The sequence below is a fragment of the Phascolarctos cinereus genome, unplaced genomic scaffold, assembly GCF_003287225.1.
Source record: "Phascolarctos cinereus isolate Bilbo 61053 unplaced genomic scaffold, phaCin_HiC Scaffold_1;HRSCAF=81, whole genome shotgun sequence".
Classification (NCBI taxonomy): Eukaryota; Metazoa; Chordata; class Mammalia; order Diprotodontia; family Phascolarctidae; genus Phascolarctos; species Phascolarctos cinereus.
The window spans coordinates 294517154-294635454 of NW_027555514.1; the positions used below are offsets into that span (position 1 = coordinate 294517154).

General features: G+C 51.1%; 3 protein-coding genes across 6 annotated transcripts; 1 reads left to right on the forward strand and 2 right to left on the reverse strand.

Moving 5' to 3' along the window:
- Positions 1 to 35350: 35350 nt before the first annotated feature.
- Positions 35351 to 42640, reverse strand: RIBC2 (RIB43A domain with coiled-coils 2). The gene is made up of 7 exons (XM_020977454.2): positions 42120 to 42640; positions 40872 to 40953; positions 39499 to 39843; positions 38803 to 38921; positions 38009 to 38236; positions 36606 to 36772; positions 35351 to 35527 (listed from the first exon to the last, which is right to left on the reverse strand). The coding sequence occupies exons 1-7, from the start codon at positions 42582 to 42584 to the stop codon at positions 35446 to 35448; spliced, it is 1488 nt and encodes a 495-aa protein (XP_020833113.1). The 5' UTR covers positions 42585 to 42640; the 3' UTR covers positions 35351 to 35445.
- SMC1B (structural maintenance of chromosomes 1B) lies at positions 42549 to 94976 on the forward strand. Its single transcript, XM_020977452.2, is given in 26 exon segments — positions 42549 to 42740; positions 42929 to 43117; positions 44743 to 44855; positions 45525 to 45728; positions 50399 to 50637; positions 50834 to 51092; positions 52394 to 52534; positions 53832 to 53914; positions 55747 to 55954; positions 57153 to 57338; positions 60481 to 60660; positions 71265 to 71411; positions 74059 to 74196; positions 75828 to 75944; positions 76992 to 77098; positions 80627 to 80768; positions 81232 to 81377; positions 85365 to 85518; positions 86769 to 86867; positions 86960 to 87052; positions 87055 to 87118; positions 87314 to 87468; positions 91738 to 91889; positions 93394 to 93463; positions 94053 to 94163; positions 94657 to 94976. Coding segments are annotated over 26 exon segments (3720 nt in total). The 5' UTR covers positions 42549 to 42631; the 3' UTR covers positions 94771 to 94976.
- Positions 94977 to 100503: 5527 nt separating this feature from the next.
- On the reverse strand, positions 100504 to 110538 carry FAM118A (family with sequence similarity 118 member A). Of its 4 annotated transcripts, none has more exons than XM_020977451.2 (9): positions 110398 to 110534; positions 108419 to 108474; positions 107543 to 107795; positions 106678 to 106899; positions 105061 to 105189; positions 102585 to 102765; positions 101686 to 101718; positions 101405 to 101488; positions 100504 to 101315 (listed from the first exon to the last, which is right to left on the reverse strand). In XM_020977451.2, exons 2-9 carry the CDS (start codon positions 108463 to 108465, stop codon positions 101296 to 101298), a joined length of 969 nt encoding a protein of 322 aa, XP_020833110.1. In that variant the 5' UTR covers positions 108466 to 108474; positions 110398 to 110534; the 3' UTR covers positions 100504 to 101295. The 4 variants fall into 4 exon arrangements, with proteins under 4 accessions (XP_020833110.1, XP_020833108.1, XP_020833107.1 ...); XM_020977449.2 differs by having other exon boundaries at positions 102585 to 102870; positions 106678 to 106866; positions 110398 to 110533; XM_020977448.2 differs by having other exon boundaries at positions 102585 to 102870; positions 110398 to 110531.
- Positions 110539 to 118301: the final 7763 nt, after the last annotated feature.

Here is a 118301-nt window from a genome sequence, read left to right on the forward strand (position 1 = left end):
AGGTCACTGCCCTAAACACCCCCTCCCCCCACCTCAGAAAGGCCTTCCCTCACTAGTGGCCAGGAGCACTTTGCCCCCTCGGTAAGCCACTTATCATGGGCATTGTTCTGCATTCTACTTATCTGTCTTTGTGTCTTATCAGCTGCTGGACTGTGGGCATCGGGAAGGCAGCAAGCCCCTCTTGTCCAAGTTTCTCTCTGTCTGTCTGTCTCTCTCTCTCTCCTTCTCTGTCTCCCATCACAAAATATTTGCTGGATATGAGGATTTACTGAGCCGCAGAATATTAGAACTGACTGAAAACCCCAGTGATGGCCTGGTCTAAGTGTGTTGTTTCTGTCTGTCTGTCTTTCTGTCTCTGTCTCTCTCTGTCTCTCTCTTTGTCTCTCTCTGTCCTCCCTGAAGGTGGGACAGCTGATTATTGACTCTCAACCCTCAACCTCTGACCTCTGAGCCCAGAGGTCTCTCTTTCATGTTTTGGTTAACAATCATGTTAACCCTAGTAATTGCAGCACCAAGAGGGCAGGGAATGAGCAAATAGGCAAAGAGGAAACCTAATTAGCACTTTGGGTGGGGGTGGGGGAAAGATGGGAAAATTTTCTAAAGAATCCTATAAAGCCAACTACAAATGTCATTGAAACACTTCATTGCAGGGCTCTCCTGGTAGCTGAGCTCCAGTCTTGCATCTCCAGCTGCCTTCCAGACATCCTGAACTAGATCTCCAGTAGATATCTGAAACTCAAAACGTCTAACAGTAAACTAGTTCTCTCTCCTCCTAAACCTCCCCCACTCCTACCTTCCCTATTATTGCAGAGGGCACCATCATCCTCCCAGTCCCTCAGGCTCCCAATCTAGAAGTCACGTGGTACTCCTCACTCTTTCTCACACCACACCCCATACCCAATGTGGTGCCAAGGCGTCTCTCCAGTATACCCCTTCTCTCCTCTGACATGGCCCCCACCCTGGTACAGATTCCTCCTCATTCCTGGACTATTGCACTAGCTGCTGGGGGGGTGGGGAGGTCCTGCCTGTCTCTAGCCTCTCCTGGTTCCAATCTGTCCTCCAGCCAGCCAGCAAAGCAATTTTTCTAAAGGAAAGGTCTGATCATGTCATATACCACCCCTACTTCAATAATTCCAAAGGCTTCCTATCATCTCCAGAATTAAATGCAAAATGCTCTGCTTGGCATTCAAAGCCCTTCCTAACCTTACTCCTTGACAGGGACTCTCTCTTCCAGTGCCACTGGCCTCCTGGCTGTTTCACAAACAGAACATTCCATCTCTCAGCTCTGGGCATTCTCTTTTGCCTCCCTCGTGCCTGGAATGCTCTGCATCTTGCACTCTGATTACTGACCTCCCTAGCTTCCATGCAGTCCCAAAGGCCTCCTGCTATAGGAAGCCTTCCCCAGCCCCTTTTAATTGCAATGCCTTCCCTCTGTTATTTCCCATCCTGCACAGAGCTTACTTTGTCTATATTTGTTTGCATGTTGCCTCCCATAGACTATAAGATCCTGGAGGACAGGCACTGTCTTCTGCCTCTTTTTGTATCCCCAGTGCTTAGCATGAGGCCTGGCACATAGTAGGCCCTTTTTGTTGTTGTGCAGTCATGTTTCTGTCAGATTGGATTCTTTGTGACCCAATTCGGGGGTTTTCTTGGCAGAGATACTGGAAGGGTCCAGCTCCTTTGACAGATGAAGAAACTGAGGCAAACAGGGTGAAGTGACTTGCCCAGGGTCACATGGCTAGGGAGTGTCTGAGACCAGATCTGAACTTAAGAAGATGAGTCTTCCCGACTCCAGACCCAGTACTCTACCCACTGAGCTGGCTAGCTGGCCCGTAAGTTCTTAATAACAATTGATCACTTGACTGATCTGGGTCTGGGCTCAGCACCTGGCCAGCTGTTCTTTGGCCTTCAGGAAGACCACAGTGGGGTTGGAGCAGGAAGTGCTGTCAAGGTCATCACCACACCCTGATGCCATCACAGATCTGGTGAGGCTCTGGAGGAGATCCAGAGATAAGAAAAAGACTGTCCCTGCCCTCAGGAATCTTCCACTCGAAGCAGTGGCCAGCACTCCCTCCTTCTCTCCCCCTTGACACCTCCTCCACGAAGTCTTCCTGATTGTCCCAGGTTGTGATGCCCTCTCCCAGCCCTAGTGGTGTCGTCCTTGGTGCTCAGGGCTGGCCCCCTCCCCAGGAGAGTGTTAGATTCTGGCAGGCAGGGAAGCTTTCGTCTTTGTTGTTCCGGCCTCTAGCCAGCGCAGAGCCTGGCACACAGTAGGCATGTAATTAGTATTTGTTTCTCTGCCCTCACTCCATCGGAATCTGCATGCTGGAGTGAGATGGATGAGGGCCAGCCCTAGTGTGGAGGCTCAGAGTAAGCTTCCAGCCTCTGAAGACCTGAGGCAGGCCCAGCCTTTGTGGGAAGTGACTCAGGGCACCCCAAAGCCAGGGAATGAGCACCTTCGCTGTCAGAACCAAGAGATGCTCCAGAACCAGCTCATGCTCCAGAAGCCGTCTGGCCCACGCATGTAGCCACTGCGGTCGCTGATGAGTTACGTGCCCCTGAAAGCAGCTGCTGGACACCATCCTTGCTCCCCAGCAGCACAAAGATGGAAATTGGATGCCCTGAGCATTCACTAAGTCCCTCCTGTGTGCCAGGCCCGGACCTTCTGAGCTCCCAGGTAGCTACCATTTTAACCAGGTGAACAGATGCAAAGCCTATACAAAGTTGCTGTGCCCAGAGGCCCTGAATGTCAGAAAATGCTCATAGCTTGCGTGCTTGAGCAGAGCCTTTATTAAAGGATGCTAACCATGCTCAATCAAAGCAGCTTCAATGTATCGCTTTAAGGTTTGCAAAGAGCTTTCTATCTAAGAGGCAGAGGAGAGAAGGGGGGCCAGCCAGCCCATGCAAAGGCACGTGCCCAGGGTGTCAGGCTTAACAAACTGGCAATCACGGATCATGGGGGTGCTCCCCAGATTCCAAGCCTCCAGAGAAGGCCAGTTTTGGGCATAGCTGGAGGAAGGAAGAGGAGACTGATTCCCCCCCCCCCCGTTCCCAGAGGCCTGGCTCCTGAGGCTGGGCACCTGTTGGCAGTGGTCACCCTCCCTGCCTCTGCCTTCTCTGCCTCTCCCTCTTGAGGAGAAGTGACCAGGTGGCAGTCCTGTCCCCCAAAAGGCTGTTGATTCCCAGGCTGGAGGTAAGTGTGACCGGCCTCTTGGAGCCCACTGAGTCCCTCCCCCTGAAAAGGACCAATAAGATGGCCTGGTTTGGGGGGGGGGGCTGAACTCTTTGTGGAATGGAATTGGAGAAAGTGTGGGCAGAAAAAATGAAAAGAAGCCATGTAAGTGTCACTAAAAGCCATCTTGGGGTTCTTGTCATGTGATGATACCAATGGCCTTCCACTGAAGGGTGGATGAGTCCCAGGCCCAGAGAAGTATCGGAGGTGGATCTGACCCCGGCTCTCCCTGACTCCCAACCCAAACTCAGCGACGTTGACTTGCCCATAACAGAGCTCCTAGCTCTTGAGTGAGAAGGCACCTCAGAGGGCAGCCAACCCAACTCCCTCATTTTACAGGTGGGGAAACTGAGGCCCGGAAAGGCTGTGATTTGCCCCAGGTCACAGAGGGCGTAAGTGACAAAGGCAACGTTTGCAGCCTGACACCAGAATCAATCCTCTTCCCTGCTGACCCCAGCCTCTCACTATAGCAGCACCATCCTTATGACTCTCATCTGACCACAGCTTTAAGGCTTAGAAAAAGCCCTTTACTCATGACAAGCCTGAGTGGAAGGTGTTCAAGCATTGTGCCCCCTCTTTTACAGATGGGGGTGTGGGAACCCCACCATGTGACCTTGGGGGAAGGGAGGGAGGAAGCAAGCATAATTAAGCACCTACCAGCCACTAGGCTAAATATTTTTACACATATGACCTCAATTTGCACAATATTTTAGGTAAGTGTTATTATCGTCCCCATTTTACAGTTAAGGAAACTGAGGCAGACAGAAATTAAGTGACCTGACCAGGGTCATAGAGCTAGTGTCTAAAGCTGGATTTGAGCTCAGATCTTCCTGATTCCAGGCTCCCCACACTGTACACGTTATACCACTTGGCTGCCTCCAGGGCAAAGCACTTTTGTGTTCTGAGGCTCAGTTTCCTCACGTGTAAAATGAGAGTGTGGCCCAAATGGCCTCTAATGGTAGGGACCAGGCCTTTACTAAGCACCTACTATGTGCCAGGCACTGTGCCAAGTGATTCTGGGTTATCCACCTCTGGAGTTTGCCAGCTGTAAGAGATTGGGTCCCTGTCACGTTGTGTGCTCTGTTTGCACAGACTGAGTCCTCCTGTGGGTAGAGCTGGGTCTGCTTCCAGTCTAAAGGGAGGGGCTGAACCTAGTACAAAGAGAACCCATGTTCTTCACCCAGGAAGAGTTACCAAGAGCTGGGCAGAAACGCAATTAAAACCAGGTGTAGACCCACCGAAGGCTCTGGTGGGAGGCAGAGCCTGAAGTTCCAGAGTTTAAAAGTTGGATGAACTGAATGGTGGAGACATTGGTCCTTGGGATGCGATGGGGACAGAGATGGAGGGGGAGGGGAAGAGAAGGGGCAGAAGGGCTCAGTGTTGGCAAGGGGGAGGGGAAAGGTCTGTGAGGGGCCCTGGGCCAGTGAGGCATTGGGCTGCAACGAGAGGGATGGGCCAAAAAGAACAGAAAGGGGGAACCCTAGCTGTTACTGCCTCCCCTTCTAGCCCCCTACCCAAGCTCTGGGGAATGTTGTCTCTGTTTCAAGGCCTCTGGGAAGGAGGGCTTGGGGATCTCACTGAACAAGCTGGTTGCTGTCTTTAATGCTCCTCCAACAGCGCCAGAAAATTGTGCACAGCACAACCTAATGCAAGTCCCGGCTCCAGACCCCAGTCCCTTGCCTTCCTACTGGCCTGGGTAATGGGGAACAGCTGGCCGTCATGTTTGCATAGCAATTGTTTGTAGGCTGGTCACAGTGTATACCACACACACACACACACACACACACACACCACATACACACACACCACACACACACATACACATACACGCACACCCCATACATACACCACACACACACACCCCATATATCCACCACACACACACATACACACACACCCCATACATACACCACACACACATACACACACACCCCATACATACACCACACACACACACCCCATATATCCACCACACACACACATACACACCCCCATACATACACCACACATACACACACACACACCACATGCACACACACCACACACACACACACCCCATACATCCACCACACACACATACACACCCCCCCATACATACACCACACACATACACACACACCCCATACATACACCACACACACACATACACACACACCATATGCACACACACCACACACACCACACACACACACACATACACACACACCCCATACATACACCACACACACCCCATACATACACCCCACACACACACCACACACACACACCACACACATACACACACACACACACCCCATACATACACCACACACACACATACACACACCATATGCACACACACCACACACACATACACACACCACACACACACACACACCCCATACATACACCACACACATACACACACACCCCATACATGCACCACACAAACACAAACACACACACACATATACACATACATATACACACACCACACACCCCCCCACACCTCACATCCACATACACACACACACACCCCACACATGCACAAACACACATACATATACACACACACCCCACACCACACACAAACACACACACCACACACACACAACACACACATACACACACCCCATACATATACCACACACACATACACCACATGCACACACACACCACACACACACACACACACCCCATACACACACCACACACATACACACACACCCCATACATGCACCACACACACATACACACACACCCCATACATACACCACACACACACACACACACATACACACACACCCCACATGCACACACACCACACACATACACACACACCCCATACATACACCACACACACACACACATACACACACACCCCCATACATACACCACACACACACATACACACACACCCCCCATACATACACCACACACACACATACACACACACCACATGCACACACACCACACACACATACACACACCCCATACTTACACCACACACCACATGCACACACACCACACACACACATACACACACCCCATACATACACCACACATACACCACATATACACCACACACATATACACACACCCCATACATACACCACACACACACCACATACACACACCACACACATACACACACACCCCATACATATACCACACACACATACACACACACATACACACACACCACATGCACACACACCACACACACACATACACACACACCCCATACATACACCACACACACACCACACACACACACCCCATACACACACCACACACATACACACACCCCATACATGCACCACACAAACACACACACATATACACATACATATACACACACCACACACCCCCACACACCTCACATCCACATACACACACACACACACCCCACACATACACAAACACACACACACATACACACATACATATACACACCCCACACCCCCCACACCACACACAAACACACACACCACATACACACACCACACATCCCCACACACCTCACATCCACATACACACACACACCCCACACATACACAAACACACACACATACACACATACATATACACACCCCACACCCCCCACACCACACACAAACACACACACCACATACACACAACACACACATACACACACACCCCATACATACACCACACACACACAAACACACACATACACACATACATATACACACACCACACACCACACACACACCCCCCACATCCACATATACCCACGCACAAACACACACACATACACACATACATATACACCCCACACCCCACACACACACCCCACATACACATACACACCCCCCCACACACACACCACACACACATACACACACCCCCCATACATACACCACACACACCACACACAAACACACACACCACACACAAACACACACACCCCATACATACACCACACACATACACACACATACACACACATACACACACACCACATGCACACACACCACACACACACATATACACACACCCCATACATACACCACACACACACACCACATACACACACCACACACAAACACACACACCACACACAAACACACACACCACATACATACACACACACCACACACAAACACACACACATATACACATACATATACACACACCCCCACACACCTCACATCCACATACACACACACCACACATACACAAACACACACACATACACACATACATATACACACCCCACACACCCCACACACCACACACAAACACACACACCACATACACACAACACACACATACACACACACACACCATACATACACCACACACACAAACACACATATACACACATACATATACACACACCACATACCACACATCCCCCCACATCCACATATACCCACACACAAACACACACACATACACACATACATATACACCCCACACCCCACACACACACCCCACATACACATACACACACACCCCACACACACACCACACACACATACACACACACCCCATACATACACCACACACACATACATACACACAAACACACACATACACACATACATATACACACACCACACACCACATACACACCCCCCATCCACATATACCCCCCACACACAAACACACACACATACATATACACACCCCACACCCCCACACACACCACACATACACATGCACACACACACATACACATGCACACACACACATACACAACACCACACATACACTACACATACACACATATACACACACAATACACACAGCACACCACACATACACACCCCAACACACACACATGCACACACCACACACACACACACACACACACACGAGATATCTGAAGTTGGCCTTGGGCCCTCTCTGCTTCCCTTCCTTGGGGATCCTTTCTGTGGGTGTGTGAGACTCCCCGTCAGCGGTGGGAATACCCACTTAGGGAAGATGCTCCCACCCACCCCTCCCCCATCCTGGGTCCCCTTCCTGCAAGGATTTTCCTGGAGCTGAGCTCTCCACAAATCCCTCTAACAAAAGACTAGGGGGCAGGGTCCAAGGCAGCCTCGAGGCCACATGTGGCCTTCTAGGTCCTTGGGTGCAGCCTTTTGACTGAGGCCAAGTTTTACAGAACAAATCTTCATATTAAGGGGATTTGTTCTGTGAAGTTTGAATTCAGTGAAAGAGCCGAACTCGAGGACCTAGAGGGTCATATATGGCCTCAAAGCTGCAGGTTCCCCACCCCTGGTCCACACTCTCCCCCCTTGGCCTGCCCTTCCTCAGCACCCTTTCCCTTCTCAGATTCTCAGCTTTGGGAATGCTTTGGGAAATCAGCAATGACTAACGTGCTGAATCCGATGGCCTGTGCCCAACCCTTCTCCTTCTCCATCTGTCTATAGTGTGGGACACATCTGGCTGTCCCTGTTTCAATGGAAGTTCTTCCCCATTCTCCTTCCATGAGGACACTCAGCCCAGACCTCCAGTCCTTCTGCATCTTGCATCTTTCAGCTTAGAAAATGTCCCTCAGAGCTCACCGTGTCTGATGCCCTTCACCTCATTTGGGGGAACAGGACCAGACCCCGAGATTTCATTGGCCTCAGGAGATCCCTATTGGTGAAACTGTCCACAATTGCAACTCAGCCCTTGTCTTCCACTTGTCTCAGAGGCTGCCTGGGTGTTGGGGACTGGTGACTTGGCCAGGACGTGTCAGAGGCAGGGCCCGGATGGCCCACAGGGTCAGCAATCTAAGCACTTGGTCATTCCTGTCCATCTCCTCTTCTTTCTTCCATCCCCTAAACATGGCCCTTCCTTAATTCTCTCTCCTTCTCATTATGTGTCACCTCTGGTGGATCTAATGAGCCACTTGCTATAGCTTCCACGTCTGTATCTCTAGCCTTGCAGCTTCAGCTCCCTCTCTCTGCATCCCCCCAACTCTATAATCATTATACCCCAAAACATGCCCTTCTGTCTCTCTTTCCCACTTGGCTCCTGTCACCTCCAGCCTCCTAGGCATCTTTGCTCATTCCTTGCCTCCCACATCCAATCACTTGTAAAGTTCTGCAAATGCATCCTTCGTGACAGGTCTCGAAGCCTTCCCGACTCCCTCACCTCCTCCTTCAGCACCTTCCCTCTGCCCAGCTGGGCATCATTAAAGAGATGGCTCCCAAACATTTGGAGAAGGAAGCTGCTCTCATGGGGCTGAAGGAGATTCCATCAGGCAGGGCAGGGCAGGGTGAACTCACCAGCCACATTTCCCCCATGGGTTTACTGGAAATGCTGGAGATGCCACTTACTCGGATTTCAAGAGAGCATTCCACAATGTCTCTCCCAAGCCAGAGATCTAATCAGCCGCATGGATTTGAAACTAGACCCAAAGATGAATGCAGCATCCACTTGGAAGGAGGTTTCCAGTGGAGTGCCCCAGAGATGTCTGTGGCCCTCTGCCATGAGTCAGTGTTAATAAAGGAATGTTTATTGACTGGCTGACTGACTACTTTGAAATAGTTTCATCAAAGATTTGGACAAAGGCATAGATAGTGTCTCCATCAAATGGGCAAGTGACAGGCAGGAGGCTGGGAGGGAAAGCTGCCCCATGGGAGCCCACTCAGGCTCTTAGAAGACTGGAATAGGCCAGAACACTGAGTCAGAGCAAATAAGATGATATTCAGGAGGGATGATCTCAAGTCCTACACAGAAATCAGAGGCAAATAACCAGGATGAGGTGGGCCTGCAGGCTCGGTCCCTCATTGTGCCAAGAGTCATCAGTGACAGGAACAGCGTGGGGAGAGGAGAGATGCCGTGAAGAGGGCTGTTTGAGTTCAGGGAATGTGAGCCTGGCAGTAGCTGAAAGCATCCCCCATGAGTGGGTCTCATGAAAAACACAGCAGTACCAAGCCCTGGTTTTGATCTTGTCCAGCTTCTAATAAGCCTCACAACCAGAAGTTATCTGTTAACTCCTCTCTTCACCATAGTAAGCCATTTTCTGTTCTCTGGGCACACAGAACAGCTGGTCACTCTCTTCTAATGAAGGCCACTCCCATCAGCAATTGTGAATCTTTTCTCTCGTCAAATTTAAAAATAACCCTATTTGTTTAGCCATTGTAAAAGCTATGGGGACTTTTTTGCTAGAGAAGGATCCTCTGGCCTCCTTCCTTCCACAGACTGTTCCAGAGCCAAACCCACCAATGCCAGTTGGGTTTCAATTAATGCGCCCCCAGCATTGTATCCTGTGCTTTAACAAAGAAGAGGAATGTATTCCCTACCCCATGGCCAGCAGCTGGCTCCTAGCAGGAAAACCAAATGTAGAACAGACATGCAAGACTGAGTGGGAGGGGGTGTTGGGGCTGAAGGGGGCAAGGGGCAAACAAGGGGTATTGAGTAAATGCTGCTCACCCCAAGAACACCAGAGTGAAAGAGCAGGAAGGCTCTCTAGAGGGCACTGAAAACTGGTTCTTAAAGCAGGGTGGGGTGGGGAAAAGGTCTTGCTGCATACACATACGCTACCTGACCCTTCAACACAAACATACATTGATACTGAAAAGTGAGGGTTTCACAATTGTTGTAAAACCACTGGTATGTTGTCGTTTGTTTTTTAAATAAAGCCTAGCTGTCCTATTTCTCCAACCACTGGGTCTTTAGTGTGTGTGTGTGTGTGTGTGTGTGTGTGTGTGTGTGAGAGAGAGAGAGAGAGAGAGAGAGAGAGAGAGAGAGAGAGAGAGAGAGAAAGAGAGAGAGAGAGAGAGAGAGAGAGAGAGAGAAAGAGAAGAGAGAGAGAGAGAGAGAGAAAAGAGAGAGAAAGAAGGAAAAAGGAAGGGAGAGAAATAAAGAAAAAAGAAGGAAGAAAAGAAGGAAGGAAGGAAGAATTTTTATTAAATGTTTACTATATACCTCTGACTATGGAGGGAAGACAGATACAAAATGTGGGATGGTTCTTCTGTGGGAGCTTCCATTCCAGTAGGAAGCCACTGCTAGGAAGGAGAGGTTCTTGACTTTTGATCTTCACAGCCCATGGCCCTTCTTAACTGTGGCTCTTGTCTAAGGCTGGGTTTCTGAGTACTCACTGGCCAGCTGAGTGGGACTTACTCCTAAGTCTTTGAATAGCATTGAATCCTCTTTCCATTTCATTCTAACCCCTGCTGTGAATGAACACACTGGGTGACAGATTCTTTGCAGCCTTTATGCACTCCTCTGATCCCAAATCACTCCTCTACTCTAGAACTTTCCTTGGCTCCCCATTGCCCACAGAATAATGCATAATTATTGCTACTGCTAATAGTGAAAGTCTTCTGGAGCCTGGCTCCAATGTACTTGCTTAGCTCTGGCAATAAGAGAGCATTGGTAGTTTTAGAGGGAATTTTCAGTTTAATTATGGGACAAGAAGCCAGATTGCAGGGGGTTTAGAATTCTGTGAGAGGAAGCACCCAGTGTAGATGGCTTTTTCAAGGAATGTAGCTGAGAAGGGGAGGAGAAATACAGGATGACAGCAGGGACTGGGTGAGGAGGGGTCAAGAGAGGGTTTTATAAGGATGGGGAGCCATAGGCATGTTTGCAGGCAGCAAGAAAAGAGCCAGTAGATGGGAAGAGAACAAAGATGAGTGAAAGTGGGAATGGTAGGAGAGGCAGTCTGCTGAAAAAGATGGAGGGGATGGCATTGAGGGTAACCATAGAGAGATTGGCCACATCTCCATGTGAGACAGAAGTAAGGGAGGAGATAGTGTGGGTAGCCTGACATACGGAAGGGATAAGGAGGAGTTCTCAATGGATGGCTTCTATGTTTTAGGTAGGGTGCAAGGTGAGATCCTCAGCTAAGAGGAATGGGAGGCATTGTGGAGAATGGGAGAGTGAGCCACTTCAGGAGGTGAGGACCCAGCCAGCATGGCTCTATGATCGGACAGGGAGCGAGGAACTCAAGGGCGGAAGACAGTATAGTGACTAAAATTCTACACTTTGACCCAGAGATTCTGTACTAGGCTTATAGCTCAAATAGGCCATCAATCAAGAGCAAGTCCCCACATACCCCCAAATATTGATAGCAGCACTTCTGATAGATTGGGGAATGGCTAAACAAATGGTGGTCCATGAATGCAATGGAACAATCCCAGGCTGTAAGAAATGGCCAGTGGGCTAGAGACAGAGAAGCCTGGGAAGAGTTCCATGACTGGATGCAGAGTGAATCAAGTAGAGCCAAGAAAACAATGTACAAGAGAATACAACTATGTAAATGGAAAGAACAACAGTGCCCCAAAATGGCAAATGTGAATGTAACAAGATTACACACAACAAACTTGGCCCCAAAGAAGAGAAAGGACAAGAGGTGCCTCTGTCCTTCTGCAGTTAGGGAGCATGATATAGAAGCTCTGACTTTTCTGATCTATCCATCAGTTTTGCTGATTTTTTTTCTCTTTTTTTCCCTTAAAAATATTTGCTGTGTGGAATGGGTCTTGGGGGGATGCTAGGAGAAATTTTGGTGATGTAAATTTATAAAATTTATGAATTTTCATAAAAGGATAGCTTTGGAGGAGTAAGAAGGGAACAGAGAGAGGTGGAATTATAGGAAATGATCAGATCAATGAGTTTCAGAATTCATGAATATGGAAGTGGAACAGCTTTGTGTGATGGCCACATCAAGGGCGGGGCCTCTTTGGGTGCAGTTGAGGGAAGGGGTGGAGAAGGAGGTCACAGAAATGAAGGAGACTGAGGAACCAGCAAATGAGGATGTCTGAGAGAACACCCTGGTGTATGTTGAGATTCCATAACATAAGCGCATGAAAGCAGATTTTTAGTCCCTCCAGGCCTTGGTTAGAGGACCTGGCTCCAAATCCAGGCTGGAGAGGTCACTTCTCACACCAGTCTCAGCTTCCACTTTTCTAAAAAGACAGACTCAACCAGAGGACCTCTGAGATCCCTTCTGTCTCAAAGTCAATGATTCTACAATCTTAGTAAACAGTTTCATTAGTTATTTTGGCCAGGACAGAGAGAATGAGGGGGGAGGGAGGGATGGAGGGAGGGAGGGAGAGAGAGAAAGAGAGAGAGAGAGAGAGAGAGAGAGAGAGAGAGAGAGAGAGAGAGAGAGAGAGAGAGAGGGAGAGAGAGAGAGAGAGAGGGAGAGAGAGAGAGAGAGAGAAGAGAAGAGAAGAGAAGAGAAGAGAAGAGAAGAGAAGAGAAGAGAAGAGAAGAGAAGAGAAGAGAAAGGAAAGAAAGAAAGAAGGAGAGGAGAGAGAAAGAGGGGAGAGGAGGAGGAGGAGAAGAAGAAGAAGAAGAAGAAGAAGAAGAAGAAGAAGAAGAAGAAGAAGAAGAAGAAGAAGAAGAAGAAGAAGAAGAAGAAGAAGAAGAAAGGAGAGGGAAGAGGAGAGAGAGAAGGAGAGGGAGGGAGGGGGGAGAGACAGAGACAAAGACAGAAAGAGAAGAATTTCTTGAAAAGAAATGCTAGCCAATTCCCACAGAGGCCTGTTGGGTTTCAATGGTTTGTTACTGGCTGCTTCAGCCTATGCACAGGGGACCAAAACCAAGATTTAAACAGCATAAAAAGGTCCTTCGTTGGCTCCCGATTGGCAGATTCGTGACAAATGGCAGGGCTCCAAGTGCCAGATTTTGGCGAGAAAGCGTTGCCATGGAGACTCAGCTCCGCAAACCCCTTCTTTGACAGGAGCCTTTCTGGGCAGAAACTCTGGATTCTGCCCAGAGAAAGTGCGAGCGCCTGGCTGGGTGCACACTTCATCGAGGCGGAGACAAAATTCCTCTAATGGAGCCATTTCCCCCAGTCCCCAGCCTGCCAGACACAGACCATCTGCTGAGTGTTTCCATCCCGGTGGTGTGTTCCTATGGCCTCAGCCTGATGCCAGAGAAAGTCCAAACCATACTTTTAAAATCTTGATGGAAAATGAAACAGGTCATAAAGATAGGAGGCCCGCTTGAAAGTGTCACATCCTAAGGGCTGGCGCCCTGGTCCCACATGCCTTTGTTAAATGAGTCAAAGAAGGATTTTTGGAACTGCTCGTGACTTCAGAAGAACTGTGACTTCATTCGGGATGGGCTGGCTCCCTGTCTGCTGGCTGGTGCAGATCACAGCCCCTCCAATCTCCCTCAGTTGTCATGGCCAAAAAAATCCAGCCCCTGGTGGCCCACTCAGGGGCCAATGAGAAATATGCAGTGACTGTCCCAAGGTCACCCAGGCAGTGAGAGGCAGAGCCAAGACTTGAACCTGGCGCCTTCCACTCTGCCCTTCCCCAGGCCGTTTTCATGGAGATTGCATAGGGAGAAATGAAATTTTTACATCGATGCAGTTACACAAGAAACTTGAAACAGGAAACTCCCTTGTCTCTTTCCTCTGCTCTGGCTTCTGAACAAAGCAGCAGAGTCCCCGAGGCCAGAGCCTGCATCTTCTCCTTCTCTGGAGACCCCCGTGGAGCCTGGTGCAGAATGGGGTGCCAGGAGGCCGGTGGAGGCTCTTCCCATGAGTTGTGCAGACTGGCCCTCGTCCAGGCTTCATGGTTACAGCTGGAGACTGGAGCCATGAAAGGAGGCTGCCACAGGCAACCAATGCACATGTGTCTAGGCTGGGGTGTCGTTTCATTGGATCCCTAGCATGTGGGTCCTGGCCAGCCCCTCCCTAGTTTACAGAGGATGACACTGAGGCCAGAAAGCCGATGTGATTAGCCCCAAATCACAGGGTGAGGAATTCATTCCAATAGTCATTTATTTTTTTTTCTTAATATAAATTTATTTATTTTTAGTTTTCAACATTCACTTCCACAAGTTTTTGAGTTCCATATTTTCACTCCATATCCCCCTCCCCCACCCAAGATGTCATGCATTCTGACTATCCCTTCCCCTATCTGTCCTCTCTTCTATCTCTCTCCCCTTCTCTTATCCCCTTCCCTTATCCCCTTCCCCTTCTATTTTCCTGTAGGGCAGGATAGACTTCTGCACCCCATTTCCTATATTATTTCCCAATAGCATGTGAAAACATTTTTTTAAACATATGTTTTTAAAACTTTAGGTTTCAAATTTTCTCTCTTCCTCCCTCCCCACCCACCCTCATTGAAAAGGCAGACAACTCAATATAAGTTGTACATGTGCAGTTATGCAAAACACTCCATAGTAGACATGTTGTGAAAAACTAACTCTATTTCCCTTAATCCTATCCTGCCCTCCCATTTATTCTATTCTTTCTTTTGACCCTGTCCCTCCTCAGAAGTATTTACTTCTGATTACCCCTTTCCCAATCTGCCCTCCTCTCTATCATCCCCTGCTCTCTTGTCCCCTTTCCCCCTATTTTCCTGTAGGGTAAGACAGATTTCCATACCCAATTGAATGTGTATGTTATTCCCTCCTTAAGCCAAATCCTATGAGAATAAGATTCACTCATTCCCTCTCACCTTCCCCGTTTCCCCTCCACTGTAAGAGACTTTTCTTTTCTGTTTTTTTTTGTGAGATAATTTACCCCATTCTACCTCTCCCTTTCTTCTTCTCCGAGTATAATCCTCTCTCATCCCTTAATTTTATTCTCCAGATATGACCCCTTAATCTTCAACTCACCCTGTGCCCTCTATCTATCTATCTATCTACATATACATATACATATAATTTTTTTCCTCCAACTACCCTAATACTGACAAAGGTCTCATGAGTTATAAATATCATCTTTCCATGCAGGAATGTAAACAGTTCAATCTTAATAAGTCTCTTATGATTTCTCTTTCTTGTTTACCTCTTCATGTTCCACTTGAGTCCTGTATTTGAAAGCCAAATTTTCTATTCAGCTCTGGTCTTTTCATCAAGAATGCTTGAAAGTCCTCTATTTCACTGAATGACCATTTTTTCCCCTGAAGGATTATACTCAGTTTTGCTGGGTAGGTGATTCTTGGCTGTAATCCTATCTCCTTTGCCCTCCAGAATATTATATTCCATGCCCTGCAGTCCTTTAATGTAGAAGCTGCTAAATCTTGTGTTATCCTGATTGTATTCCCACAGTACTTGAACTGTTTCCTTCTGGCAGCTTATAATATTTTCTCCTTGACCTGGGAACTCTGGAATTTGGCTACAATATTCCTAGGAGTTTTCCTTTGAGGATCTCTTTCAGGAGGAGATCCCAACAGTCATTTATTAAGCATCTACTTTGTCCAAGACTGGAATCAACGTGACTCGAATAAGCCTGACGTAGAGTAGGAAGATGGGTTTAAAACCGACCTTTGATACATTGTCTGTGTGAGCCTCAGCATATCATGTCACCCTTCAGTGCCCCAGTCCATTGTTCATTAGTGGGAGGAATTTCCTCATGCGTGATTACTAATACCAGTGAAATTACAGTTCTGGATAAAAACATGGTGGCTGATATTGTCACAGTAGCTAGAACGTGGGGCCTGGAGTCAGGAGTGCCTGAGTTCAAATCCAACCTCCCTCAGAGCTTCACTGCTATGTGATCCTGAGCAAATCACTTTACTTCTATCTGCCTCAGTTTCCTCTACTGTCAAATGGGGGTAATAACAGCACCTCCTTCCCTCCCTGGCTTGTTTCAAAGCTTAAATAAGAGGCCACATTTAAAGTGTTTTGTAAACCTTAAAGCTCTATGTAAACGAGAGCTGCTGCTTTATTTTAACAAAAAAAATAGGGTTTGCCTTCCTGGAGCTTATGTCATATTTGTAAAACACAATGTGCAAATGGAGGAACCAATGGGAATCCAGTGAGCTAACACTTGTCCAGTGCTTTCTAGTCCTGAAAACTCTCGCTAAAGGCAGCTGTTATTTTCATCATGATTTTTATTAGAAAATATTTGAGGAGCTTGGAGGGCATGGTACCCCCTGAGGGGATCAGGAGAGGCTTCCCAGAGGCCTTTCACAGACTGACTGACTCATAATTTGTAGCATTTCATTTGACCCTTACAACAAGTGATCGTCATCAATGAACAGTTCTTAAGGGCCTGCTATGCACCAGGCACTATACAAAAAGAAGCAAAAGATGCCCCTGCCCATCTAAAGACGTGATGGGAGGCCTTCCAAGTGTGATTACCCTCATTTTGCAGATGAATAAACTGAGGTTTAGAGAAAGGGGGAAGGGGCTTGCCCAGGGTTGCACAACCAATAAGTTCCAGGGGCAGCATTTAGACCCAGGCCTTCCTGACTGATCCAGCCCCCTTATTTCACAAATGAGGAACTTGAGGCTAAAGACCCACCAGGGACCGATTGGAAGTCAGTTCCCATCCCCCAGGCTGCCTCTCCTCTGGGGCAGTGATGCAAAGATCCACACCCTTAGCCTGAATCTTCTGATTACCAGGAAGGGCCCATGTCTCTTATGAAAGTGGAGGCGGAAGCCCAAATCTGTCTCCAGGTGCAGGGAGAATCTGAAGGTGAATAGCCAAGAAACCGTGCCTTTGGGAAGTCAGTGAGAGGCCCTCACTCCCCTCCAGCCTTCCCTTACTGGGGGGGGGGGGCACTTAGCGTCTCAGATGTTAGAGGTAGAAAGGCTTACGTTTCCACAGGTGGAATAATGCAGAGATTTAAAGAACAGCTCCAGGAAGTAGTACACTGCAGGTGGGCTCTGGCTTAGCCAATAAAAAGTAAGTGGATGGTTCCATAAAGACCCCCAAATCAAGATAAGGGTCGAGCCAGCTCAGACTAGTTAGGGTCAACCTGAGGACACCTGAAAAATGGTAGTGCGCCTGCTTAATGAGCTTCATTACTATTATCTGACACACCCCACATAAAATTAGAGCCTCATTAACGAGTCATGGGACATATGATCAAGGGAGGGGGAACGTACTTGAGAATATCAAGGGGAAACATGTAAGGAGAGGTGTAACCTGGGAAGGAATGGACCAATTCCGGCCTGGGAGGTTTCTCGCTGACTTCAACTGCATAAAAGCACATTTGCCCTTGCACTCAGGGCCCACCCCTCCTAAAGAGGGGTGGAGCCCGCTTCTGGCCAGAAACGGCTAAATCCTCTGGACTTTCTCTGTAATAAATTTTCTTGATACTAAATTTTTGGTGTCAAGCCTATTTCTAACAAAGTTAGTAAGTGGTAAGCTACCAGATGACTGTCTCCTTTCCCTCTCCACTGCAGTCCAACATCCCGAGGAGGAAGAGGGAGGCCAGGGCAAGAGCAGGGAAATGACCACGATGCCCGGAGACCATGGGCCATGATGACAACCATGTCCTCCACTTCAGGGAAATCTTCAGAGCGTATAAGACCCATCCCCTCCCTCGAGCTTCTCCGAGGCCCTGGGAGGGCAGGGCTGAGGCTCCTGGGGGGGGGGGGGCGGCGGCAGTACAGCTGTGATTTCATCAATGTGGGCAGGTAGTGTCATCTGCTCAGCAGTGAGGAGTCATCGGGGCTGCATTAGGCACTGAGGACTCGGGAGGTGCTGCCCACGGCCCCTGGGCAGAATGGATCTACATCAGTCTTGACCCCAGGTCCTCCTGGCTCGAGGGTCAGATTCTTCCTCAGTCACCCTAAACTGTACACTTAGCCACACTCTTCTCAAGCAAACCAGGCCAGGAGTTCCCCTAGGTACTGGGAACTGCCGGGTAAGCACCTACTATGTGCCGAGCACTATGCTAAGCACTAGGGATACAAAAAATAAAAATAAAAAGGTAAAAGCCAAACAGTCCCTGCCCTCAGGGAGCTTACAGTCTAACTGGCACTGCAAACATGTTCCACACAGGATAAACTGCAGAGAATCCCCAGAGGGCAGGCCCCAGGTGAAGGGGGACTGGCAGAGGCTTCCTGGGGACTTGAAGGAGGCCAAGGGGAGCCTGGAGGTGGAGATGAGGGAAAGCATCCCAGGCCTTGGGGCACAGCTGGAGAGAATGCCCCAGGCTGAGGGATGGGGGGCCTCATCGGAGGAACAGCCAGGAGGCAATGTCCTGGCTCCAAGATCATGAGAGGGGGAGGTGGCAGGAAGGAGGAAGGTGGAAGAAAACTGTAAAAGGTGGAGGCAACGAGGGGCCAACAGGCAACTGGGGGAGACAGGATCAGACCTCCCACTTAGGAGAACCACTTTGACAGCTGATTGGAGGACAGGCGAGTGAGGAGGCTTGTCTCAGGGGGACAGCAATAGGCCAGGTGTGAGGTAAGGACAGAGATGGGGTGGGTGGGAGAAAAGTTACAAACGTCTTGGGCAAGAGGCTTTGCTAACAGATTGGATTTGGGGTCCCGGGCTGAGAGTGCAAGTGACATCTCAGCAGTGAGCCTGAGGAGGAACTGGAGGGAGGGCTCTGCCTGGTACAGAGCAGGGAAGAGAGGTAAGGAAAAATAATGAGGTCTGTGCTGGACCTTCTGAGTTTGGGCAATCTTTGGAATTTGGCAATCCAGAGAGAGTTTTTGAGAATGATGAGGTCAGAAGCCAGACTGCAGAGTGTTAAGGAGGAAGGAAGAGGACAGAAAGTGGAGGCCCCTGGTGTAGACAGCCTTCCAAGGAGTTTAGCCATAGGAGTTAGTGGGGATGGATGGATCAGGGATGGGGGAAACATGGGCATGCTTGTGGGCAGTAGGGAAGCAGCCAGTGGAAAGGGAGAGATTGAATAGTAGTGAAGGAATGGGTGACAGAGGGGGCATTCTGATCTTTTGGAGGAGATGGGATGGAAGGGAATCACTCACCTGAACAGGTATTAGCCTTGACCAGGAGAAAGGCCACTTCCTTGTGTGAGATGGGGTGAAGGAGAGAGAAGCAGAAGGCCCTGGAGTGATGGGAAAAGAGGGAGCTCAGGGAGTGGCCTCATTTTTTTTCCTGTAAGATACTAGGCAAGGTGCTCTGATGAGGGCGGTGGGAGGGAGGAGAAGGTTCAGAAGATCTGAGCAGAAGGGGGGATATAAAAAGATTGCCTTGGGGAAGCTAGGTAGCACAGTGGGTAAAGCACCAGTCCTGGGGTTGAGGACCCGAGTTCAAATTTGGCCTCAGACACTTGATACTCACTAGTGACTCTGGGCAAGTCATTTAACCCTGATTGCCTTGCAGCAGTGAGGGCCCAGCTGAGATTACGTAACAGGTAATTATGAGATCATGTAGTAGGACCTCCCAGCACAGCTTCATGATTTTCTCCACCTTCAGCACGGTAGAAGCCATGACAGCAGGTAGTGGGAGTGGTCCAAGGCTGAGGCTTGGGAGGGCAAGATGGCAATGCGATAAGGGGCTTAGAAATGGAATACTGGATGGCAGATACTTCCAGGAGCAGTGACCAGTGACGCCGAGGCTGTAATCACCAGTTTTCTAACTGATTCGGCCCTCTCAGAACACAGCCTTCAGAGAAGCTCCTTTCTCAAAAACCTCTGAAAGAGGAAGAGAGCAAAACCGCACTCGTTGAGGATGTGACTGGTATTACTTTTGTAGCCCTCAGCTTGATGCCATTCCTCATTGGTGGAGAATGATCCAATGCTCCATCCCCGAGTGAGGGTCAGAGGTGGAGGGAGCTTGAGAGAAGAGAGATCCTGGTCTTCTGGCTGCAAGAGAGAGGACAGTAGGGTCTAGACTCTCTCTAGGTTCCTGGACTGAGAGAAAGAGCCTGGGAAGAAGCTGACGTGGAGGGGAGCCGGCAGGCCCCCTCGTGGCCCTTCCCCAGCTTGCTGCACTGGAGACTTTGGGGAATTTCCCCTCCCTGAGATCGGGGACCGTCTCCTCTGAGCTAAGATGTCTTATCCCCATGGGAGAAGGTATTGACTCTGTGTATTGCCTGGCACACATTCTCCTCTGCATACCTCGGATTTCTGTTTGCTACCAGCTTGGGTAGATGGCCCTCATGGGCTGTTTGTCACGTGTTCTTTGTGCAGCTAGCATTTGGTGGGAAGGCAGTCCAGCCTTGCACGGGCGGTTTGGAGCACTCCTTCCCCGTTAAGGGACAGTAACAGCAGTGTAGCTTGAACCTAAAACGTCTTGCCCCCAGACTAACTGTATTTAGGGGTTGTGGGGTAGGTAGAATTCTAGACCAGTAGCCCCCCTCTCTGAGGAGAGGAGAGGGTGAGTGTCCCACCCCCTGGGCTCCCCTCAGAGCAGGAATCCAATTCTGTTCTGGAGGAGGGGGAGGGGAGACAGGAGAGAGATCTCGTCATGCTCCTATGAGGCAGCCCCATGTAGCCTTGCTTTACTGAACCCACACATCCCCAGAGACTTCATTACCTTACTACTATTCCTGTCTCAGTTAAATGGCTCACTGTTTCTCTTGCTGTTCTTGGCCTGGCTCTTCCTATGGTGCACAAGGAAATTGGGGGCCTGCTCCCACTCCACATTGTTTGAACAGGAGCCTGTGAGAGTTCAGAGTGGGTGAGAGCTAAGGATGGATGAGAGCTAGGAGAAAGCTTGGCAAATAGAGGTGAAAGGTCAAAGCGAAAGGGGACCTCAGGACACAGAACAAGAAGCTCAGAGCTGGGGAGGGGCCTCAGAACCTGGGATGACAGAGCTGGGAGGGGCTCCAGAACCCAAAATGTCAGAGTTGGGAGGGCCTTACTGGGATGGCAGAGCTGGGAGGGGCCTTAGAACCTGGGATATCAGAGCTGGGAGGGCCTTAGAACCTGGGATGGCAGAGCTGGGAGGCACATTGGAACACAGAACTTAAGCCTGATGGAGCTTTACAAGAAAGATCTTTAGAGTTGGGGGAGATTCAGCTGGTCAGTCTACCTCATTTTACAGAGGCCAAAGCTGAGGCCTGAGGACAGGGAGTGATTAGCTCAAGGTTCCACAGTCAATTAATGCCAGGATAAAGTGGGGCTTTTACTTCCTCTAGAAGCCCACCTTGGCCTCCCTGGAGGGATGAGACCTCATCTAGGAGAGGGTCTTCCAAATGGGCCTGGGTAATAAAGGCCTGGCCCCAGTGTCTGGGAGGCAGAATACAGCAAAACAGACCCACAAAAGGCAATGGCATTTAAATGACTTAAAAACCCAGCCCAGACTTTCCAAAGTAGCACAGGAAGTCTGGGTGTGTTTTGGGGTTAGTGTGGTTACAAGGGTGGGGTTATCTTCTTTTCCAAGGTCTGGCTCCAGTATTTCAAAGGGCCATGATTTCACTCAGTCTCTCTCTCTCTGGATGTAGTGTCCAGCCCCCTGCCCTAACACCCATATGCCTCAGTTGGCTGTTTCCCGAGCTGCTGTGCCCTGTTGGCCAATTCCACAGGTCTCTCTCCATTGCCAACACCTCTGAGGAAGGCCCCGGGCCCTCCCCCTGTCCCAAAGGGTCAGCAAAGGAGGAAGGCTAAGCAGAGCTGCTCTCAAGTGGGGGGAGGGGGGAGCCAGCAGGGACCACAGAAGTGGGCATGGCAAAGAAAGTGAGAGCCAAGAGGCTGTGGCTGCTGCTGCTTGGCACAGAGAGGGCACCAGCCTCTCTTCTCCAAAGCTGCCTTCAGATACTGGGTCAGAGCACGGAGAGCCAGGACCTCAGGCTGGGTTGCTTTCACCGACCCTCCCATTGGAACTGGAGAGTTGGGTGTGTTTACGAGAGCCAGGCGAGAGCCTGGGTGCTAAAGCGTTAGGGCCCTTGGGTTCCTCTGTCACTGCCCCTTGTATTGGGGGATTGCCTGAGAAGGGCTGGTCTGGTCACACCCACAATGGTGGCAAGAATGTAAACAATTAACAAGGAAATGCAGCAAAGTTCGTGGCCAGTGTAGCAATCACAGTTAGGGCCCCACGGTCTACATTTTGCTTAGTTTCAGGTGGAATGTATTTTGCATGATTCGCGGGGAGAATTTGTTGGGAAATGATCATGTTGTCCGAATGCTGTTTTTAAACACTCCTCCAAGAGCTGGCCTGTGCTGCATGGTGCCCAGAGAACCCCAAATCACTGATCATGTGTGAAGATCAGCAGCAGCTTGACTCCCCCTTTCTATAGTTGCACCTGAGTCAGAGGGAGGGACCCCAACATGGGCTCCATTGGGCTGTTCTTGAGTTTAGCACCATAGAAGCAGAGATCACACAACCCAAAAGTCCATTTGCCACAACAGCCAGTCCAAGGGGCAGCCCAGAGAATTGAGAACAACACTGGGGGGAAGTCTGGGGTCCATGTGTTCATCTCCTTATGACCTTGGGGAAGTCCTATGAACCATTCTGGGCTATAGTTAGCTCATCTGGAAAATGGGTATAGTCATTTGATGTCCTTCTTCTCAATCCTCACAGATTCTGTTGGCCTTGTTTATTATCTCTAGCCTTGATAACCAAGAACTTTCCCAGTGGAGCCCAAGCTTTGGCAGATGCTCCCAAGCTGGGAAGTCTCTGAGTCCAGGACCCAGCCCCATTAAGTGCCAGTAGGTGTGGCAATGTGGCAAGGCCCCTGCTAGCAGTGTGAAGGGCAAACAATGACTCTGAGATTCTCTAGGCACCATGTCCTTATGGAACCTCCAGACTCGGGAAGGAAAGAGAGCTCTTAGTTTGGAAGAGAAGCTGAATTCTCTCTTGACTTGAGCAGTAAGTTAAGATCCTACATGTAGAACAGGAAGGGACTTGACAGGCCATCTGGCCCAGCCCCTTCCATTCCCCTCTGGCCTCAGTGTTCTTATCTGTAGAATGTGTGTGGGGGGGAGTTTGGAACAAATGTTCGCTTAAGTCCTTTCCCATTTTAAATGTCAGGATTATTATACCTTTTATGTTGACAGCAAAAAGCTCATACACTCAATCTGTGCTTTACAGTTAGTTACAGAGCAATTTTATAAATTCCTAGACTGAGAACCAGTCCGGACCTACTGTTGGCTCATCTATTCCAATCCCCTCACTTGACAGATGCCTCTGCGATTCTCTGTCTCCTGGCCTCAGATCGGGTGTCTTTCCACAGTATGGTCACACCAAGTAGGGCCAAAGAAAGCAGGCTTCATCATGTCAGTGCTTCCAAAGACCTAGAACACTCCAGGAGTGGCCGTGGCCTTGCTGGGGCCAGTGTGCTGAGGAGCCTGACTGAGCTCAGCCTGCAAACCCAGAACTTGTCCCTAGTCTCCCCTCCCCATCCCCCAGCCTTCTCAGTGAGACCGCCAGAGCCAGCCAAACCTTTCGGACCCGGAAGCTTCAAGAGCTGGGGTCGCTGGCCGCCTGCCCGCCACCCACCCCAGGGCGCCTCTGAGGAGGTAAGGAAAATTGCAGAAGAGCCCAAGGAAAAGGAGGAGGCGCGATCATGGAGCCAGCATACGAATCTAGCTCCAAGAATAGACACACGTCTGTTCCATTCGCACATAAAATCCTTTCAAAGGTCATTATTTGGCACGGAACTTGTTTTATTTAGAGCGAAATGGGCGCAGGAATCTCAGGGTTTTGATGGTTTCCCCAGCTAGTCATAGAACAGGGCAGACACAAATGGACAAGTCACCTGGGGAAAAAGGCAAAGAGAAACCCAGCCCGGGCTCTGGCCAGCAAAGGTTATTTTCGTCTGAGCAGTCTCTCCATGAATTTCCATCCGAACTCTGGCGTCAGCGGAGTGTGCCAGGCCAGCCCCGAAAAGGCGAGTGTGTGAGGAGAGGTGGCAGCCCCTGGAGGAGGTGGGGAAGGAGGGAGGAGGTGGGGAAGGAGGGAGGAGGTGGAGGCCCTGGGCTCCACAGAAGCAGGGCCCCTGCGAAGCTAGGATGTGCCACCCCAAAGCACTCCCAGGGGCGGCTCCGCCCACCCTGGGCTCGCCCTCCCGGCTCTGTCCTTTCCACTTTGTTACCCATCCAAAGCGTCCCGAGGCTATGCTCGCTCAGCCGCTCCAGAAAGGAGAAATGCTCGTTCTCCTCCCCTCACCCGGCGCTAATTGGGAACAGGTGAGTGGAGATGGGCCGAGGTGGCGCCGGGATGCCGGACGTTCCCATCAGTCTAGTGGGATCAGAGGCAGCCGCGGCCATCAGATTCTTCTGTGCCGATTTCAACACTGCGCCTTCTAACCAGGACCAGGCCGAGCCCATCCTGTCCTGCTTCCTGGAGGAGAAAATGCTGGAAAAGTCCGAGAAGGAGAATGGGAAATGCTGCTGGGCACAAGCCCTGCTCCCAGCTTGGTCGGGACTCCCAACGATGACAGTGCCTCCACTGAAGCAGATCGGCACCCCTTAGCTCTAGCGAGCTGCCCAGGGCACCCAGCCAGGACTTGAACCCACATCTTACTGATTTGGAGGCAGTCGCCTGTCTCTTAGGCTTTGGATGCCTGCACATTAAGCGCCTCTCATAGCCCAAGTCGAATTCAGTTCAACGAGTGTAAATGGAGGCCACGCTACTTGTGGGGGGGAGCACGTTAAGGGGGGGCTCAGTCTTTTGGGGGTTCAGGGCTCCTCAGGCAGTCTGCCTGGCAAGGCCCATGGACCACACCTCCCAGAATCATGTTTTCAATGCATAAAATACAGGGGATAACAATGTAGGCCAAATTTAGTGAAGCATGCATGGACAGCAAAACCAAACCAAAGCCGTATTCCCGGAGTCCTGGTTGGTGCTCTGGACAGGCAGAGAGAGAGCCAGGGCCTGAGCCTGCTTGCTGGGGCGCTAAGGTCTGCACACATGAAGACGATGCCGGTGCCAGGAGGGACTCACTTCCACTCTTCCCCACTGGCTAGCTGCCTTCAGAGTCCCAGGCCTCAGGCAAAGCTTTCCGCTGATGTGGGAGACATGGGCACATTTGGAGGCAGCAGGGAAGCAGCCTCAGTCATTACTTAGTGAGCTTTGTAATTATGATTGGGATGCTAATATTGTTCATGATCAAATCTGATGAAGGAATGAATGAATGAATGAATGAATGAATGAATGAATGAATGAATGAATGCTTCCAGATGTGTCCCTCCCCCCACCAGGGTTTCCAGTTCATTGTCTGCCTGTGGCCCCCACCTCAGGGGCAGTTATGGGATGATCATAGTACCAGAGTCCCACTGTGCTCAGGGGCCGTGACCTGAATGCCAATGCTGCTCCTGACACTCCCTGTGCAGCTGGGCAGTCCCACAACCTCCCTGTGCCTCAGCTGGGTCATCTGTAAAATGAAGCAATGAATTGAAGGCCTCTGAGGTCCCTTGGGCTCCAAGTGCGGGATCTCACATTGAAGTTTATTGGAACCAGCACCAAGATTTCTTTGTAGCCAGTGAGCACATATGGTCACAATTGTTTTTCTTGGAAGTTTTGACCCACTGCCTGAAACGTCCTTGACCTTTAAACACATGCACACACATGAATACACGTACACCAAAACACACAAGCAGGCAATACACACATGTACCCAGCACAATGTGCATGCATATATGCATGCAGACACATGTACGTGCACATGTGTCTACAACACAGGCCCACAGCATGCTGCACACACATGCACAAGTGTAACACACACACACATGCACGTGCACACACACCCTTCTGCACACTCATGGGCTCCCCTTCACTGGAGGTCTGTAAATGCAGGCTGCCCACTTGACTTTCTGTTGGGGACACTAAGGTAGGAGATTCTGATTCAGCTCTGGGTTGGCCTCAGGGGTCTGGGGGGGCCTGCCAATCAGAGGTTCTGGAGCTGCCAGGCTCTGGGATTATGGCCTGGAAACCAAGCTCCAGGGCATGTCTTCTGATGGGTTTCCCAATCTTGGATGCATTTTCCTTATGGCCTTCTGGCTTGGTTCATTCCATTCCCATGAATCTCAGAGTGCCTGAAGGAGGCCAAAGCTTTAGAGGCAGCTGGTGGGCCTTCTGCAGACCCTTGGGACCGTCCTGCTTACCTGCGCAGAAAAATCAAGGCCTGGGATTGCTCCCCATTGGGGGGTTTACGTGGGCACAGAGGTGTTGGCAGGAGGAAGCCCGAATTCTGAGGCAGCACGCATTTAGGGTTAGGAGGTCTCAGGCAAGATACTGTAGACCCTTGGACCCTAGATGGTATATCACTGGTTCCCCTCAGCTCTAACATTCTGTGTTTTTGCTTCCCTCCCAGTCCTGACCTCCCCTGTTCTAAGGGCCCTCCCAGCTGCAACCTCCCCTGTTCTAAGGCCCTCCCAGCTCTGACCTCCCCTGTTCTAAGGCCCTCCCAGCTCTCACATTCTCTGTTCTTGGTTCCCTCCCAGCTCTGACACTCTACAAGTCCATAACTCTGAGGATATGGGAGTCACCATTGGGGTGTATGGATATTTTTCACCATGTGCCCCTCGTGGCCGAGGGCTCCACTTCCTCCAGGTTTTACAGCCTCTGTCCTCCCTCCAGCTCTATCCCGTGCTTGCTGGGCTAGAGACGCCAAGCAAAGCCCGGGGTTGCGACACACCCCAGTGATTGATGGTGAAAGCGTCTCCTAGGGTTGTTTCTCCACTTTGCCTCCTTCCAAGAGAGAACCTCAGACCCAACCTACTGCTCAGCCACAATGTCATTTCCAGTCATTCCACAGATAACATTTGGTTCCCATTACTCAGAGATACTCCCCCAGACGTGCCGTCAAAGTGGGATCTGCAGCAGGACCAAAACAAGGTTATCTCCAGCACTCAGCAGCTCTCAATTCCAAGAAAGGCTGTTTTGGGGTGGGGTGGGGGGAGGCTGAGTCCTCCAGGCCTGGTTATCTGCACCTCCCGCCGGATAGCGTCTCAGGCCTCCTGGCCTGAGAGTCAAGAGACCTCACAGCCAACTGGAGTTCTGTCCCTGCCTTGCTGCTGACCCAGAGAAACACCCACTGCTGCTGTCCAAGCCTCATTCTCCTGCTGCAAAGGGGATGAGAACGCCAAGATGGCTGAGATTTCTACAGTTCTCAAGTGCTAGGTTCTAGGCTCAGAAGTTCTAGATAGGACAGTTTATATTTTCTGCTCTATGGCCCCTCCCAGGTCTGACATTCCCTGTTCTCTGGCCTCTTCCAGCAAGGAAGGAAGGAAGGAAGGAAAAAAGGAGGAAAGAAGGAAAAAAGGAGGAAGGAAGGAGGAAGGGAGGGAAGGAGGGAGCTGGGCTAGGTTGAGAGGGGCTCATCCCTCCATGGCTAGCCACCACATAACCCCCAGAGGCAGTCTGCTCAGGCATGGAGGGAGGGGGCTTTATAGAATGTGGGTGTTGGTCTAGCTAGGTCAAAGTCAGTATTTTGGCCTGTTGCCAGGCCTTTGCCTCTTTCAGGGACTGTGGCCATGACTGCCAGGCCACCCCTGTAGAACTGTCACAGTCTATAGTGGGTTCTTCAAAGACCCTTGAGCTAAAACACATGGGGAGACATGGAATGGCCCCTCCCCCACAGCTGCCTGAGCCTTCCTCTCCCCCGCTGCCCCTGAAAGCAGCCGTGATGGACACCATATGGACTGCCACGCCTGTGTGTGAGACTGGCCAAGCCGAGGGTCCCACCCAGCCAGGGTGAGCGGTGGGGAATGACCTCTAGATCCTTTTGAAAAAACCCATCCTGCCTCCTGGCTCTGTGCCAGCTGCTTGAAGGCGATGATGAATTGGAGGCAAACCCACACAAGACCCAGAATGGGCCTCGGCATCTGAGTGGGAAGGCACAGCCCAGGCCAGGGGGACGACACCTGCCCCTCGCCAATCACAGACACATAGATGTACATGGGTGGCATGTTCCACGTGTGTGATAACACGGCATTACTGAGATGGCCATGCTGCTGTTATTTCTAACTGTCACAGAGGATGGGCTGCTAGGAGGTATCTGAGGCAGGACTGGAACCCAGGACTTTCTGGCCTGGAGCCTCAGAGGAGGGGATAGAGACTCAGACAAATGACAGCAGGTGCTGCTGTCCCGCCGTGAAGAGGGCCTTTCTTAGCAGGACCGAGGCTCCCACAGTCACAGGACAAAAGCTTCTTCCTGGGGATGGTAAAGATTTAAGCACTAAGAAAAGGTTTCTCTGTGGCCTGAAGTCCTCTCCAATGCTGAGGTTCATCAACTCATCATGCATATATTAAGCACCTACTATGTGTGAAGTGCTGGGGAAATGAAAGATGAGCCATGAGACATACACCTATGGGTGCAGCCGCAGCGGAAGAACGCTGTTTTAAACAAAATCCAAAGAGCATTACTCAAGCTGTACCTGTGTACATACTGTGCCCCTCTGTGGGACTCAGTTATCTCATCTGTAAAATGGGGTTAATATTACTAATACAAATAATGGGCCACTGGGGGGGGCACCATAGTGCTCAAAGCACTGGGCGTGGAGTCAGGGAGCCTCACCTTCCCGAGTTCGAATCTGACCTCAGACACTAATTGTGTGACCCTGGGCAAGTCATTTCACTCCATCTGCCTCAGTTTCCCCCTCTGTAAGATGAGCTGCAGAAGAAACTGACAGTATCTTTGCCAAGAAAACCCCCGAAGAGTCAGATACAACTGAAAAATGACTGAAGGACAAAAGTGTGAATCATAATACTGAAGGACCTGCTTCCTTCATTCAAGGCTTTCTCAGGCACTTCCTCATGCAGTGACTCGCAAGGGCTTTGCCGATGGAGCACAAGCTCTATAGGGCCATGCCACACTGGAAGGCTTGGAATGTGCCTCTGGGGCTGGACTGGGTGTCTGCCATCCAAGGGCCAGCCTGCCTACGTGTGCTTGGCCACAGGGGACACACTTTTCAGCCACACGAACATTCGAGGCCCAAGTCACGGAAGGGTTGCAATCTGTGTCTGTGGGATGAATGTCCACCCTATGGAGTGACAGGGCCTAGGCAAAGACTTGCCTCCAAGGCTTGTGGTGGTCATGTCTGTGATGTGGCTGCTGGTCCCTGAAGCCTTTTAAAGACCCTCACCATTCCTGTGATGTGATGATACAATGTTATATCGTATTATATTACGTCACTTATGTGTGTGCATGCATCCTTCTCTCCCCAATTAGAACAGCAGCTCCTTGAGAGCAGAGGCAGTTTCATTCTTTCTGTAGATGTTTAATGGGCACACAGTGGGTGCTTGTGGTTGGTTGTCTGAACTGGGTTTGAAGGCTGAAAGGGGTTTTAGGAATCAGTTTGACCCCCTCCTTTTACAGACCAGGGCACTGAGGCCCAGGGCCAGGAGGGAATGACTCGCCCCTGTCTCCTAAGGACTCTGTTGCCGTCTAGTAAAGCCGGGGCACTTCCCCTCTTCCAGGCCATCTCTGTCATGAGGAATCAGAGGAAGGTTTTGCCAAATGTCGTCCCCCAGGGAGATCCACAGAGCATGAGCTCCCTCCCAAGGAGAGGCAGAGACAGGGGAAGCCACTATGACGAAGGTAAGGAGATGGGCTCAGAGTGTTGGTTGGGGGGCTCTAGGGGAGAGAGACAGGAGCCAAGCAGGAAAATCAAGCCATGGGGGTCATTCCCAGAATGCTGAGGACCCCCCCAGCTCCTGTCCTCCACAAAGCCCCTCCCTTGCCATCGGACCACACCTCCCCAGGCTTTCACACCCACCCTGCCTCTTTATGTGCTGACTGAGCTTGGGTGGATCACCTCCTCTCCTGGGCCTCAGGAAGGGGGCTGGAGCAGGTGACCTCGGTTCCTTCCATCTGTGGTCTGTGCATGTCAGGACGGTACCAGCCAGGGAAGTATGGCACCAGAGGCCTGGAAGGGAACCCAGGAGGTTGTCCAGTCCAGCTCTGGCCAAGGAGGTCCCTCGACAGCATTCTCCGCCCCGGCCCTGTTGAAAGAACTCAGCTGGCAGGGAGTTCACCATCTCTCCAGCCAAGGGTTTCAATCGGACAGTCCTGATTGCTAGAAGTCTTTCCTTACATCGAGCCAAGAATAGCCCCCCACCCCTTATTGTTCATTCTGCACTCTGGAATCAAGGAGGTGGAAAAAACTCACTGAGGCTCAGTTTCCCTGGCTGTAAAGTGGGAATAGCAAGTAGTACCTGTAATATCTATCTCATATGGTCATGAGATAATATGTGTGTGACCCTGGGCAAGTCACGCACCTTTGTGCCTCAGTTTCCTCATCTGTAAAATGAGGGGATTAGACCCTATGGTGCCTCAGCAGCTATAAATCCATAGTCTTATGCAAAGCCCTTTGCAAGTCTGAAGGTTCATATGATGCTGGTGCACATACATCCATGGCAGGTGCTCAGTCGAGTTTGCTGATTGACTGGGAGGGTAAAGAAAAGGCCTCCGGGGGGATCAGATTTCTCCCCCAAGAGCTCTTCTGAGCTCCCCTGCCGCAAGGCCGCCTGACCTAAAAGGGGGGTCAGTCCCAGTTATGCCCAATCTGAGGGTGACTTAAAGGAGACGTGACATCCATTGCATCACTGGAGCCCCCCAACAACCCTGCATGGAATTGCAGGGGCTATTATCCCATTTCCCAGATGAGGAAATGGAGGCTGAGAGTGTTGAAGGGACTTGCCCAGGGTCACACAACTAGTTAAGTATCCGTGGCAAGATTCAAACCCAGGTCTTCCTGATGCCAGGAGCAGCCTTCTGCCACCTCTCTTAAGCACCAAGGAGCCTGGGCCCCTTTGTGCCTTTGACTAGAGAAGAGGGAGGTCAGGAGAAAGGTGAGACCCAAGATGGCAGGGCTTCCTGTCACTCTCCTCACCCCCCGTTCACGGGCCAGAATGGAGGAGTTCCAGATATCAGACTCTCCAGAGCTGTCAGACACCTGGGCAGACCCCTAGAGGCAGAGCCCAGAGAGGAGACAGGAAGGGGCCATCCGAGGTCCAGGGCACACAGGGAGCCACGACAGCGCAGATCCCAATCTTGGCACCTTCCTAGCCCAGGCTGAGGAAGGACAGCCTGGCCTGCTCGCTGCTGTTAAAAAGTGGCGGCTTTTCTCTTTGGGGGGCAGGGATGGGGGAGGATGACGTGGGTGGTTCAGGCTTATAAATTCATTGGGCACAAGGATCTGGAAACTCTACACTGAATCCAGCTGCGAACTTTGATAACGTCCAGTCTGGGGAACCGCTGCCGAGCCAGGAGAGGCTCAGGATTTGAACCCAGGGCTTCCAGATGGAGGCGAGCCCTTCCCGTGGTTTGTCATCTCCCTCTTTGTCCTTTGGGAATGGGCAGGGCTGGCCGGGTCCTGCTCGGAGCAGGGCCGTCATTGGCCCAATCTGCCAGCAGAGGGGGCAAGTGGACCAGCATCTGGTCCTTGGGTCATTATCGGCCGTGGGGCTGCCCATCGGTGGGATTGATCCAGTCCATCTGTCTTGTACACTCTGGCCTCCATGCAGGGCCAAAGCCTCCTGGGCCTCTGCTGCACACGCTGGCTTGGTCAGTCTGTTAATTACCCTTATGAAGCACCTCCTGAGAGCCAGGCACCGTACTGAGGGCTGGGGCCACAAAGACAGCAGAGGACAGGCCCTGCCCTCCAAGGGCTTACATTCTATGGGGAAGAGCAACATGCTCCCAGGCCGTCGACACGAAATCTCTCAAGTATCTACAGAGCAATGGGGTGAGAGGGGAAGAGAATTCGCACCTGGGGTTTCACTCCCCCAAAAATCCCTCAAGGTAGGCACCTCAGATTAATTACTTGGAAGCCACGGTTCAAGGTCACACAGCCAATTAGATTTCCGAGGCCAGTTTTCTGCCTGCCCGGCCACGTGTCGCCACCCCCATCACATGACATCCTGTTGCCGTGGGTCGTCGTCCTCCGATCTAACATGGTTCCACTGGCTTGTTAAGCTCTGGGCCACGTGCCCAGGGGACTCTTCTGTGGCTCTGCTTTTCCTCCTGATGTAACTGTTCACGCTCCATCTTTCAGCTTTCCTCCTGGAACAGTCTGATACTGTCAGTCCCCCACTCCCACCCCTCATTTTCCTTATCACTCACTTCCGGACTCCTTCCCCTCTGGTTGGGGTTTCCTTGGGGGCTGCTCTCACACTGGGCAGATCATGGTTCACCAGCCGAGGTCTTGGCCCCCACTGACTTCTCGGGGACAAAATGCCCTGGTGGGTTGCCTTGCTCTTCCTTCATGCTTGGTGGAATGCTGCAGAGCCCCCGCCCCCAGCCCGCATGGTGTCCTATCCTGGTCACCTATCACTGGTGATCTTGTCAGCTCCCATGGATTTAATTACCATCTCCAGGCTAACAATTCTCAACTCTAACTAAATCCCCCCTCCTCCAGGAAGCCTTCCACACCCCCTCTTAATTGCAGGGCCTTCCCTCTGTTGGCTCTTGCCTATTTACCCTGCACATTTGTGTGTCATTAGACACACAAGGCAGGGGCTATCCTTTGCTTCTTTTTGTAACGCCAGTGCTTAGCATGGCACCAGCACACAGCTGTTTCATCACCCACCTCTGACTCTTCGTGACCCCCTTTGGGGTTTCCTTGGCAAAGATAATGGAGTGTTTGCCATTTGACAGATGAGGAAACTGAGGCAAACAGGCACATAGTAGGTGCTTAATAAGTACTCACTGACTGACACAAGTATTTGATTCTCATGGCAGAGGATGACCCAAGGCAGTGTGTGCATACACTGATGGCCAAATATTTGGTTCAGGGAGCCGGGTTCACACTCAGATTCCAGCCTCATTGCTGACTTGCTGTGAGCAGTCATTCTGCCCCCTCAGATCTCCATAAAATGGATTGACTGTCTGGGCCAGATCTCACTGGGAGTGTTACCAGATGACCAGTGGCCTGGAATTTGTGGAAGGGAGAATGTTTAGCCCCAAGAAGAAGCCCGAGGGAGGGTGGCTGTCTTTGTGAAGGGCTCTGTTTGGCCCCAGAAAGAAATGGGGGGAGCTCCGAGAGGCCCCCTCAGTTAGGCCTTAGAGTGGCCTGGGTTGCCTTGGAAGGTGGTGAGCTCCCCATCCTTGGAGGTCTTCAAGCGCAGAGCAGACAAACATTTACGAGGTGTGTGGTAGAGGGGCTGGACCCTGCGGTCTCCTCCAGTGCTCTATGCAAACAAAACCCCAGAGCAAAGTTCCCAGGAGGAGGAGGGGTGCTTCGTCTGGCACTCCCACTTGGGACAGCGGTAATTATTCTGAAGGCTTTTCCCATCCTTGGCATGGCCCCATATCAGAGCCCCTGAAACACCCCCATTTTCAGAAGAGAGCTGGGGTCTGTCCCCAGCTCCCCAAATGTCTGCTGAGCCATGGAACCTTGGGCAGATCACTGAGCCTTGCTAATTAATTCCCTGCTCTGAAACATGGAGACAAAGTGGTGCCCAGAAGGAGGCCTGGGCTCTCCTGGGGCCTGGGTTCGAATTCCTTCTCATGCAACCTCCCTGACCCTGTCACTTGCCGCTGTGGTGCTCAGTTTCCCCACGTGAACGCTGAGCAGGGCTGGATGATGACCCCTCAGGTCCCTTCCAGCCCTCCATACTACGAGGTCCAAGGAGGAGATCCGGAAAGCCCTGCAGGCCCTCCCCAGACTGAACGGCTGCCCCTGTCTGGACAGCTTCGCCAAGGGTGAGCACAGCACTGGGCAGAGGCCCGGGTGACCTCAGGCCTTAAGAATTTACAATCTTTAGCCTCAGCCTTAGGAGCTGCAGGCCCTGTGCCAGACACTGTGAGCTCTGCCATAATGCTGGGGCCCAGGACCCCTGACATGTGCCAGTCCCCAGAGTAGAGCAGTCCAGCTCCCAGTGCCGAGGCACCGGTCAGCGGCTCCGCCCACGTCAAGGCCGCTGAGCTGGAGGGAGCCTTGGGGCCATTAATGAGACAGGAGGACACTTCCCTTTAGCACAGCCTACAGGCGGGCTCCCAATTAACCAGGTGGCACCCACTGCTGGCCGTGGGTGACCCGCACTGAACCTGGCCTCCACTTCCTCTTTCTGTCACTGCCCAGCCTGGGCTGACAAAATGCAGGGAGGGATGAGATGGCCTCTGAGATTCCTTCGAGCGCTAGATTTCACAGAAGTGTGTGGTCTTCTCATCCACCTCTGTCTCAGGCAATTGCCAAGAGCACTCCAAAAAGGAGAAGAGATAGGGAGCTGGGGCAGAGAGGGGAACTATCAGAACACGGTATGTCAGGGCTGGGAAGGGCCTGAGCACAGGGGATGTCGGGCAGGGAGGGGCCTGAGCACAGGGGATGTCAGGGCTGGGAGGGGGCTGAGAACAGGGGATGTCAGGGCTGGGAGGGGCCTGAGCACAGGGAATGTGGGGCTGGGAGGCGCCTCAGGACAGGTCACAGAGTGAATTAGTGGCAAAGCTGAGACTAGCACCCGGCTTGTCTCCCTTCTACTTTAGGGTACTGGACCCCACGTTTCCCTATTAATTCCATTTTGTATTTGTTCATCTGACCCACATTTGCCATTCCCCCTCTAGTGCTAAAGAGCTAGCTAAGAGATCCTGTGAGCAGGAGTTTTCTGTTGTTGAAGAGAGTGGGCTTCTGCAGAGCCCCCGCACTGAGGTTTGGGGAGACAGATACCCCCCGACTCCAGCCTCAGTCCCTGACAGCCTCTGCGGCTTTTATTTTTTTCCAATGCAAAACCAAGTTCTCTTGAGACATCCAGAAAATCAGTGGCTGCGTCTTCTTCCTCATTTACTGGTTGTATTAAATTGTGTGAAATATTGTGCGGCCGGGTAACTAAGGTAGACTTGCTCCTTGAGATAATCTTGCCTGGAACAAAACAGACCAGACACACGGACAGATATTGGGGAATCCAACAGATGCGCTGCCACCCCCTTCCTCCTCGGAAATATCCTCACGTCACAGACACTCATCCCATGGGCACACTGGTGTTTCAACCTCTTAAAGAGGCTCAACCCTCCTCCCAGGCCGATTCCCTGCAGCAGAATGGGTAGGTCTGCCTTCCAAAACTGCCGCCTTGGCATGCTGAGCAACTAAGCATTAACACTGGATTTAGAACGACTGCACCCATTCCCTCTGACGCCTCTTAGTTTATCTTTAAATTGTTCTTTTAGATTCCCATCATGTGTATAGAGGCCACCTTATCACTGAGCTGAAAAACTGCAGAACATTTGAGTGTCAGAGCTGGGAGAGACCTTGGAGCCTAGAACAGAGAATCCCTGAAAGACTTTAGGTTCTAGAGCAGAGAGTATCTGAGAGACCTTGCATCCTAGAACAGAGGATGTCAGAACCGGGAGAGACCTTAGAACCTAGAACAGAGAATGACAGAGCTGGGAGAGACCTTGGAGCCTAGAACAGAGGACTATTAGAGCTCATAGAAGTTCTGGAGATCAGTTAATCCAGGGGCCTGGAGGCACTAAGCTTGGTTTTTATTTTGAAATATCCCATTGTAATCAGATCAGATGGAGGAATGAATAGATTAACAGATGGGATGGATGGATGGATGGATGGAATGGACAGATGGATAGACTAGATGGACAGATGGACAAATGGATAGGATGCACAAATGGATGGGTGAACAGATGGATAGGATGGATGGACAGATGGATGGATGGACAGATGGATAGGATGGACAGATAGATGGGTGGACAGGTAGATGGATATATGGATGGATGGATGGAATGGATAGATGGATAGAATGGGTGTACAGATGGATGGATGGACAGATAGGTGGATATATGGATGGATGGATGGATGGGATGGATAGATGGATGGACAGATGGAGGGACGGATCGATGGATGGCTGGGATGGCTGAATGGATTCACGTGTCTCTGGATGATCTCCTCCCCCCCCCCACATGCTAGCCCCTCCCTTTGGCCTACTCACATGTCTTTATGTTCTCGAGCCAAGTTCAAGTTCTTGTTATCCATGGCCCGGCGGAGCTCCCGGTTGAGTCGCTGTTGCTGCCTCTCAAATAGAAGATTGGCTCTGGCTGCCTGGATTTGCTGCCGGTCCCAATCGAAGTCCAGTTGCCTCTCCTCCTCTTGCAGCCTCTGCAGGGAAATATGAGAGCTGGGGCCACCTTATTCCAGACATTTGGCACCCTTAGGAAAAGGAGGGATGGCCAAGGGAGCAGGGCCAGGGCCAGGGCAGTGGTTTGCATCTGCTACCCTGCCTGCTCTTCTCCCCTAGCTTTCCCCTTCTCCATTTTACCTGCCTCTCTCCCACCCCTTCTTTCTTGAAGGAAAGGCTGATGGGTAGATCAGTAAGGGTGACACCAACAGGGACCACTGGACTTGTATTCTAAAGGCTGGGTTGTCATTCTGAAAGGTTCTTAACCTTGAAGGACCATAGGGACAAGGAAGGGGGGGAAAGTCAGGGACCTCTTGGGCTGGTGTGGAGGGCAAGTGGACACAAAGAAAGGATGAGGCCTGAAAGGTCATGGTGAGACGCAGAGGGTCATGCACGTGTCAAGGAAAAGAGTCTGAATTTGACTTTGCAAGCAACAGAGCAGAGCAGAGCCACGGCCAGATTCCTGGCCCAACAACCTTCTTCAGCAGGGGGATAGAGGATGAGCTGGACAAGGAGGAAGAAAGAGGGTCCCAGCAGCCCCTTTGAAAGGCAGAGATGGCAGGAAGGCCAGAAGGAAGCAGAGGTGAGCAGCAGGTCAGCTCTAAATGGGACTGATGGAATTTATAGGCTAAAAAGCCAGCGGGGCCTCCCAGAGAATCAGCCTTCCTTTGTTTCTTCTGAGCACACAGAAATGCCCACTTCATTTAAACAGGTTTTGTCAAAGGAAAAATAGATATTCTGGAGAAAACAGACAAGGGCCCAGCAAACTGCTGAGAGGCCAGGACAGTCTAGATGCAGCGGGGGTGAGGGATGAAGGTCTGTGCTGAGGCGGGGCAGGATGAGGGAGGATGGAGAAGCAGAGCAGGGGCCAGGCCATGGGAGGTGAAGGGGTCGGAGGCAGGGTGGACAGAGGGAGGAGGTCTGCTTCTGGCGACCTCAGAGGCCATCTCTGATCTGACATCTCTGATCGTGCTCACCGTGCATCTCCCTTTAATTTGTGCCGTGTTACTGATCTGCACCCCTGCCCCTCTACGAGGCTCTGAAGAGATGCCCCGGGGCTCTGTCGCCTCACTTTGCAAGTAGAGAAACTGAGGCTCAGAGTCTCCTACTCAGTCCAGTAGGAGCGAGGACTTCCCAGAGGCTCATCCCCACTCCCTAGGGTCAGGAAAAACAGAGGAAAGGAGAGAAGAGGAGGGGAAGTGGAGGAGGCATGTCACCTGCTTCTCCTGGATCTGCTGCTTCTGAACCAGCTGGATCTTGTCCAGCTGCTCCTTACTCATGCCCTTCCATCTGTCCGTGACCACTCTGTGTGGCCCAAAGGAGCTGGCCGCCTGCTGCGGGTTCTCAGAGAGGAAGTCGCTCTGCAGGGTGCTGGCGATCTCAGCCATGTTGTCTTCCTCCTCTTGTCTGTGCTCACGCCTTTTCCTTTCTGTGACTTCCAGCATCTAAAAGACGCCAAGAGTGGGGCGGCCTCACAGACGGCCAGTGGCAGGGGACGGGGTTCCAGGGCCCAGCTCTGCCTCAGATGGCTTCAGCCGTTCCAGTCTCTTTCCCTCGTCATCCCCTAATGCTCACTTTTTGGCTCCTTCCCCAAGGGCTGGGCCTCAAAGCTCTCCTTGGCCCTGGATGGAGGCCAGGCCTCTCTCCCTCAGGCCGGTTTCCTTGGGTCTTTAGTTCCCTGGCTGGGGGCCATCGCAGCCTAATGCCCTTCCCCTCCTCCAGAGGGGAGAAGCAGAGAAAAGGCCTTCCGCTTGTCCCTGATGGCGGGTGAGGGTGCAGACTAGGGAGGGGGGTTGGCAGAGATGCCAGCTGAGACCTCCACCTTCTCTGCCCCCCATCCATCTGGCTGTCGCCCTGGTGGGGTCCTTGGGGTCTCGTCCAGCACATAACTCTTAGGATGGGGAGGTATGAGAAGCTGAGAGGCAGGGGGAAGCTGTCCAGTGTTCCACCCTGTTGGACCCCTCAAGGGGCTGCCGCCCCGGCCCTTCCCCCAGCCCAGAGGTTGCCTCACCTGGCTTTTGTTGAAATCCTTTACAGTCTCGCACACCACACGTTTAGTGGCCAGCTCCAACTTCTGAAGGTTCATGGCGGTCTGGTCAAATTCCAGCCTGGTCTTGGTGAAGATGTCCTCTGGGGGAAAGAAACAGCCATGGTGGAGTGACTCGGAGTGCTTTATGAGGGGAGGAGAGCAGGGATTATGGCCCCCCTCTTTGCAGGGGGGGGTGACACCCAGAGAGGGTCCCCTAGCCGGGACTCACACTCAGGCCCCCTGAGCACTGTCCTGCCTTGACGGTGGAAGGTCATACAGCAAGCCAGGCTGGACCAGGACTCAGAAAATCTGAGCGTGTGGAAGAACCGAGACCCCCAGGCCCCACCACCGGCCCTTCCTCAAGGCCTGTCCCCGCCATGAATGACCGATCATCTGATTAAGCACCTGTTATGGGCACACAGGTGCGACCATGCTTGTCCTCCAGAAGTCAGATAACGAGCATGCATTATGTACCTACTGTGTGCCAGGCCCTGTGATGAGCCCTCCCTGCTCTCTGGAATCGCCCAGGCTAAGGTCATGTGGTCAGGCTCCCCCACTTCACAGAGCAAGACAACGAAGCTCTGAGATGGAGAGGGACTGGCCCAGGGTCACCCAGCTAGTGTCTGGCCAGGACTCGAACCCAGGCCCAGAGAACACAGGGCCAGCGCAGAGTCCTACCTGCAAATCTGTGGTCAGCCAGCGCGTTGTTCCACATTCTCTGCTGCTCTAGGGCCCACTCCCGGTTCTGCTCCTCCTGGGCCTTCTTCCTTTCCTTAGCGTTCAGGTCCTCCCCCATGAATTTCTGCAGCCCGGAGATGGTGTTCGAGGTATCCTGGTCAGACACGTGGGCCGGAACGTCCTTCTTTAGGGCCAGTGGGTCAGAGAGGTCAAACTCCCGGCGACTCTCGGGCTTCTGGAAGGTCTGCCAGAACTCGCTGATGGCTTTCTGGAGCTCGCGCCTGTCCCTCTGCTGACACTGATCCAAGACGCAGGCGATGTGGTCGTTCTCTCTCATCTCCGCTCCTAGGCAGGGCACAGGGCATCACAGGTGCTCAGAACTGGGATGTGTCCGAGGGAAGGGCTGGCAAGGGCAACAGCGGTGGGAGAAGCTAAAGACAGGCCCCGGGAGGTGTCCAGCAGGCGGAGGACCCCAGCTCAGAGCCAGAGAGGTGCCTCGGAACAGAAGAGGGAGGAGGGACAGGGCTAAGGACAGAACAGTGGGGGCGGGGAGGAGAAACACCCCCACAGCCCTCAATCACAGGGACTCCGGGCTGGAAGACCTCGGAGGTCATTGGCTGCCACCTGACAGGCTCTGCCCAGTGACCTCCAGAGGCTCGCCACTTGGCTGGTTCTGAAAGGCTGGACCCCTCTGCTCTCACTGAGCTGGCTTTTGGCATCTCTCAGACCTTTACCACGTTGCTGAGGGGGAGAATTCTTCAAGGGAATGAGGTCCAGTTGAAAGCGTTGTGACGCTGGGCACATCTGGGAAAAGCCCCTTAACCTCTCCGGCCTCAGTTTCCTCATCTGTGAAATGACCAGGGTGAGGGGCCCTCGGCTCTTTAGTGTGACACACAGGGGCGAGCGCTGCCTCTGAGCCACATGCCACCTTCTTCCATGCGATGGGGCCGGGCTGAGGAGGTGGCTCTTAGTGAACATGGCCTCGCACTAATGATGTGCCCTGCATCCTCAGACGGGCAGAGCCGGACCAGAATGCAGGTTTCTGCAGACGGATTTCTCCCTTCTGCTCCACCAGGGGGCGCTTGTTCTGAGCTAACCAAGGGTTGCCATGAAAGGACAGCTTCCAAGACTCTCAGGTACTGAGGTCACGCTGGTGCATGGGCATCCTTTGGAGAAGGGGGTGGCTGTGGGTGCTGAGTAGTGTATACGTTTCTTGGACTGGGCCCCACACACGTGAGGAAGGCAGGCAGCTGGAAATGCCTGGTGTGTCAGACTCAAAACTAAGAGGAGATCATTTAAAGGGAGGATGGAGGCAGAAGGTCCTCAAGGCTACAGGCCGCTGCTGCCTCAACAGCCCCAGGCTAGCGACTCACCGATCATTTCGTGCTTCCCTTTCTCGGTGGCTTCTTGAATCTTCCGATCGTGAACCTGCGCAGCCCAGGCATTATGATCTCCCTGTGTGAAGGTAATTTTAAAACTACAAGACATCTGGCTCCATCAGAAAGGATCCCAGCTTCCTCCTGGGCCGCCCACCTCGGCTCCTCCCTGCTCCTCCGGCCCTCCCCAGGTCATCAGACTCGGTGCTGGGAGGGCCCAGCCCAAAGCCGGCCTTACGACACCCAAGTCTGGGGGTCACCCAGGTGGGCAGTGCCTGCCTCCTGCCTCCAAACCAGGCTTCTTCTGGCTCACAGACCACAGCTCTTTCTGGGATCTCAATGCTGCTCCCAAACCCACATTTTCAGGCACTTTTTCTCCTGTGCAGCAGGGACTCAAGAGGTTATATACCCATTTTATGGATGACAAAACTGAGGCCCCCAGAGTTAGGAGGCCCTCTGACATGGGGCGGGGGGGCCCGAGGCTCCTTCAATCCTGACATTCAGCAGCTGAGCAAAGACAGGAGACATCTGTGCCAACCCAGTGGGGACTTCCCAGAGCCCTTCGAAACACCTGGATGCCTCTCCAGCTGTGAATCTGTCCTGTCCTGAGGGCGGTGGGAAGTGGCAGGAGGAGCCTTGGCCTTGCACTTACCAGCCCAGGGCTGGCATACTTAATGGTGAACTTAACGGAAGTTGTATGATTTCAAGACGGCCCTCGCACCCGACTTCACTTCTTGTGACATGTGGACAATCGCTCCTGCTGGGGAGCCTTTGGCTTTTTTTGTATCTATCTCCAGGGCTGAGCCCAGGGCCTGGCTCTAGTAAGCCTGATCTCCCGGGCGGGCCCCCTGCAGCTTGGATGTCGGCCTCATTCATCCCCAGTTCTCCACTCCACCAGAGCCTTCGACTTGCCCCAATTCTGGCCTCTACCCTTTCACATGCTGCCCAGCTGATACCCTTAGGCATAGGGCGCTCTCCTTTCCTCAGTAAAATGGGGATGGGGATGGCTGGACTGGCTGACTTCTGAAGTCCCTTGAAGCTCCAAGTCTATGAATTTATGCCCTTGGGTAAGTCACCTGTTTGCCCAGTGCCTCAGTTTCCTCCTCTGTAAAGTGAGGGTATTGGACTGGAGGGCTTTTACTTCAATGAGTCTCTGCCCCTGTGCCTCAGTTTCCCCCCTCTGCAGGGCCAGGTCTCCACCCCCGTACCTCAGTTTCCTCCTGGACCCAGCCCAGGCGAGCTCACCCCGATCAGTAGCTCCCGGGTGTTGAACCAGCGGCTCTGCAGCTGCAGCTCTGCCTGCCTCTTCTTTTCCAGGGAAGCCGCTTCTTTGTAGTCCTGGGGCTGCACCACATTGCTAGACCTCAAGGGCATCTTGGGCGGGGGGGTGCGGCCTGAAGGCCAGGAAGCCAACGCGGGGGGGAGGTGGGGCTCCGAGCAAACGAGCAAACCAACGAGCAAGCGTGCAAGTGAGCGGCAGCGGCAGCCGGAGCCCAAAGGCAGAAGGAGGCGCCTGCGTTCCCTTGGCAACACCTGCACGCACTCGGTTCCTAGGCAACGCCGCTCAGGGCCATTGCGAGGGCACCCCCCGCCCTCGCTTCTCCCTGCGCACGCGCACACGTCCTCCCGGCTGTCTCGCGAGAGCCCCCGCAGCCTCCCTCCCTTCCGCTGTCGTAGCTGCCGCCTTCCCGCGCTAGTCTCCGCCGCCATCTTGTGGACTCGACGCGTCCGGGGCCGCCTCCCTTCTCGACGCCGCCATGGGCCGCCTGGACCGGCTGCTCGTGGAGAACTTCAAGTCGTGGCGCGGCCGCCAGGTCCTCGGGCCATTCCGCGGCTTCACCTGCATCGTCGGCCCCAACGGCTCCGGTGCGGGCGGGGAGACCGCTCAAGAGAGCCCGGGGATGAGGGGGCGAGGCCGGGGCCTGGGGCGGGGCGGGGACCACCGATGAGAGAAACGACGTGGGGAAACTGAGGCCGAATTGGGGCGGTGGGGGGGGAGTGAGGAGGAGGGAAAGGGGGGGAAAAAGCGCCTGGTGACGTTACACCCCCCCCAGGCAAATCGAATGTGATGGACGCGCTGAGCTTCGTGATGGGCGAGAGGCCGGGCCAGCTGCGCGTCAAGAGCGTGCAGGAGCTGATCCACGGCGCGCACGTGGGCAGGCCGGCGGCGGCCAGCGCCAGCGTGGAGGCCGTGTACGTGGACGAGAGCGGCGCCGAGAAGCGCTTCCGCAGGACCGTCCGGGGTGGGTGGGCGCCGCGGCCTCCCCTCCCCCTCCCTCCTCGCTTTCCATCTTCTTCCTCTCTCTCCTCCACCATCCTTCCTTCCTCGAGGGCCTCGTTTTCCATCTTCCTCCTCCTTCCCCCTCCCCCTTCCCCCTCTGTCTTCATCTCTCTTCCTCCTCCCTGCCCCTCCTCCATCCTCCTCCTCCCCCCCACTCCAGGTGCTCCTTTGTCCTCAGTTTGCACTCCCTGAGCCGGGTCCGCGCTGTGGCTGGATGTGACTGTGTCGGTGTCCCAGGGCAGGACCTGGTTTGTTGCCGTCTCAGTGTGTGTCTGGTGCCTCTGACAGTGACGGGCACATGCACACTGTCCCTGCGGGAGGGCAGGAGTACCCTCTCCCCCACTGGTCTCTGTCTCCCACAGTAGTTTACTGACAGACGCACAGCTTGGCGGAGGGCAGGCTCTCGCCTTACGGGTTAACATTTTGACCATTGGCTGAAGACTCCTGAGTGGTGTCACGCTTAGGATTCGGGAATGAGGCAGCCTGTGTACGGCTTTGTCAGCTTCGGGGAGATGCTCCAGGAAGGTCATTTGTTATCATCCGGCTGGTGCAGCCAGAGGATGGGCAAAGATGAGTCTTGGCCCCTGTGTGTCCAGTGGGTGCTTGTTTCACAGATGCGGTGCTACCTGTTGTTGGCACAGTGTCTGGCTTATAGTGGGCACTTCATGTCAGTTCATTGATCGAGCAGCTTGATGTCCAGAGACAGTGGTGCCACATTCCACCTCTTGCACATGTTCCCTGCCTCCTGCTGAGGACGGGGAGGAGTCACCAGGGGGGTTTGGCACCTCCTTTTTGCCCCTAAGAATACAATCCCTTCTGATTAGATAGGGATGTCTGACCGCTGGGTTGACTCTCTTCTTCCACCTGCACGGGGCGGCTCTCAGTCTGTCTGGCTTCTCATCTACTGGTTGCATGCAGCAGGCTGATCTCTGTGTCCTTGCTGCCCAAGCATCCTTACTGACCAGTCCTCTTGTGAGTGTTTTAAAATGGGCTTATGCCTGACAGCATGGCTCAGCTGCAAGGGCTTAAACATGGCCAGGCAGCCACCAGGACTCAAGAACCAATCTCCTCATTCCAGAGGACAGCTCAGGGTACTGGGGGTTCTAGATCCAGCTTCTTCATCCCCCCAAAGGCATGAACTGAGTTAACGCAGGAAGGATTTGGCTTTGCTTTGCTGGAATCCCTCCCCCTCCTGTCATTTGGCTTCCCTCATTGCTGGGGCACCCCAAAGCAAACCTTATGACCTTTCCAAGGAGGAAGATGCTTGAATCCAAGCATCCCTGCCTTCTGCTGCCTCATGTCACTGGGATTTGGGTATCGTTTTCTTTGTGTTGAGGCCGATGGTTGTGTTGCCTTGTCCTCATTTTTCAACCTGGTCTGAGTAGTGAATGTAATGAGACATTTAGTCAGTCAGAGAAAACTTTGGGTGTGATGGTCTGCCCATATTAATGGGTCAAGTCTCTGACCGGTTGATCAGGCCATCTTAATGTGCGTAAATAGGAATGATGTTATAGAAACTTTTAATACTCATCGAACCAACATTATCCACTATTTAGTTTGAGTTGCTTCTAACTTTATTTCTTCCAGGAGGGTCATCAGAATTTCATTTTAATGACAATCCTGTCAGTCGTTCAGTCTACATAGCAGAGTTGGAAAAAATTGGCATAATTGTCAAAGCCAGGAACTGCCTGGTTTTTCAGGTAAGTAGCTAAGGGGCTGTTGATACTCAGTTTTGGAAGAATGAACTTAGTCAGGAAAACAGCCTGTGGAGTGACTACAGGGATATAATTAAAAAGCAGGCTAAAATGAAGTGGAATGTTGTATCTGTGATTACCAGGCTCAGCCCCAAATTGGGGATGAGGCTGGGCCCCTCCTTGCCCTGGGTGCAAAGCACCAGACTGACTAGAGGCTAGTGCTTGGTGAAGTGAAGGCTCCTGGGGCGGGTGAGTGGATTAAATGTTTAGACATGACTGATGCCCAAACCAAAGTGAGTACTTCATCAGGGGGTAGCAACAGGCCAGCCTCCTTGGGGATCCTCTCAGAGGACACCCTGCCTTCTTTAAACTGGCTGTCTCCCCTGCCCAGAGTGGTCTCCTCTCCACTTCTTAGCTCATATCCCGCTCCTGAGGGAGGCTTTTCCCAGCCTTCTCTCCACCTCCTTCAGCCACAGCTTCCCCTCTGCCCTGTAACTTGTACGTACAGCAGTTTTTGGGTCACCTCCCCTTTGTTAGACTGAGCCCCTTGAGGGCGAGGACCCTGTGTGTTTGTCTTTCTTTGTATCCCTAGTTTTGAGCACTGGGCCTGGCACATAGTAGGTGCTTAATTAAATACTGTGGACCAACTCTCTGATATGTCTCATTCTGTTTCAGGGCACTGTAGAATCCATTTCAATGAAAAAACCCAAAGAGAGAACTCAGTTTTTTGAAGAAATTAGCAGTTCAAAGGAGCTTGTCGAGGAATATGAGAAAAAGAAGAAAAGGGTACAGAAAGCTGAAGAGGATGCCCAGTTTAATTTTAATAAAAAAAAAAATGTGGCTGCGGAACGCAAACATGCGAAATTAGAGAAGGAAGAGGTGAGTGACAAAGTTGGTGTTTGTGTTCCTGACCTAACCTCCTTGTGGAGTCAGGTGCCCAGGGAGCGGACCTGCTGCTGCGAGGTGCTTAGTAGGAGCGCACACAAGCCCTCCCTGGGGTCCATGGTGTGGTTGGATGTGTTCATGTTGGTGTCCTTGCTGTCTCAGTGTGTGTCTGGTGCCTTGGGACAGTGACGGGCACATGCACACTGTCCCTCCTGGAGGGCAGGAAGACCCACTCCCCTACTTGTCTCTGTTTCCCACAGTAGTGTACTAACAGACGCACAGCTTGGCAGAGAGCGGGCTCTCACCTTATGGGTTAACATTTTGACCCCTGGCTGAAGATTCCCCAGTGGTCTAATCTGTTGCTTTAGGCCTCCTTGTATTTTTGGTGGCATCTGACTACCATCTCCTGGAAAACCTCTACTCCCTCATCTCCATGATCCCACGCAGTTCTTCAGGCTTCTCTTCCTGTCCCTTGTCAGCCTTAAAAATTGTTGAATCTCAGGATGGCAAGGCCCTTCAGAGGCCATCTCTGGGCTGAGCAGGAATGAACTCAGTGGCATCTCTGAGGCAAGAATGAGCCTCAGCCTGAAGACTGCCGCACCCTCCCTGATGGTTCCTTGGGTCAAGCCAAAGTCTGCCATTCTCTGACTTGGGCCCTGTCCTGTCTGGCAGCTGGCAGCCCCTTCTGCCCACCGGCTGCCTTCCTCTGACCCCCCTCCCCTGAGCCAGTGCTGTGTCTGAGAGGCCGGGCTGGGGCAGGGAAGCCTGGGGTTGAGGTACAGATCTGCCTTTTGTAGGGGGCTAAAGAAGGGTCTGAGAAGGGCCAAGTGCTCGTCGGGCACTGCTCCTGTTGTTAGTGGAGTCTCTATAGGCAGGCCTCAGGCCCTTGGCAGCCGTGGGACCCTGGGCAAGGCACTCCCCCTTTGCTCGCGTGCCTCAGTGTCCTGCACTGTAAAATGAGGCTCATCATCGCGCCTCCTTGGCTGTGAGGATCCAGTGAGATCGTCTTTGTAGTAGGCATGGCACTTAATAAGGGCTTTCTCCTCTCTCCCTCCCTCTTGCAGTTTGGGCTTCCTTGTGTCCTGTCCCTCAGCAGTGCTTGGCACATATGTCCGCTTTCTCATTTGGAGGTATCTTCCTTGGTAAAAACAGGAGAGGGGAGCTGGCAGGCTTAGGCAGGGGAGTGGCAAACCCCATCTTCCCTGGTGTAGAGGACCCAAAATCCTATGTGCAGGTCTGTGGAGGGATTTTTAAGATGTGGCTGAGTTGGTCAGTGAATTGTCATATGTGCATTCCTGGACAGGTGGGTGGCTGCTATCTAGCTTTGAGATGAAGTACTTTACTTGTATGTTAACTCATGCAGTACTCACAACAGTCCTGAGAGGTTGGTGCTTTTATGTGCCCATTTTGCAGATGAAGAAACTGAGGCACACAGGGAAAATGACTTGCTCAGGGTCACCTAGCTAGCAAGTGTCTGAGACTGGATTTGAACTCTGGCCTTCCTGACTCCAAGTTCAGCACTCTGTGTACTAGGCCACCTAGGAACCACAGAGGTTGTCTAAGTATAACTATCATGCAAGGTGTAAAGCAGGGAAATGTACGTTTTCTGTAGGGTTCCCTAGTGTCCTGAGGACATCCTGCACCGGCAGCTGTTCCTCCCACACGACCCCCCTCCCCCACTTCCTGCTTCCCTGGTTTCTCCCCTTCTACAGGAAAGCTTTCCCAAGCCCCCTAACTGAAGCGCCTTCTCTCTGAGACTAGCCAGGTTTATTCTGAAAGTGTCCCGGGTATGCATGATTGTTGGCATGTTCTCTTAGACTGGGAGCTCCTGCCAGACAGCAATTGGTGCATCATTGCCCAGCCTGCAGGAAGGGCATCCTAAGTGCTCATTAAGTGACGGACCTCAGAGTTCATCCAGTTTGGGGAGAAGTGACTTGCTCAGGGTCACCTAGGTACCACATGTCAGAGGTTGGAATCTGAGCCCAGCTCCTCTTGGCTCTAAATACCTAGATTTGAACCCAGAGCCTCAGGCTCCAGCATGCCGAGCACTCAGAATGGCCCAGGTGTTCTTGTCATTTCCCGCCTTGTGTTCTTCCCAGGAATCACCTGGCTTTCATCCTGGGTTCTGTCGTCTCGTGTCCCTGCCTTGGTTAGTTACCAGTCTTCCCTGTGTGGCAGGAAGCGCTTCAGGCCTCTCGTTCTCACGTTCCGCCTCTCTGTCCTACCGGGCTTGCTTAAATGGTCAAAGCCAGTAGTGCGGTGGCCAGGAAATTTTTCAGGGACAGCCAAGCTTGGACATGGGTGCTGGTCACTGGGCACTGTCCCAACCCTCCCTTCTTCCATGGCCATTTGGCTGCCCAAAACCCACCTGGAATGATGAAGTCACATGGCATGGGTAAAGTGCCTACTCTGCACCAGGTGCTGTGCTAAGCCCTTGACCAAGGTGATCTCATTTGATCTCCCAGAAACTCTGGGAAGGAGGTACTGTGAATATCACTGCCACTTTATACTTGAAGAACCTCAGGCAGACAGATCCTAGCTCTTCCTGACTCCAGGCCCAGCGCCTTGTCCTCTGCAGCCCCCTAGCTTCTGTTGCCCACCAGGCTGCGCCGTTCACTTGCCCTCCTGATAGAACCTAAGGACTGAGGCCCAGCTAGAATTTGGACTCCCTGAGTGCAGGGACCATCTGGTTTTTTCTGCTGGCACGTAGCAGGTGCTTAATAAATGCCTTTATGTCAGTTCATCTGTTCGTTCATTCATTCGTGTCAGATGCTAAAGGCAAAACATCGCTGTTTCTGTTCTGTACCTACATGTGGAATTCTGCCCTGGCTAGGTCTGTTTTCTTAGTGGATTGGGCCCACGGCCTCAGCTTGGGAGATCTCTTTGGATTCCCAAATTCCATTAATCAGACTTGAGAAGTACATCATCAGTATTTTCATCCAGGTCACGGATCAAACCATTGGACACCCAAGTAGGTGTTGTGCAGAATAAAGCCTGGGAATCCTCCGGGGGAGGAGAGGCGTCCTTCCACGTGGACACACACACACATGTTCGAGTCTTTTCTGCTTTGTTCATCAGAGCACTTGACAGCAGTGAGACACCACACGGAAACCCACTAAAGCAGGGGGACCAAGAGAAAGCACTCCTGTGCATGAACTGTCTTCTTTCTGAATGCCTTCCTCACCTAGAGAGAGAAAGAACAGAAATGATCTGGGCACAGTGCACAGCCCAGAACAACAGATCAACCACGAAGCAGAAATCCCCAAAACCAAGTAACATGTTAACAAATTGGAAAGAAAACAGCCTATTGATAAAACTAGGAGCTGGTCTTTTTTGGCAGGGAAATTAACAAAATAGATGAGGAGCTAAAGCGATTAATGAAGAAGACTAAGTTGGGGCAGTGGTGCAGTGGATAGAGCACTGGCCCTAGAGTCAGGAGGACCTGAGTTCAAATCCAGCCTCAGACACTTGACATTTACTAGCTGTGTGACCCTGGGTAAATCACTTAACCCCATTGCCTAGCGCAAAAAAACCCAAAACAAAACAACTAAATTGTTCATATAAAAAACGAAATAGGAAAATTCACAACCAATTAAAAGGAAGTGAAGGAAATATATTCTGTATATTGGTCTGTAGTGTAGACCAAGCTCCCTGGTAAACGTTAATGCAAATAAGTTGTTAGCAGTTAGGCTATAACAACATATTAAAATGATTATGCATTATGACTCAGTTGGATTTATGCCAGGAATATAGGGTTGGTTCAGTATAGGAAATAATATAAACGCCATAGGCCATATTAACAAAAATGATAAAAAACTGCATAAATAAATAAAGCTGAAAAGCTTTTCGACAGAATCTGATGCTTATTCCTATTAAAAAATACTAGAAAGCGGGGCAGTTAGGTGGCACATTGGATAGAGAGCTCCAGCCTTGAGTCAGGAGGACCTGAGTTCAAATCCGGCCTCAGACACTTGACACTTAGTAGCCGTGTGAGCCTGGGCAAGTCACTTAATCCCGATTGCCTCACCAAAAAGCAAAAAAAAAAAAAATACTAGAAAGCATAGGAATAAATGAACTTTTTCTTAATTTGGTAACTAAGAATAATAATACCTAGCATTTGTATGATGCCTATTATGTGCCAGGCACTCTACTAAGCACTTTACAAATATGATCTCATTTGGTCCTCAACAGTCTTGGGAGGTGGGTGCTATGATTATCTCCATTTTACAGTTGAGGAAACTGAGGCAGACAGAGGTGAAGCGTGAATGATGTGAGCCTCTGATGGCGTCTTGTTTGGGAAGGCTGGCTGTGCCTAGTCTTCTGAGATCCAGGCAGGCACGCCAGGGCAGGATTATAGGGGAAATGGGAGAGTCAGTTATGGAAAATGGCAGGGGGGCACCCTGAATAGTGGCCCAGAGTCGTGAAAGTAGTTGCTGGTGAGGTGAACCAGAAAGGAGCATTGAGGAGAAGAGAGGGCAGGTGAGGAGTCAGAGTGCTCCGCATCCTCTGTGTATGGAGGAGCCTCCCCAGGCTTAGAGGGAGATAGAAAGGAATAAGGACTATTTCCCAATGGGGCACAGCCAGAAAGGGAGGGGCCGGGTGGAGTGAACCGGCGGCAGGTGTCCTGGGCCCCCTAAGATGTCCTCTGGTTTTATTCCAAACAGGCTGACCGCTACCAGGTCCTCCTCGAGGAACTGAAAGGGAAGAAGATACAACTGCAGCTTTTTCAGCTTTACCACAATGAGAAAAAAATTCAGTTTCTGACCAGTGAATTAGATGAAATAAACAAGGAGTTGGCTCTTACAAAAGACTCCCTTTCTGTAGATGAAAATGTAGTGAAAAGCAAGAAAAAGGACCTTGGAAAGTTAACCCGAGAGCTTCAGCAAATGGAAAAGGAAATGAAGTGAGTTGTTTGTTTTTAAAGAGCTTAAAGCACTCGGGCTTAAAGTGGGAGTTGTAGATCCCTTGAAACCTGTAATTCTTGGCTCCCCCGGGCCCGTCAGGGAGATCCCACAGCTCCCGGGGTCTCGGTCTTAACCTTGCCACTTCCTTCCGACCCTGGGCCTCCACAGAACCAGGCAGGTTGCTTCTCTTCCCAGGGCTCTGGAGGCGGTGCTGAACCAGAAGAGGCCCCAGTACATCAAAGCCAAGGAAAACACCTTACACCACCTCAGAAAGTTGGAGACTGCCAAGAAGTCAATCAGGGTCAGTGAGAAGCAGTGTGCCAAGCAAGAAGATGACATCGAAGCCCTGGAAAAAGAACAGCAAGACTTAGACAGGACCTGGAGGGATTTTGAGAAGCAGGTTGAAGAAGAGAGGCTGCGTCGAGGGAGGGACATTGAGCTGGAAGCCAGTCAGGTGAGAGTTTGCTGGGGGACAGAAGATCAAGAGGGAAGTGATAGCCTTTGCTTCTGATAGGTTTGACCTAGAGGTCCATACTAACCGATTTTAATGTCTAATTTTCCATCTATGGAAATATTGACTTAAAGCTTCTTTTGGTGGCATCTATAGTATGAGGTGATGGAGGTATTTTAGGTCCCTTGTAGGCTGGCCATCCTCTAAATCTACAATCAGTAACTAATGTCATTTGGTGGTCCTTCAACCTCTGGAAACTATGTTAACGAAATGAAGTTTTATATCTTCTTATATCTGTTTATTTTTAAAGACCTTAAAGCTCTTGAAGAATTAATATCTTACTTTTTATTCTAATTTTTCTTTCTTCGTGAATGTAGAGAAAATTTTTTCATAGCTGTGTGTGGCTGTGTAGAAACTTAAATGATTGTTTAAATGACAGAAGGGGAAATGAATTAATTCACACAGGAATGAGATGAATTAAGAATAGGCCAGAATTTGGAATTAAGTTGATTACTTGCCCATTTCCTTGAATAATTAAAAGATCTTCCATGCAAATTTCTTTCTCTACATTATTTTTGTGTGTAATCTTCCATAATGTGTGATATGTTTAAATGCCCAAATGATTGTGCATACAATATTTGTGGAGATTCTCTCTCTATATGTAAGTATTTATTATATTCAGGGGGCAGCTAGGTGGTGTGGTGAATAGAGCACTGTGCTTGGAATCAGGAAGACTCATCTTCCTGAGTTCAAATCTGACCTCAGACATTTCCTAGCTGTGTGACCCTGGATGTGTCATTTAACCTTCTTTGCCTCGATTTCATCATCTGTAAAATGAGCTGGAGAAGGAAATGGCAAACTGCTACAGTATCTCTGCCAAGAAAATCCCAAAGGGGGTCACGGGGAGTTGGACACGACTAAAGTGACTGAACAGTGACAGCAAATTTATATTCAGATACCCACACAGAAAGAACTACAGATCTCTAGGTTACATCTAATTTTGCAAAACATTTTTCCCTCAGCAAAGCCACACAGTAAGAGTGTGGAGGCTGTTAGCAAAGACTTTAGAGTTTTGTTTTGAATAACTCTGAGTTATCCAGGCTGAGCTGTGGTAGGACCTGTCTCTTAAAACATTTATTTCATGTCTGCATTATTTCATTGGGCAAAGGTTGCCAATAATTGCAGGACCTGTATACAGTCTTTATTTCCTTATAATATTAATTATCTGCTAGGCTAAGACGTTATGCTTTGAGAATTTCCTGTGCTCTCATTGAATGAGCTATGTTTGAATGCTCTTTATCCAGCTGGATCAGTACAAGGAGCTCAAGGAACAAGTGATCAAGAAGGTAGCAACCATGACCCAGCAACTGGAAAAGCTGCAGTGGGAGCAGAGGGCAGATGAGGAGAGACGGGCATTTGGGGACAGGAGGCGAGCGGAAGTCCAGGTAGGCCACAGACCTCAATCATCATCCTGTCACCCGTCACTAGCCATGGTACCAGCCCCACCCATTTGTTAGAAAGAGCCAAAGAAAGCCAGAAGCACAGACAAACTTGCGGGGAGTTGGGGAGGTGATTTTTCTGGTAAGAATCAACTTTGAATCAGCTCAGAATTCAGGGGAGGGGAGAAGACTTTCTCTTCTGCCCTGCTGCCCCTGAGACGGAGACTCTCTAGGCTCTTAGAGTATTGCTGAGTTACCTTGTGATTCAAGATGCCTTTGGGGATTGACTTCTGAATCTAACTGTCATTCATTTATACCACAATTTCCATTAGAAAATGTGTTTCAGTTTCCAGACAAGCAGACACCAGGATCAGCCCTGGAAGTGGGGTTCTACTTGAAGACTTTGAGGATCTGTAACTTTTCTTGTGTGAATACTTCCCCCTACAATGACAATTGCAGCCCCTCAGTAAACAGGTTTTGTGGACCTGTTGTGTGCAGGCCTGTAGAAAGGTGGCTGCTAGCGGTTCCCTGCCCTTTCCACGGGGAAGGTGAAACATGCATGTCCCCATGTAACTCTAATTATTGTTGTCAGTGTGGCCAAGAGTCCTGGCAGCTGGAAGGGGCATGGGGCATCTTGGTGGAGGGCCTGTCCTCCCAGAGGGACCTTGAGGATTCAGACCAAAGATGGTCATGGGGATAATCATATAGTGGTTAAAAGTACTCTGTGTGTAGAGAAAAAATGTGTATGGATGTGTCACGGACCCTGTGGACAGTCAGACAGTGCTGCCTGTGGGTGGAACCCTTCTCCGAATAACATTTTTAAATGTAGAAAATAAAATATGTGGGATAATGAAGAAAATCAAGTCTCTTGAAATAGAATCATCAGAGTGTTTTAAAAACCAGCAAGTTCAGGGCCCTGGGTGAGGAATCTCTGCTCTGGGGAACAGAAGTGGTAGAAACAAGGCCATTTGGGTTGGAGTAGAGGGGGATGTGAAGAGCAGTGAGGGGGACCTGAGGCTGGGGAGTGAAGAGAGATGGGCCAGAATGCTGGGAGCTCCTGAAGGCCTTTGGGCTTGGGTGTGGCCCTTGGATGGGATGGGATGGGAAGATCAAACCCTCGAAAGAGAGGAGACTTCAGAATTGAAATGACACCATTCAGGAGATGAGAGCAGCTCCCCAGGCTGCGCATCGCCCAGTGAGCCTTTGAAGCCCAAGTTAGGCCTGTTGGGCAAAGTGCTGGCTTTTACCTAATCTCTGTCTTGTAGCTCCCACAATTGATTTTAAATTCCATTTGCTCTTTTAGGGGAATTTAAAGCAGATAAAGGAACAAATAGAAGACCATAATAAACGCATAGAGAAATTGGAGGAGTACACTAAAGCGTGCATGTAAGTATAGAAACAAGTGTGTTGCATTCTTGTTTGTCAGAGATTTGGGTGAGATGTGTACCAGCCCAAGAGGACCAGGCCCTCTTCTTTCTCCCTTTACAGCAGGAAGCAAATGGAGGTCACACCACAGGGTGTTTGGAAGGGCCCCACTGTGGCCAATTTCCAGAAGTAGAATCCCTTCCTCCTTGGGGAGGCAGGCCTGGGGTAGTAGGAAGAGCCTCATTTGTAGTCAAGAAACCTAGAAATAAATCTTGACACCACTTCTTATCAGCTGTGTGACCTTCAGTCAGTCACTGAGCCTCCTTTCCTCATCTGTAGATGGGGCTTACCATGTTATGTGTGACCTAACTAAGGATTTTTGTAAGGAGCAGGAGAGATGACTGATGTTAGAAGTTAAAGAACAATACACGTGTCAGCTCATGTTAATTTGTTCACGGGTGCTAAAGGGAGTGTCTGGGAGTCCTTCAGTGTAATTACTGAGTCATGTCTTCTTTCAAAGAACTGCAACCCAGAAAGTCCTAAATTCTGAGTATTCATGAAGCACTTACATGGTAAGGTTATGAAGACAAGAATGAAACAGTACTGTCCTCGAGGATCTAATATTCTGATGGGATGGGAGAAGAAAGAGAACAGCATGTGAGCAAATAGAAAGCGGTAGGGGCAAGAGGTCTTTGGAAGGAAGGCTACCTCTCTGACCTCTCAAACTCTGAATTCTTTGGCATTGGGAAGGCCTGAAGTGAGTGCCTTTTCAGTTATCAAAGAGTAATTACACTTTGAAAAAAAAAGTATATTTTTATATTTATTTCCCAACTACATGTTAAAAATTTTATCGCTCATTATTTAAAATTTTGAGTTCCAAATTTTCTCCCTTCCTCCTGCCTTTGCCCTATCCCTTGAGAAAGCAAACAACGTAGGTGAAGTCATGCAAAATGTCATTCCATATTAGCCACGTTGCAAAAGAAAACACATGCACACAAAACCAAGAAAACAAAAGTGATACAAGTACGCTTCCATTGGTTCTCTCTCTGGAGGTAGACAGCATTTTTCCTCATGGCTCTTTTGGAATTGTCTTGGATCATTAAGTCATTCACATTTGATCATCGCATGGTGTTGCTGTTACTGTGTGCTGTACTCCTGGTTCTGCTCGGTTCCCTTTGTATCAGCTCATGTAAGCTTTCCAGGTGTTTCTGAGAGTATCCTGCTTGTCATTTCTTCTTGCACAATAGTATTCCATCATAATCATATACCACAGCTTGTTCAGCCATTCCCCATTTGATGGGCATCCCCTCAATTTCCAGTTCTTGGCCACCACAAAAGGAGCCACCATCAATATCTTTGTACATGTGGGCCCTTTTCCTTTTCCTTTAATCTCTTTGGAATTCAGACCTAGCAGGGGCATTGCTGGGTCAAAGGGTATGCACAGGTTTATAGCCCTTTGGGTGCAGTTCCAACTTGTTCCCCAGAAAGGTTAGGCTAGTAAAGAGTGATTAAGTTTTGTTCAGTTAGCGACAGGAAGTAGAATTTGTGCTAAATATAAAACAAAATTCTTGACAGTTAGAGACATCTCAAATTGGGAAGCTAGTGAACCCTCATCACTGGTGGTTTTCAGGTGGTAGCCAGGTGACCATTGGTCGGTGGTGTTGTTTCCATTGAAACCAGATGCCTTTGGCCATGCCTTCCAGCTCATGGGTGCTGTTTGGCTCTGGGTTGTGGTGGGTTCTCCTCTGGAAGCCCCAGCCTACTTGTAGGGACTGTGTAATTACCCTGCCTCCCCCCACAGCAGCGGATAATGTCATGTTGATGTCCATCTCCTCCATGTTGTTGGCGTCTAGGGATTGTTTGAAAGAGAAGACTGAACAAGAGGGAGCCCTTGTGGAGGAGCTCGAGCAGTCCAGAGTCAGAATGGCCGAAGTGAACGACGAACTGAGTCGTATCGGAGGGGAGTTACGGAATGCACGCATTGATCACCATGAAGGAAAGCGTCAGCAAAAGAAAGCTGAGGTTCTGGAATTCCTGAAGAGGCTTTATCCTGAGTCTGTGGTAACTAGAATGGTCGACTTAAGCCTTCTGGGTGAATTCAATTAGGAGCCTTTCACTTCAGTGGGAAAAACAAATCTGGTCCAGAGGTAGATGGGTAGAAGTCAGGTGGAAGCCACAGTCTGAGCAGCAGACCATCCGCCTGGGCTGGCAGTGGTGCCCTTGGAGTCCCTGGCAGTGTTATGCCCTCTCAGGGTTCTGCAGTGTTGGGAGACCTTCTCACAACCACCCTCTGTTTTACTGAAGATTAGCTCGTGACCACCCAGGGTCACAGGCTAGGGAGGTTGGAGATGGGGCTGGAACACAGGCCTTCTGACTCCCAGGCAAGGGCTCTTTCTGCTAGACCGTACTGTCTCTTGGATAAAGTAAGACAAGGATTATAAAAGACCCATGATTTCATAGCCCCTTCATGCCTTACCTAAACTTCATGAGTTGCTGTGGCCAAAAAGTGTTCCTCTTTTGGTGTCCAACTTCTTGGGGATGAGTGTCTCAACTTGGCCAGGGTGGCTTCATTGGAAGAGTTGGTCCTTGTGGGACCTGAAGCTTGTACCTTCCCTGCCGTAGCCATTGAGAACCCAGGGACTCCTCATCACGAGGGCTTGGAGGAGACAGAAACCAATGCACATCATGTGACCTGGAGCCTAAAGAATGAAAAGCCCCAAATGAGTTTCCCAGAAGGCAGTCCCTGTGGCAGACTGTTTTCAGTGAGCTGGAGGATTTTCCTAGACTTTTCAGAACCTGCTTTTTTCAGTTGCCTTGTTTTAAACACATGGAATTTTAGGCGTTTTCTGAAACATTTGGCTTCTGAAATGATTGGAGTCACTTTTTGAGGCTCTTTGTTCTATATATTTAGAGTACTTGAAGAAATGCAAGAAGCTGGTGACATTTGCAAGTCTACACTTGAAGCTAAGTCAAGTGGTTTTGATTGTTGTTTTGAAAATATGTTTGTGGGGCAGCTAGGTGGCTCAGTGGATAGAGCACTGGCCCTGGATTCAGGAGGACCTGAGTTCAAATACAGCCTCAGACACACAACACTTACTAGCTGTGTGACCCTGGGCAAGTCACTTAACCCTATTGCCTAGCCAAAAAAAAATTAAAGAAAAAGAAAAGAAAATATATTTGTGCTTTTTCATAAAGCTAAAAGAAACCATGTGCTAAATATTTGTGTGCTTTTCTTTCCTTATTTTTGGACCTCCCTAAGTTTGGCAGACTCCTTGATTTATGTCATCCCATTCACAAGAAGTACCAGCTCGCTGTGACCAAACTCTTCGGCAGGTACATGATAGCTATTGTGGTAGTTTCGGAAAAAGTAGCAAGAGATTGCATTCGATTCCTGAAAGAAGAAAGAGCTGAGCCTGAGACATTCCTTGCTCTGGATTACCTTGATGTAAGTATCTTTAGTAAGTCAAACTAAAATGGCGGCCTCTTGCTGAGATAACCTTTCCCCAATAACATGCTGCTTCTGGAATCCCCTCAAAGGAGGGATACCCACTCTGCCTTACTTCCCAGTCATGCTGCAAGAACCTGGTCATTAGGGGCAGGGTTTTCATAGAATATAGGAGCTTGGAAGGAGCGTCAGCAGTCATTTAAAGACCCGCTTGTGCCAGACCCCGGGGTGCAGAGACAAAAGTGACATGCCCGCTCTCAAGGGGCTTACATCCTGTTAGGGGAGACAGCATTTGCACACATAGCTATCCAAAAAAAGATACATCCTAATTTAGAGGGCCAGGGAGGAATTAGCAAATGAGTTCAAGAAAGGTTTCATGTAGAAGATGACATCTGAGATAATGAGGGAGTGCAGTCCAGGTGTGGGAGATGGCCCACAAAGGTGTGGAAGTGAGAGATGGAAGAAGCCATAAGAAGGCCAGTTGGGTTGGAAAGGGGAGCAATGTGTAATAAAGCTGGAAAAAGGTTGGGGCGGGCTATGCAAAGCCTTGAATGCTTGGGCCTTAAGGTAATCTCCTAGAGTTTATTGACTGGAGGAGTGATGTGATCAGACCTGTGACTTAGGTAGCTGTATCGAGGATAAATTGTGGGGAGAGGCTTGAGGCGGGGAGGCCGTTTTGTAGGCTGCTGTAATAGTCAAGGTGAGAGGTGATCTCACCACGTGAGAGGGTGGCTGTGGGAACGGAGGGAAAGGGAGGGACCCGAGAGAGATCACAGAGATCGAAACAAGACTTGGTCCCATGTTGAATGTGGTTGTACTAAATGAGGTGTCCTCCTTGACGTGGAGGTTGGGAACCAGGGTGACCGGAAGGAAGGTGGTGGTGCTCCCTCCAAAATGCGGGTTCTCTTTTAGGCGTGTTGAGCCTCATCTAGTTTCAGATATCCAGTAGACAACTCTCACAACAGTGAGAGACTTGTAGAGATGACAACCCCCCAGTGGAGGGGACTCAAGAGCCTTGGCTTCTATCCACAAGCAGAGGAGACTGAGGACAGAGAGGAGATCCAAGAAAAGCATTGGCAGGAAGACCCAGAGAAGAGAAAGGGTGGTCAGTAGCGTCCCAGGCTGCAGGAGAAGGGTGAAGGCCTGCAGATGTGGCAGTAGGGAGACATTGGACTCTTGTCTCTTTTACTCTTTGTTATACAGAGTGGCTTTCTGGGAGGTTGGGAAATGTCAGGGATGTCAAAAGGTATCAATAAACATTTATTTTGCAAAGGAGATCATTGATCACTTTGGAAAAAGTAGTTTCAGTTTAATGTTGAGACAGGAAACTGGGAGCCATCAGAGCCAGAGTCAAGATGGCAGAGTGAGAGGCAGCGTTTTTTCCCAGCTCAGCCACAACAGCCTAGAACATAGGCTAGACCAAAGTCTGATTGGGAAGAGGGACCCAGAACGGGGAGGGCTGGGCAGGCGCAATGGGGAGCGTTCTCTCCCTTCCCACCCAATAAGAAGGCAAGAAAACAAAACTTATTAAAAACTGCATCTATGTAGTCGTGCAAAACAAATTTCCCCATAAGCTATGTCTCCCCCTAAAAGCCAAAAAAGAAAATATGCTTTAATCTGCACTCTGAGCCCATCAGCTCTCTCTGTGCAGGTGGAGAGCATGTTTTATCAGGAGTCCTTTGAAATTGGGGTGGATTGTTGTCTTGATCAGAGGAGCCAAACCTTTCATTGTAGTTACGGAATTGCTGTTACTGTGTACACTGTTCTCTGGGGCTGCTCCCTTCACTTTGCATCAGCTCTGTGAGTCAGGTTTTTCTATGGGGAGAACCCAGTTGAGATGAGATCAGTAAATTGGAAGTGGAGCCAGTCAGTGTGGTTGCCTAGCTTACTCTAGTTCCTTTCACTGTCACCAAAGAAGAGCAGGGTAGGCCAGCGGTTCAGGTTGTCTGGGACTGGGGTCTGGCCAGGAGTGAATGGCGGTGGAACCAGAGAGCGAGAGCTTTGTGAGCAGAGGACGCCATGGAGTTGAATGGGTCAACTGCAGGGCCAAGATTGGGAAGAGCTGAAGGTGAAGCCCAGTGTCAGTGAGGCCTAGAACGAAGGGCCAGGCCCTGCCCTTACTTGCAGGACATCTCTCTCCACCATGTTGCCCCAGAAGCATACCATAGTCAACACGTCCAGAATGGAGCTCCTTATCATTACTCCTCAACCCACCCCTAGGTTGAGCCTCTAAATTGGTCACCTGGCCCCTCCATGTCTTTTATGCAGCCTCCCAATGGAAATTCCTTCAGGCCAGCCCCTCTCCTCTGCCCAGGAAGTTGTAGTCCCCACACTGCCCCTCCCCCCCCCAGCCTTGAAGATAAAGTGCGCGCTTCTCTCTTTGGCTTTGTAAGCCCTTCGCAGTCTGGCCCCAGCCTGTCTTTCCAATGACCAGTGCCTGGCACCGAGTCGAGTTGCCCGATGTTTGTTCATTGATTCATTCATTCTTTCAGGCTGTACAACGAATGAAATGATGGACTGGAAGCTCATGATACAGTCCTCCTCCCCACACACTGTGTGTGCCTTCCTGGGCGGCCTCCTGGCTGACTCCCGCACTCAGTATTCCGTCGCCCAGTTCTGGGCCTTGGGATAGCCTGTGCTGTGTAGACTGGGAATGGTCTCTTTCCTCCTGTTGGAACCACTGACTCCCATCCAGGCTCAGCCCAAGGGCTCCCTCCTTTGGTAGCAACCCTTGCAAAACCCTGTGCGGGTAGACTTGGGATGCAAGCTACACTTGCCGATGGGGTGAGTGGAAGGTGCCGGAGTCAATCAGTCAGCACCTGCCCCAGAGGCTTCCTTGGTTCCTAGCGTGGAGCCCAGCACATGGTGGTGTTCAGTAAATGCTTGTTGATTGGTGGCCCTCAGCTCCCTCGTCTGTAAAATGAACATTTCTGTGAGCCTTTCTTGTTTTCAGGCAGGACGTTATGTGCCTTTTTTAAAATAACAAAAATAATATCTGGCCTTCTCCTTCCACCTTGTCTTAGTGCAGCTCTTACTTTACTCGGTGGTCTGCTTGCCAGGGCTGCAACTGGTCAAGGACGCCTGCCGGGTGTGGGGTGCGTGTGGCCATCCCGTGTCATGTGTTCCTTGTTGCATCTTTCAGATCAAGCCCATCAACGAAAGGCTCAGGGAGATGAAAGGCTCCAAGATGGTGATAGATGTTGTGCAGACCCAGCTTCCACAGCTGAAGAAGGTCATCCAGTTTGTGTGTGGCAATGGGCTGGTGTGCGAGACCGTGGAAGAGGCCCGCCACATGGCCTTTGATGGGCCCGAGCGGCTGAAGGTGAGAGGGGACAACTGCTCGGACCTGGGGAGTGGGCTGGGTGGTGCTTAGAGATCACGTATGTATGTGTGTGTATGTTTGCATGTGTGTGTACATAGGTATACATGACCTTTGATGGGCCCAGGTGGCTAAAGGTGAGGGGGGACAACTGGAGGCCAGAGTGTATGCCAGGTGATATACTCAGATGTCATGTAGGTGTATGTGTGTATACATACGTGTGTACATACATACACGTGCACATACCTGCTTTTGGGGGCTGATTTCATTTTCCCTTGGTTGTGTGGATTCCTGGGAATGGTTTTGTGTTCACACCTCTTTGGCCTCTGGCACCATGATTTCCCTATTGTACCTCGATGTACCCAAACATGGGATAACAGCAAAGGTCAGAGGTTGGCCATGTTCTCGTCACCCTTTGGCCACCAGGGTTATAGGCTGCCTTGCAGGTGGACAGAGAGCCCCTATCGTCATTTGAGGTAGTATGTGACCCACTTCTTCCTGAATGGAGGTTTGTTTGAAGGGAGGATCAGAAGGGGCCATAGCAGAGTCCTGCCAACAGGCACTAGATAAGGGTGACACCTGCCAGCAGTGGTGTGGTCAGTGCAGCCAGGTTTCTGTGGATGTGTGTGTGTGTGTGTGTGTGTGTGTGTGTGTGTGTGTGTGTGTGTGTAAAGGTGGCTCTGGGTGGCAGCGGGCATGACTTCCTGGGCATTCCAGGGAGAGGAGAAGGTAGAGGTAGCTACCAGGGCACAGACCAAGGATCAGGAAGTCCTGCCTCAGACCCTCACTGGCAAGTCACTTCACCTCTGTCAGCCTTAGTCTCTTTGTCTGTAAAGTGGGGATCATAACACCCTCTGCCTCCCAGTGTTGTGCCATGGATATAAATGCTATTATTATTTTTCTCTGTAGCTCGTTTCACTTTTCCTTTAAATATTTAGATGCTCTGCCATTTGGTGCCTCTGTATTTGGTATTGATGTCAGTTTGTTATGATGATGCCTTTCAGTATAACGTGGTTTCCCTGTTTCTCTCTCTTTGTCACATCAAGCCTGGTTTTGCTTTTGCTCTGTCTGAGGTCACGATTGCCACGCCCACCCTTTAGACTTCAGGGGAACCTCCAGTCTCTCAGTTAGCTCTGTGTGTGTCGCTGTTTCAGGGGTGTTTCTGGTAACCAGCATATCGCTGGGTTCTGCTCCCCCATTCTAGCCGATAGCTCACGCCAGTCCCATGCCCAGTTATGGTCATTAATTGGTCATCCCCTCCTTTTCGTTCTTTGATACTTTTCTGTTTCTTGCCCCCATCTGGTGGTTGGGGAGGGGCAGCCGCCCTGGGTTTGACACTGTCTGCTTGCTCTTTTTGCTTCTCTGCCTCTCTTCTCTTTCCTTGCTCAGAGCCTGATCATAGATTCTTACCCTAATTCTGCTTAAACCCTCTTCGTAATTTACCCTTTGTGGTTACAGTTTGTTTTGCTCATGACTAATCTAAAGTTCCCAAACATTCTTGGTTTGCTCTCCGGTGTCTCAGTCATTCTTTCACGGTGCCTCTAGGCCCAAAGAGATACCTCAAGGTTCCATCAGCTGAGTGGTTAGCCCTAAAATATTCCCTGAGAATACTCGAAATCCTGGGCAGTACTAGCCCCTCTCCCCTTTCCTTCTTTTTGGCTTGTTGGGCGACCACTCTGAGTGGTCTTCTGACCAGTCCAGATGAGAAGGAGACTCGATACCACCTGCTTCCCCATCTCTCGCTCCTTGTGTGTGCACACTTGACGGTGCCCTTCTTCTGGGAGAGATCTCCCCAGCCTGCCGCTCTCCATTTTCACCATAGTGTATTCTTTTCTCCTCCCTTCATTTTCTTCTTTTGTGATCATCCACACCTAACCTCGGTCTCATTTGACTCCTCCTGCAACCTTACCTAGTGATCTTGGGGTTTTGAGGGAGCACTCATACCGTCTCTCCCATTCGAGTGAAGACGTTTCATCCTCGTTTCGTCCCTTATGATTGCTCATGGATAGTTACCTTTTTGGTTCTCTTGACTTCTGTGTTTGTATTTCAGAATTCTTCTCAGATCGGGTCTTTTCATCAGGAGTTTTCGTTTTAAGGCCCGTTCTCATCTTCGCTTTTGCTGGGCAGGTTATTCTTGGTTGTCAGCCTGTATCTTTTGCCTTTTGGAATGTCAGATTTCAAGCTTTCTGCTTTACAGTGGAGAACTAAATGCATGTTTGTAGTGGCTGCTAAGGTGTGTGTGGCCCTGTGGAGGGAAATAGGGAAGAAGCAAGCTCTCTTAAATAGCAAGTACCTGCTACATGCCAGCTCCTGTGCACTTCACAAATATTATCTCATCTGATCCCCACAGCAGTCCAGTGAGGTGAGTGCTGTTATTATCCCGATTTTCTTCCTGAGGAAAACGAGGAAGCTAGAGGTTAAGTGACTCGCTTAGGACCACCCAGTTAGTCTCTGAGCCTGGATTTGAACTCAGATCTTCCTGACTCCAGGCCCAGTGCTCTGTCCACTGTACCACCTAGTTACCTGGACTGTGGGTCCTCGGGACTTGGATTCTTTCTTTCTTTCTTCCTTTCTGGCTACTTGCAGTATTCTGTCTTTGATTTGGAAGCTCTGAATTTTGACTTTGACATCCCTGTGAGTTTCCTTTTGGGGGCTTCTTCTAGGACATAACCCATGTGTTCTGGTTCTAATAGATCTACTTGGGCAGTTTTCTCTTGTGATTTCTTGGCCTCTCTTGGGGATTTTGTGGTCATGGCTTTCCGTTAATCCGATGATTCTTAAATTACCTCTCCTTGATCTGTTTTCCAGGTTAGTTGTTTTTTATATGAGCTGCTTTGTGTTTTTTTGCCTTTCTTCTTTTTGCTTTGTTTCAGTATTTCTTAGGGAGTGATCAGCTTAGGTTTGGTCTGTTCTCATTTTCAGAGTCTCTTGCTTGGATGCAGTTTTGCACCTCTTGGGCTAAGCTGTTAATTTTCTTTCTAAGTCTTTTCTCCTTAATATTTATTTCTCCAATGCTCTTGTTTCACTTATTAAATATTTTTTAAAGTGTGCTTGACTCTTGATTCTTCTCTTTTTGAACTTGTGCCCATGCTATTTTTTTTATTGGATGTTTTGCTTATATGTGTTTTGGGGTCACTCTTTTCTTCTGGGTAGTGTCTTGGGCTTCCTTGTCACCTTAATAGCTCTTTATGGTGGGGTTCTTTTTCTGTTGGCTCATTCTTTCAGTCTGACTTCCCCAATTCTCACTTAATTAGGGCTAGGCTCTGCACCCTCTGGAGGAACCATCAGGGCCCTGCTTGGACTTGGTTGAACTTTTCTAGAGCTTCTTTTTGTCTCTGTTTATCTCAAGTTGGGAAGCTGCCCTAAGGCAGCATTTTTCCCTTTCCATTCTTTGTAACCTTTATCTTCTCAGAATCTAAAAATGTGATTGACTTCTGGACTGGGAGATCAGAAAGAAACTCCGTTAAATGCCCTGTCAGGCTCTATACCATCTTTTTTGTTCTCTTCTATAAGAAACCACCTTATTCCCTTTTTGCAATAACTTTTTCACTTCTCTTTTCAACTTTGTCATTTTCCTGACTTTGTGTTTTCATGTCTGCTTAATCTCTCCCTCTCTCTCTCTCTCTCTCTCTCTCTCTCTCTCTCTCTCTCTCTCTCTCTCTCTCTCTCTCTCTCTCCCCTCTCTCCCTCTCTCCCCCTCACCTGAGGACAGCTTTCTGTGGATTTTTATATCACCTACTGTTATTTATAATTTCTTCTAATGGCTTTTTGGGTTTTCATTGTCTGGCACATAGGGATGAATATCAAATACTGTCTGAGCATGTCGTCTGTGATTTAGATCCTCCATAGGCTTGATGGAATATTTCAGCTTTTCCTTTATTCAGACCCTGAGAGTACCCTCAGCCCTAATGACTTAGAGCAGTTGACACAAGCTGTATATTGAGCAACTGATTGATCCACAAGGCAAAAGCAGCTTTAAGACAGATTAGGAGACCTTCTTTCCAGAGGCAGCAAGTGTGGTACAAATAAAAGGCCTCTGAGCCAGGAACACCGGAGAGTGGCTACAGGGCTAGAAGAAGAGGAGCAATAACAATGGAAGGAAATTCACAGGAGACAAAATCCAAGAGTGGAACCAGTCCTCCAACCCTCGGCCTCACACGTCTAGACACAGAGGCATAAAATAGGGGTGACAAGTCAGCTGAACTCAGAATGCAGGGCAGAGAGATGAATTTGACCTGTGAGATGTCGTTGGGATTGGGAGGGAATGAGAATCATGCCTGGAAGCTGCATTGGAAGCTTATACCTTGTTTAAAAGGAACAGGGCAGGTAAACGGAGTTTAGGAAACGGTATAACATTGTTCATTATGATGCCATGCCCAAAAGAACCAAAGGCAGAGAAACATGGTGTGGGAATGGAGCAACCCCCACTGACTCCATCTTGTAACTAAATTCCAGATCTAGCTCAGTTCCCTTTATATTCAGTTATGAGTTTAGTCCAATTTCTGTCTTGTAAGAAAGTTTTGTTCAATATGGGAATTGTGAGAAAACTTTTTTGCATTATTGGAACCTAGGCCTTTGTGGCTGGGAAACTGGACCACCTCTACCTGTTTCTTAGAGACCCTTAACTCAGGCTCTAGGATTATACTGGCTAGAAACCCAGTCAGATCCAAAGATTGATACAAGGAGTTTTCTCACAATTATACATCTTGAGTTACCTGTGTATCTTATCTGAAAACTGACCCCATACTGGTCAATCAGTTATTGTTTCTTTGTTTCTTTAATTAAACACAGACACTCAGGGATGGAATGGAGAGGTGGGATGCCCCTTTTTCTAACTTCAGGAAATTATGCCCATTTGTCCTTCACCTCCCAACTTGGAAAGCCCCTGATTTTGTGTCCTGGTTTATATCCTGTTAATGTATTCTTTTAATGCATAAAAATCTATCTCCTCCCATATTTGGGGTCCAGTGCCAAGCTGAGGTGGTCCGATCCCGTTTTATCACGCAGTTGGCATGCATTGCTTAATAAATCGATATGCTCAGAAGCTCAAACCTTTGTTTCCTCAGTTATTCCGTATTTCACCCGTCACAGTGGTGAAGAGTATTGGGTGAAGATAAGCTGAGGTAGAAACAAGAGGGACACTTCATCAGTGTCCACTACAGACCACCTGTACAAAAGGAGGAAAGCAATGTGGAGTTCCAGAAAGAGACCCTAACCTGCATTCTGGAGCAATGGTAGGGGCCTGGGAGGGGGAGCTGCCGCGCTTCTTCTCCGCCAGAAGCAGAGCACCTAACGCATGTCTGGTCTAGCCTTGATTCCATTCTTCAGAAGGTAGAGGAACAGCAAAGGGAAGTGTGCTATTGCACCTGTTTCCAAGCACAGAGGAGCGTTGACTGGCAGCTGGAGTGGAAATGACAGGAATCATGGGGGCGGGGTGGGGATTGATCACTCTGTCCTAGAATTTGTGCTCGAGGAGGTGAGGAATGCCCAGCGTAGCCAGATGTGGACTGACCTGCCGTGGGAGAGGAGATGACAGCAACTTCAGAGAAAGGATTCCGTGGACTTGGATCAGCTCAGAAGGGGGAAAAACTCTCAAGAGGAAATCTGAAGTTATAAAGGCAAATTGTCCAGATGAGAAAAAAGGACATTTATCTAAAGAGACAGGTGCGGCCGCGCTGGAATCTTGCCAACTGCTTAGATTTTTTGTGTGAAAGATGACTCCTGGGTCAAGTAACAAAAAAGAAGAAAAAAGTATGGGAGGGACCTTTAAGAATAGGGCCATGAAGAAGGCACCACTAGAGGCAGGCTTCAGGAAGACCGAGGTTCAAGTTTCCCCTCTGGCTATGTGACCCTGGGCAAGTCATTTAATCTCTCCAGGTCTCAGGCCTCTCTCTTAGGACTCCAAGGTGTGGACCCATCACTTATCTGAACTGGTGGAGGAAGTTTCCTGTCTGGGATACTTTCTAACAATGTAAAATCAAAAGTTTGGTCACTCCTCCCCCTTAAAGAATCCTGTCAGAAGCAATAGTAATAATGAGGGTGATGATAATAGCTAGCATTTCTTTAGCACTTTAAGGTTTGCAAAGCGCATTACAAATATTTTATCATCACAACCACTTTGGGAGGTAGGTGCTACTATTGTACTCATTCTACAGTTGATGAAAATGAAGCAGACAGAAGCCAAGAAGTGACTTGATCGCACAGCTCATGAGTGCCCAAGGCAGGATTTCAGCTCAAGTCTTCCCAATTCCAGGAACCCGAGTATTAAAGCCTTAAATGGCACCAAGACTTTGGAGACCCCTTGAGTATTATGAGTATTGAACACACTCCTGTCATTCCTTGGTTGCAAAGATGGTTGCATGGAGCAAAGTGAAGAAAAGTATGGCATAGTGTGGCACATGCACAGTTAGCAACTGTAGCTGAGGGCATGAATGGGTTGAACACACCCATATAATGGAGGATGACCCACCCAGTGGATGAGAAAGCAGAATCCAACAATATGTTGTTCATAAGAAACAGAATGGAAACAGATAAAAATGAAAGGCTGGTGCGAAAGCAAGAGTAGCAGTCATGATTGTGGACAAAGCAGCAGTGAAAACAGACTTGATCAAAAGAGACAAGAAAATCTACATTCCTCTTAAAGGGACCATAGATAGTGAATTCATATTGACCCTTTAATACACATGCATCAAGTGGTGTGGCATCTCAGTGCATAAGAGAAAAGTAAACTGATCTTCAGGGGAAGATAGGAACACGATGATGTTCCCATCTCACACCTAGACCAGTCTAACCAAATGTAAACAAGAAAGGAGTGAGCACCCCGGATAGAATTTAGGAAAGTTAGGGTAAGAACAGAAAGGATCATGAATGTTCTCAGCCTTGCAGGTCACCTTTACAAAACTTGACCGTAGATCAGTGCATAAAAAAGCTCACAAATATGTGCAGAAAAACAAATATTAAACACACTCTTTACCAACCACAATACAGTAAAAATTGTATTCAATAAAGGGCCTTTGAGGAAACCTTTAGAATTAATTGGAGACTAAGTAACATAATCCTGAAGAATTGGTAGGTGAAAGAACATATCATAGAAACAATAGAGAATTTCATCAAAGAAAGAAAGTGACTCCTGTAATGCAGCCAAACCAGCCCTAAGGGGGAAATTTATATCTCTAAACACTTTCAGTACAAAAGACAAAGAGCACATCAGTTAATTGGACATGCAGCTAAAAAAACCCCAGAAACCTACAAGTTAAAATAACAAATCTATCTTGAAAAATAGATAATCTGAAAATCAAAGATAAGATTAACAAAATTGAAAGAAAATAAAGCAAAACATTGATTTGATAAATAAAAACCAGGAGCTGTTTTTTGAAAAATCAACAAAATATACCATAGATTAGTCTAATTCATTTTAAAAGGGAGGAGGTACCAAATTACCAGTGCAAAAGTGAAAAAGGGTAATTTACAGCAAATGAAGAAATAACGGAAATTTTTAGAAGCTATTTTGCCTGCTGACAATTTAAATGGAATTGATAAATGACTATAAGAAAAATCAGATTAACAAAACAAGAAAGGATTTAAACAACCTGTTAGAGAAATTAAACCATCAATGAATTCCCAAAGTTGGGGGGGGGACCCCAGGACCAAATGGATTTATAAATTATTTCTATCAGGCATTCAAAGAATTTATTCCAACATTAATAAACTATTTTAAAAAATAGGAAAAGAAGGGAGCCTACAAAATTCCTTCTGTGATACACTTACAAACTTGAGACCTGACCGGGGAGGAACAAAACAGAAAGAAAACCTGCCAGTACACCCAGTAAATATTCATCGCAAACTTTTAAATAAACTGTCAGCAAAGAGGACACAGCAACATGGCCAAAAGGTCGTTTACACCTTGGCCGTGTCAGATTCACACTGGAAATGCAAAGTCAGTTCAATGTTAGGAAACCAACCACAGTAGCCTGTATCCCATTGTGTGGTTTCAGGGCAGGATGAGTGGTGAGGCAAGGAGAAGGTCCCTGGCCTGAGAGTGAGAAAACTGGCCACTGCATTATTTGTTATGGCACAGTCACCTTCCGCTACCTGCCTGTGCCCCAATCTGTTTAGCAGCTCACTCCCCTTAGTTTCTGCTTTGGGGTTACCATGGAAAGTACCAGTACAAATATTTTTGTACTGAGGACACCTTGTCCCTTTTCTTTGGTCGCTTGGTGGTGTATCTCTGGGTCCAAGGATATAGACATTTTAGTAATATTTGGGGCACAGTTACCAAATTGCTTTCCAGAACATCAGGGCCAGTTCACAGCTCTACCAGCAGGCAGTAGTGGACCTGTTTTTCTGCAGCCCTTCCAACATTTGTCCTTTTCCTCTTTTGTTATTGTTGCCGGTCTGACAGGCATGATTTCTTCCTTGCTCCTAATGTGTTTGATGTCATCTTTTTAAACTAAGTCACATATGTGTTGGAAGTTTATCTTGGTGTGTGATGTGCCAGACTGCTTTTGTCATCACCTCGGGTCATGGAGTTAATAGACAGGAAGCCGCTGTGTGTTTGTTTCTTTCTGCGGTTATGGATCTGCCACCTCTGATTAAAGCCAGTACCATTTGTTTTTCGTTATTACCCTGAAGATTTTTGGACTTTTTGTTTCTCCGTGGCAGTTTTGATGTTATTTTCCTAGCTCTATCAAATATTCTTTTGGGAGTTTGATTGGTACAAGCAAATGAATGAAGTTAGGTAGTATTGTCATTTCTGTTATGTTGTCTCAGCTTAAGCATGAGCACTTAATGTTTCTCCACTTGTTTAGTTGGGCTTTATTTCTGCAAAGAGTGTTTTGTAGTTAGAATGTTGGTAGATATTCTTTCAAATATTTTATAGCTTCTGTAGAATTGGAATAGAATTTCTTTTTCTATATTATCGTGCTGTAAGAAATAATGAGCAGGTGGACTTCAGAAAAACCTGGAAAGACTTACATGAACTGATGCAGAGTGAAAGGAGCAGAACCAGGAGAACATTGTACACAGTAGCAGCCACATTGTGCTATGACTGACTTTGATAGACTTAGCCCTTCTCAGCAATGCAGGGATCTAAGACAATTCCAAAAGACACGATGGAAAATGCTATCCATATCCAGAAAAAGAACTATGGAGTCTGAAATGCAGATTGAAACATACTATTTGCTCTCCTTTTCCTTTGTTGTTTTGTTTTGTTTCTTCTTTCTCATGGTTCCTCTCATTGGTTCTAATTCTTCTTTATATCATGACTAATATGAAAATGTGCTTAATATGAATGTATAAGTAGAGACTATATCAGATTGCATGTGGTCTTGGGGAGGGGGGAGGAGAGAGAGGGAGAAAATTTAAAACTCAAAATTTTATGGAAGTGAATGTTGAAAGCTAAAAATAAATACATTGTTTTAAAAAAAAGAATTTTTCTTTCTAGCTCTTCCTGTTAAATTTTGTTAATTATATATAGGAATGCTAATAATTGATTTCACATCCTGCAAATTTGATAAACTTGTTAATTATTTCATTTAATTTTTAGTTAACTCTAGAATTTTCTAAGTACGCTTTCATTATTTGCAAAAAGCAATAATTTTATTTCCTCTTTGCCTCTGTTTATTCTCATTGTCTTATTGCTGTAGGTAGCATTTTAAGCACCATTTCAAATAGTAATGGTGGTAATTGCTTTATTGGAAAGTCCTCTTTCTGCATTGCAAAATGTATTGATGTAGTCGTTTGGCTTTTTAAAAATTATTAATATGGTTGATTACACAGTTGAACTAACCCTGCATTCTTGGTATGAACCCAGCATAGTAATAATGTATCTTTCTAACATTGCTGCTGTAGCTTACTTGCTAATATTTTATTTGAAACTGTTCATTAGAACTGTTGATCTGTAGTTTCTTTCTCCTCTGTCTCTCCCTGGCTTATGTATTCAGACCATATGGATCTCGGAAAGACATTAGATAGAAGAGTGCCCTGTTTTCTTAGTATTGAAAATAATTTGCGTAGTACTGGACTCGGTTGTTCTTGGAATGTGTGATAGAATTGACGTGTGTATCCATCAGGCATTAAAGTTTGCTTTTTCCTCCATCTCTTCCTCCATCTCTCCCTCTCTTTCTGTTTCAGGCTGGCTGCCAGTCTGCACCAGCAGAAAGAATTTTCATGTGAGTACTTTCCCACACCGGTGACATGAAGGGTCTAGACCTGACACAAACCACAAGCATTCTGTGTCCTGTCCACACCTGGGCATTGTGACAAGCCACCCTCCAGAGAGGGGAGGGTTGGCCGGGGCTGGCCAGGGCTGGCTGGAAGAAGCCTGGCTTCTTTCACTGGCCAGATGGCAGGCACACGGTCAGCCTCCCGCAGGAATTTCCATCATCTCTGCGGTGCTGTAGACAGATTTGTGAAGTAACAGGTCACTCTGGTAGGGAACAAAAGGCATTCAGTGTGGCTGTGGCTGGTCTTGAATGTGAATCCAGCTGACCCTGTCCTCTTCTGTGGAGCTTGTGGTGAGAGGCTTCCTCGTCCTCCCGTGTCCCTTCTTTGGGAACATTTACCTGTTGAGATGACTTCTCACAGCTGGAATATGTTTGCATTTACAGACTGTCGCTCTAGATGGAACATTATTTTTGAAATCTGGAGTCATTTCTGGAGGGTCGAGTGACTTAAAACTCAAAGCGAGGCACTGGGATGAGAAGGAAATAAACAGACTGAAGGAAAGACGAGACCAGCTCATCAGTGAGTTAAAGGTGGGTGTGCCCATGGGCACCGCGGAGCATTGCAAGCAAATCTGGGGGCTGGCTCGTAGGGGGAGGGGCGCGGCAGCCTGGCACGCAGGACGTGCAGGGGGCCTCCTACGTGGCCGAGACTGGAACCCAGCACTTTGGGTTCTGATTCCAGTGTGGTCCCCATGTTGCCTCTTCATTAACTTAGAATGGATTAAAACGAAGACTACGCCAGTGTATAATCAGAATGTTGACTTTGTTCTAGAAATAGGAGCATAGATTTAGGCCTGGAGGGACTTTGGCGGCCACCCGGTTAAGTCCACTCAGTTTTTACAGTTGAGGAAACTGAGGCGCAGCTCAGTTAAGTGACTTGCCCAGGGGTACACGGGGAGTAGTAATAATGATAATAATAATAACAGCTAGTATCTTAATAGCACTTCAAGGTTTGAAAAACACTTTACAATCATTGTCCCATTTGATTCTCAGAACAACTCTAGAAGGTAGGTGCTGTTACTGTCCCCATTTTAAAGATGAGGAAACTGAAGCATAGAGAGGTTAAGTGACTTGTCCAGGGTCACACATCTAGGACTTGTTTGAGGCTGAATTTGAACTCAGGACATGGTTTTCTGTACAGACATAGGATCATAGATTTAAACCCTGAAGGGACCTTGGAGGTCAGATCCGACCTCACTTTATAGATGAGGAGACCAGAGCCCAGGGTCTCACAGCAAGGACGTGTCTGGGGTGGGACTTGACACTGGGTCCTCCAGCTCCTGGCGTGACGCTTTCTTTGCTGGGCTGCCCAGCTGCCTCCAGATTCTGACCTGGGTCCCGGGACTTTGGGTCTGGCCCATGTCTAGTGCGCCATGATTGATACAGACTCTAGATGGTTGTACTTCGTTGTCTGTAAGTGACTGCACGTAGAAGTTGTCATTCCTGGAATCCAGGAGTTAGGGACCTGAGGCCACCGAGGGGACCCCTTGCTTGATGGTGAATCCATTTATTGCCTCCCCAGCAAGCCCAGTGCTTGTTTACTTACTGCCAAGAGTCTCACTCTTGGCACAGAGCACTCGATATTGGCCATCTGGTATTTCTGGCTGCCGTGGTGGTAAGCGACAGGTACTTCCTGTTGTGGGGGACATGGCTCACCTCTTAGAGCCTCTCTCCAAGCTGCCAGCCAGCTCCCGGTTATGGAACCCAAAAGCCTTTGGTCAGCTGGCCCTCATCCTGCTCGGGGTCTCTGTAACTGCTGGCCCCATCCCAGTAGCCCCTCAGACTGGACTCTCTCTCCCTTTGGCCTCCCTCGGTCCTCTGGCCCCTAGGCCCCTTCCTTCTTGATGATATCCCCAGGGGTCTGTCCTTGACCGCCTCCTCTTGTCTCTCAACACCTGTGCCTTGGTGACGTCAGCTCCCACCAGTTCAGTTCCCTCCAGGCCCAGGGCTGCCATCGCTGTCTGCAGACTGCCTTTTCCATTACCAGCTCCCTCCAAGGTGTCTCCCGGACGTCTCCAATCCAGCTTGTCCAGAATAGGCCTTCCTCTCTTTTCTCCTGGAGCCCAGGCTCCCCCAAGCTTTGTGCTTCTCAGCCTCCCTCTCTCCCTCACCCCCCCTTCTTGTCTGTCCCCTGCCTTCCCAGCTTCTTCGGTCCCTTTGCCCTACAGGGGTGTGTGCTTGTCTCCTAATTGATGGTCCTCTTTTCAGTGGCTCTCTTGTCTGGCCTGGCCCACAAATATCTGTCAGATTCACGTTCCTACGGCAGAGATGACCCCATCATTCCTCAGGGGTTCCCTGTTGTCTCTAGGATAAGATACAAAATGCTCACCTGTCATTTGAAGCCCTGCACCGTGTGGTGTGTCCTCCTCTTCAGTCTGCTCACCCGGTATTCTTGATGCTGCCTTCAGCTCCCAGGGCCGAGAACGTGCCCCCCACCCCCCTTGGGCTCACTGCTGCCGCTTGTCCATCAGGCTTTGGTCCTCTGGTAGCACCTCCATGGAGGAGGGAAGCTCTTGGGCCAGGGCCAGTTTCCTTTTTTGTCTTTGGAGCCCCAGCCCCTCGCTGAGGGTTTCACAAATCCAGGTGAATGGAACTGAATCAAACTGAGCATTCTGGCGTCTCTCAGCCCCGGTGCCAAAATTTTGCCCATGTAACCAGTGGGATGTTTGAAGGAAGTACATTCATTTCAGAAGAGATCAGTCAGGTTGTACAGGGCTGTTTGAAGGAAATGCCACCATTTATCTTGGGAGGGGAATGTATTGGGTGTCTTCAGCTAAGGGAAGGTCTTCCTGGGGCAGAAGGAGGAAGCTTGTTCTACACAGCCTGAGAAAGCACACATGAGGTCCAGCAAGGAGGATTTAGAGGAGAGCCAGTGACCCTTCGTGCTGTCCATCCATGGGGCGGACAGTTTCCTGCCTGAGTCCCATGGCTGGCCGGCCAGTCTGTGGTCCAGAATATTTGAAAGGGGATGTCTGTGTCAGGGAAGACTGAACTCGATGGCCTTTGAGGTCCCTTTCAGCACCGATGACCCAGAAGGGTGACCAGTGTGCTGTCCAGCAAGGGTTGGTTTATTATGTGTGGGGGCAGACATTTATGTGTTTAATGAGGTAGGTGAAAAACACACTGAACAAAGCACTATAAACGTAAGATAATTTTTATCAATATTTCTCTTTTCTAGGACTTAATGAAAATCCGACGCAAAGAAACAGATTTGAAACAAATACAGGCTTTGGTACAGGGGACTCACACCCGACTCAAATATTCTCAAAATGAACTAGAGATGATTAAAAAGAAGCAACTGGCCAGTTTTCACAAGGTGATATAGACAGAAGACATCCAGAATTTTTAGATGAGTCAAGTTTGTTTTCTCATAGACTCTGAACAGGAAGGCGCTCAGAGATCTCTCCCTGAACAGGAGTTCCCTTTACCCCCGCTCCAGGCAGTGCCCGTCAAGGCTGGGTAACTCACAGCATCCTCAGACAGCTCCCTCCATGTTTGTGCTGCTGTACTAGTCAGACAGCAGGCTCTGAGGCAGACCCCTGCCCCCGAGCTAGATCTTTAGGCACTTCTCTGCAGAAACACTTGACCCAGCTCTTTAGACTGATTCCGGCTTGGCACTCTTGTTACCTCAGAATTGGACACAGGCCTCTAGATTTGGCCTGACTAGGACAGAACTCATGTAAACTTCCATTTATGCAACTCTTTTTGAAAATGATTGGTGGAGAACTGAGTAGGGACGAAGAGTAGGGCATGAGGCATGTACTGAGTTGAGCTTTTAATTGGCTTGCAAAATGGATTCCTATTTAGTTGGGGGGAGGGCTTGTGAACATCTGCTTGGGCTGATTGCTCACCCCTCTCCAAGGAAGGCTCTGATTTCTGTCTGGAGGGGAGGCACATGTGGGGACCACAAGACTGGGCATTTTTCCTCTCCTTAGAGAATACCAGATTAGAGTCATATTTATCTGACGCTGCCCAGGAGGGGGGCTTCTCTAGTCACTAACCCTTAGAGAGGAGAGAGTGCCGGAGCTATATCCAGAGGCATGATGGTGCATCACTCATTTAGCCAAGCTTATGCAAGACAGAAATCAGAGACGATAAAATAACATACCAGCCAATAAGCACAGTGAATGGGCTCTTCTACTGTGAAGGAGAGAGAGGTCCCGATCTCACTCCAGGGGAAATTCACTTGGGTCTCTGGCAAGGCAGATGGGAACTTGGGACATGCCAGAGCTGCCCGCCCAGGGAGCCCCCCACCAGGTGCTACTCCCTCCTTTAGGAGCTAGAAGCCAGAAAGAGCTCCTTTGCTCCCCCAAACTCTGGATGGGCCACTGCCCCTTGAATGTCATGTCATCGTTCTCTGCCCCTACCCCAAGGAGTGTCTTAATGCAGATTCACCAGGCTTGGACCCAGGTTACCTTTGTAAAACCAACATCATTGCCAGATTCTGTGGAGCAAGCTCACTGTCCACTGTCATGCAGAGCTAACATTGGCCCAGGGTCCCAGGGGCGAGCCACTGCTGCCTTGGGCTTCATTGTGAAATGGGCCTTTGGATGGATTGGAGCCCTGATGTTCTGGGGACTGACTGTGTTCTCAGGCTTTGTCCAGCTTAGACATGGAGTCCCCAGGTGGCCTCCATCACAGGTCTCATTCATAGCAGTCATCTGGACCACTGACAGTATTATGCTAGTGTCTCATTTTAGTAGTGGCAACAATACCTCACAATACCTCATGGTACTTTATATGCTTGAAAACATGTTTAAATTGCCTCACCTGCTGGCAGCGCAACTGTTTGGCCAGTTCTGCCCAACAGACTGCCCTCCTTGCCCGGCACTGCCTTGGCTTTCCTCTTTGTGGCTGCTCAGCCCTTTCTGTGACCCCTGTGTGGCTCAAGTGCATAGATGCAGTGCAGGCCAACTGTGTCAAAACCATCTTCTTTCTCCCAATCAGGAGCAGTCCCAGCTGCAAAGTGAATTACTGAACATTGAGTCGCAGTACACAATGCTGAGCAATGGCATCGCGGAAAGAGCACAAAAAATTACCAGCTTTCAAGAAAGGATAGATAAGGTGATGAACCTTCTGTGCAGGCTGGACGGCAAAGATGCTTGTTCATTTATGTGGCGTTGGGGTAACAGTGCTAGGGGAAGTGCTGGAGATGCTCGCAGCCTGACAGAGCGTGCCAGGCTCAGGATGCACGCTGAGGCCAGTGAAACCAAAAGGTTTCTTTGTTCAACTATGCGTGTTTGTTAGGAGGATCCCCTTTTCGTTTTTCTGTAGTGGTAGGAGAGAAGAGAGGTGGGGGGAGAGAAAACAATTTAAGAAAAATATTCTGGTGTTTGGTCATTCGGTTGTGTCCGATTCTTTGTGACCTCCTCGGGGTCTTCTTGGCAAAAATACCGGAGAGGTTTGCCATTTCTTTATCTAGTTCATTTGACATGTGAGGAAACTGAGGCAAGCAGGGTGAAGTGACCTGCCCAGGGTCACCCAGCTAGAAAGTGTCTGAGGCTGCATTTGAACTCAGCAAGATGAGTCTTGGTGACTGCAAGTGGGTACTCTGCACACTCTGGCACCTCCTAGCTGCCGCCAAGTGTTGTACGTGCTAATAAATACAAAGAAAATAGAAGCAAACAGATGCCACACTGGGACATAGAAGGTGATGTTTGAGCTAGGTCCTGGAAGAAAAGAACATAATGTGATTAATGAGAAGTCAGTGTTCCATTGTAGACAGAGAGTGGCCTCCAAGCCAGCAGGACCTGAAATATCATGTCTGTGTGACCCTGGGCAGGTCACCTGACTTCCTCGTGCTCTGGGCATCTTGGGAATACGTGAAGTACTAGAGAAGGTGCCGGCCTGCGTTCATGCCCAGGTTTACTCCCCTCCTAGTTTCCTATGCCAGTAAAATCCCAGGCACAGTCCCTCTGTCAACCCTGTTGTTAGTATTTGTTATCATGAAAGCCTTTAGGGTCAGCCCAGACACACTGGTTTTTCATGCTCCTTATTCAGTGTCGTGACATTAAAGGAAGAGTGAGTGAAATTGTCCATTGAGACTGTTTGTGTCTTAGCCACACACAATGTAATTAATTAGCAAACTGAATTGAATTCAAATCACTTAAGGTGGAAGATGAAATTTTCCATGACTTCTGTGAAGAAATTGGTGTGGAAAATATTCGTGAATATGAAAACCAGCATGTGAAACAGCAGCAAGAAATCGACAAAAAGAGGTACCCTTTTCATTCAGCCCTTATTTTGCACATAAATGCCTTTAAAAACCTAGCAGGAGGCTGTGTGTGGCAGCCTCCTCGGGAAGCAGTGGGAAGGGGAGGCGTTCGGTTCTGGTTTTCAGATGCCTTGGCTCAGGTCACAGGCCCTGGTCATGTGTAAGCTCCGTTAGTGGCAGCAAGGCCCCGACCTCTGAATTCAATTTCTGTTCTGTGGAAGGGGACAGTGGTGTCGACACCCCTTCCTCAGAGGGTCCTTGTAAGGAGAAACTTCACAAAGTATGAAGAACAGTGCTGGCCGATAGGAAGTCATGGAACCAAATCCATTCACATGCAAGCATGTCGTTTTGGGAGGCATATATGCTGACGTGAGGAGGGACGGCCTTTGAGGGGTGGGGAAGGAAGGAGAATTGAAAGGAAGAGGCTCATGAACATGAAGCTTGACTCCTGGCACTCTTAATCACAGGATTCAAGGGCCCAGCCTCTCTCTGAAGCCCCCTCCCTTTTGGGAGAGCTAGAACAGTCAGCAGGTAGGTCCTTTCGTCACTCCAGGATCCACGTCTCTTGGGCTTCCACCCTTTGCTCTGAGCAGAATCATGATCAGTGAGCTTGTGAGAGGGAGGAAGGGGCCACATGGTGAAGGTTAGGGTTAGGCAAGGTTGGGCAAGCAGCACCGATTGAGCACTGACTGTGTGCCAGGCCCTGTACTGAGTGCAAAGAGGAGGGAGGCAGTGTCCCTACCCTTAAGGAGCTCATACGCTAATGGAGAGGATACCACATGGCAACTGTGTATAAGCAAGATTATTCACAGGTCAGACTGGACATAATCAGTAGAGGGAAGAGGATCAGGAAAGGCTTCTTGTAGTTGGTGGAGTTTTAGCTGAGACTTGAGGAAAGCCACGAGGCAGAAATGAAGTGGGAGAGAATTGTAGACGTGGAGGGACACCAGTGAAAATGCCTGGAATCTGGCGACGGAGGGCCTGCCCTATCATAGAACTGGCTAGTACATGGGCAGAGCGGGGTGCAGTGATGAAGGTGTAGAAAGGGAAAGGCTGGGAGGCAGGGGAGAGGACTTTGGAGGCCAAGCAGAAGAGTCAGTCTGTGATCGTGTGACACAGTGACCCCTGAGCTTTTGGAGGGTCACCATGACAGCTGAGTGGGGAGCCCTTTAGCAGAGACTTTATCAGCAGGGCAATGGGGCAGCCTCAGACAGTAATAGGAAAGCAGTTGGAGCCTGGAGGTCAGGAGAAGTGAGCATCCTCTTTAGGGAGGTGGTAATTGAATCCACAGGAGCCGATGAGATCACCAAATAGAAGAAGCTGTAGACGGCCCAGGACAGAGCCTTAAGGGACGTCCCTGGTTAGTGGCCATGGCCCAGAGATGCAGGAATGGAGCCTAGGAAGGGGTGTGAATGGAGCCTAGGAAGGGGTGTGAAGGAGCGGGGAGAACCAGGGTGAGCCACAGAGAGGTCATGGAGGAAGGGCAAGAGAAGAGACCAAGGTCACCTTGGAGAAGGCCATTTGGGTGGGATGTCGAGAAGGAAAGCCAGGTTGTAGATTGGGTTAAGAAGGTGTGAGGAAGAGGGGCAGAGGCGTAGCCTATGGACGGCAAAGGGAGGAGAGAACTAGGGAAGAAGACAGGACTAGGACCTCCTTCTCTGCAGCTTACATGCCGACATAACTGTCTCATAGCTGACGGAGAAGTCAGGTCACGCTGCCAGTATGGGTCAGATGGATGACTGGAACCCAGCTTCTGCTGGCTCTGAGGCCAGCTCTGTCTCCTACACCATAGTCCCTCTGCCACATGGACAGCTCTACTATGCTACATTGCCCATCCCTGTCAAGGTTGGGTGAGATGGCACGTTCAGACACATGGGGAAAACTGCTTTGGTGGCTTTGGGGAGGGGGGGACCAGGGAGGTGAAATAGGAGACATCCCCTAGACTCCAGGCATGAGGTAAAAGGGGCCTGAAATATGTGTGTGTGTGTGTGTGTGTGTGTGTGTGTGTATGTATGTATGTATGTATGTATGTGTGTGTGTGTGTGTGCACGCACGTGTGCCTGTGTGGGTGAACTGGAGAGGTATTGGGATAGAGGTGCCTCATGGTCTGAAAGGGTGAAGACTTCCTCACCAAGTCTGTGACCCTGGGCAGCTAGGAAAGAGAGAAGTTGGGGAATGAGAGCAGGCCTGCTTCCACGTGTTGCCCTTGATATGCCTACTGGACATGCAGCGTGAAGTGTGTAGGACTGGACCTCAGGAGAGAGTGGAGTAGTCATTGAAGCCAGGGTGGCTGCTGAGGTCATCAGGTGAGAGAACATTGGAGTAAAGGGGAGGGGGCCAGGACTAGTCCTTGGAACACCCCTGCAGTCCATGGAGGGGAGATATCCAGAAGAAGCCCTTATGTAGAGCAGTTAAGCGATTGCTGGTCATTTGGGGTTGAATGGTGAGGCTGGAAGCCAGGTGTCAAGGATTAAGATGGGGAGAGGAGGGAAAGGGGGGCACCAAGCATGTCCAGGTGTTGAACAGCAGTTTGGCAGATACAGAAAAGAAAAATTGAGGCTGATAGTCAGTGAGGGCTTTTTATGGATGGGAGAGAGCTGGGCAGGGAGAGAGTGGACAAGGTAGTGGGGGCAGTCTGCTGGAGAGTAGGGCCTAGAGGGGATGCGAGTGAGCATACTGTGCCCAGTGGAGGCTGTTGGTGGGGGAGAGACAGTGAGCGCTGGGGAAGTGGCCTCAAAGTACAGTGGGGTATGAAATGGGGTGAGCCGTGACGGCCTGATGAGCGTCCAGGGCGGATTGGGAGCATGCACTTGCATGTGAGGAGGAGTGATGCAGCAGAGGGTGGGCATGAGCTGGGGCTGGGCGTTGGCCAGGCCTCTCCCTGGAAGCCTGCCATTCGTTCCCTTAATCCACGGAGACTTGAGTGTGCCCCGGATTTCTGCCCTGGCCTCACTGGGCTCCCTCCTCCCAGACAGCACACTTAAGGCCCTCAGGTCACCATTTCTCCCCCTGTTCAGAAGCTTCTGGGGGCTCTCCACCCTGAGATGGAGGGTCCCTTTGAGGTGACCCTGGGCTGTCACACCCAGGCCTGATTCTCAGTCCTTCCTCCAGCTTTGCAGCCCATTTCTGTCTCTGACCAGGGAGCCCCAGTGCCACAGGGGCCATGCAGGCTTCCAGTGCAGAGGGCCCCACCGTCCTGAATGATCTTGATTTCACTAGCCCTTCGTGCTTTTTGAGTCTTTGTGTTCCTCCTGGCAGCTGGGTATGCCTAGTGGATAGGGTGGTCTGCACTCTGCCTCACGTACTTGGGGTGTAAAGCAGCGAGCACCCCATCCCGGAGCTGCTGGGAGGACCCCAGGAAACAACAGCGAGCCCAAGAGCCCTCGGTCAGAATGAGTCACCCCAATGTCCTTCCCACAGGAGGGGTCAGTGGGATCAGCGGAGGGCTGCGGAGGAGACCGTGGCAGGAGACCGTGGCAGGAGGCCATGGGCTGGGAAGTGGTTATGAGGTGTCCTTACTTTGTTTCCCCAGGCTTGAATTTGAGAAACTGAAAACTCGACTAAACATTCAGATTGAATATAGCCACAACCAACTGAAGAAGAAAACGAATAAAGTTTCTGCTCTGAAAGAAGCCATCCTCAAAGATACCAGTGACATTGAGAGTCTGAAGGAGGTGAGAAGTGGGGCTTGTCATGGGGCTCGTCGCCAAGGCGGTCTTGGAACTCTTTGGAAAGGGCCCAGAATTGCAGCAGCCTCCTGGGCCACCTCGTCGAGCCATCCTTTGGCAGGTGTATGAAGGGTGGGTTGAAGGGGAGACCAAGAGGGGCCACTGCAGCTGTCCAGGCAGCCTGGGTGAGGAGACAGAAGGCGGCAGAGGCCAGAGGTGTGGAAAATGTCATCCACATGGTTTCACTCAGTCAGAAAGTGGCAGGAGATGCTGGTGGGCATCTGGGGAAACACTTTCCCTACCCAGGAGTCCCACTGGAGCACAGCCCCCAGCCCCAAATAAAGTCTTGTAGATTTACCGTTTTTGGAGGCCTGGCATCTTGTGCCGTGACTTCTCAACCTCTGGCCTGGGCGACGTGGAAGGCTAGTGAAGAGATGGAGCATTGGACTGAGGCCCTTTCTCCATGCAGGTAGAAGAAAGCTGCCTGCGAGTGGTGGATGAGCTCATGACTCAGCGGCAGCAGCTGAAGGACATGTGTGTCACCCAGAACACCGACATCGAACAGGTGCAGGGCCAGCTGGAGGAGGCGCGCAAGAAGCTGATGGCCAGCAATAGGTAGCTGCCGGCTCAACTTGACAGAGCTGCATGTGGTTTTCAGGTGTTTTCCAGGCTTGGGGACATTTCAGAGTGACCTGGACGATTTCTTTTTGCTGTTTATAGTTCTTTGCCTGCTCCGGGTGTGTTTATGTCATAATCATTAAAGAGGAAAGGGAATAAGCATTTATGTAGTGCCTGCTGTGTACCAGGCACGGGGCTAAGTGCATTAGGGTTACAGAAGCCTTGACTTTTATAGAGAAGCTCAGAACTTGAGAGTGGGGAGGGGTCCCAGCAGCCATAACCCCTCCCACCCAAAATCCCCACCACAGTATGTATGACCTGACCAATAGTGAGTAGTCCAGCTTCTGCTTGGATCCCTCCAGGCTGAGGCCACATGTGCCACTTGGAGAGCCCTCATTGTTAGGAGTGTAGCCAAGTTAGCAAAACTTTACCAAGCATCTGCTGTGTGCCGGGCCCTGTGCAAGCAAAGAACGGCCAGAAAAGCCAGTGCCTGCTCTCAAGGAGCTCCTAGTCTAATGTGGAGACAAAAGGCAAACAGCTCTGTCCAGCTGAACTACAGGATGAATTGGGGTCATTACGGGCACCATTGATAAGAAGTATTAGGAAAAGGGTTCTCACGGACAAACTAGAGAAAGCCAAGAGGAGGCAGGGCATTCCAGGCACGGACGACAGTCAAGGGTAATGCCCAGAGTCCGGAGACATGGCCTGCTGGAGGAACAGCCAGGAGGGAGCATTAGGAGGGTGGACGAAGAGCAGGCTGGGTTAGGGAGGGTTTCGTAACTGATCTGGTTGTAACAGTCAGCCTTGGGAGCTGTTTGAATGGAGGGGTGATGCTTTGGGAAGATGGGTGTGAGTGCCGAGCGGAGGACAGACTGCAGCTGGGAGAGACCTGAGGTCGGCAGACCCCTCAGCAGCCGTGCCAGAGGCCAGGCTGGGGAGGGGGGACGGGACGCTGAAGGCAGTATCAGGAGAGAAGGGGGCACGTGTGAGAGAGGTAATGAAGTGAGAGTGGTCAGGACTTAGTGACAGATACTGCATGTCGGGAAGTTGAGGATGACCCTGCCTTCAGGGTGAGCCAGAGTGACTGGGAGGATGGGAAGGAGTTGGGGAGGAAAGTAATAATTTCCTGATATCAGTCCCCAGTTCGTGAGAATTCTGTCCAAGATGGCTGTCTGAAAAGAGACAAGTGGCCAACTGCCACCTCTATATATTAGATGTCTGGAAAGGAGGATCGGAAGTGATGACAGATTAGAACTGGGAGGAGTGCAGGAGGACAGCTGGCAGGGCATCCTGAGGGCTTGGGAGGATGGGGGGAGGGGTAGAGAATTAAGAAGAAGAGAAGGGGAGGGGCGAGACAGGGAGTTGCATTTTGGCTATGTTAAATGTGAGATATCTATGGGACACCAGTTTGGGGGGGGTCTCCTAGGCAGCTGGAGAAGTGAGTCTGGAGGTTAGGAGATAAATTAGGTCCCGATAAATAGATTTGGGGACTTGTGCATAGAGTCGATCGTCACAGCCACTGGGGCTGAGGAGAGCCCCAAGTGAAATAAGGGAGGGGGAGATGAGAGGGGACCCGGGACGGACCCTTTGTGGACACCCCCTTTAGCAAGGCTGGTGTAAATCAAGATCCAGTGAAGGAGATAAGGAAGGAGCAGTCAGGCCAGTGGGAGGAGAACCTGAAGTCCGAAGGGAAGAGAGGAGGGGGAATGTCTGCAGAGGGTCAAGACAAGGCCGTTGGATAAGAGACTGCCAGTCACTGTAGAAGTTTCTCAGGTGAGTGAAGAGATCAGAAGCAAGGGAGAGGGAAAGAAGTCGAGGTGCCAGGTGGCTTTCTCGAGGAGTTTGAGAAGGTTTGGAAGAGCTGCGGAGAGGGAGGTGATGGTAGGATTGCCAAGCAGCAGTGAGAGCCCAGGTGAGGCTGTGTAATGACTTCTGGAACATGATTTCTCCATCTTCAATCAGCATCGAAGGCCTCTCTCTGGTGAGAGTGACCAAGACTGTGGCAAGATCAGCAAGAGAGAAGGGGGTCAGGTACTCGAGAGAGAGGATGGTACAGAGCTGGACCAGTTCATGGAAGAAAAGGGAGAAAGGGAGCCAGCAGATAGCAGCTCAGAGTCTGGAGTGGGGGAGAGGGAGAGAGGGAGAGTCTGGCATGGCAGCAACAATGGCCGAGAGCTTGAGGAAGGGAGTGGCTGGACCTTGTGCACGGACAGCTGGGAATAGGGGAGGGCATCGACCAGGACGTCGTCTAGGGATGGAGCAGGGCTGCTGCTCTGGGAAAAACCAGGCTCAAGACCTGGCTCCACCCAAAAAATGATAAAAGAAAGAGAAGGAGGAGGAGGCAGAAGCACGTCATTAATGCATTAAAGGGGAAGAAAGCACAGAGAGCAGAAGGAAGCTCAGAAAGAGGCAACCAGAGGGACATTCTTGGACTGCCATGTCAGTGCAACAGGTGCTGCCACTCCCAGAGTGACCAGCCAAAGCCCGAGGCCTTTTCCCAGGCCTCGTTCTCCCTGGCCTCTCTGCAGCTCCTGATGCTGCTGGTCACCCTCCCCTCCTGGATGCTCTCTTCTCACTAGGTTTTTGAGATACCCCCTCTCCACCTTTTCTGGTTCTTCTCCTACCTGTCTGACCACTCCTCTTTCCTCTTTGCTGGAGCCTCTTCCAGGTTACATCCTCTAACCAGAGGTGGTCCTAGACCTCTGCTCTTCTTCCCCAGCCTACCTCACTGGGTGATCTCATCAGCTCCCATGGAGAGTACAGGATGACCTCTGTCCACTGACCCCCATATCCCTCCCTCTGCTGGAGCTACTCCAGAGCTCCACTGCCCTTCCAGCCCTCTTAGGAGGGTTCTGTCTGCTCTGCCCTTCCTCCCCAAAATGAGCAGAACCTTGCCATCTGCTCTGTCCCTTTCCCTCTGCCATTCACTGAATCTGAGCAGCAACCATCCTTTTGGACCTTCTGGAGAGAAGGGAATGGCTGGGTCTTCTTTCGTCTGTCCAGGCTCAGCACAGGGCATGGTATACACTAAGCACTTAATAAATGCTTTCCCACTCTTTTCCGTCTCCCCAGGCTCAGCACAGGGCGTGGTATACACTAAGCACTTAATAAATGCTTTGCCACTCTTTTCCAACATGAACAGCTGATTCTTAAGTGTCTGACGGCATGAGTAGCACATGTCTGCTCTGAGAAGCCTTCTCCCAACTACCAGCCCCACGAGTGAGCCTCCAGTCCTGGAGTGGGATCCTAGGGGTATCCCTCATGAGCCAGGGAGGATTCCTTCATGCCATCAGCCAGCCTAAAGAAGCTTCTTAGAAAGGGATATTTATTAAGGTGGTCCCTTTAGAACATCTGGCAGAAAATACCTTCTGAAAAAGCTGTGACACAGTCCCCCACGAGTGCCTAGAGTCTAGGCACCCATCTGGCAGAGGGATCACCCACAGCCCTCTGGCCACCTCCTCCCTGACACATAGTGATTCTGCGCTGTCCGTGCGTCCATCCTGGGCTTACCGTGCAGGTCTTGTGGCCTGCTGCTATCCTAAGGGCAAGTCCTGGAGGTCCTTCTGAGCTCAAAAGCTCCCCTTTGGCCAAAGGAAGGCCGTTCTTGTCCTCCTCGCCCTTGAGCTCTAGCTAGAAGGCCTGTCATACTGGGATTTCTGGCGTGACTCCAGCCTGGGGAGGGTGGCCAGGTCCTTAGTCTAGGGCCTGTGCTAGACTGAGCATTGTGTCCCTACTGAAGTGGGCTGGGGCTGGGGACATGGCCTTTACCGGGTACCATTCAGGCCTGGGCCCAGGAGGCACCTGTCCCTGTGGAATTTCCCACACCCAGAAGATGGACAGAGCATGGGGCGTGGCTCCTCGCCTCAGCCCAGGGATACTCTAGCATTTGAGAAGGGGCTAACGTGTGGATGTGTGTTTGTGTATATGCATGCGCGTGTGTTTGAAAGCACATGTGCTTGTGTGTGCACCCTATGCCTTTTGCAGGGAGGTGGGGAAAATGCAGAAGGAGACGGTAGCCATCCAGACAGCCCTGGAGCAGCAGCGGCTGGAGAGGCACAACATCCTGCTGGCCTGCAAGGTCCAGGACATCGAGATCATCCTCTTGTCGGGCTCCCTGGACGAGATCATCCACGTGGCGGTATGGCAGCCGGGGCTGGCGCATCAGTCCCTTCTACCTCCCCCCAGAAGGGCGGCCCACGATGGGCCGGGGTCCCCAAGGTGCGGGCCTCTGCCCTTGACTTCTCCCGAGACTTGGCTGCTGGACTGTCTCTGTGGGTGTCCCTGAGCCTTTGTCTGCTGATCTGCCACATGCGGCCGATACTAGAACTGCCTTCCTCCCAAATGGCTCTGAAGAGGCAGCTTGAGGCCGGGGGCAGGAAGGCCTGGGTGGGAATCATAACAGCAGCACTGACCTCCCAGTTTGCAGACCTCAAGTGAGCATCATTAAGTGCTCGCTCGCTCTCAGGACTGCTAGAAAACCTCAGACGTTTGGTGCACGCCTGTTGTTAGAGACCCCGTTGTCCTCTGGGAGCTCACAGCACGTCCAGCAACAGGGGCCGTATGGTTGGATCCACGGCTCTTGACGTAGAGGTCCTGGAAAGGACTGCCCAGCAGGGCCCAGGTCAGATGCAGCCCCCAGGCAGCCTTCCAGGGGCCTGGTCCTGCTGGGACACCACTTCCCTCTAACAGGCTTTTAGTAAGTGCAAACAATGAAAGACCCAGGATTCCTTACCGAGGGCACCATCATCAGAACCTCTGGAGGCCTGCTTTATAGGGTTGGGGCATCCCCAGGCACACAATGAAGGCCCCATCCTGGGGTCTGCCCGGTAGTGGAGGGAGGGCTGCCTTTGGGCAGGGAGGTGTTGGCCAGCCTAAGTGACACACACAGGTTGGGGCTGACAGGCCACAGTCCCCACATGTGCCAAGGGAGCTTCTCAGAGGAGGGGGCCTGGCAGTGGGGAGGGGAAGAAGGGTGTGGCTGACAAAGTGCTAGCATCAGAAAGCCATGATTGGTGCTCCTCATTAGTGCAGGGGTGGCAGTTCTGAGCATCTTGTTACTACCATCAGGAGCAGAGTCACAGGAGTCCTTTTAGTTCATGGACATAGAAGAGAAAACTTTCTACCACTGTTGAAGAGTGAAGTAAACTCCATGTGAAGTAGTGAGGTGCCTGTCCTGGAACGCATCCCCCTGAGATGCTGCTCTCTGGGCCAGCGCTCATATTCGGGGGCTCATACAGTCTCCATAAAGCCGACTCCCCCCCATGCTGTCCCGACTACCAGGCTTTTGCCCCTCGCCTCTCTTGTTGTGATGGCCTTAAGTGGGAAGGCAGGCTGGTCCTGGGAATAGGGTCCCACGGCCCCCCGGAGACACCTGCCTCTGTTTTTCAGGTGGGCACGGAAGCCGAGAGCACACAGAGCACCGTTGCCATGTATGAGCAGGAAGAAGCCCTGCAGATAGATTACAGCAGCCTCCGCGAGGACCTGAAGGTGACCTGGCAGCCCTCATCCCTCACTTAGGTGGCCAGCGCTTGGGGAGGGGGGTGGGGCTTGAACCCTGGCATTCTCTGCTGGCTCCACAGGATCTGCAGTCGGATAAGGAGATAAAGGCGCAGCTGGGCCTGCTCCAGCAGCACCTGGCAACACAAGAAGACGTTTTACTGAAGACCACCGCCCCCCCAACCTGCGAGCCCTGCAGAAGCTGCAGACTGTCCGGGACAAGTTCCAAGAGTCCACAGATGGTGAGGCAGGCCCTTCCGACCTGTCTGCTGCCGTGCCCCAGCCCTGGTAGAACAGGCAACTCCCAGACTAGAGAAGCTTGGGTTTGGTGGGATTGTGAGCAACCCTAACCCTTGTGAGATGTGGAAGAGAAGCCAACCTCGGGCAGACCCAGAAGAGGCCACTGAGTCAGGGGGACTCCATTCATTCTCCCTTAGCTTTCGAGGCCAGCAGAAAGGAGGCCAGAATTTGTAGGCAAGAGTTTGAACAGGTGAAGAAAAGGAGATACGACCTCTTCAGCCAGTGCTTTGAGCACGTCTCGGTGTCCATCGACCAGATCTACAAGAAGCTCTGCAGAAACAACAGTGCCCAGGTATGTGTGTGCGCGTGCACGAGCTTCTGGCCTCGCCCATCTGTTCATGCACAGGGCCGACAGAGCCATCGGCAGGTGGGGAGGTGGGAAAGCCTCTCACCATGGCTCAAGGCTGGCCTCTTAACCAGATCCCTGCAGGTAATGACTTTGTACCCACTGTCAGTACCCACTCTGCCCCCTGGGGCCCTCCCGCCCCAGTTTCTTTGTTTATAAAATGAGGACATCTTTCCAGTTCTGATTGAATGCCTTTCAAGGTTCCTTCCTTGATTTTTGAATCCATATAAACTTGTCACGCACTTTTCTGAGGCAGGAGTCCATTTCTGTCTTAGCCACTCAGTAGAATAACAGATAGGAGGGCCACGCCCCCAGATGGGAGGACAAGGGCCCAACACTGTGAGTTCGTGATCCACACATGTAATCCAGTGACCTTGGCTGAGAAGGAGACACTTGCCGGACCTTGAGGCAGACTTGAGCCCCATCGAGGCAAAGGCCGCAGGACTGAGGCCATGATAGGGTGCGGTCATCAGAGATGCTCTGGACATGCCCTAGAGGTCAGCCAGAAGGGCCTTTCCAGCGTGCGTGCAGTTTACTTGTTAGTCAAGTGAGCAAGCTAGGCTTTCCTCCAGATCTGAAATTCTGAGTCCAAATAGATTCATTCTTTCATTCATTTTTACAAGATTTTGGTCTGTCTCCCTCCCACTACCACCAGTAGAGCAGGGTAAGAACAAAACCAAAGCTGGCCGGCACTGCCTCCCCCTCGGCCGTCCCATCCCGGTCCCAGGTCTGGACCCTGCTCAGTGATTTCTCAGGCCTTTCAGGGGCGGCTTTGCTCTGAAAGGCTGTTGTCCGCCTGTCAGCCCTTTTGGCTCTGCTCTCTTCCCAGCTCCCTCTGAAACTGCCCATTCTGTCATTTCTTCAGCACAACGACTCTCCCTTACATTACATACTGCATGGTATGTACCATTCCCCCACGGGGGGCCAAGTCAAGTGAAGCAGCATCTATTTAGTGCCTGTCATGTGCCCAGCACTATGCCAAGTACTAGGGATACAACAGAGTTTACAACCAAATAGGGCAGCGTGTTCTTATTGTGGCTCAGTCATTCAGTTGTCCTGCCCTCAGCTGTCTCCCAGTCTGTCCGCACACATGCTCATGGCTTCCATGACCTTCTTCGTCTCCTTCTCTGCCGTCCCCTTCTCCTTTGCCAACGTCGGGGTCGTCTTCTCATTATGTGGCCAGAGGATTTGAGCTTCCCCTTCAGTATGTGACCTGCCAGTGAGACTCTTCATGACCCCATTTGGGGTTTTCTAGGCAAAAATACTGGAGTGGTTTACCATTTCCTTCTCAAGCCCATTCTACACAAGGAAACCGAGGCACACAGGTTTATGTGATTTCCCCAGGGTCTCACAGGCTCGATTTAAACTCAGGTCTTTCTGACTTTAGACCCAGTGCTCTATCCACTGCACCACTTGGCTGCCCCCTTCCAGTGAACAGTCTGAATTAAGCATTGACTGATTTAATCTCCTTGCTCTCCAAGGAACTCTCAAAATTTAACAGCATTGATTCTGCAGCGCTCAGCTTTCCTCATAGTCTAGCTCTCACAGCCGCACTTTGCTACTGGAAAAAAACCACAGCTCTGACCGTGCAGACCTTTGTCGGCAAGGTGATGTCTCTGCTTTTTAGTCTGCTGTCCACATTTGTCCTAGCTTTCCTTCCAAGGAGCAAGCGTCTTTTAATTTCCTGGCTGCCGACACCGTCCGCAGTGATCTTTGAGCCCAAGAATATAAAATCGGACACTGCTTCCATTTCTTCTCCCTCTGTTTGCCAGGAAGTGATGGGGCTGCTTGCCAAGACCTTAGTGTTTTTGCTGTTAAGCGTCCATGCAGCTTTTACGCTCTCCTCTTTCTCCCTCATCAGGAAGCTTCTCCATTCCTCTTCCCTTTCTGCATGTCTGAGGTTGTTGCTACTTCTCCCGGCAACTTTCATTCCAGCTTTTGATTCTTCCAGCCTAGCATTTCACATGACGTGCTCTGCATAGAAGTTAAATGGATAAGGTGACAGCACCTGGGCATGTCATACTCTTTTCCCAATCTTAAACCAGTTGGCTGTTCTATGTTTGGTTCTGACGGCTGCTTCTCGGCCCACACACCGGTTCCTCAGGAGACGAGTCAGGTGACCTGTGCTCCCATCCCTCTGGGGACCTGCTACATTTTGTTGGTATCCCCCAGTCAGAGGCTTCAGTGTAGTCAGTGAAGCAGGAGGAGACATCTTCCTGGGACTCCCTTGCTTTCTCCATTATCCAGCGTGTGCTGACAGTTTGTAATCTGGTTCCCCTGCCTGCCCTTCTGGGATTCTTGGTTCCCATGTTGCTGAAGCCCAGCGCGCAGAAGCCCTTCTCCACCTCTTTCCACCTCTCTCAGCCCCTCTTGCTCGCTCATTTTCAGACTCTCATCCTCTAGCTCCTTCCTTACTTACAATCATGCTCAGATCTCCCCCAGCTGTAAGAGTCTCTCTTGTTCCTGCTCTCGCCTCAGGCTCCAGCCCCCGCATTGTTGGGCCCTTTCACAGCCACACTCTCAGATTGGAAAAGTGAACCTGCTCTTGCAGGGGCTGCCCACCATCTTTGATTTGCCAAGTCAAAGTCCTTCTTCTGGACCTCGGCGGCGTGGGACACCAATGACCTCTCCCTCCTTTGCAGGGTCTTTATCCACACTGGAGCTGCTAACTCTGCCCTGGCCCCCTTTTTCCTCTCCCTCTGTGCCCTTCACTCAGTGACCCCATCAGCTCTCATGGATGGCACTGTCACCTCTGTCTGCTCTGAGGACTCTCAGGCTGATCGGTGCCACCCTCACCTCTCTGCTGACCTCCATCTCCCATCTCCAAGTGTCTTTGAGACATCTCAGCCTGAATGTCCCGTAGACATCATTGCCTCGACAGATCCCAGACAGAGCTCATTCTCTTTCCCCCCAATCCCTCCCCTCCCGCTGTCCTTCTAGTCACCTGGCCTCTCGTGCTGACCACCTCTCTATGTCCCACCCCCCATGTCCAGCACGGTGCCAGCGCCTGTCCCTCTCTCTTCTGCATCATCTTTCAAAGATGCCCTCTTCTGTCCTCTGACCCCGCCCCGCCCTGGTGAGAGGGCATGGACCACGGCAATAACTGGGGAGGGGTGGGGTCTGCCTGCCTCTGGGCGTCCCCACTCCAGCCCAAAGGGGCTTGTCTAAATGCAAGACTGATTGCGTCTCCCCCTCCACCCCCCACCCCCCAACCCCTGTCCCTATTAATGGCCAGAATCAAACGTAAAATCCTCTGGCCTCTGAAGCATTCCTGACCTGGCCTCCACCACTCACCGCATCCTCTGGGATCCAGTGACATCCCAACGCCATCAGTGGCCCGGCCTGGAACGTTCCTCGTCACCTCCACATCCTGACTTCTTGAAGAAGGAAGCCAGACAGGCCTTTCTGTCCCTGTTGGGCCCAGTGCCTGCCCCATGAGACTCTTCCCATTTTATCCTGGTCCGGTCTGGTTTGTACCCAGTGGTTTGCCGTAGTCTGCATCTCCCTGAGACACATCGTGAGCCTCTTGAAGACAGGGGCTGGTTTTGCCCATCTTTGAATGCTCAACATTCAGCACAGTGCCCGGTACACAGTAGGCACTTAGTATATACTCTTTGACTGACTGCCAACTCCTCCCAGACCCTCTCCTCCCTGGCTCTCTCGATTTGCCTCCGCCCCCATCTTCCCCTTCCCGTTTCCTTTCACCCCTCACCCTGGGCGTGGGAATATGCCAGGTTCTTAGCCCTTTCTCTCTTTGCACTCTCTGTGGCTGCAGTTCCCACCTCCATGCAGATGACCCCAAATTCATAAATGCCATCCCAGTCTAGTCCCATATCACGAGCCACCTGTAGCTCCATTACCTCCAGGATCAAATTCTCGCTCTTTGCCTGCCTCTTCCCAGGCATCGCAGTTTGGGTCTGGCCTTCCCATCTGTGGATGCCGCTCGCTCTTGGCAGAATGGGAACCCTTTCTGTGCTCCCGAGAGATATGAGGAGGGGCCGGGAAGCCAAGGGGGTGCCCATCATTTGGGAAGTGGATCGAGGAGACGGAGGGAGCTCCTAGGATGCCACGATTCCAGAGGCCTCCTGAACAGGCGCGCTGCCAACCCCAGCCCCGGCCCTGACGGAAGCTCCTTGGCATGAGTGTGCCTAGTCTTAGTGAGGGGAGAGGGAGATAGGTGAAGACAGATTTTGTTCATTAAAGCAAACGTTTCAGGCATTTCTCAGCCCCGAGAACCCGGAAGAGCCCTATCTGGAAGGAATTAGCTACAACTGCGTGGCTCCAGGCAAGCGCTTCATGCCCATGGACAACCTGTCAGGGGGAGAGAAGTGCGTGGCGGCGCTGGCCCTCCTGTTCGCCGTGCACAGGTGAGTACCACGGCTGCCTGGTGGTCCTCACCTTGGAGGATGAGGCTCGTGATTCCTTTTTCTCATGGCTAAAGGGGGAAAGCATAGCATTGACTTATCCCGTTCCATGGCCACTAAGATCACTTGTGCCATGTCAGCGGTTGATGCCCTACGATCTGACCCAGGGATTGTGAGTGCTCGCTGTGGCAGCGTGTGACAGACCTGTTTTACAGATGGGGAAGCTGAGGCTCAGAGCTGAAGGGGCTTGTTCAGCTGGAAAGTGGAAGATCTGGGCTTTAAATCTGGCTCTCCCACCTCTTTCCACGGGGTGCTTCTGCCCCTAAATGCCCCCCCTTCTTAAAGGGCTGTAATCCGCTTTGTCCCCCCTCAAGTGACTATCTGTTAAACACCTACTGTGTGCCAGGTGTTGTGGTACTGCGTAGGTAGAGGAGCCCCTGTTCCACCATTATGAGTGAGAGCACACCGGCCCAGGAGGATCTGTGGGCGCCAGGGGTCCCGTCTCGGGCCATTTATGGGGCTGGGCAGCCACAGACTGGGCATCTTTAGGCTTCGCACCGCTAGGTCTGGAATAGAGCTATAAGCCCTTGGCCTAAAGTGGGGCCTGTGCTCAGCCCTTCTCTGTCTCCCCTCCCCCACCTGCATGCTTTGGGGGTACTCGGGGGAGGGCGGGCCTCTGGGCGTGTGCCTGGCAATGGCCACACAACTCCTTCCAGGAGCTTGTGGCACCCAGGCCACGGCCACAGATGATAAAAGGCAGCAGACACAATGGTGACCAAGAGAGCAAAAGGAAACCCCTGCTAACCTGACTCCCAGAACCCACTCAGCCTGGACAGCAAGGCTGCAGGGGCAGTGGGCGCTTGTGGGCTTGATGCCTACCCCAAGAGGCACACGTCTGTGCCGCCACCCTCTCCCCCACATCGAGAACAGGAGGCTTGTGCTGGGCTGTGGGGCACAAAGAAGATGCGAAACAGTCCTGGAACTTGGGAAGAAGAAAGGAGTTCAGAGACACAGGGGGTTTGAGGTTTGGGGACAGTGTGCCATGTCTTCTGAACTAGGAAACAAAGCAAGGCCATGGCCAACGCTCCTCAGACCCACGTCAGGTTCAGAGCCCTTGGCCTGGGCTGGAGGAGACGGACACAGGGCCCCAGCCCCCGAGGGTCGAGGAGTTTGTCCTTTGAGAGGAGCTTCAGGTGTCTGGGAGGGCAGCTGGGGGGGGAGGGGGGCACGCAGTGAGGAGGGAAATCAGGGAAGGCTTCCTGGGAGAGGTGTTGCTTTGGGGAGGCAGAGCTGGGTCTGAGACTTGCCCTTTGATGTCCTAACATGAAGTCTTGCACACAGTAGGCCCTTGCTAAGGACTCACTGTGTGTCAGGATCAGACACCCTCCCTCAGAGGCTGAGGCCCATGGGGGTGGGGGCTGCTGCTCTGGCCCCTGGCCTCTGGCCTGCCTGCGGGTGGGGCCCTTCAGGAGCTGCCCACTCTGTCCACCCGCCGCTTCTCTTTCAGCTTCCGTCCCGCGCCGTTCTTTGTCCTCGATGAAGTGGACGCAGCCTTGGACAACACAAACATTGGCAAGGCAAGTCCCATGGGGCTCTTGCTTAGAGAGAAAGGCAGGTCGGGTGGTTCCCTTGACCAAAGGGGGCGCTCCTGGGGCTGGGGCCCCGTGGTGAAGCCCACCCGTACTCATTGCATTGGGGGTCTCAGAGTAGAACCTCTCCCCAGCCTACCCACACACCCACAGGCAAGGGGCCGCTATCAGCCAAGGCAGCCCATTCCACTTGCAGCCACCTTTAGGGATCAGGCCCCGCCTCAGTCTTCTAGACCACAACATGACTCTAAGATCCTTGCATGTCCCTCCTAAGTGGGGCTGGTGGAGCTCCCAGGGACCCCCAGCCGATACCATGGTGGCTTCAGCCCCACCTGGGCCCACCCTGACAGCCCCCTGGCCTCACCTTCCTTATCTGTCAAGTGGGGGAGACACTATCTGCAAGCCAGGTAGCACAGGCCCAGGACCAAGGCCCAGGTTGGCTTCCTAGCCACTGGACCTCACTGCCTCTCAGGCCCCCTGCGCACAACCCACAGAGGGAAGCAGAGGCGGGCCCTGGCGGGGGGCACACCTGGCAGCCGCCGTGGCTCGGCTGACCCTGCGGCTGCTGTCCGGGCAGGTGTCAATGTACATGAGGGAGCAGACCCACGAGCACTTGCAGATGATCGTCATCTCCCTCAAGGAGGAGTTCTACTCCAAAGCGGATGCGCTCGTGGGCATCTACCCTGAGGTAACGCCCGCCGAGGTGCCTGCCCTGGTGGGCCTGGGCCCGGTGAGGGACTCATCTGTACGTCCCCTCCCCTCGGCCTCTGCCTGTCTGTCTCTGTCTCTCCTCTCTCGGGCATGCTGACATACCAGGCTGCTGTGCTGGGGCCCAGTGCTTTGGGGCACTGGAGCCACGTAATCCCCCTGGCGTCACTCTTGACCACGTGTCCGCCGAGCCGTCTACGTTGGGGCATCACCTGGACGTGTGTTCAGTGATGCCACTCGCTTTCTTTCCCATCAAACGCCCATTAATGCTGGCCAGCGAGAGTGCGCAGGCCTGGCATCAGGAGCCCCGAGTTTGGCCTCAGCATCACCTGCCGCAGAGTGGGCACCAGTGGCCAGGGGTGGGGGAGGTTTTGGAGAAATCCCCTTATTGACCTCTCCCTGGCTAAATACCGCCGCCCCTCCACCACCCCTGCCCCCCTTTCTGAAGGGCGGCGTCTCTGCTTCCCTTCCAGCAGGGGGACTGCATGTTCAGCCGAGTCCTGACCCTCGACTTGTCTTTGTACCCAGACCGCAACGGCCGGGAGCATCGCGGCAGGCGCCAAGAGAGCCGCTCGAGACTCACCTAGTGGCCCCCGTGGAGGTGGGGGGGGGGCGGTTCCTGCGGTTCAGGGGCTTGAGCCCCACGCTGTTGGGAAATAGAGTCCTGCCGTTCAGCTCATTTGAGGGCGGCCCAGCCGGCCCCTCCTCCCTTCAAAGCCTGCACAGGGGACCCCGGGGCTGGCACGCGGACCCCAGGTCTGTTTGACGTGTTCGTAGGAAATAAACCTTGTTGTTGCAGAGCTGGGTTGTGCCGTAGCTTGTTTTATGAAACGGTGAGACAGGAGAGGCAGCTGGTGCACGGCCTGAGGGTCCTGCGGGGGGGGGGGGGTGGCATGCCAAAAACAGACAAAGATGCCCCTGAGCGAGCTGGCCCCCCATCTACACTGCACTCCCTGCCTCCACCTCCAGTCTTCTCACTTCTCAGCCCTGGCTTCCCAGCTGATGGGGGCCCCAGGTGACCTCATCAGGTTTCCTGGCCTCATGGGGGCTGCCTCCAGGGACCGGGTCTTTCCGGCCCTCGGCTCGTCAAAAGGGCTTCAGAACAGGGAGGGCCCCGGCAGTCGCCTCCAAGCTCACTGCCTTCATCCTTACCCCCTATCCATCCCCTTCCTTTGTCTGAACCCACCCAAGGCCCTGCAAGTCTTCCCTGAAGGCAGGCAGCTAGGTGGGGACAGCATTTGGGGGTCAGGAAGACCGAGTTCTAAACCTGCATCAGATACTAGCTGTGTGACCCTGTCCAAGTGATCTGTAAAATGCGGTGAACAGCAGCTACCTGCAAGGTAGTGAGAGTGAGGCCTCACTGGGGTGGGTGGGTGGGAGATCTCACAGACTTTCCTTGCTCACACTTAAGAATCTTTTTCTTACATTATGGAAGCTAGGATTAGCAAAAGTAGAATGCTCCTTCGAAAGCTCCCCTGGGGCCTTTCCTTGAAGCATGGGATGAGGAGGGAGCACTCCCAGCTGAACCAGGGATGGAAAAAAAAAATAAGCTGTTAAGTTTTTGATGCCTGGTTTAAAACGGGGAAAGATTCAGCTGGTGAGTTACTCCAGAACTTTTGACTGCTATAAGCTGAGAGATTTAAGGTCAGTCCCGCAGACAACAACCCCAAACAGACTATGGGCATTTCTGGAACGAATGAGCTGATCCTTTAAGTGAATTTGAGTGTCTGTCAGCATCTTTCCCCTTCCAGAAGCTGCCAGTCAGGATCGAAGGCTGGCAGCACCAGCCTTTCACCCCCCTGGAGAAGGGTCATTCCTAGATTTGATGAAGACCTTGGAGCAGCTATAGACCCCTTTCAAGCCATATTTAGAGGTGATCACCCAATTTGGGAAGATGTAGCTGACTTAATGACAACCCTACTCTCCGTGGGAGAAAAAACAAGCCATTACAGAAACAACAAATAGGTTGGCTCCCGTGGAGGGGCCGGAGACCACCCCAGGATCTCCCTAGTTGGCCTTGACAAGACCCACATGGAACCCTCCTCCCCAGGCCTGGAGCAGGCTAGGCAGGGTTTAAAGGACCATGGAGCATGTCTGGGGAACTGGAATGAGTTCCAGGAGACAATGCAAGAGGAAGGTGAGAACCCAGATCATTGTTAGGATGGGCTGTGCAAAAGTGGTAAAATGTATGTGAGATTAGACCCCATCATCCCACAAGATGCAGGCTTATTAGCAATCAGTCATCACCAGAAGTGTGGCATGGGATGCCGAGAGGTCGGCTATCCTGGCCTCAGTGCAGGAAGGAAACAGACCCTCAGAATCAAAGGTGGAATGGATCTAAGCATTCCCAGAGGAACAGCGATGCATGAAGGTGAGGGAGAGACACAGAACCTGAGTCCAAACTCATTATCCACATTCCTCTCCCCAGAACAGTGGACCCCAGATTACCCTAAATGTTGGGGACACATTTGTCCCTAAAGCAGTCCTACTAACCTCGGCTGGGTCTCTGTTGGACTTCCAGAGAAACCTCAGTATCTTTCTAAACTGTCCCCTAGCATGGCTTCCATGGGTCTCCTGAACCCTACGAAAACTCGGGGCTACATTCTGTGCTTCCCTCCTAGTACTTAACACCAGGACCATGCGTTTTGAGCTACCGAAGTCGCCTTTAATCAAGGTTTCTCTGTAGTGGCCTTGAAGGCAAACTGTCTAGAATGTCAGCAGTGACCACTGTAAAAAGCTCTCTGTGAGAAATGGTAAGAATTGAGAAATGCAGCTGTCTGGATTTGGAAATGCTGGAATATTGACTGTCTCCAGATTCTGAGCAAAGCAAACAACAACAAAAAGTTAAAATACAGTTTAATGTGAAAAAATGCTTCCAAGTGACTTTTGTCAAGACGTTACAGCCCTTCTTAGAGCAGCCCAGGCTTTCGTAAGCGTAGGACTGGGAGCACCCCCTGCCCTGAGGTTACGGTGTAGACCGAGGTCCTCCCCACCCCCTTTTGTGACGACCAAGAACTGCTAGATGTCTTTGGAGGGAGTGGGACTGGGAGCCTGCAGCTCAGCTCTCAGATTGTCAAACTGATTCAAGGGAGGGAGAGTCACCTGGCCCAGGTAAACTGAGTTGACATGACAGTTGAGGAGAGTTAAGTAAGCTATGGCATGGACTAGCATCTTCAAATTGTAGAGTCTGGGATGGAGCAGGTAAGAGAAAGCCAGAGAAAAGGTCTAGGGACGTTGCGTCCTGGGGCCTCACTCTCTGGGCCAGGACCAGCTGGAGCGAGGTCAGCCTCCCAAAGCTGAGCCACAAAGTTCTGGGATTTTTAACATTGCCATGAAAAGTGATAAAAGCCAGACCTGATGTGGTTGGTGCGTGTCCTGGACCTAACTCAGAATGTGGTCCATGTGTGCTCCCTCTGAGGATAATTGGGATAGATCAGAACTTAGTCCAGGAGGGCCACTTTTAAATTTTTGGCAGATTAGCTGGTAAACCAAATAAAATAAAAATTGATTCAGCATGATACCATTCGGGGAGTGGGGGGGCTAGGGGGTGCCATAGTGCACAGAATGCCAGACCTGGAATCGGGAAGACTTCTCTCTCTGAGTTCTAATCTGGCCTCAGACACTTCCTAGCTGGGTGACCCTGGGCAAATCACTTCACCCTGTTTGCCTCAGTTTCCTGTTCTATAAAATGAGCTGAATACGGAAATGGCAAGCCACTCTAGTATCTTTGCCAAGAAAACCCAAAATAGGGTCACAGAGAGTCAGACACAACTAGGACTGAAACAACATATCATTTGTAAAAATACATCCAGATATGGACTTTATTCTGGTCTCAATTTAATGCTCCCCTATAAGTTAGAATTTACTCTACTGTTTGGCATTAAGATGAGATGTTGGGAAAATGCGTGGGCCAAGAAACAATGTTATACACTCTGATCTCAGGAAACTCAATGGCTGGGTGACCTGAAAAACCAGGTGTTTTATCTTGAGCTTTCCTAATCTGTTGCAAAGGGCCTAGCAGAAATGAGACAATTCATTCTACTAGAAACATTGCTAGAAAAGCCAACTTTTTACTTGTATGGGCTGATGCAGAGTGAGGTGAGCAGGACCAGGAGAACGCTGCACACAGTAACAGCCACGTTGTGTGATGATAGACTCAGCCCTTCTCAGCAATGCAGGGATCGAAGACATCTCCAGAGGCCTCATGATGGAAAATGCTCTCCACATCCGGAGAAAGGACTACAGAGTCTGCACCCAGATCGAAACATCTGGTGGTTCCTTCTATTGGTTCTAATTCTTCCTTACCACATCACTAATGTGAAAACTTTTAATAGAAATGTATATGTGTAGTGTATATCAGACTGCACACCATCTTGGGGAGGGAGGCGGGAAGGGAAAGGGAGAAAATTTAAAACTCAAAAGCTTATGGAAGTGATTGTTGATAAACTAAAAAAAAAGCCAGTGTTTTTGATCTTCTTGGATTATAAGTTTGGTTGTTAAGACTGATGTAAATATGTTTAAAACGATTTATTTAAGGGGCAGCTAGGTGGCGCAGTGGATAGACCACCGGCCCTGAAGTCAGGAGAACCTGAGTTCAAATGCGGCCTCAGACCCAACACTTGACACTTACTAGCTGTGTGACCTTGGGCAAGTCACTTAACCCCAATTGCCTAAAAGCCAAAAAAAAAAACCCCAAAAAATGATTTATTTAGAAGTATGACAGAATGGCAGTAATCATCTGTGAATCTGGGGTAGTGGGGATCCCTTAAACCGCCCTTACTGTGAAGAGCAGAGCCCCGAGAGCTTGCCAACCCCAGGAACAACACACAAGAGGCCCCATCGAAGGGCCTGAAGCCTCAGCTGAGCCCACCCACTCTTCCCAGCTTGGCCCACACCCCGCATCAAGCACTGGGCCTGGCTACTATGATTCTGTTGGGACACCTTCACAGCTTCCTTCCCTCCTGCAAACTGGAAATCCCTGCATGAGCTCTGTGTGTTGGGTGAAAATTCTCAAGGACCAGCCCTGCCCTGCCCCCTTCAGACAAACCCCGAGGGCCTTTCGATCCTGTGGTTGTCACTTTTTGTTTGGTCCCACTCTTCCTGACCCTTTTTTTTTTCCCCGTTTCCTTCCCCAGCTCATTTTACAGATGAGGCAAACAGGGTGAAGTGACTTGCCCAGGGTCACCCAGCTAGGAAGTGCCTGAGACCACATTTGAACTTGGGTCTTCCTGACTGCAGGCACAACATTCTATACCACCTGCTTGGGCCAAAAAACCTAGTACCCTCGTAGCCCTCAGCGATGACCTCATATTTGGCCTAGCACACTTTGAGCTGGCCTGGTACCAACATCTGGGTAGAGCCTTGTCGATACTTCCTCGTACCGTCAACGTAAAATGAAGCACGCTCATGCTGGCAAACTTGCTAATGCCAACTGTGTCAGAAAAAGCCCTATGTGACAGGGATCGTGAGCACGGCTGTTACAAAGTGGCGGCTGTCTGAAGCATGTTTACAGGATTCTAACTACACACGCGCTGTCTGCGACACGGTCAGAGGTTCCCCAGGTCTATGCTGACTAACTAGCCCTGTCCAGAAGCTAGGTTCCACACAAGGGGAGGGCAGCCTGGCCTTGGTGCCCCTGACAAAGCACAGAGCAGCCTAGCTGCCAGGGGCTCCACATGTGATTAGCAAAGTGAGGGGCTGTCCTGGGTACAGCTGGCTGTCATAGGGACATCATTCAGGGCAGTCTCAATACCCCAAGAGCACAAATAACTGACCCAGCCCTAAACTGCGATTAGTAGGATTGCCATGTAAGGCTGGCGGTGGCCCCAGTGGTGGACGGGCCATGGGATTCTGACCCAGCAAGACGGCCATTGTGGGCATGGGCTGAGAGGGCTCTCCTGACTCAGTTTTCCGCCTGGCTGGGCTGGCCTTTCTGTCCATACACTTGACTGCCCACGTGACTCACCAAGCTGCGGACATTTTAGAATGGGCATGTCAGCTAGCACCTCATGGAGGAATCAACATTATGCTCTATCAGTTCTCTCATGATCAGCGCTGCCCACCCTCCTTCCCTTTCCCATCTCTGAGTCCAGCTCAAAAGATCTCTCCTCAGTGGTCTGGCACAGGGCCTCCCAGTGTGGGAGAGCATGGATCTTGATGAGTTACCAGCCAGGGAGGGTCCCCGGGAGGGTCCACCCACCTCTCTGTGGGTCTGCCCGCAGGGGCTGCTCCTCACCCCACCTCACACCCCAAGGCAGCCCGTTCTGGGTTCCCTGACAGGACGGGCCCAGGCGAGAGACATGCGCTACCCACCACACCAAGCTCGTTCACGCTTTATTTAACTGACCAGAGATAGGAAAGAGGGCTGCGCCTCCAAACAAGAAATCAACTGGCTTCCATTTCCTAGCTCCCCAGCCGGACATCGCTGGGCCCATCGCATCTCCCAGTGAGGGGCGGGGGCAGGCAGAGGCGGCGTGGACAGTTCCCAGCCCGAGTGCCCTCCAGCCAAGGGCAGGGCACTTCCGGAAGCCAGTCGAGGCCTGCCCAGTTCAGAGTGGCAAGGGCCCTTGGCAAAGTTCTGCCTACGCCACTTGACCCCAGGCCCCGAGGACTCAGCATGACTATTGAGCCAAGTCTTGGGGTACAAAGAAGTGTGACTTCCCGAGGGTCCCCCCCAGGGCTTCTTTGGGCACACTGAGGAAGCCCCTCCTCCCTGTGGCCCCTGAAGCCCTTCTCTTTCTAGTTCACAAAACGAACAACTTTTCTGTCTAAGGCATCTGTGCCACAAGGGCCCTCCCCCAAGGCAAGGGTCTCTAGCTTCCTCATTCTTGGCACCATGGGGGTGGGGTCACAAGGCAGTTCTTCCATCTCCCCCCACCCCCCTTCACAAACAGGGAGGCCAGCTTTGGACTTTATCCCTGAGGTAGTTGTCCCTGGGTCCTTTCCAAGTATACCTGAAATGTAAAAATGTCAATCTCGAGTGGTTCCATGCACAGAGGCCCCACCCCGCCCCACCCCTCCGGGCTCTCAGTGTCTGAGTGGGGGTCCTGGGGCCAGCACTGGCTGCTGAGAGGCTGGTTTTTCAGGTGCAGGTCTTGGGGGTGTGTGGGATCTCAGGATCCTCCAGAGTCATCTGTCAAAGACACAGCAAACATGTGACTCAGAAGCCAGGCCGGCCCGGCCCCCAGGGAGGCCCCGCTCAGCCTGCCACAGAACACACACCTGGATCTGACTGCCGGGTTCTTTTGGGAACATCGAGGCCATACTCTCCCAGCTTCCTCTTGGCACAGTCCTGGCAGGCGTTTCCTGGGGGCACAGATACAGACCCCAGCCATGAGGAGAGCCGTGGGGGCCCAGACCCCTAAACGTTGCTGTGGACAGCTTCCGGGGGTTCAGGGGTACCCCTAGTGCTGGGCCCCTCACAGAGTGACCATCAAAGGGGCTTTGGCCATTCCCACAGATTCTCCGCTCCCCCCCCCCAAGACCAGAGGGATGGTCTTTACCTAAAAGCGTTGTACTGTCCACTCGGTCAGCATCTACAAGTGAGAAAAAACATCCCGTGAACCCCACAGAGATGCAGCCAACACACACGGGGCCTGGACAACAGTGGCCCGGCCACTCCAGCCATCCCAGCCCAGCCATCTCCTCTCTCATGGAGGAAGCCCGAGGCAAGAGATCAGCTAGAATTTATCACGTGCCTGCTGTATCCGGGCAGATGTATGACTAAGTGGATGGAAGCAGCCCCCTGCCCAGAGCCTCCACTCAGAAATGGGTGCCACCTTCTACTGTCTACCCTCCTGCTTCCATATGCTGGGGTCCCCGGCAGTGTCCACGCCTGTCTCCCCTCGAGCCCCGGGGGCCCCAGAGCCCCTCTGATTCTCCTCTCAGTGACTCTGTTCACCTTGGACCAGGGCTGTTTAGACTGTAACTGCCTAGAACCCAGCCTGGGGGTGGAGCATCTGTGGCCTCCAGGCCACACGTGGCCCTCTAGATCCTTAGGTGTGGCCTTTTGACTGAGTCCAAGTTTTACGGAACAAATCCTTTTACGAAGGGGATTTGTTGGTGAAGTTTGGGTTCAGTCAAAGGGCTGCACTTGAGGCCCTAAAGGCCCATGTAGCCTCGAATTCCCCAGCCCAAGGACTGGCACACACTAAGGACTTAATGAATGCTCGCTGAATTGAATTTATGGTGAAGCTGTCATGGATCCACTTTGCTTACAATTCTGATTTGCTTTGTTTCAATAGGGAAGGCTCTACCCGTCATCAGCAGACTTTTCCCACCCTCCTCGCCCCCGGGTAGGCTGATTCCAGGGGGCCCACAGCCTTTGAGCCCCCAGGTCTTCATGACCATACCCTTAAGCCCCTGGCTTTCACAGAGACAAAGACATATCCTCCGAGTGCACCTGGACTTCGCTGTTTGCAGATCTGGGCAGCAAGGTCTTGCACATACTCTGGAAAGTAGTCAAAGCAATCCCCGTAGGAGACAACTTTAATGCCATGCAGAAGCATGTCAGCCTGGTGTTTGAAGAAATGGTCTTCGTTCTCCTTGAGCACCACCATGAAGTGCTCCAAATCTACCTTGTCCTGCACAGAGTACAGGAAAAGGGCCTGGAATATCTGGTCCCTCAGCGTCTCGCCACAGCCCACAAAAACAAAGGACTTGGTCCGGTACAGGTTCTGTAGAACTTCCTAGGAGGACACAGAAGCAGCGAGAGCTTGTGCCTGCCCTCCTTACTGCTTCCAGGACCAACGGTAATGCCACGCTTGCTGTTTAAAGCCCTTCATAACCTAATAATCTGCCTGGCTGTCCCTCTGGCCTGGCAGGCTCTACCTCCACTGCTGACCACTCACCTCCCTGGCTTTCTTCCAGTCCCAACTAAAATCACTCCTCCCACAGAAAGCCTTCCCCACCCCCTCTTCATTCCAGGGCCTTCCCTCTTCTCACTATTTCCTATTTATCAGTATTTAGCTTGCTTTGTAGATATTTCATGTCATCTCCCCCACTGGACTGTAAGCTGCTTGAAGGCAGGTGCCATCATTTGCCTCTTTTTGTATGCCCAGTACTTAGCAGAGTGCCAGGCACAGAGAAGGCTTAATAAATGTTTACTGAATGGAGGAATGGATGAGGCAGACAGAGCCATGCTGGCTGCCAGGCTGGCTAAACCAAGCAACAGGCCTTTTCTTGGAGCCCTGACACGCCTCTGCCCTTTACACCTCCCCTCAAACCCAGGGACTCACGTCTGTCTTCTCGGTTAAATGAGCGCCAAGGCCACTTGGAGCTTTAAGCTGCTACAATTTGGCAACCAGAAAACTTGGAAATTGTGTCATTGTGTATTAAATGCTGTATGTACTCATTAGCTCCCCCAATGGAAGGTGATGCCTCCTGAAGAGGGATCAGGCTATTTCCTGGTTCTTGTAGCACAGTGCCTGGCACACAGTGGGCACTTTAGAAATGCCTGCAAACTCTGTTATTTGTAAAGCCATGCAATCTGGCTTTCACTATTCAGGGGCGGGCTCAAGTCATCCAAAGCTAATTAGCTTTGTTATGCTCATCCCTAAAACACACTCCAAAGACATATTCATTTAACAAATCTCTAGGACCTTCCTGAGTGCAGACTCTTGGCAGAGTTTTCATTTTCCTGTTTTTCAGAATCTTAAGGATTTGGAGGAGGAGAACTCGCGAAGGAGCAAAAGGCTTGGGGCAGCTAGGTGGTGCAGTGGATAGAGCACTGGTCCTGGATTCAGGAGGACCTGAATTCAAATTTGGCCTCAGATACACAACACTTACTAACTGTGTGACCCTGGGCAAGTCACTTAACCCCGCTGCCTAGCCGAAAAAAGAAAAAAAGAAAAAGGCTGTCAGAGACAATCCCACCAGAAAGGCCTTTTTCCAGATCTAGGAGTGGCTCAGACATGGCCAAGGCCCTGCCAAACACAGCAACACTGCAGTTCCCATGGCACGTGGCTTAAAAATCTTCAAAGTCCTCAAATTTAAATTTAGAAAAAACACATTGAGCAAAGAAGTGAAAATATACTTGGGTAGAGGTGAAAGTTAGCTAAGTGGGGGAGAAACACAAAGGAGTGAAGAATGGGCCAGGAAGTACCAGGCAGCAGGTTACCTGCCAACCCCAAACCTCTTTATAACTCACAAGCAGGCCATCCAAACCAGTCCCGTGGAAACACTGTGCTGTGGGGCAGAAATCACAGGAGCAGGAGGCTGGGGCTTCAGGGGGGCTCGATGGACGCTGGGGGGGGGGGGTCCTGAGAAAAGCCAGCAGGGCGGCGCCCGAGCCCAGCCGCTAAACCACCATCCCTCAGCTATTTCCTGGGGTGCAGGCCCTTGTGCTGCTGCGGCCTGGCTTGGCCAGCCTAGGAGGACCCAGATGGGCCCAGGCTTCCTCTGAGCAGCCAGCTGAACACACAAATGCTGCCCACCGCTGCTTTACTTTCCATGTCCCCAGTGTCCAGCTGGGAAGCCCCCATGTTCTTCTGTCCTTCCATGCTGGGCCTGGGCTCCAAGGTGGGGGTGGAGGGAATGGGAGAAAAGAGCAAGGAATGAGGGAGTTCTCAGCACCCTAAGCTGGCCCAGGCTTTGGAGGGGACTTGGAAGCTTTCACCCCTTCTGGGTGACCCAAAGCTAAAGGCTCAGCAGGGGACAGTGCCCTTAGAGAGCCCTTTCATTTTACAGACAGGGAAACTGAGGCCTAGACAAGCAAAAGGCCTCTCCCAATGTCACCCAAGAAGTAACACCAGCAGAGCTAGAATGGGAAGCCAGTGCTTTGACGCATGGACAAGCCCCATGGACAGCGCTAATGGGCTAACACAAGTACCAGGCTGGAGCCGCCTATGGTGCGGACAGCAAGAGAGGGCCTTTCCTACCATTACTTCTGGGTCCTGAGTCACATCTTTATATCCCGAAGGGTCCAAGACCATGCCACAGGGATCTGTGTATAAGCCGTGAATGTGAAGGACTCCATACTTCATGTGCCCTCTGGCCCACTGCAGAACCTGCCAAAACAAGTCCAGGCCGACTCAGAACAGAAACCCCCAGGGATCCCACCAGAACCCAAACTCCTCTTCTGTCCTGACCCTCGACTTGAAGGGAAGCCCACTGAAGGATGCTCTCAGGGTGGCCACGGCTACCCCGGTATCCCAGACCTCCGAGACTTCGCATGAACAAGCACGCTCCCCACAGTGTCTCCCCCAAGGAGATCCCACCTCCCAACAACATGCCTCCTGGGGTCAGGGGCTCTGAGCTCTCCCTTTGGGGACCAACTTGTGGAATCGGCAGGGGCACGAGGGATTTCAATCCCCTCATCTGACAGCCCTAACAGCGCCCATTTATGTCAGACTTTAAGGTTCACAAAGCAAGTGGCCGACACCATTGAGCCCTCGGCACAAATCCGGCCTCAGCCATGGGACCGGAGCAAGTCACTTACCCATTCTGTGCCTCAGTTTCCTCTCTTGAGTCAGAGGCCTACTTCAGGGGAGCCAGCAAGCCTAAGTAGCTACTTGACAAACAGACATCTCCCTAACCCCTACAGACATGGAGCTGAGAGGGCCAGAGTGAAGCAAGCAGCCAGTGAGCTGTCCAGCACTAGATATGGGCCCAAGGCAGAAGGCCACGGCACCCTCCATGTGAACCATCCCTGAGACTCTCCAATTTATCCTGTGTGGGGCTGCTGGCACGCTGTCTCTCCCCACAGACTGGAAGCTTCCTGAGGACAAGGCCCGTTTTGGCCTTTCTTGGCATTCCCAGTGCCTAGCATAAGGCAGCACATACTACAGCACCTTCGATAAAAGCTTGTTGACTGGACCTGACCACAAGGATTCCCAATTCCCTAGGAGAAGGCAACACACCACCACCATTTGTGGCAAATCTTTTTTCTCAGTTGTTTCTCCCCACATTTCGTGTCACAGTTTAGACCAGGGGTGGGGAGCCCGCGGCCTCAAGGCCACATGGGGCCTTCGGAGGTCCTTGGGAGCGGCCTTTGGACGAGTCCAAGTTTTACAGAACGCATCCTTTTATGAAGGGGATCTGTTCTGTGGAGTTTGGATTTAGTCCAAGGGCCGCACCTGAGGACCCAGAGGGCCACATGTGGCCTCAAGGCCGTAGGCTCTCCACCCTGGTATATACTCAGTCTACAGTTTCTTTGCTAAATTGTTTTTTAAATATACACATTAATGACTGAAGACCTCTGGATTTCATAGTCTTGTACAGGCAAGAACAGAAGGGAACCAAAAATACTGGCTGGCCCAAGGAGGGGGAAAAGAAGGCTCTTGGGAAACATGTTCCTAACTGGGGGTGGAGGGACTGGATATTATGGCTCAAGACCTTGCATGACTTTGCACTCTCTGGTGACAGCAGAAGTATCATTCAAGTGGGGACACCTGCTTCCTAGTCCGACTCTGCTTCTGACTAGCTCTGCCTCAGTTTCCTCCTCTGTAAAAGGCGTGCAGAAGCCCACCGGCACTGAGCCTCATTTTCTTCCCTACCTTGGTCTTATCTTTCAAATCTAAGGATTCCATTGGCTTGTTCTGCTGCTGGCCAAAGATCTCCAGCAGGTTGTCATAGTTGGTGGTGAGGACCATGGTTCCCCGCTCCATCAGGCTGAGGATAGACTGCAGCACCATCGGGTTCTGGATGTGCTGCTCCAGATTGTCAAAGACTTCCATTAAACAGTCCTGGAAGAAGTTGGGCTTGGTGTCACCTGTGCGCTGTGGAGGCAAAACCACGCCACTCTGTGACTCAGCACGCACAGCCACGGCCCTCCCCTTCCAGGCCATCCGGGGCCAGCTGACTGATGCTGGGTTACACTCAGTAGAGAGCCTCTGTGATCCCACAGCAGGCCAGGAACAGCAAGCTGGCATTTGGGGTTAGGGAGGCGGGGCAGCTACTGCGAGCCTGACTGCACAGCTGAGGCCCAGGGAGCAGCACAGCTCGAATTCCAGCTCCTGTTCCCCAACCCCCCTCAAAAGGGTTTTGCTTTTGAAGCATTTTATTCACTGTGAGGGGCAGCCTCACACAGCGCCCACAGAGGAGGTCAGAGAGTACAGGAGACCAGGGCTCGCATCCCCTCTGACCCTGGACAAATCACTGATCCTCTCGATGCCCCAAATGCCTAAGACTATGCTGCTGACCTGCATCCATAAAGTAAGCTTTACTGAGAGTTCCCTAAAAACCTGGCCCCGGTCCCAGGCCAGCCTGCAGTCCTGACCCTGAGGAGGAAAACCAGAAATGCCTCCACGAGGAACGGGACGGAGGGTAGGAGGAGGGGACACACCACGCACTGGCTGCTGGGCACTTTACACATGCCCTCTCACCAGAGGCCCAACAGACCCTCCCATGCCAGAACCTCACCGGCGACATCTTTCGGATTAGGTCGTGGGCGACCACAAGCAGGTCTCTGTCTTTCATCACTTTCTTCCGGAATTCCGCAACGTCTCCCGGATGCAGGACCTCCAGCTGCTCGGCCGCTTCCAGGACTGCTTCGATGCAGCTCCTCCAGGAGCAGAGGGCACGGATGCCAGGGGCCACTGCGGCACTGACGCCCGTCCCAATGACCAGCAGGAGGTCATGGGGCTGCTTCCTTATTAGACTTTTTAAAAACTTCCTGGAGGGAAAGGAAGAAGCCGGGACAAGAGTCAGAGGCCAGCCTATGTGATAACTGAGGCAAACTACAGCCTCATCGTCCCTCCCTCACACTGGGGGCGCTGGGCACCTTGGCTCCCCCTCAATCGTGAGGTCCACATTGGGCAGGGACCAAAGCTTTCTCCTTGCCAGCCCCACTCCTGGCACCGCCATATCTCTAAGAGGCAGCTGAGAGTTTGGTGAAAGAAGGGTGACAAAACCAGTGGGCGCAATCGCTGAGCCTGAAACACCTGATACAAACGGGCCATGCTGACCAAAGGAGCCTCCCTCACAAGGATCCTGTCAAAAAGCCAGGGGCAGCATCCTGCCATGCCTTCCCTCCTTTGCTCACCCCTTCTGCCCCGTTCACTGAGTCACACATGAGGCCTCCTCTCTCTGGGCCTCATGGGAGGCGGAAGGAAGGGCCAGCGGGCTCACCGGCCTCTCTGGCACAGTGACTCACCAGGAATATCTGCATTTCCCAAAACCAACAGTAGCTGAAGGCAAGTACTACCTGGCAATGACATGGCAATGACAACTGCTTCTTACCACGGAATGAGGGTCTGGGCCTCCCTGAGGGCCACAACAAGGCCTCTTGTCTCTCACCTGGATTTCTGTTCACTTCTAGTGGTTGTCTTTTCTGCTGAATCCATCTGTAAATCCTGCAAAAAAGAAAAATCTATGAGCGGCTCAGCTGATTTCAGTCCTCACACTGGAAGGCTCCACAAATGAGTCCGAGTGGTTAAAAGTAACAAACAGGTCTTCATTAAATGCATGGCCTCAAAGTATGTCTCAGGTGCTAAGCTCAGAGCCTGGAGGGGCGGTGCCAGCAGCTCCAGCTGCACTGAATGCCACAAAAGAGGTTTTCAAGCCAGGCCTGAAGGCCCTGGAAAAGAGGAAGGGGAGCACGCTGCTGACCTCAAGTGTGCCACGGGCTGTGCTGTGGCCGCGAAGGTCTCATGCTGCTTGGCCTCAGAAACAGAGCCAGAGGTACCAGTAACAGCGGCAGACTCCAGGTCCAGGCCAGCAGTGGCAACCTGCCAACAACATGTGGCGCTCCCATAGGACAGAAGGAGAGTGCCTGCCAGGGAACGCCGCAAGAAGGGGCTCCTGCTCCACTTCTAGACTGGGCTAGGGAATGTCTCAGGGTTCCTGCTGTAATGTCCCCCGACGGTCACCAGCCCCTAGCTATCGCCCCCCAATCTTCTCATCCCTATCTCCCACGGAGACAAGGTCAGGGCTATAAGCTCAGCTTAATGTGACAAGCTTTTGGCTAGGCCAGGGAAGCACAAATGAAGACAGTCCCATCCTGCCACACAGCTTGTTTCCCCTTGTTTAATGTTACTTTTTACAATTCCATGTAAAGACAGCTTTCCCTCTCCCCGAGATGGCCAGCAGTCTGATCTAAGCTATACCTGCACAAACACGTTAAGCATGTTTTCCACATTAGTCATGTTGTAAGGAAGAATTAGAACCAATAGGAAGAACCACCAGAAAGAAGAAACAGGAGAGAAAAAAAAGGGCCAACAGTCTGTGCAATCTGCCTTCAGCCTGCATGGTTCTTTCTCGGGGTGTGGACAGCACTTTCTATCAGGAGGCCTCTGGCAATGTCTCAGATCCTTGTCCTGGGGGCAAGGGCTGAGTCTACCAAAGGTGATCATTGCTACAATGTTGCTGTCACTGTGTACATCGCTCTCCTGGTTCTGCTCACTGCACTCTGCATCAGTCCATACAAGTCTTTCCAGGCTTTTCTGAAGTCTGCCTGCTTCTCATTTCTTACAGCACAGTATTACTCCATCACATTCATATCCTGCCGGGTTCAGCACCCCCAGTTTCCAGTTCTGGGCCCCACAGAAGGAGCTGCTACAAGCAGTTCTGTACACGTGGGCCCCTCCCCTTTTGTCATCCCTTTGGGGTCCGGCCCCAGCAGCGCCGTCCTGGCGCAGAAGGAGGAGGAGGGGCAGAGAAGGCTGGACGGCCTCGGGGCGGGTGACCCCAACACGGCAGGACCGAGGCCCAGGGCGGGGGCCCCTCCTCTGCCCCTCCCCACGGCCTTGGAGCAGATGCTGAGACCCCTGGGGCCTGGGGGGACCTCAGCCTGGCCCTACCTCCGACAGCGCCCAAGAGACGGCTCGAGAGGCTGGGCGGGGGGGGGAGATAGGAGCCAGGGCCGGCCGTCCCCCACCCCCGGACCTGCCTGGCCTCGCGCTAGGCGGGGCTAGGCCCCGGGAACCGCTGAGGCCCCCCACGCCCCCTCAGGGGCTCTTCCAGCCTCTCCACCCTTCCCTTCCCGGGCGCCCCCGCCCAGCCCCGCTGACAAGGCGGCCGTGTCCGCAGAGCCGCCCCCTCCGCCAGATGGGTAAACTGAGGCCCCCGGCGCACCACCTGATGGGACATGGGGAGGGGAGGAGGGGCGGCCAGGACCCCCCGCCCCGCCTTTGCGGCCTGCCTCAGTTTCCCCCCTAGAAAATGGGGTCAATAACAGCACTTCCGTGGGGGAGGGACATAAGACGCCCCCCCTACGATGGGGAAGGGGATACGCGGGGTCAGGAGTCTCTGTGACGAAGAGGAAGGTGCTCACTCACCAGGGGTAGGCGCTCGCAGGGCCCGGCAGGCGGCCCCCTCAGCTCTTGGGGCAGTGGCGGCGGGCAGCTCCCCCTCCTCCTCCTCCTTCTGCTGGGGTCGGCAATTCAGGCCCCGCATCCGCCGCCTCCGGCCGGGGGAGGGGGTGGGGTGGGGGCGGGGGCGGAGGCGGTGCGCGCCGCTCAGGGCCCTGCGCAGGCGCACTCCTCCGCGAGGGGGCCGAGGCGCGCGCCCGGAGACCACCACGCGCAGGCGCGACCCTCTCTCGCAAAAGAGACCGTTAGGCGGGGAAGGCGGTCTCGCGGTCACTATGACGCGCAGGCGCGGACTCCGAGCTAAAGCGGAGAGGGGCGCGGAAGACAGGAAAAGGAAGGAGAAGAAGAGATGCACTCGCGCGCACTCGCAACGACCGGCCAGGAAATCGTTAGCCGGCACAGGCACGCGCTCATTTATTCGGCACTCCCGCCCGCGCGCAAGCGCGGGACGACGTTCCCGGCGTCCCTCCCTCCGGCGCAGGCGCGACCGGAATGCAGGTCGGCCCTCGGAAGTTGAGGTGGGAAGTGGAACAGCCTCGACAAACACTCGCCGGCTGGTGCTCTCACCAAGTCTTCCGGCCGGACTCTCGCTCCACGCGCCGGAAAGTTCCGGCCACCCCCAGCGCGCCCAACCACTGACTTTAAATTCACACCACGTCCCCGCAGACTCGCGCGCGCTGCCACAATCACTGACACGCAGTGTGGGGCAGTGGAAACCACTCTGCCTTCGAGGGGCTTCTACTCTAAGTGGGGACCGAGGCCCGGGGAGGGAGAGGGTGTGGAATCAGCCCCAGCAGGTGGGGGTTGAGCCGGAGTGGGCAAGGGACGGCCCTCCTGGCAGGAGACACGGTCAGGGCTAGGGCCCCGAGGTGGGAGACGGAGGGCTGCACTGGCCAGGCTGAGGACCCAAGTCGTCATGGTCAGGGAGCTCCAGGAGCCCAGCATCCTCCGCTCTGGCCCCCCTCCCCTTGATGAACCTCCTTGGCTTTGCTTTCCCAGCTGCACCTGCTCCGTCCAGCTGGGGATCCCCCCGGGCTGCCCCACGGAGCTGTCCAGCAGGCCTCTGGCCATGACTGAGTGCAGCTCAGCTAGGCGCAGGGGAGGAAGGGAAGCAGGGCTCAGTCAGCGCCTCCTATGTGCCCAACACGGTGCTGAGCCCTTTCCAAATCCTGCCAGCTTGGTGCTGCTGTTACGCCCATTTGACAGATGAGGAAACTGAGGCAGAGAGCAGTTCAGTGACTTGCCCAGGGTCCCACAGCTGGGAGGGTCTGCGTCTGGATTTGCACTCAGGTCTTCCTGACTCAGGCCCATGCCTTTCAGCATTTTGGGAGTCATTAGAATAGAAAGGGGAGCGCTCCAGGCAAAGGCTCAGAGGTGGGAGAGGGAGCTTCCCCTCATCAGACCACACGGCCCAGTGTGGGTTCTCAGTGATGCTGAGTGGAGGAGAGCCCACCTGGGAATCAGGAAGGCCTGGGTTCGAGTTTTTCCCAGTGGCTTTGTGCAGGTCACATAACTCTGCCCAGACTGTCAGATCAGCCTTAGTGGGGGAGGGTTCCCTGTCCCATGTGTCCCTTCACAACCCAAGAGAGGAGGAAAGTTCCAGGCAGAGCCTTGGGGAGCACCCACACAATGGGGGGACCATGTCATCACCAGGTCGCTTCTAACAATTCTGTGACTCGGTTCATCCATGACTGCTTCCCCCCTCCACAACTCATTTTAAACACTAGACGAAATGGGGTTGGCAGACGAGTAGTGACTTCCCCAAGGCCAGGCGTTCCCCTAGGACCAAGGCGTTCTGGCCCTTTCCCCAGCAGCGGGCTACCCTCTCTCATCATCTCACCTCCATCACTGTGGCACCTTGCTCCCGGCTCCTGGGGGGACATCACCAGTAGAGGCTGAGAGCCCAGAGACCATCGGTGGCCACCCTAGGTCATCAGAGCGTCCAGGCAGGGGACAGACTGAAAGCCGGGCCTCTGATGCCAGGAGGCCACAGGGGAAACAGGGATCGGTGCACTGCCAGACCCCCCCCCGTGGACCCCGTTCTGCTCCCAAGGGTCTGAGATCCAGTGGGGGCAGGGGAGGGCCAGAAAGGCCACAGGACAGCAGGCATCTAAGGCCCTCATCCAACTCAGAGCCCAGGGTCAGGCAGAGAAAGGGCATCCTCTGGCCGATGCTGGGCTGAATGCCAGCTCTCTCTGCTGAGAAGCTTTTCCTGTCTGCCTGCTCTCCCTTGGGCTCCTTTCCATCTCACTCCCTGGCTGGTCCCCAAACTCTCCATGTGTGCCATCTCCAGCCACCATGCGTGCCCACCAGGCTATCTGCCCGCCAGGCATGCCCTCCCTGTTACCTGCTCCTCCCATTGCTGAAGCCCCAGACTGTAGCTCCCTCCCTGACAAAGGGGAGCAGCAGGAGGCTGGGGGCTGTCTGGCTTCCCTTCCCCTCTGGATGGCTCTCACACACATTAGGGCTGCATAAATGTTTCCTGATTTGAACAGAAGCCCAGCCACATCCCTCATTATCCAGATAAGAAAGCTGAGGCCAAGGTGGGAAGTGAAAAGGGACATTTGAACTCAGCTCCTATCTGGGACTGCAAGCTCAGCTCTTTTCCTGAGGCCTGGGGTGCCTTTACCCAAGGTACTCGTCCTAGGAAGACATAGTCAGTCCCTTCTGGGGCAGAAGCCCCCCAGGGCAGAGAGAGCTAATGATCAAAGCCAGCTCCCCTTGACCCAATGAAACAAGCCAGGCTGAATGGGGCCTGGGTGCAGGGTCATTCGGGGGCCTGTGGAGACTGGAAGGTCAGAGGGATTCTGGAAGCTCACTGCCTGCTCCAGGCACTGGTGCCCACCTGCATCTGCCCTAGCTTCTGTGCTCAGCTGGGCAAGGCTGCCCCCATACACCTGAGGCCGGGAGATGTGGAGTCTCAGGCTCAAGGGGGGAGAGAAGGTCCTTCATGCACTCCCACCCTTCTGTCAGGCCCTTCTCTCTGACCTGGAACCGCAGAGTGGGCTCTCCTCCAGGGCATCATTGCTGGAGACCTAGTGGGCATTGGCCCCTCTCTCTGCCCAGTTTCTGCTCACAGCCAGGCTCCCTCACAGTCACTGCCCTGCTCCTCCAGCAGAGGTGGGAAGGAGGGGAAGGGGGGAATGCTGCTGCCCAGGGAGGGGGGCTGGTGGCAACCCTGATACCTCCCGGAACCCAGGCAGGTCCTGGAGAGGAGGGAAGAGGGTCAGAATACCCTTGAAGAGAAATGGGAGGTCCAGGGCCCTGGCCACTGGGAAGATGCTGTAGGGGATAGAGGCACAAGGTATCTTTCTCCTAGAAGCAAAGGACCCACAAATGTCCGTTGCCCCATGGGCGGCTTCTGGGCTACACTGCTGACCATGTTGGCTCCCATCTGCTGGTGGTCTGTGGAATTGCAGCTGCTCTGTCCTCTCTGTAGGGTTTAGGGTCTTTCCCATTTGGGGCTCCTCCTTTCCTCAGCTGAGGCTCCTGCCCAAGACCTGAAGGGCCAGTACTCATGCTCCAAGTCCAAGGTCCGAGGAAACATCCCGCATCCTTCCCTGGGCTTCTGAAATCCCACTACTGAAGACCAGCTCTGAGGTCACCCCCACCCAACCTCATGCTGCCTGTTCCTGGAATCTGTGGCACCTCTCACACAAATGCGAAAGGCATCCCATGTCCCTCAGTCAGTGCAAACGCACAGAGTGCCCCACGATCTTTGGACAGCAAGGCCTCCACAGTTGGTGGTGCTGCAACCAAAGACGCCGTATGAACTCTGGAATCAATGGGGAGTGCCAGCAGTCATGTGGGTCTTGGGGTCAGGAAGCCCTGGCCGCTCACTCTGTGCTTTTTCTTGAGTCAGAAGGAACTTCTGTGGCCAGCTAACATGACCCTTCACAAAGTCCATTCCCTTCTGGGTTCTGAAAATCGGGAATTTTGCCTCCAGGACAGGAGTCTGAAGTGCTATTCTCTGAGGTCTTTTAAAAACCACCTCATCTGCTCACCCTGGTCCCTATTCACGAACAAGTCAAGACATCACCCTGTGGTGTGACAACAGCTGAGCCCCCACGTTCTTCCAGATCTGAGGAACTTGGCTTATCCAGGACACTGCCAGGACAACATAAAATGGGGTTATTCCAGGATGGGTTGTCCACCCTAGCCCTGTTTCACCCTGGCTTGGCACTGTCCAAACAGCTCCAGGCCCAGGGCTTCCACTCATCCTCTTCTTGGTGCCTGTCTGCTCCAAGAGGGCTGTTTTATGGAAAAACCATAAAATAGATAAACCTTTGGTTAATTTAATTTAAAAAAAGAAAGAAGAAAACCAAATTAACATTATCAAAAATGAAAAGGGTTAATCCACCACCAAGGAAGAGGAAATTAAAACAATAATTAGGAACTATTTTGCCCAACTGAATGCCAGTAAATTTGAAAATCTTAGTGAAATGGATAGATATTATAAATTGCCCAGATCAATAGAAGAGGAAGTAAAGTACTTAAATAACTCCATCTCAGAAAAAAAAAATTGAACAAGTCATCAATGAACTCCCTAGGAAAAAGTCTCCAAGGCCAGGTGGATTTACAAGTGAATTTTATCAAACATTTAAAAAACAATTCCAATACTATATAGACTATTTGGGAAAATAGGCAAAGAAGGAGTCTTACCAAATTCTTTTTATGATACAAATATGGTACTGATACTTAAACTGGGAACAATCCAAACAGAGAAAGAAAATTATAGACCAATTTTAATAATGAATATAGATGAAAAATTTTAAATAAAATATTAGCAAATAGATTACAGCAACTTATCACAAGAATAATACATGATGACCATGGAGGATTTATATCAGGAGCGCAGGGCTGGTTCAATATTTGGAAAACTATCAGCATCATTGAACATAACAACAAAACTAAAGGCAATGGTCATCTCAATAGATACAGAAAAAGCTTTTGACAAAATACAACACCCATTCTTATTAAAAACACTAGAGAGCATAGGAATAAATGGAGTCTTCCTTAAAATGAATAAGCAGCATCTACCTAAAACCTTCAGCAAGCATCATATGTAATGAGGATAAGCTAGAAGCATTTCCAGTAACATTGGGGGTGAAACAAGAATGTCCATCATCACCACTGTTGTTCAATATGGTATTGGAAACATTAGCTTTAGCAATGAGAAGAAAAAGAAATTGAAGGTATTAGAACAAGCAAAGAAGAAACAAAGCTAGCATTTTTTGTAGATGAGATGATGATATACTTAGAGAATCCTAGAGAATCATGTAAAAAACTACTTGAAATAATAAACAACTTTAGCAAAGTTGCAGGCTATAAAATAAACCCACATAAATCATTAGCATTTCTATATATTACCAACAAAGCCCAACAGCAAGAGATAGAAAGAGAAATTCCATTTAAACTTACTGTAGACATTACAAAATATTTATCAGTCTACCTCTTGAAACAAACCCAGGAACTCTATGAACACAATTACAAAACACTTTTCACACAAATAAAGTCAGATCTAAATAATTGCAAAAACAGTTGCTCATGGGTAGGCCAACTAATATAACAAAAATGACAAATCTACCTAAGCTAATTTACTTATTCAGTGTCATACCAATCAAACGACCAAAAAAATATTTTATAGAGCTAGAAAAAATAAAATTCATTTGGAATAACAAAAGGTCTAGAATATCAAGGGAACTAATGAAAAGAAATGCAGGCCTAGCCATTCCAGATTTTAAATTGTATTATAAAGCAGCAATCACCAAAACTACTTGGTACTGGATAAGAAATAAGTGGATCAGTGGAATAGGTTAAATATGCAAGAACAGTAGTCAATGACTATAGTAATCTATTATTTGATAAACCCAAAGACCCCAGCTTCTGGATAAGAACTACTTTGAAAAAACTGCTGGGAAAACTGGAAAAGAGTATGGCAGAAACTAGGCATAGACCAAATCTCACACCATATACCAAAATAAAGTCAAAATGGGTTCATGATTTAGATATAAAGGCTGATACTATAAGCAAACTGGGAGAGCAAGGAATAGTTTACCTATCAGATCTATGGAGAACAGAAGAATTCATGACCAAACAGGAGATAGAGAACATTATGAAAAGCAAAATGGATAATTTTGATTACATTAAATTGAAAAGTTTTTGCACAAACAAAGCCAATGCAACTAAGATTAGAAGGAAGGAAAAATTGGGAAAGAATTTTTACAACCAGTTCTCTGATAAGGCCTCATTTCTAAAATATATAGAGAATTAAGACAAATTTATAAGAATACAAGCCATTCCCCAATTGATAAATGGTCAAAGGATATGAACAGTTTCAGATGAAGAAATTAAAGCCATCTATAGTCATATGAAAAAATGCTCTAAATCACTTTTGATTAGAGAAATGCAAATCAAAGCAACTCTGAGGTACCACATCACACCTATCAGATTGACTAACATGACAAAACAGGAAAATGATAAATGTTGGGGAAGATGTGGGAAATTGGAACACTAATGCATTGTTGGTGAGTTGTGAAATGATCCAACCATTTGGAGAATTTGGAACTATGCCCAAAGGGCTATCAAAAATGTGCATACCCTTTGACCCAGCAATAGCACTTCTAGGGCTGTATCCCAAAGAGATCAAAGAAAAGGGAAAAGGATCCACATGTACAAAAATATTTATAGCAGCTCTTTCTGTGATGGCAAGGAATTGGAAATTGAGAGGATGCCTATCAATTGGGGAACAAATTGTGGTATGTGAATGTAATGGAATACTATTGTGCTATAAGAAATGATGAACAGGCTGACTTCAGAAAAATCTGGAAAGACTTGTTTGGACTGACATTGAGTGAAGTGAGCAGAACCACAAAAACATTGTACACAGTAACAGCCACATTGTGCGATGACTAATATTGATAAACTTAACCCTTCCCAGCAATACAAAGATCTAAGACATCTCCAAAGGCCTTGTGATAGAAAATGCTATCCACACCCAGAGAAAGAACTATGGAATTTGAATGCAGATTGAAGCATAGTATTTGCTCTTTTTTTCTCTTCTGGTTTGTTTTGTTTCCTCTTTCTGGTGGTTCCTCTTATTGGTTCTAATTCTTACCTACAATATCATTAATGTGAAAATGTGTTTAATAGGAATGTATATGTAGAGCTTATATCAGATTGTGCACCATCTTGGGGAGGAAGATGGGGAGGGAGGGGGAGAAAAAATTAAAACTCAAAAGCTTAAGGAAGTGATTGTTGAAAACTAAAAATAAATTAAAATTTTTTTAAAAAATTAAAGAAAGAAAAAGAAGAGGAAGAAGGAGGAGGAGGACAGAGAGAGGAAGAGGAAGAAGAGGAAGAACAGGAAAAAGAAGAAAGGGGGCAGGGGTGGGAAGCATGTCGGCAAAATAAATGGACCCATGATCCAAGTCAGCCAGCACATGCAGTTGTCCACACCTGTAGACCCCCACCTCTGCAGTGAAGGTGGCTTTTTTCACTTCTTCAGGCAGGGACTATTTTGTCACTCTGTCTTTACCCAGAGAGGGGAAGGAACCTGTCCAAGATCAGTCAGCAGAGTCAGGATTCAAACCCAGGTCCTCTGACTTTGATCCAACACGTTGCTTTCCCCACAATTCCTGCATGGCCTGTTGGAGACCTGGGCTCATTTCAAGTCCAGGTGCTTGCACCAACTCCCTGGGGAAGCACGAGCTTGGGGAAGTTCTGCTAATGGGCGTCTGGGGCAATTTCAGAGAAAAGGCACAAAACATTTTGCCTTTGAGAGAACAGAGAATTCAGAGGAGCCAAGTGTCAACTGGACACCTCAGGCCAGTGTGAGAGGGACCAGATGGTGCCCAGGAGGCGGCCTGCTA

Bases quoted from the DNA above. Each gene is read 5' to 3' on its own strand.
- RIBC2 (XM_020977454.2), bottom strand. From the start codon at position 42,584: ATGGCGGCGGAGACTAGCGCGGGAAGGCGGCAGCTACGACAGCGGAAG. The intron at 40,954-42,119 runs GTGAGCTCGCCT...ACCTTCACACAG, and splicing joins CCCGGGAGCTACTGATCGGG to GGAGATCATAATGCCTGGGC. The intron at 38,922-39,498 runs GTAGGACTCTGC...TCTTTCCCCCAG, and splicing joins GGCTGACCACAGATTTGCAG to AGGACATCTTCACCAAGACC.
- FAM118A (XM_020977448.2), bottom strand. From the start codon at position 108,465: ATGGATTCAGCAGAAAAGACAACCACTAGAAGTGAACAGAAATCCAG. The intron at 105,190-106,677 runs GTAGGGAAGAAA...TTGTTTTGGCAG, and splicing joins ATTTGAAAGATAAGACCAAG to GTTCTGCAGTGGGCCAGAGG. The intron at 102,871-105,060 runs GTAGGAAAGGCC...GTGTCCTCCTAG, and splicing joins CTCAGGACCCAGAAGTAATG to GAAGTTCTACAGAACCTGTA.